This window comes from Artemia franciscana, chromosome 21 (assembly GCF_032884065.1).
Source record: "Artemia franciscana chromosome 21, ASM3288406v1, whole genome shotgun sequence".
In the NCBI taxonomy this organism is placed as follows: Eukaryota; Metazoa; Arthropoda; class Branchiopoda; order Anostraca; family Artemiidae; genus Artemia; species Artemia franciscana.
The window spans coordinates 26,233,747-26,377,925 of NC_088883.1; the positions used below are offsets into that span (position 1 = coordinate 26,233,747).

Sequence of the window (144,179 nt, forward strand, 5' to 3'; positions counted from 1 at the left end):
TTATGTATCGATTGTTATCAAATTGTGTTTTTTAGAGTTTTGGCCACTATTGGGTCAAGTCGCTCCTTATTTACAATTCGCGAACACGTACCGTTTGACTGTATCAAACACAAACAGATATTAGGCTACTCCAACTTCTGTACGAAAATGAACTAAATATTGAGCCTATAGCAAGCTCTTTTCACTGGTCATATCTCCAGAGAGGTACGCTAATTACTTTGTAGAGGGTATTGAAGTCGAAGATCTAGGAATTTACCCCCCTCTGGAAAATATTTCCCCGGAAAATACCCCTTTCAGACCCCCTTCCCCAGAAAATACCCTTGCAGACTCCTACCCCCTCCAAGGAAAATACCTCCTTCCCTGAAAAATACCCCATTCGGAAAAAATCGTAAAATACCTCTCCCCCCCCCCGTAGAAAATACCCCCCTAAATATACTCCCTGTAGACAGGAAGGAAATTATTTCTTGCCACTTCCCTCAGACAATCCCTCTCCCCTACCGAAAACTACCCCGCGAAAAAGGTCCGTATGTTTCCCAAAAGCAAATACTATCTGTATCTTTAAGCGATGGACAAATTACATAACATAAAAAGGCACATGAACTTTTACAATGGGGTCCTCCGATTGTTTTCTACTTAAGGAGGGTGGGAGATACCTCAAAGAGTGCATTTTAATGCTAAAACATTCCAGCTCTCATTGAGTCAACAGATAAATACAGAATTAATTATAAGAGGGAGACGAGGAAAGTATGGAGGTAGAAATTGATGAAAAATCCTCAGGGCAGTAACTAGGATTTTTGTTTGGACGAAGGGAGGAGTACACAAGGAACTTTAAAGAACCCATCAAAAATTTTTAAATTGACGTCTACTCCCTCATGATTTCTGGGAATATTTCTGGTCTACGCAGTTACTATAAAAGTAAGGAGCAACATTAAGCCTCGAAATGAGTAAAATCTATTCCGTATAGGAGGGGGAATGCCCCTTCCTCATCCAAACCTCCACCTCATGGTCGCAAAAACTTTGGAGGGTGCTCATTAGGTCAGAAATAGAGTGTTCTAGTCCTTTTTTTTTATAAGTCGAAGGTGATTGGAAAACCAACTGGTCGCGAGGCAGGGTATTTTCTGGGAAAGGGGGAGGGGGGGGGCTGGGGGTCCCTGGGGTATTTTACACTGGGATTATTTTCTGGGGAGTATTTTCAGGAGATGGGAGGTTGTTTTCCGGTGTATTTTCCATGGAGGTATTTTTCAGTGGAGAATTTTCCGCGGGGGAAGGGGCGGGGGGTTATTACGCGGATTTTTTTCCCAGGGAGGGGGTAAACACCAGCCACTGAAAACAGAGAGCCGCCATGATTGAGACCGAAATGTTATAACACCTTTAGCGTTAACACTACCCAAATCATTGTATCTACCAAATACCTAACTGAAGGCTGAAGCATTCTATAATTATATAATTATTTTTGTAAAATTTTACATTGATTTTAATGAGATAATATATTATAATTTTACACAATTTTACATATTTGTGATTATATAATTTCCCAAGTAAAAAGGAGTTTCAAGAGAAAAAACTTAAAAATATTATTTTTTCTCTTATTTGAAATTATGATAATACGTGTTAAATCTAAGTAAAATCTGTTTTCGAAATTGAGTGGAGCAATTTAGTCTTTTGATCCAATGAAAATGCTAAAAAAGCAATTTTGTTTATGAGAATAGCAAAAACAGGGATATTTTAAAGAAAAAAGTATTATTATAAAACATTATATTATAAAACAGTATTAACCATAATATAGAGGGGTAATTTCCACCCTGTTCCCATTATAAAACCTGGTAAAATAAGAAAAGTGTATTATTTTTTAGGAAAAACATCAACGGCAAGGAGGGAGGGAGCTGGGAAATTAGGTCCTCTTTCTCTGTTACTGCCAACTATTGAGTTAAAAGCTAGTCTAAAAAAGCTAGCTAAGCTGACGATTCCACCGAGAAAAGTTTTAATGAATCATCTGTTGAAATATCAAATGAAGACACGTGATTCACGATGGGTTTTGATACATCTGACGAGCCTTATGGCTTTGCAGCTTCCCTTTAAATATAGCGCAAATATTAGTAATTTCAAATTAACCTCCGTTTGCCAGATGACATAGGTTCGACACGCGCATCAGATCAGGTGTTGTTTTACAACCCCTTCGAGAGCCCGAATTTAAAATACCAACAGCTGAAATTTAATCCTAAGCGCTAGACCATAAAATAGCTATGGGGTTAATTAGGGCTAGGTGCTTCTAGTCGGGAATTTAATTACCCAAATTCAGCGCCCAAGAGTATTAAATTAAAAAATGTACCTCGTTAAAAAGCGGGTAGAGTACCGGTAAAATGGGATATTAAAGAGTAAATTAATTTATTGCGTACGAGATTCTAGCTTGATCCGCTGATGGAAAGATCAAATTCACTAATTAATGAGTTAGGTTATCTACCAATTACCAATGAAGGCTAAGTTTAACATGGAGTATACAAGGCAACTTGGAGTTTTCTTCCTCTGTCTGAGCAAAAAAAAAATCCCATTCAGACGCATTAAATTGTTCATGTTCTTTAATAGCCTTGTTGCAAAAGTGTGGTTATATCTCAAGAGGCATGAATTCATTCCCTGAATTCATTTCAGGAATGAATTCCTTAGGAATTTATTAGTTCCTCGTGAACGAACTGGCTTGGAGTCTCTCCTGAGTACTGAGTACCCAAAAATAAAAGACAGAAGGAGGGAGGTAAACATCACCTTAGTTATCCATCCAAATACCTTTTCTTGAAATGCGTTCTTTTCTATCCTAGGGAAATTAAAAAAAAGGGGTCGAACTGAAAAAGAATCTTTAATAGCCATTCCAGGAAAATACCTCGATCCCTTCCCTCTCTCCATAGTTTTGGCCGAGCAAACTTTGACCTTCAAAATGTATAACCTTCAAAATATATTTGACTTTCAAAATATTTATTCCATCATCTCAACCAGGGAATTCCTAAACAGGCTGCATCCAAGAAGAGAATGGTGGGTAGCCAGTCTGAAAAACCCCCTTCGAGGAATTTTTGTGCCAACAGTAAATTGGTGTATGGAAAAAAATTGGCACGCGGTAATCCCAAGAATCACTAAGCCAAGGGCGTATCCAGGATTTTTGTTCGGAAGAAGGGTTACAAAAAAATTGGAATCTTGTTTTTTCATATGTTGCACAATATATAAGGCATTTAGTTGATGAGGGGTTGGCGCCGTTTCTGTTTTTGTCAAAACACAAAATTGCAAAGAAAAGAAGAACAAGGACAGTCTTCAGTGCAGAATAAACTGATAAAATAGAAAAAAAAACAAAAAAAACTTAAAACAAAACACAAAACTAAATTATGATGACTCTTTCTCAGTAACGGTGAAAGGGTAGCTAAATAAAAAACACAGGTCTAATGATATTTCACAATTTTGTTTATTGTTTATTGTCCTCGTTCTTCTTTTCTTTGAGATTTTGTGTTTCGTCATGATTAGCCAATGTGGTCTCAGAAATTATTTTCTGTTTTTGTCAAAACAGAAACGGAGAAAACGGCAGTTAAAAAACGGAACAGAAACAGATTCTAACAGAGACGGAGAAAAAAACGGAATTCCTTTTCTCTTTTTCCGTTTTGTTTTTACAGAAAATAGTAACGGCCTGTTTTTTTTTTTTTTTTTTTAACGGTCGTTTTAACAGATATTTCCGTTTTTCCAGTTTTTTAGGTTTATGAAAGTAAAATGAACATTGAAAAATATTGATTAATCAAATAGATGAAATGTAAAAAAGACCAAACATTCCCCAAAAAGATTTCACTTTATTTAAGAAAATTGACTCCTCTCTCTCAACTTTGCCCTCTCTCCAGGATTTTTATGAAATTACGCCACTGTTTATCCCTCCCAACCCCTAACGTGCAAATATATAGCGAAATTTGCTTAGAAAGTATTATATTTTCATAATACTTAGGTATATTCAATGAGGAAAAACTTAATTTCACTTCTTGAGTGAAGTGGGTATAAGAGATAAGTACCTACATAGCACAAATTGTATACATCCCATGTCTTTCGTCAGCATCAATTCAATTTTACAGGAACACGAGTTGAAACATTAGTGACGCATGGCAAAATGCTTTGCAAACATTAGAGGGCGGGGATAGGGTAAAGTAAGTACCAATATATATATATATATATATATATATATATATATATATATATATATATAATTCGAGCTATATCAAACAGTTCGTGGTAACGAACTGTAAGAAAGGAGCGACCCGGCTCAATAGTAACCGAAATTCTAAAAAAGGAATTTTCATACCAATAGATACATCATAAAAATTGGATTTTTATGCATATTTTAAATATATAAGTTTCTTTAAGTTTCATACTATCCATCAAAAGTTACCAGCCTGAGAAAATTTGTCTTATTTCCCAAAAAAGGGGGACACATCCCCTAAAAGTCATACAACTTTAATGCCCAACTTTAATCCCAAAAAATTGGAGGGCAACTAGGCCCCCTCCCACGCTCATTTTTTCCCAAAGTCACTGGATCAAAACTTTGAGATAGCCATTTTGTTCAGCATAGTCGAAAAAATCTAATAACAGCGTCTTTGAGGACGACTTAATTCCCCACAGTCCCGGGGGAAGGGCTGCAAGTTATGAGCTTTACCCATTGTTTTCATATAGTATCGGTTATACAGACGTTTTTAGACGTTATCAGGGAGAATTTTCCTGGTGGGGGGAGGCAGGGGAGAGGGTTATGTGAGACGATCTTTCTCTGGAGGAATTTTTCACGGGGGATGAGAATTTCCATGAAGGATTTCCCACCATTATTTAAAAAACAATCAGAAATTCAATTAAAAAAGTTTTTTCAACTGAAACCAAGAAGCAACATTAAAACTTAAAAAAAAACAGTAATTATTACGTATGTGAGGGAGTTCGCCCCCTCTTCAATACCTCAATCTTTATGCTAAAGTTTGAATTTTGTTCCTATTCTTTAAGAATGACCCCTGAGTCACAAAGGCCGTTTAATTAGAATAAATTCGAAAGTACTATAAAAAAAACCTTAGCGTAAAGAGCGAAGTGTTGACGAGGGGGCGAACTCCCCTCATATACGCAATGCTTTCTGTTCTTTTTAAGTTTTAATTTTGATCCTTACTTTCAGTTGAAAAAACGGTACTTGCGTATTACTCAGAACACACTCAATAAGAGAAGTTAGGTTCTTTCGTGAAACAAACAACGATGCAGGTACATTTTAATTAAATATTTTATATATAGAGGAGTTTACTTAGAGATTGTTTAGTTTATATAGAGAGGTTAGGTTAAGTTAGGTATTTGATATAATGCACTCCATCCCCCTATTGTGCAAGTATATAGCCCGAACTTTTGATAAGGCTAATGAAATAAAACAAAATATGATGAAAATATAATACTCTATTAGGAAAATTGTAAAGTTACAACTTAGAATAATGTACCCAGAACGCAAAAATGTCGTAAACAATCGTGTTAAAAAGAGGTCTTCCTTCTGCCTTTACTGCCACCCGCCACAAGTACACAAGTACAAAAAAAACTTTTTTTTTAGTTTAATATATATAAGTAGCTCCAATAGCCTATCTTAAATTTCTACTTAGTAAAATTTCTCTGACTATCAGCTTCTTCTTATTCAGACATTTTCTGAACTGACGAAACTCAACCTGGATGCTTAGATTTTGCTTGGATTCGAGATTATCAAGAATCCAGACTCTATACATGGCAAGTGTCCAAAATCGAATAGAAGTGGCAAGAATGCGATATGATCATATTCGCAACCAAAACACGGAAAATGAAGAAAAACGGATTTAAGAAAAAAAGAAACGACAAAAACGATAAGAAATAAAGTTGAACAGAAACAAAACGGTAATGAAAAAATGGCTACCTGTTTTCTGTTTTTTCCGTTTTCAAAAAAAAAAAAAATAATAAAAAATAATAAATAAACAGAACAGAAGAGAAAACGGTGAAAAAAAAAACAGAAACGGAAACCGACCCGTATGATGAACGTTAGCCTCTCCCCGAAAAAAATCCCCTAAAAGGTGCAATAGTATGTCTAGTGAAGACTTCCTTGTTCGCAAGGGGGTTGACTAACGGTCTTGGGTTAAGAGCTCATGCCACCTTACTCACTAGACAAAGTTTGAAGGAGGATATCATTTCGGTACCATCTCCCCTCCTCTTCCTAAAAAATAGATCCTAGGTATGGCCAGGTTTTCAAAACCAAACTATATTCGCTACAGGAAAATTAGTTCGAGGTAATTGCGGGTCGCAAGGAAAATGAAGCAAACATATTTTTAAATTAAAGGCAAATAATTGGACTTAAACATGACAATTAAGGATTGCAGAAAAAAAATCATGAAAGAGAGGCATGAGTTAACTCAAGGTCCCCTCCCTTCTTTCCATAGGTGCCTATGCACCACCGACTACATATCATTTAGCAGCCTCATATAACAGTTACTGACATATTGGACATGCATTTTTCAATGAAAACATCCCAAAAAAGGTGTCCTTCCAAACCTAGGGCAAATCTCTTCCCCCCAGTAACTTCCGACTCCAGCAACTGGCAATGGAAATCCAGTAAATAACTTGAAATAATCAACCCTGTAACCAGTAAACGAACATTGTGGGTTGTCGTCGCCTGACTTAACTCCAGCTGGGTTGTCCCGACATAGGAGCTAAACCTTGTCGGTTTAATGCTTCATTTGATCTCATAACAGGGTCATTACAAGGCAGGTGAACGGAGTTCAGGGTGGGCTGATTGACCATTTAAACAAATTGATACCCAGATAGGTCTTCTGATGGATTAGGTCATGCTAGGTTATGAAGGCTGTTTGAATAATGCAGCTCTTGATCAAGATGTAATTGTGGATGACGGGAAGAATTTTAACTTCCGCTGGGCCATTGAAAGAAGGGTACTTGACAGCCACCAACCAAGGGGTCTGGAATAACCTAAAATTTGGGTTTTAAAGATCAATCTCGTTCTTTCTCATACATGACATGGTGATTTGTTTCAAGAATATATTTTCAAATAATTTGCCATCCAATCCCATTTAATATAATATTCTGAAGTAGAATGGCAGCCATCATTTGTTTGCAGTTTTTTGTGTATTTAAGTAGAATTTTATTTTTTGTGTTTCGAACAGTTTTTTTTTGTGTTTGACAAGTCAAACCTTTCTCTGAAATCGTCCAAACGATAAACATTTTAAGATCAGTACAGAATATTACAACTATCACAGGTTATTTTTATAGTTTTTAGGCTTATATATATATATATATATATATATATATATATATATATATATATATATATATATAGTAAGACGGCAATAGACCCTTAAGTTCCAAACCGGCGGTGCTGATCTCCGTTTCATGGCCCTTCAGCAAGGAAGTGCAATGGGGGGGTTGGGGGCCCATTACATCATTTGGTTGGGGGCCAAATATATTATTATTATTAATATATATTTAAATATATATATTAAATATATATTAAAGATTATATATCTTTTCAATGATATTTGATTATTAAAGCAACTCCGATTTCTAACAACGATTTCTACTAAGCTTCAGCCTTTTTGGTTTCTTTTTCAAGGTTTTTGAATTGTTGTAATCCCTTGTCAAAATATATGCAAATGTTTTTGCAATTACCAGTTTTATGATCTTTAAGCAACTTAATATAAACTTCTCCATGCACGAAAATCTTTAATTTTTCCACATAAGTGTGACAACTGTGACAACGTCATTGCCGTACTGATTTATATAAAAATTACTTCACTCACATAATATTTTCCTAAAATTAAGGCTCTTAACGAATTTTCTCAAACTCCTGACCTATCAAGATTATTCTTTTTTAAGGCTGTAATATTTCCCAGGATACCAATTTTCCCAAAAAAAATAAGGAGGGTGTTCGGGAAAAAATACATACATACACAATTATTGCTCATTTATAAAGATAAATAATATATATACATGTATATATATATATATATATATATATATATATATATATATATATATATATATATATATATATATATAAATGAAAAAACTAGTTTTTTTTAACTGTAAGTAAGGGGCGACATTAAAACTTAAAACGAACAGAAATTACTCCGTATATGAAATAGGTTGTCCCCTCCTCAACGCCTCGCTCTTTACGCTAAAGTTTGACTCTTTGCCACAATTCTACTTTTTAAAACAATTAAAAGCTTTAGCGTAAAGAGCGAGGCGTTGAAGAGGGGACAACCTATTTCATATACAGAGTAATTTCTGTTCGTTTTAAGTTTTAATGTCGCTCCTTAAGTTTTAATGTTGCTCCTTACTTACAGTAAAAAAAACTAGTTTTTTTCATTTAATTTCTGAACGTTTTTGAATTAATGCATGTTTGATTTTGGCTCTCCACCATAGGACTTGTCAAATCTTATTGAATTTTTTGTATTGAATCAGATTAACTGATTAGTAAAATGAAATTTGCATATTAATTCTTTTTTTGGCTACATGGCTTTCTCTTAGTTTTGATCAGACGATTTTGAGAAATAAGGGGTGGGGAAGGAGGCCTAGTTGCCCTCCAATTTTTCGGTTACATAAAAAGGCAACTATAACTTTTAATTTTTAACTAACGTCTCTATTAGTAAAAATATACGTAACTTAAGAATTAACTTACGTAACAAACTTTTATATTCTTATATTTTCATTATGTATATAAGGGGGTTTGTACCCTCGTTAATGCCTCGATCTTTACACTAAATCGTAAGTTTTGTCTCAAATCTTTAAGAATGACCCCCGAATCAGAAAGGCCGTAGAGTAAATAGTTGAAATTACTAAAAATACTTTAGCATAAAAAGCGAGGTATTTATCTCCTCCTAAATACCTCACTATTTATGCTAAAGTATATTTAGAGCCCTTCATATTCGTAATAATCTCTGTTCGTTTTAAGCTTCAATGCTACTCCTTACTTTCTCCTTAATTGAAAAAACTTTTTCATGTTTATTTTTTCATTGTTTTTTTTTTATAGTAGTTTTAGAAAATTCATTGAATTTCTCTTCCCCCATGACATATTTCTCCAAGGAAAGATTTACCCACATAGCTCCCTCCCCTCAGACCCATCCCCAAAACCAAAAAAATCCCCCTGAAAACGTCACTACACTTCCCAATAACGATTATTATATGTAAATACTGGTCAAAGTTTGTAACTTGCAGCCCCTCCCCCAGGGACTATGGGGGAGTAAGTGATTCCCAAAGACATAGTTATTATGGTTTTCGACTATGCAGAACAAATGGCTATCTCAAAATTTTGATCCGTTGACTTTTGAGAAAAAATTAGCGTGGGAGGGGGCCTAGGTACCCTCCAATTTTTTTGGTCACTTAAGAAGGGCACTAGAACTTTTCATTTCCGTTACAATGAGCCCTCTTGCGACATTCTAGGACCACTTGGTCGATACGATGACCCCTGGGGAAAAGAAAAAAAAAACAAATAAACACGCACCCGTGATTTGTCTTCTGGCAAAAAATACGAAATTCCACATTTTTGCAGATATGAGCTTGAAATTTTTGCTATAGGGTTCTCTGATACGCCGAATACGATGGTGTGAATTTCGTTAAGATTCTATGACTTTTATGGGCTGTTTCCCCCTATTTTCCAAAATAAAGCAAATTTTCCCAGGCTCGTAACTTTTGATGACAAAGACTAAAGTTGATGAAACTTATATATTTAAAATAAGCATGAAAACCCGATTCTTTTGATGTATATTTTAGCATCAAAATTCCGTTTTTTAGAGTTTCGTTTACTATTGAGCCGGGTCGCTCCTTACTACAGTTATATTATATATATATATATAATTCGAATTATATTATATATAATTCGAGCTATATCAAACAGTTCGTGGTAACGAGCTGTAAGAAAGGAGCGACCCGGCTCAATAGTAGGCTAACCGAAATCAAACAGTCAAACGAAACTCTAAAAACCGGAATTTCGATGCTAAAAGATATATAAAAAGAATCGGATTTTTATGCTGATTTTAAATATATAAGTTTCATCAAATTTAGTCTTTGTCATCAAAAATTACGAGCCTGAGAAAATTTGCCTTATTTTGGAAAATAGGGGGTAACACCCCCTATTTTCACGGGTCACGGGTCACAAATCACGGGTGCGTGTTTATTTGTTTTTTTGTTTTGTTTTTTTCCCCAGGGGTCATCGTATCAACCAAGTGGTCCTAGAGTGGCCCCACCCCAACACCTAGTTGGTGGGGTGCTTCGCGCCCCCCAAGCCCCCCGCGCGCATAAGTCGTTACGCGCCATATTAGTTACGTGCCATTGTAGTTGTGTCCCTGTGTCCCACCTGTGAATAGATATATATATATATATATATATATATATATATATATATATATATATATATATATATATATATATATATATATATAGTACCGAGAGCCCTGCGGCTTCGCCGCCAAGTCCCACGATTCGGCACGCGGCAGGGTTCTATACAAGGATTCTCACTGTCGCTTGTCTTCTAAACATCGATAATTTGAGGCTTTTCTTGTTGTCATGATGTCCAAATGGACCTCAAATTAGAAGTAGTGCCTTTGTAAAATTACGTTTTTGCAAAGTGTTCCCTCTGTCCCCCAATAAAACGGCCTCTGGATCACGAGAAAAAACTAATCAAAGTAGACTGATTGTTTAATATGTAATGATATTAGTTCCTAGAAATCCCAGCAATTTTTGATTTGGGAAATTTATGATTTTAACAGAGGACAAAACAAATAAGAAGAAGAAGTATCTCTACTGATGATGACGACTATGTCATCGAAATATCTAGAGCTTTTTCTACATATTTTTCACTGTCTAATAAATGGATCTATCCCAACTGGAACTGTTATATGTTTCGTCATAGAAGGACAGTGTGTCTTAAAAAAAATTTAACAGAGTAAATGTTTAAAAATGTATTTTGTTTTCAGTAAAGCGCAAATGACTCCATAAATTGAAAATAAGAATTTAATTGAAAAACGAGCAATTATTGTCTTCTATAGGTCTCAAGCCATACTGACACTATCCTTTAGACACCTTTGGATATACACGCATCTTTATGTACCACTTTTCAAAAAAAAAATCATTTAAAAACCTTTATCTACAAAATAAGTTTACAAAGAAAAGTAACCAAAAATAAGCAGAAATAGTCAAATAATCTTCCAAGCATAAAACTACCATAAATCACCATCAATAAATAAATGAAGCTCAAAATGAATAGAAATTACAGTAAATAACCAAGCCAAAGTAAAAACGAGCAGAAATTAATATGAGTAGGAGTTACACCCCCATGCCTTCTCAAGACCAGAACGTAATTTGCACTTCACAGAAAACAAAGCACATTTTATACGTTTTCACTTTTTTAACTTTAAGAAGTCAAAAATTAACAAAACTTTAAAGAATAAATATCAGTTAATGTTTATTAAATTGTTAATCTATATTCATTTCTTGTTTTTTACACCCTTTAGAAAATCTGGACACATATTGTTGTGTTTAATTTTGTTTTATACCTTCTCAAGTTGACCCGAAAAATAAAAATTTATGCAATTCATCAAATGTTGTATTTATGCTCTTTGACAACCTGGATACACCTACACTCTTTAGATTTCCTTAAATTGTAAGAGCAGAAGTGGTAATAGAAGTAACCCTGAAAATTTCGATTTAATCCCTTCAGTCGCTCTTGGGTTATTGCTGATATGACATATTGGCAACCAGCATACACAAAGTACCCTTTCATTTAGGTTTAAAGCAACATTTAGTTTTAAAGTATTGTGTGCAAATATGCTTAACTGGGAGGGGGGGTTAACATACTCAGTATCCCTAGAGAAGTAGTTACTAGACCGTTTAAATATGCTTAACAAAATGGTTGTCTCAAAATTTCTATCGGCCATGCTTGGAAAATTAATGTGCTTGGGAGGACGGCTGCTTAACCTCCAATCTCTTTCGACTCTTAAAAGAGCACTAGAATTCTTGATTTCAAATCTATTTAGCTCCTTAAAAAGTTTCAACAATATTGCTGTCTATGATAGAGAGGCACTGCCTATGATATTGCTTATATACCCTTTTGAAAACCTGAAGGCATATAATCTTTTCGTTTAATTCAAACTCCCTCTAAACATTCCCTAAAATTTCTCCTTCGTACTCTCAGCGTCATTAGTTAATGTAATTGTCTTAATAGTATTAATAGTATCCAAATAGTTCCTTCTGAGGTCTAACTTAATAATGTTACCCGCTCTTGGGATGTTGCTGTGTCACCCTTTTGACAGTCTACATACTCATAGTTCGTTTTGATTGAATTCAAATTCAATATTAATTCAATAGCCCTATTAATTAATTTTTACCGGGCTGAAACCGGTAAAAATTAATTAATAGGGCTATTTTGTACATCTTTATGTGTTGTTGTTTTTTTATATATAAGATAGGCTAGGTGAATAATCATGAGTTGTTATGTTTAGATATTTATTTATAAGATATAAACCATAACAGGAATTCGCAGCACAAGTCCTAAGGACTTTCTTTTTGCTGCAATAATTTATTAGTAGTGTCATTTTTATTTTATGTTTATACTGTGGATAAAAATAAACCTACCTACCCATCTAATACTCTTAATTTGCGTAGTAGCATAAGTTTTAGCAGCCATAAGAACATAGCACCTTCGGTTTTCTTCAACATCTCCCCTCAACACACACTGGAAGTTTAAACTTACGAGTATAAACTGTTTTTGAAGCCCTGCTGATACGTCCTCTTGACAACCTGTATAGGCATAGTGTGTTTCGATTTAGTCCAATACAGTTTCAACATTCCCCAAATGTTTCACCTTAATAGCCTTAGCTTTAGTAGCAGTAGTAGTAGTACCAGTAGTAATACTACTAGTAGTAGTAGTACTAGTAGTAGTAGTAGTATACTAGTAGTAGTAGTGGTTGTAGCAATGGAAATAATAGTAGCAATAGTAGTAGTAGTGTGAGTAGAAGCAGTAGCATTAGGATGAAATTATTGTCTATTGGTTAGTTCAACATTCCCTACAACAAGCTCTGTAATTTCCAACTTTACACACAAAATTCTTCCTAATATATTGCTCATACGCCCTTATAACAGCCTGCATACAGAAGGCGTTTTACGATTCAGTTCATCTCATCTCCTCAATATTGCCTAAAAATTGGGCATAGTTGTGACAGTAGTCACAATAGTAATTTAAGCAGTACTATGAGTAGTATTAGCACTAGTACTAGTAGCAATAGTAGTGTTAAGATATTGCCTTTCGGTCTGTTGAACATCCCTCTCATCAAGTCCTTGAAGTTTCAACTTAATAAAATTAGCCATTACTATGACTTTACCGATATGCCGTTTTGATAACCTGAATATTCATATACTACCTGAAATTTTCATCTTAATACTCTTAGCCTGAAAAGTAGTAGCAATGGAAGCAATAGTTGGAGTAGTAGTAGCAGTAGTAGTAATATCAGTAGTAGTAGAGGTTATTGTAAATGTAGCAATGGTAATAGTATTAGTAGTAGTGTGCACCTATTGCCTCTTGGTCAATTGATCTTTCCCTTTAAATATTCTCTTAAAGTTCCAACTTAATGTCCGAAATCCATTCGTGAGATGTTCCTTTCGATATATTCCTGAGACATTCCTGGACCATTCCTCTTGACAATCTGCATGTACATATTGCCTTTTGATTTAGTTCAAAATTCTCCCCAAATTTTCCCCTTCATACACTTAGCCTTAATTGTACTAGCATCATAGTAGTAGCGGTGGTAGTAGGAGAAATAGTAGCAGTAATAGTTTTGTATTAGTACTTAGTAGTTGTAGCAACAGTAGGAAAAGCAGCGTTAATAACAGCAGTGACATGTTAATGTTGCCTTTTAATCAGTTGGACACCCCCCCCCCTTTTAACGCCCTTTTTATCTTAATAATCTTAGCCTTACAAGTAGGTGCAATTGAACTAATAGTTGGAGTAGTTTAGCAGCAGTAGTAGCAGTAGTAGTACCAGTAAAAGTAGCAGTGGTAGTTATGCTAACAGTAGCTTGTACATACTACCTTTTGGTCAATTGTTCTTCCCCTTAAAGCATTCTCTGAAAGTTCCATCTTAATACCCAAATCCGTTCTCGAGATATGCCCTTTTGACAGTCTGCATACACATAGTTTGTTTTGATTTAGCTCAGATTTCCCCTCAATATTATTCCAAATTTTTATGCTCATATACTTAGCCTTAATAGTATCAAAGTAGTAGTGGTAGTGGTAGAAGTAGTAGCAGTAGTAATACTGTTTTAATAGTCGTAATAGCAGTAGTAGCATGTACGTGCTGCATTTTGGTCATCTGAACATATCCCTCATGATGTCCCCGTTAGTTTCATTTTGATGCGGTAAGTCGTTCCAAAAATAGTCGTGCCTTACATGTAGTTGCGAATGAAGTAGTAGTTGGAGTAGCTTAGTTGCATTAGTAGTAGTAGTAGCAGTAGCAAAAACAGCAGTGGTAGTAGTATTAGTATTAGCATGTACATATTAGCTTTTGGTCAATTGATCTTCCCCTTTAAACGTTCTCTGAAAGTTCCAACTCAATACCCAAATCCACTCTTGAGATATGCTCTTTTGACAATCTGCATACACTTAGTTTTTTACATTCAGTACAAATTTCCCCTCAATATTCTGTCAAATTTTCACCGTCATACACTATGCCTTAATAGTAATAGTATCACAGTGGCAGTGGTAATAGTAGGAGCAGTAGTTGCAGTAACAGAGTTGTATTTAGTAGTAGTAGTAACAGTAGTGGCAGCAGTAATAATGATATTAGTAGCATGTAGATGTTGCCTTTTGGTGAGTTAAACACCCCCCTTATGATGCCCTGGAAGTTCCATCTTGATAAGTTAAGTCGTACCAAAAATATTGCTGGTAAAGCATTTAGACAATCTGTATAAACACAGAATGATTAGGTTTAGTTCAACTTTCCCTCAACATCACCTCTGATTAAATAACTGAAAGTAAGGAGCGACATCAAAAATTAAAACAAACAGAAATTACTCTGTATATGAAAGGGGCTTTTCCTCCTCAACGCCTCGCTCTTTACGCTAAAGTTTGACTCTTTCTCTCAGCTCTACTTTTTAATACAGTAAAAAACTTTAGCGTAATGAGCGGGGCGTTGATGAGGAAGCAGCCCCTTTCATATACGAAGTAATTTCTGTTCGTGTTTAAGTTTTAAGTCGCTCCTTACTTTCAGTAAAAAAACTTGTTTCTTTTTATTTAATTTCTGAACGTTTTTGAATCAATACATGTTTTGATTTTGGCTCTCCACAGAGGAATAATTCAAACAAAATTTGCATATTTATTTTTTTGGCTAAATGGCCTTCTCATAGTTTTGATCGAATGATTTTGAGAGAAAAAGGAGCGGGGGAGGAAGCCTAGTTGCCCTCGGATTTTTTGGTTATTTAAAAAGGCAACTATAACTTTTAATTTTTTACAAATGTTTTCATTAGTAAAAGATATACGTAACTTGTAAATTAGCTTACGTAACGAACTTTTGTATTCTCATGTTTTTATTACATATATGAGGGGTTCATCCCCTCGTCAGTACCTCGCTCTTTACACTAAAGCTTTAATTGTGTCTCAATTCATTAGGAACGACCCCTGGATCACAAAAGCCGTAGAATAAAAGGTTGAAATTGCTAAAAATACTTTAGCGCAAAGACCAAGGTATTAGGAGGAGGTGAGCCCCTCATATGCGTCATAATTTCTGTTCGTTTTAAGTTTTAATGCTGCTCCTTACTTCTAGTTGAAAAAACTTTTCAGATTTATTTTTTCATGTTTTTTTAAATAATACTAGAAAATCCTGCGCTCCCTTCATAGAGATTTTCTTCCCCCATAACAAATTCCTCGATGGAAAGTTCCCCCAACATATCCCCCTCTTCTCAACCCCTCCCCTAACCAAAAAATCCCCCTGAAAACGTCTGTACACTTCCTAATACTCATTACTATATGTAAGCACTGGTCAAAGTTTGTAACTTGTAGCCCCTCCAACGGGGACTGTGGGGGAGTAAGTCGTCCCCAAAGACATAGTTATAAGGTTTTTCGACTACGCTGAATAAAATGACTATATCAGAATTTTGATCCGTTGACTTCGTGAAAATAATTAGCGTGGGAGGTGGCCTAGGTGCCCTCAAATTTTTGGTCACTTAAAAAGGGCACTAGAACTTTTCATTTCCGTTAGAATGAGCCCCCTCGCAACATTCTAGATCCACTGGGTCTATACGATCATCCCTGGAAAAAAAAAATAAATAAACACGCATCCGTGATCTGCCTTCTGGCAAAAAATACAAAATTCCACATTTTTTTAGACAGGAGCATGAAACTTCTACGATAGGGTTCTCTGATTCGCCGAATCTGATGGTGTGAGATTCTATGACTTTTAGGGGGTGTTTCCCCTTATTTTCTAAAATAAGGCAAATTTTCTCAGGCTCGTAACTTTAGATGGGTAAAACTAAACTTGATGAAACTTATATATTAAAATCAGCATTAAAATGCAATTCTTTTGATGTAGCTATTGGTATCAAAATTTCATTTTTTAGAGTTTTGGTTACTATTGAGCCGGGTCTCTCCTTAATACAGTTCGTCACCACGAACTGTTTGATGTTCATTTCGATTTCCTCAGCCTTGGTAGCACTCACTCCGGAAGCAGTAATTTTGATGGTAATAGTTGTAGTAGTGGTAGCAGTAGTAGTAGCGGCATTAGTAGTAGTAGTAGCGTGGAAATATTGCCTTTTTGGTCAAATTATAATCTCCCTTATCATTTTTTAAAGTTTCAAATTAGTATACTCAGTAATTTCTGAGTTACACCCTTTTGACAATCCGTACGCATGTTTTGATTTAGTTCAACACTCCCCTCAACATTTTCTGAAATGGTCACCTGAATGCCTTTCGTTTTTTTCTTAGTAAAAGTCAAAAATGTCAATCTTTCTCATTTGCTTGTTGTTTTTTTTGTTATTTTCATAGGCATATATTTTGGGGGTGATACCTGTCATGGGGATGCCATAGGTATTCTGTGGTAGGCACAACACTTGACTGGGTAGAGAATTTAAAGTGCCGAAACCCTATAGGCAAGTGTATTCTCCTGATGAGCCCTTGTGTTGGGTTGTTGCCTCTGAATTATTTGTCTTTACTGTTTTTATTGTTTGGTAAATGACGACTTGTACTTATTGACGACATGACTGCCTGTCCATGGATTATTCTTTATGGTTGATTGTGTATGGCTATGCTGTTTGACCTATGTGATTGTATGGATGAGTAGGGTTAAGGCCTCATTCAAGTGCTGGTCTATATTAATCACTAATTTAGGAAAACAGTCTTCCTTTTCTCCTTCTCTCCCCTTTTTTTTTTAATGTGTTTGTGCTGTTGCATTGGTGATTTCTCTCTTCGTTATATACTATATGTAAACAATGGGTGAATTGCCTAACTTACAGCCCTTGTCCTGAAGACTATGTGGGAGGGGGGTGCATCCCCATAGGCACAATTATTTGACCTATCAACTATGCTGAGCAAAATTGTTGTCTCAAAATTTTGACAAAATTTGGGAAATGATGGGCGGAGAGGGGTACTGGCTGCCCTCCAATTACTTTCGACTCTTAAAAAGGGAACTAGAGCTTTCAATTTCAATATACACTTTATATACGCCCGGGGCATAGCTTACAATCGTTGCCACCTGTCCTGAAGACTTTGTGGGAGGGGGGCACCAAGCTCTGGGGGTTTGTGTCAACCCTGCAGGCATTCTTGTATGATCTTCGGACTAATTTGAACAAAATGGCTATCTCAAAATTTTTTTGGGATAAATTTGGGAAAAAGGGGACGTGGGGAATAGTGATCACTTTTGGCTCTTAAAAGGGCAGTATAACTTTCGATTTCCAGTCGAGTGAGCCCTTCAGAAGTTTTTACGACTACCCCTTGAATAAAAACCTTATAGGTTAACAATTGGCAACTGGCACAACTTATAGCCCTTGCCCTGAGAGGTACGCGGGAGGGGGTTGACATCCCCAAAGACATCATTACTGGATTTTGCAACTATCCTGGACAAAACGGCGTTCTCAAAATTTTAATTGGATGATTATGGGGAAATGATGGGCGTGTGAAGGGGCTGTCGCACTCACAACACTTTTGACTCTTAAAAAGGGCACTAGAGCTTTCAATTCCCATTAAATTCAAATTAAATTAAGTTCATTAAATTCCCATTTAATTCAATTACATTTATTTGGCTTAGGTGAACACCCAGGTACTAACATGGCCGTCTTTCTGCTAAAACCTATCTGCGAATAATAGGTAGCTTACATCTTTTCCGGTTGCTGCATTGGAGCTGTGGGGGCGATTTTGACCCCGGGCATTTACTTGTTGGACCTTTGGACGTTTCTGAACAAAATGACTATAGCAAAATACTGACCCAATATCAGAAGACTCAAGGTTTGGGTTGCAACAAATGACATGGAAAAATCGATTATTGAAACACTATCACCTTTTGCCCTAAGAAAGGACACTAGAGTTTTTAATTTGCATTCGAATGAATCCCCTTCCAAGTATCTACGATCTTTTTTTTCATTTTTTTTTTCAAATAACGTTTCTCTTCTTTTTCTTTAGGCAGTATTTTTATTGTCTTTGAGATCTCCTGGTCATTATCTACATGTCGTGTAAGTCTCAGCCACTCTGAGAAAAACACTTTCTGGCCCAATTTTATGCACTAAATATAGAGATAAGCAATCTTAATGTGTTTTTGTTTTCATTCAGGTCAACATGGCACCGTCTAAATGTTCTTAAGTTACAATCCCATCAGAGAAGAAAAATTTTTGACCCCATTTTCGGGCGGCACAGGCAAAATTAACCTCAAATCTGTTTTCTGTATAGGGGTCCAGCTGGCCAAGAAACTTATGAACGTCATTTTAAAGCTGATTGGAGAGACAAAATATAAAGTCCTTTTCAGCGCATCCTATGTCTTTTAGTAAGAAATGATGAAACACACTCAATTAACTGAGCTGAAGGAAAGTATCACAAATTTTAGGTGAATCGAAAAGAAAGTTTTGAAACCGCTTTCGGACGAAACAGTGTTTTTTTACTTTTCAATTCGTGACGTTTCCAATGACCAAATATCTTAGGGATATAAAGTTTAAGATTTTATTAAAAATTGTCGGTCGTATTTCGGACGAATCAATAGGAGACAAAAAATGTTTACACCATTATCCCTAACAAACATAATATTTTGAAACCCCTTACCCTCCCAAAACCCTTTGTGAAAGTTTAATACTCCCCCCCCCCATTTATTTTTAAGATATTGATAATACGCTATTTTGATAGCCTGAATGAAAATATCTTTGATTCATTTCACTATATCATCGTGAATAAATTCAAATTTCCACTTGGAATAATAGTTCATAAGCGTGTAGGTGGATCGGGGATACATATTTTATTCCTCCAAATACAAAACATGTAGGCTCATTGCTTCCTTCTTCCCCCAACAGCGTCGTCGTGCCCAACACACTGCACATATACTCTTTTGATAACCTGGATGCATAGTTTACTTCAATTAATATATGCCCCTACCCCAAGTAAAATACAACGTCTCCTTACCCCCCCCCCTCTGTCTCACCGAAAATTTTAAATTAATCTCTCATGCTGTTCCTAAGATAATAGAGGTATGTTATTTTGATAACCTGGGAACAAATGGTTTCATCTGTTTGATATTGCTACTTCACCAGGAATAGATTCTGGCCCCCTCCCCATCACTCCTTAAAAGTTCCAGGTTGATCCTCAAAGTCATAGATCGGCTATCTGGATTACCTGACAACACATTATATTTTATTTATTTATGTTGTTGCTAAACCATGGATCCTATAGAGGTCTTATTGAGGCTTATATTTAAAAAAAAGTTAATGGAAACGAGAAAAATAAATCTGTAGGTCTCCCTACCCTTCCCCCTTTATACTTTCTCTCTACCTCGAAACTTAAAGTTCAGCTGCCCCCCTCTCCCTCCACAAATATCCCTAAGAGATTAGCTTAACATCCCAAACCATTCCAGAAATATTCCAGACAAGTTTTTTTATGACCTCATAACAGATAGTGTATTTTTCTTTTAATTTTTAATTGTATTTTTATTTATTCAATTTATTTAATTTTTTTTACCTGGCTACTTAGACGTGAAAAAACTAGGGCAATCTAGGGAATCTAGGGCAAAAACGTTTTCATTAATCAGAGAGAACAATAATAGGCACTCCCTCACCAACAGAAGATCTAAAGCTGCCTTGAAAGCTTGACCTGCATTTCCAAAAGCCTTTCCCATACTATATCAAACATGATATTTTAATAGTTTGGATGGTGCATATTGTCTTTAGACTTATCTCTATCCCCTCTATCGAGTCAAAATTTCATATACCTTTGTCCCTGTAACACCTCTAACAAACTGGAACTACTTCTCCCAAAACATTATCGAAATATTGAAGATTCTCTGTCTCGTTAACTTGGGTTTATAATATTTTCTGTTGATCTACGTTGATAATCATCGTGAACAAACGCCAGTGCCACATGGAGTTAGGGTTCAAAACTTTTAGACTGATTTGAAACAAAATATGTTTAGAAATTCTCTACCCCACTTTATCCAAATTTAAAAAAAAGTTAGAAGTCTAATCATCCCCTAGAAAACCCGCTGAGAGTTTCATTTCACAACCCTTTCCTAAGACAGTGCAGATAGGCCTACGCTATTATCATAGACTAGAGTGTCTTTCGGTTCACCTAGTTACTTAACCGTGAATAGAGTCTAAGTCCTATAGAAGCTTACAGCACGAAAACGTTTAGGCCGACCAAAGACAAAACGTTTTTAGCCCCCTTACCCCCAAATTTCAATTCCCTCTATCACCCTTGCTTCTTTTACATTACCTCTAGATAGTGCAAGCCGCATCTGGGGACAGAGTTTCAGCTCCGTCCTCAGAACCATTCCTGAGATATTGCAGATATTGCGTTTTGATAATATGGATCCAAATAGTCTCTTTTGATTTACCTCTATCCTCATTCCCAAGTCTTAGTTCAATGTCCACTTGCACTCTATAGTATTCCACGAAACCTTCATCTTAAAACTCCAAGCCGTGCTCGAGATATTGCAGATGTGCAATTTCGATTGCTAGGCAAGATATAATGTCTTCTGATTTACCTTGTTTCTTTATTAGGGACATATTGTAAACCAGAAGAGATTACGCTCCAATAACATTTGTGAAAAAGTGACAAAACGTTGAATCATCTCCCCTTTTCCCAACACAAAATTTGAAGTCTTAAAAGTTTCTATTTCATCCCCCAAGTCTTCCCCGAGATATCGTAGGTATGTTATTGTGATTCCCTGGAAGCAAAGAGACTCTTTCGATTTAGCTCTTCCCATTCTCCGGGTCAGAATTTAGGATCCCTTGCTCCCCCCCAAACATTTACTGTAAAGATTAACTGAACACTCCAAGCTGATCCCGATATTTTGCAGATGCATTATTTTGACAATCTCGCAACACATTGTTTCGGCAATAAAGGGCGTAATGGTCCCAGGGAGATTTTTCAACTTTTAACTTGCATTTTCAATTAAATATTAAATATTAATCATAAATATTAATATAAAAATATTAATTAGTTATTATTCATAAAATATAAATATATAAACATTAATATAAATATAATTATATTAATTTAAAATATTAATTTCATTCTACATTTTTCAATACTTTACGACTTTTCAACATTTCACATGGCATCGACTGAGGGACCCTACCAGTTCCAAGTACATTTCCTATTTCGTGGTTTCTTGAACATAACGCAGGTGTGAATGACCCAGCTTACACCTGCACTAAAGCCATCGTGGTCAAGCACGTACACTAACCCCTGTTGATAATTGGTTCCTCTCTATATAAGAATTTGTTTTATGATGCAATATGATGTAATTTGTTCAGAAAAAAGAGTTTTAATCTGTCGCACAAAAAGCTCGCACGGAGGGTGGATAAAGGATTATGTGACACCACGAGCATTAAGAAAAAAATGTAGTACTTTTCAATCTTGTGAACATCAAGATTTTGCTAGTAGGCTTCCCTCCAAATTGCACCCTTTCCCTGCTCCTCATCTTTTTTGTTCGCTTAATACGATGTTCTGTTTCTACTTTAGAGACTATTGTTATAGTTCTTTTAACTCTGGTTTATTTAAATAGTAATAAATGCTAAATCTAGCAAAAACGCGATAGACCTGCGCACACCATTTCTACAATCTATTCAGCAATTATTTATTTTTTATTTCTTTCAAATTTAAGTTTATGTAGTACTAATAAAAGAGAATCCTATGAACAATCACAAAATATTTTCAAAGACCCCTGCTACAATCTAATCATCTTTTCTTTCATTAGTAATTTTATTGGTACTTGTATTATATATCGACTATCACTCAAGAATTGAAGTTAGGTTAATCCTAATAAAATACACCTAAGCAAGATAAAAATATGATACTTTAAAAACAAATTTGGCTTATATGTTTGCACATTACGGGGGGGGGGGGGGGTAAAGCACAGCGGGTCTGCAAGCAAAATGTATTAGCTACAATTATTCTGCATATTATGCATTAAAAATTGTTTTCTGATTTCACACTGTCCAAATACTTTACCTCCCACCCCTAATGTGCAAATATATAGCCCAAATTATATATTTCCTATCTATTCGTTCACTTGTCTTTGTCTTTTCTCATGCTAAGTTGAAAGAAACTAGCGAAAGAAACCGGTTTACAGGGCGTCAATGCATGAAGAACTTGAGAGGTAGTGGGTATATCATACAAGTACCATTTTATCTTTCAAAAATACTCCTAAGCCTTTTAATTTTGTAGATTTTTGCATAATTAGAATCACGCGCTGGGCAAAAACTTTGAAAAAGCTTTTTCTGAGTTTAATTGTTTGGGAGAGATATGTATCTCTGTCTTGAAATAAAATATTTCTTTCCTTGCTTGCTGGTGGGAATTTCAAAAAGGTATGCATGTGTGTAATTCTTCCTCCTAGAACTTTAGTCTGCCAACACTTTGTATCTAAGGTAGAGTTAAAAACCTCTGTGTATTTCATAATTCTGGACGGTTAGAAATTAACATAATTTTGTACACTACTCTATTTCAAGAAACCCATAGGACTAGCATAAAGCTTCTCCAATAATTACAAAACTAGTTTTTTATTCTTAATAATTAAACTAAACTTAATCAATAAACTAATTTAATTAAATAAAATGACTTTTGCTATAATTAATTAACTTCAATTAATTTTTATCCTACTATTTATTCTTCAAACCATGTCTACTTAAAAATCTACTTGCTTAAATACCCTGGCTACTTCTTTCTGGATGGCTCACAGTATAAGTATATACCACTAGCGAAAACTTTTTCCAAACAGGACACACATTTCATATCGTATAATTAGGCTCTAAGCATATGCGTCAGAGCCATAGTTTCGGTTGCTACTTGGTTTTCCATCAGAAACATTTGTCATTGCGTATACGCGAAGGCTGGGTCATGAATCTTGTGTGGTTTTAGATCTGTTTCAAACACTTTCAATGGAGAGTATAGGACTTTTTGCTACTGTATATTACCTTTACTGTGGGAAGGCTCTCTACGAACTGCGACACACGACGCAAAAAATTGCAGATTTATTGGAAAAAATAACTCTTTTAGCGCGCCTCTAAATTCAAATATTTTCAAACAGTTCGTGGTAACGAACTGTAGTAAGGAGCGACCCGGCTCAATAGTAACCAAAACTCTAAAAAACGGAATTTTGATACCAATAACTACATCAAAAGAATCGCATTTTAATGCTGATTTCAAATATAAAAGTTTCATCAAGTTTAATCTTACTCATCAAAAGTTACGAGCCTGGGAAAATTTGCCTTATATTAGAAAATAGGGGAAAACATCCCCTAAAAGTCATAGAATTTAAATTTTCGTTAAAGTCTTAACGAAAATCACACCATCAGATTGAGCGTATCAGAGAACCCTACTGTAGAGGTTTCAAGCTCCTATCTACAAAATGTGGAATTTTTTATTTTTTACCAGAAGGCAGACCACGGATGCGTGTTTTTTTTTCAGGGGTGATCGTATCGACCCAGTAGTCCTAGAATGTTGCGAGAGGACTCATTCTGACGGAAATGAAAACTTCTAGTGCCCTTTTTAAGTGACAAAAAAATTGGAGGGCACCTAGGCCCCATCCCACGCTTATTATTTTCCCAAAGTCACCGGATCAAAATTCTGAGATAGCCGTTTTATTCAGCATAGTCGAAAAACGTTATAACTATGTCTTTCGAGACGACTTACTCCCCAAAAAGTTCCCGTGGAAGGGACTACAAGTTACAAACTCTGACCAGTGCTTACATATAGTAATGGTTATTGGGAAGTGTCCAGACGTTTTCAGGGGGATTTTTTGGTTGAGGGAGGGGTTGAGAAGAGAGGGTTATGCGGGAGGAACTTTTCATGGAGGAATTTGTCATGGGGGAAGAAAATTTTCATGAAGGGAGCACAGGACTTTCTAGCATTATTAAAAAAACACTTTTAATTTTGTAGATTTTTGCATAATTAGAATCACGCGCTGGGCAAAAACTTTGAAAAAGCTTTTTCTGAGTTTAATTGTTTGGGAGAGATATGTATCTCTGTCTTGAAATAAAATATTTCTTTCCTTGCTTGCTGGTGGGAATTTCAAAAAGGTATGCATGTGTGTAATTCTTCCTCCTAGAACTTTAGTCTGCCAACACTTTGTATCTAAGGTAGAGTTAAAAACCTCTGTGTATTTCATAATTCTGGACGGTTAGAAATTAACATAATTTTGTACACTACCCTATTTCAAGAAACCCATAGGACTAGCATAAAGCTTCTCCAATAATTACAAAACTAGTTTTTATTCTTAATAATTAAACTAAACTTAATCAATAAACTAGTTTAATTCAATAAAATGATTTTTGCTATAATTAATTAACTTCAATTAATTTTTATCCTACTATTTATTCTTCAAACCATGTCTACTTAAAAATCTACTTGCTTAAATTCCCTGGCTACTCCTTTCTGGATGCGAGAGCGAGGTACTGACGAGGGGGTGAGCCCCCTTATATACGTAATAAAAACATGCAAATACAGAAGTTCGTTACGTAAGCTAATTCGTAAGTTACGTATATCTTTTACTAGTAAAAACGTCCGTAAAAAATTAAAAGTTCTAGTTGCCTTTTAAGTAATCAAACTCATTCGATCGAAACTATGAGGAAGCCATTTAGTCAAAAAAAAATAAATATCCAAATTTCCTTTTAATTATTCATATGCGGAGAGCCAAAATCAAAAAACGCATTGATTCGAAATCGTTCAGAAATTAAATAAAAAAAACAGGTTTTTTTTTTACCTGAAAGTAAGGAGCGACATTAAAACTTAAAACGAACAGATATTACTTCGTATATGAAAGGGGCTGCTCCCTCCTTAACGCGCCGCTCTTTACGCTAAAGTGTTTTACTGTTTTAAAAAGTAGAGTTGAAAGAAAGAGTCAAACGTCTCTAGCGAGACGGTCTCTGTGATATTTTAGCTCATTACAGAATTCCCCCTGATGTTATCGGTATCATAAGCAGTATGTGCGAGAAGGCCAGCAGCATGGTGCAGACCAGCAAAGTACTCACTGAAGAATTTCTTACCTCTACGGGCGTTGTCCAAGGATGCCTCCTCTCACCCACTCTTTTCTACCTATTTAAATATAGTGGGCTGGCACCTGCCCCTAATAACATGGGAATAGCCTTAAAAGGATACCTCTTCGACCTAGTTGCACATCGACAGTCGGGTATCAAAAGGACGCATCTCCATAATTGTAAATTTTCAGAAGACCAGAAAAAAAGCCTTATAACTGTTTTTTTACCCTCTGATAACCGTAAAACAAAACGGATTGATATGTGAAATTAATACATATTTATTTTTGCTTGTTTTATGGTTATTGAGGGGAAACAAAAATGTGTGAGGGTTTTTTTGCTTTTCTGAAAATTTACAATTATGGAGATACGTCTTTCTGATACCCGACTGATGATATGCTGATGACAATAAACGTCTGAATGCAGAAATAGAGGAGCTCCAAGCCAATGCAAACACTATCGACAACGCAGCAAGTACCTTTGGAGTGAAGATAAATACCAGGAAGACCAAGGCGATAAGAATATCACGGCACGCAGAAACGTGTCCCTCTCTCATCGAAATCACCATTCAGGACGAGTAAATCGAGTGGGTCAGCCAGTTCGTTTATCTAGGAAGTGTGAAATCTACTCCTCGAAGGAAGTTAAACGACACCTGACTCTTGCCTCTACATTCTTCAAGTCGCTGCGCAATAGAACAAAGACACGGACCCTAAACCCTGGCGACAAGATATTTAGTTATGTAAGATGGATGTTATGTAATTATTTATTTATGTAGTTATTTAGTTATGTACTATGACAAGGATTTAGTTATATTAGTAAAGTGCAATCTAAGAGTGGAGGATGCGGCACATATTCTAGCAGGGTGCCAGCAGCTTTCTCAGTTAAGAAGTACTTTTCTCAGGGTGAAACCCTTGACTTCCTCGGATATCCTGCAAGCGGCAAAAAAACGACTTTTTAGGTTTTCAAATATATTAATACCATGGGAAATAAAAAACAGAAATTCAAATTTTGCTCCCTGTGCTGTTGTTTTTTCAGCTCTAAAGCAGATGAAAATTTACTAGATTTTTTCCAGAGAAATTGCCTATGGATTGTTCTGGGTACCCGGCTGACTGACCGTATTTCAAATAGTAGGTTGTGCGGAAAGTGTGGTTCAATCCCGCTTTCTGGGGCTATAATGAAAGAAAGGTTGAGATGGCTAGGTCACGTTCTACGGATGAAGGATGACAGATTACCGATAATTGTCCTTTTTGGCCAACCGTCTGGGGCTACACGGAAAGCAAATCGTCCTTGTCTGGGTTGGGAGGATGTCATAAATAAAGATTTAAAGGAAATGGGAACTTCCTGGGAGGGTGTAAAGAGGGAGGCTTTAAATAGATTAGGTTGGAGGAGGAGCGTGCGTGGCTGTGTTGGCCTCAGGTGGCTTGGTGCTGCAATGAGTTATTAGTAGTAGTAGTAGTAGTAGTATAACAAAACTTTTGCTTATTCTTTGGATTTTAGCCTAATTATATATCTATTCTAAGCGCCGCTGCTATTTTGAGGCATAATGGTTATGTGAGGCATAATGGTTATACATTAAACATTATAAGTTTAATGAGATAAATATTATTTGTGTTAATAATACATAGATAGCGGAAAATAGATTAGCTTCTATTGCACTAGAGCCTAACAGACAGGATTTTTGCAGCACACTGACAGCACTTTGCAGCCCATGATAAATACTTGGAAGTTTTTAGGCGATGATGAAAAAAAAAACGGTCTTTTAGAGCCTCCTTTATCACTCCCTTTAAGGATAAAATTCGGATACAAAAAGGGTTCTGTAATATTCTTCATTATTAGTCTGATTGGTTTTAACTTTGCTGTAGTTTATGAAACCCAAAACACGCTCTCAACTTGAGTTTGTAATATCTTTAGTCTCCTCAGCTTGGGGTTATAAATTGTAATATCCTTAGCATCCACAACTTGAGGTTTTAGTATCCTTGGTATCCTCAGCTCGAGGTGTTGTAATGTTCTTAGTATCCTCAACTTGCGCCTGTAATGTCCTTGGCATCCTTGGCTTGAGATTTTAATATTCTTAGTATCCCCAACTTGAGGTTATTATATCCTTAATATCCTCTGCTTGAGGTTTCAATAACCATAGTATCTTCAATTTGAGGTTGTAGTATCCTTAATATCCCCAACTTGATGTTGCTATAACCTTAGTATCCCCATATTGAGGTTGTAAAATCCTTAGTGTACTCAACTTGGGATTGTAATATCCTTAGCATCTTCAACTAGAGGTTGTAATGTCCTTAGTGTCCTCAACTTAGGCTGTATATCCTTAGAATCTTCAACTTGAGGTTGTAATATCGTTAGTGCCCTTAACTTAAGGTACGCCCTCAACTTGATTTTGTAATATCCTTACTATCCCCATATTTCAAAAATGGTACAGAAGTCCTAAGAAGGATACACCTTAGAGTAGAGGTTAACCTCAAAACGGTTAGTAGAACAAAGCCAATGTCTTACGAAAATCGTCTGTGCCACTTCATACTCTCTACACTTACGTATCGAAGATAATGAAGCAGTGTGGTTTTAACCCACAAGGTCCTATATAAAACAAGTTTCCAGGTCTTGTTAACCTATCCCTCTCCAAGTACCACATTACAAAAGGGCATTTAAAGGACCACATGAAGTAGCATTGTACCGCAAGAGACAAAAGCAATTTCTTTAGCCAGCAAATGAAGAATCTATAATATTCAATAGGTTTTTCAAGAGATCTAGTAAATTGCCAACTAAAAAGATACTGAAATTATTATCGTGGTGTCCCACAAGGAGGTGTTCTGAGCCCAATATTATTTAACCTTTGCATGAGTGATTTTCCTTTAGATAATATAAAAGGGAAAATATTTGCAGATGATATTGCAGTTTGGGCCACTGATAGTAGTCCTCATGGAGCCTATATTAAAATAAAAAAAAGCAGTTAAAGATGCTGTAAAATGGTCTTTAGAAAAGAAACTACAATTTTCAAGCAAAACCGTAGGCGTTATTTTTTCTCCATACAGAAGTCAACACCAAAATAGTCTAACCATCCATGTAGATAATTTAATTGTCCCGTTTGTCAATCAAACAAAGTATTTAGGTGTTCTGCTAGATTCTTCGTTCAACATGAATAACCACGTGGAAAATATAGTGAGATCAGCTAATCAAGCACGAAATGTATATGAAATGTATAGCAGGTAAAGACTGGGGTGCCAATAGAAAGATCCTGAGCTTATTCTATGCTGCAGCTGTCAGATCGAGGATTGAATATTCTTTCCCAGTCTTAATGGGAATTTCAGCAAAGAACTTTAAAAACTTGAAGTTGTGCAAAATCAAGCCTTGAGAATAATGACTGGAGCCATGAAATCTACCCCTATTCCCGCATTAAGAATGGAGACTGGAATTATGTCAATCAAGTCTAGACTACACCATTTAGCTCTTAACTACATATTAAAGGTGATGGAAATTCCTAATCATCCAAATCAACAACTAATAGAGATAAGTAAAGCTTATGTAGATACAACAAGTAATTGGGAAAACAAACCTCCTATGATACCGAAACTGATAAATATGATTGAGGGGTTTGGACTGAATTTAACATTCCTGGAAGCAAAAAAGGCAACCTCAAATCAGAAAGCTAAAAATTTAAGAATTGAACTCGAAACAGAACCAAAATGCTCCAGATCAGATTTAGCTCCCCTTAAAAAATTGTGTTTATTACAAACTCTGGATTCCCGTTATAGTAATCATTTCCGTTATTATACTGATGGTTCAAAAATAGGAACAAAAGTTGGTTTTGCTGTCTGGTCAGAGAAAACAAATGAAATATTACAAGAACGTCTTGATGAATGGGCATCTGTTTTTGCAGCTGAAATACTAGCCATCAAAAAAGCTCTGATGCAAATTGAACTAGAATGTACCAATGGAGAATATGCAGTGATTCTTTCAGACAGTAAATCAGCAATAACTGCCATCCATAGTAGAAAAATTTTAGACGTAGAAACTATTTATGAAAGTGTCCTATCAAGCAATTCTAAGAATATAGGGGTGGCTATTCAATGCTGCCCATGCCATTGTGATATTAAGGGTAATAATACAGCGGATTTGATGGCAAAAGATGCCGCTTTTTTTGGACCACTGAACACGGAATACAGGTCATATTTAAGTAAAACCAGATGAGTAAAATGGGAAATTAAAAGAAGTGAAATAATATATAACAATGAGCATTCATCAAATAGATACGTTCAATATTTTAAGGTAAACCTCCTAATAAATCGTCAATACCTGATAATAGAAAAGGCGCAAATCTATTATTCAGATTAAGGACTGAGCTTGCTAGGTCAAACCAACACCTCAAAAGATTGAATTTAGTGAGGAGTGAAAATTGTGATTGTTCTAACGAACCATGCTCTATCAAACACTTATTGGAACGGTGCCAAAATACGATTAACCTGAGAAAATCCCTCATTGAAGTGTGTACCAAATATGGTTGTGACTACAGTGAAGATTCGGTGTTGTTTCCAAATTTTAGTTTAGATAAATATAGTGACTTTATTAATGAAGTGGCAGATATTATCCTGCACTCAACAATATCTTATCTATAGATGGCAACAATAGAAGATTATTGTAGAAGTTAGTGAATTGCATGGAGATTGTGCGATAGCGTCTCCAAGTAAATCAAACAACAACAAAAACAACAACTGAAATTATTTTCAGTGAATTGCTATGAAATAATTTTCAGTGAATTTACCTGAAATTTAGTGAATTGCATGGAGATTGTGCGATAGCGTCTCCAAATAAATCAAACAACAACAAAAACAACAACTGAAATTATTTTCAGAAGAAAATCGATAGATGGCTCTCAGCCTGAGAGCCCAGTTTCAAATAAAAAAAAAAAAAAAAACATGCTGAAAATGCAAATGGCAGCATTATTAAGAGATTAAATTGAAAACAAATATAGCCAATATTCTTCTTTAGAATAGAACAAAAAGACATTCTTCCGCAAAATGACGAAAGAAAACATGAGGCAGTTAGAAAAAATAAATCATCAATTTTGAAGATTAACAAAAATACTGATAGATAACTAATTTGCATTCCTCTTTAAAAAACCATATTATTATATAGTAACGATATTATATTGTCACTGATACACTTAATTATATTATATTAGTCATTATGTTAATATTAATAGTTGGTATGTCACAAAATATTTCATCTTTTTTTAGCACTTTTAGGACGTAAACACTATTAGGCTACTTATCTTATATTGGACAGACATGTAGTCCAAGGGGATGATCCCTCCCTTGAGGTTCAAGGATGGATTAAGACCGTTCTGAAAATATGGCTCAAAAAACAAGAGATATTTCTATGGTTTCATCCTAATATGGTTCCTGATCTATGGTTGCTCAGAATGTAGGGATTTTGAGAAAGTTGAAATATTTTTTCCCAGTTAGTATACTTTTTGATACATTTTTCTATTGTCCAGCCATAATTGATTTATTGTTGTTCGGTGTAGTCATCTACTTTTCAAACACATTTGAAGTCATATATACGTGCTCTCAAAAATTTGGCGATTCAGGTTCTTGTTAATTGTGATAATCGTATATCAGTCAGAGATAGTTAGAAAAAAATTAGTATTTTATCAGTTTCAGGCCTTTTTCATTTTTATAAGGCTCTATTTATGTTTGATATATTGCATAAAAATGCACCTGAATGTTTGGTTAGTGTGTTTGAGAGAGATGAGCCTGAATATGAAATAAAGAATTTGTCAGCAATTAGAAAACCGATTGCAATTTATAGGTTAAATAGGGAATTAACCCACCCCTAAATACCTGAAATTACCATATAAATGATACTTAACTATATAATCTCACGCAACAAACAACTAGAGTTGACGACCATTTGAAAAGAGAACGGATGGTGAAATATAGTACATGATAACGTATTTTATGAAATGTAGGTTAACGAAACAATATATCTAGATACGTGGGCTGCCTCTGGGACAGCCCAGAGGCTGTTTTTTCGATTCGCCATGTTCTTCCTTCTATATGGGAGTCCCTTCCTTATGATACAGTTCAAGAGACAGATTGGCCGACTTTTCTTGGGCTGATTAGGGACCATTGTTTTGTTATTTATGATTTATGATTTTTTTTTTTCTTTTTTTATATATAAAGTGGGGAATTAGTCCATAATAGTGTTGTTATATTAGGTTAGTGTAGTAGAGTCTCAAGTGGTGACTTTTTATTGCTTGTTTTTTGCTTTTTAGGGGAATCCATTGATAAGTGACTGTTTTGTAGTTTCGGGAATGGACGCACAAGCCATAAGGCTTCTTGGCAAATTTTCCTTTTTTTGGGTAATTTTTGTATTTTTTAAAATAAATTTTCTCTCTCTCTAAAAAAAAAAATAGATTTCTTGACCTCCCAACCCCCCAAAATATTTCTTTTTAGAACAACATACCATACTGAACTATTTATTAATATCTAAAATTTAATAAAAAAAGAACCAAATAATATATTACAAAAAAATACGACCTACTTCACGCTGGAATAAAAACAAGGAGGAAAACGGCTGCATAGGGAGAAAAACAAAATGGGCAAACTAAAGGGGGAAACAGCGCATATGCCGCCATTTAAGGAAATACGAATGCATGGGGGGAAAAACGGCCCAATCAGAGGAAACAATAGCAAATGTTCCGTTCAGAACAGCACAAGTGCCCCTCCTCGTGGTGAGATAATAAATAAAAAGCTTGTAATATTAGGGAAAAATATTAAACATCGCAGACGAAAACCCTTTTTTCGAAGCTTAACGGACCGGGATGGTCCGTTAAGGCTTCCGGGATGGAGGAAAGCTTTAAGGAAATACGAACGCACGGGGGGAAACACGGCCCAATCAGAGGAAACAATAGCAAATGTTCCGTTCAGAACAGCACAAGTGCCGCTCCTCGTGGTGATAAAAAGCTTGTAATATTAGGGAAAAATATTAAACATCGCAGACGAAAACCCTTTTTTCGAAGCTTTCCTCCATCCCCTCTAGAATTTTCCGTATTGTGAATTACCCCACTGAGAAAAGTCATTTTCATCTAGCCATTCGCCATCTACCTTCTTTGTTTTTAACAATTTCTTAACTGAGAACCTGAAAACGACACTTAAAGAGCCGTAACTATGATCAGAATTTCGGATTGTTCGAAATAAGTTTACGACTTAAGTCCTCGAGAATAACTGAGAATTGCCACTGTTTTTCTTCTGTCAGTTCCGGGAGTGGTTCATCATCTATGGGGTATATTTTCCCAAAAGGTCCGACACATATTTCACCTGGGTTTGGCCCAGGAGGAGGAGGAGGAGCTTCGTTTTTAGGTTTTCGTCCTCTTTTCTTTTTCGATTTTTGAGGAGATTTTTGAACTGGTTTGAACTCCTTATCTTCTTGATCCTGGATTTGACGCTGAAAATAAGAATGATTTTTAGTTTTTTAAATTTAATTTTTTTTAATTAAAATTCGTTAAATTAACTAAAAATGAGTTAAAGCTAAATTAAAAATTATAATTAAAAAAACATTATAAGGAAAGGTATTTAGTTTTTAATGAGAAAAAAATAGGCTGTATTATTAAAACTAATGAAAAAATATTTTAAATTATCTGCAAGCTATACAACATATCATGAGGCTGAAAATATGGTTGAGATTTCAAGTAATGAATGAATATTTTGATCCCTGTATCCCCCCTTGTATCCCTGGCCATGGAGCCTTTCGAGGGGGAATAAGTGCATTGTAATTCCACTTTGAATTGTATTTTGTATTGCATTGACTAATAATAAACTTCTTGATGCATTTTTTATTGTATCGTATTTTTATTTTATTTTTCTTATTAAAACGCTGAAGTGTGAGAACTGCAAGGGCGTATCCTAGATTTTTTGTTCGGGGGCGTTATTATTTTCCAGGAAAAAGGTAGAATGATTACTTTAAAACATTGTTTATATTCATTTTGTTACGTTTTTACAAGTCGTACAATTTTATTTTTTAGAGGGGATGGGGGGGGGGGTAAGTCCGGGGGTAATTTTTTTGTCGCGGAGCTGGGCCGAGTACTTTCCCTGCTCTACAATACATTAATTATAAATACACCTTTGATAATGTTGCCGTTGTAGCCTTTTGAAATACCAAATTGAAGTACCACATTGAAGTATCTTATCTTATTGTATTTTATCTTTTTTTCTGGAAATTATAAATTTTATTGCACCAACAGATCTTTGATCTATTAATTCTTATTATTTCCGTTACAAATGTTCGAATTTAATGAAGCGCATGTAAATGAAGACAAATGACAAACAATAGAAGGCTTTTATTATCTATGTTATGAATATCGATCAGATATCGACCTTCGATGGTTCCCTATTGGATTCAATGTAATAACCTATAACTATAAGTAGTCGCGTAATTTCGGCAAAGTTGGAGCCAAATTTCCCAAATCCGGTGAAAACGACACAGAAAACTGAAAAATGAGCCATATAATACCATAAAGGTATAAAGATATACTAAAGAAAACCGACCCATTTCTGAGGACTCTTCAATTATGCAGGCTTATCTTACTTTTGACAAAATTTTTCCATTTCTGAGGACTCTTCAATTATGAAGGCTCATCTTCCTTTTGACAAAATTTCTAAAGAAACTAAATTTTAGCTGGGGGGGGGGGGGCAAACTGGGTTCCGGGGGACAAACCTAAATAAATAAATATAAATATATATAAATAAATATATATAAATAAATAAATATATATCACCACAAAGCTTGGTCTAACATATTAAATCATGCCGTAAAATGCAGTATTTTGTGTTTGAGCGCCTTATCCCACACCGAAGAATTAGAAATGGCTGGATCCATATGGATACCTATTAAAGCCAGGGGCGGTTTATCATGTTGGGGTGGTCATAAAACCATCCCTGCACGAAGAGGGATGTTTTGCTCTTTGGTAATCTCAAAGTGCTGCCACTAGAAAAATTGGAGACTAAAAGGTAAACTAGTTAATGCTTCAGACACCTCCCCCTCGTAACACCGAAAGATCAGACACAAGCTTATGACACGAATAAGTTATAAATATGACTAATAAACCTAGTCTTGAAGCATCAGACGCATAGCCCCAAACATATGAAAATCTCCTTATTGCTGTAGAGCTTTTAATCTGCATAACTATGTCATACCTGTGCATAGAAGGTAGGGTCGTATGAAATCCCCCCCCAAAGATTGGCACAAAACAAGACATAAACTAAAAACGTAATATTGAGGCACTTTAGGTTTCTTTTGATCCTACTTAAGGTTGAACAAGTACAAACTTAAGCACTTCTTTACTTAGAGATGAATTGTAGTTTAATGCTTAAGTTTTATTTACAGACGTAATCACCATTAACCTGCCATAAAAACTCAAAATTTCAAACACAATTCCTGCATGTTATACCTGTCCCCAATATTGGCCCGACCGAAGACATATATAAAAAATGGAATTTGGGGGCTCCGCAGAACTTACGTTATTCTTCACTTCGCGCCGAATGTCGTTTTATTACTTTATTTTGGTTTATTCATGTTATCAGCTTCCCAGAGCCACATAGCCACGTTCACTAGCAAAGCTAACTCAAAATACTCACCCGCAGTTTCTTTTCACTAATAAACTCGGAAGCATCATAGAAATTAGGTCTCTCCCTTCGTATTCTTTCGGTTCGGCGGATGGCGGTTGTTCCACTGGAGCTTGCTCCATTCCTTGACACAAGACCACTCATTTTGTCACTGTCTTTGAATATAGTGAAGGTTCTTGTCAACAGAAGCTACCCGACAGTTTTCGCCTCGGCTGTTTTAAAAAGTGAAATCACAGGCACACTTTACCAAACAGAGCATGCTAGAATAAAAAAAATGTTTGTAAAAATAGGAGTTGAATTTACAAATAAAACCATCGTAAAGTGCCAAACAGCACAAAAATCTGCTCTTTTTGTTGCCAAATCTAGAGTAAATAGTACCCAACAGCACTAAAATCTGCTCTCTTTGTTGCCATTTCTAGAGTAGAAAAGTGCCCAACAGCACTAAAATCCGCTCTTTTTGTTTCCATATCTAGAGTGGAGAAGTGCCCAACAGCACTAAAATCTACTCTTTTTGTTGCCATATCTAGAGTGGCAAGGTGGGAGAACGTAACAAAGGTATAAATCAATTCAGTCTTTTGATTAATATCAACTTGGTAGACTGTGATGAAAAGGTTGAGAGAAAGGAGAAAAAGATCGGAGAAAAAGCCAAGACAGAGAGTCTGAGTGAGATACACAGCTGGCATAAGCCTTTCTCAGAATTGTATAAAAATGAAGTCATTTCACTTTTTGATAATACCCTATGGTACCCCAGTAATCTCTATGAATGAGAACCCTTCATTGGAGGCTTATAATTCCCCTATGGTACATTACCTTTTCAACCTACTTAATAAGTGAAAACTAAAAACACATTTTAAAACAAAAGTGTCTAAATTGTTTATTCATTTTCATTGTCAGGAAAATAATTGAGTTTCTTATCTGTAACTTATCAAAGGAAATGTTAACAAATTACCCCTTGGACTCCTTATATGACAAAGTTGTTCACATCATGTGGGAAATTTTAAGGAAGTGAAACCTATATTTAAAAGCCACAATTCAGCAAAACATGTAGTGACTTCTTTAGTTTAATTGCCTAAATTCGCAATGTCTTTTTGTAAAAGTTTTGTGCATGTTTAAGGAAAACTAAAATGAAATAAATTTTAATTTTAAAAAATAAATGTTTTTTATGGTAGTAAAGAGCAAAATTGAAACTGGAAACAAACAAAATTTTTACTTTATAGATTATCCAAGATATACATACAAAATTAAATCAAATAAACTGAAGTCTGATAATTGCTGTAAATTTGTAAAATATTTAAAGCCAAGTGCTTCACTGAAATTGAGTTGGTTAAGTTTTTGAAAGAATTATAGGCCTATTGAGTTTTCAGTTTTCAAAGACAACTTTTAATTAAGTTTTCAATATCATGGTTGGTGTAAAACTTATTTATTAGTAAATATAACAGTTCAAAATAGGGATGAAACCTTTGAAGACAGTGAAACAAATGTAATTTTTTTTTAATTTTATAATGTTGCAATGTCTATTCAAAGGTTTCATCCGAATTTTGAACTGTTATATTTTCGTCATGGAAAGGTAGTGTGATTTTCGAAGTTATCTACGTCGAGTATTTATTTATTAGTATTTTTTTTGCAGGCTATTTATGGGCTCTTGAGTCCTTAAAGTGGTTAAATAAAAAACACAAGTTCTTTTTTTCAACTGAAAGCAAGGAGCAACATAAAAACTTAAAACGAATAGAAATTATTACGTATATGAAGGGGTTCACCCTCTCGTCAATACCTCACTCTTTACGATAAAGTTTGAATTTCGCTCCAACTCTTTAAGAATGACCCCTGAATCACAAAGGCTGTTTAACTAGAATAAATAGATCTTTTGAAATTATTAAAAAGAAAACTTTAGCGTAAAGAGCGAGATATTGACGAGGGGGCGAAACCCCTCATATACGTAATAATTTCTGTTTGTTTTAAGTTTTAATGCTGGTCCTTACTTTCAGTTAAAAAAAAACCTGTTTTTTCATTCAATTTCTAATCGTTTTTTAAATAATGCTGGGAAATCTGGCGCCACCTTTATGGAGAAATTATCTTCCCCCAGGAAAAATTTCTCCCCAAAGAGAGCAGATCTGTTCCAGTTATGTCGATCATGTATCTAGGACTTGTTAGGTTTCATCCCGATCCTTCCACTCTAAGTGTTTTCCAAGTTTTAGGTTTCCCCCTCCTAATGTCACCAGATCTGTTCGTGATTTAAAATAAGAGCTCTGAGACACGATATCCTTCTAAATATCAAATTTCATTGAGATCCGATCACCCTTTCGTAAGTTAAAAATACCTCATTTTTTCTATTTTTTCAGAATTAACCCCCCCCCCCCAACTACCTCAAAGAGAGCGGATCCGTTCTGGTTATGGACTTGTGCTTATTTTAGATAACTTCAAAGACCACACTGCCTTTCCATGACGAAAGTAAAACAGTTTTACTGCTGATGATGAACACTGTAAATGTGTTCGAAATATCCAGTTAAATAATTTTATACCTATTCACTGTCAATAAAAAGGTTTCATCCCTATTTTGAACTGTTTTACTTTCGTGCTTATTTTTCCCACCAAGTTTCATCCCGATCCCTCCACTCTAAGTGTTTTCCGAGATTTTAGGTTTCCCCCTCCCAACTCCCCCCCCCAATGTCACCAGATCCAGTTGGGATTTAAAATCACAGCTCTGATACACGATATCCTTCCAAACATCAAATTTCATTAAGATCTGATCAACCGTTTGTAGGTTAAAAATACTTCAATTTTTCTATTTTTTCGAATTAACAGGCCCCACTCCCCCTCCTCAGATGTTCAAATCGGGAAAATGACTATTTCTAATTTAATCTGGTCCGGTCCCTGATACGCCTGCCAAATTTCATTGTCCTAGCTTACATGGAAGTGCCTAAAGTAGCAAAGCCAGGACTGACAGACCAACAGACCGACAGAATTTGCGATTGCTATATGTCACTTGATTAATACCAAGTGCCATAAAAAACAACAAATAAACATGCATCCATGATCTTTGTTCGAGAAAAAACAAAAAATTCCGCATTTTTACAGTATGGAGATTGAAATCTCTACAGAAGGTTCTCTGATATGCTGAATCTAATTGTGTAATTTTCATTAAGATTCTATGACTTTTAGAATCTTAATGAAAATCACTCCTTTTTTCGAAAATAAGGTAAATAGTCTGAGGCTCATAACCTTGATGGGTAAAACTAAACTGGATGAAACTTATATATTTGAAATCAGCATAATATTTTGATTCTTTTGATTATCTATTGGTATCAAAATTCCGTTTTTTAGAGTTTCTGTTACAATTGAGCTGGGTTGTTCCTTACTTACAGCTGTTACCACAAACCGTTTGTAAAGAGCCGTAAAATTCCTTGTTTTATTAAAAAAAAATTTCTGCTAGGAAAACTAGCAGAAAATTAAACCATTAAATTGAAAATTTAATACCAAGTTGACATTCAAGTCATCTATTAAAAGTGAATGTATTTTTTACAATTGAATCAAGCAAACATAAAAATTTATAAATCTTTTAATTTTGCAGTTTTTCAACATTATTACAAGTAGAACTGAAGTGAAAAGGAAAAACAAAATTTTAATATAAACTTACAAAAAAAATAGACTTCAATAATATAGACTTCAAAAAATAGTCTCCAAATGAAGTCTCCAAATATAGACTTCAAAAAATTTGAACAGACAGGGCCCAATAATAACACCATTGTGTTCACTAAAATTTTAAGGTAACAATTTAGTTTGAAAAAAAGATTAAGAGAATTGATAAAAATGTTTTGTTCATTGGTTGCCATGACCGTCAGAGTCCTAGGGGTTTGGTCCCCAAATTTGGCAAATTAACTATTATTCACAGAACACTTTTAGTAAAAGAAAGGGGCATGTTTGGTCTTGGTTGTCCAATCAGGTTGAACTCTTAAGACTTGTGTGCTAAGACAGGATTTCTCAGTCTCCAAATGGTATATTTCTGAAACAATATTTATACCTGAGTAAATCAAAAGATCTTATGGGGTAAAGTTCAAGATGAGGGGCTTTTTGCCTTCTTAAGAGTAATTGATTTCAGCAATGAATCTTTCAGCAGTTTTTCATGAGCCTAAATTACTTGTGTTCTAAAAGTAAAACTTCCAGACATAGATCTGCAACACACACACAAAATCAAGAAAATTGCTTTGAGCCTCACAACTAAGTTCTGACTCATAAGGTTTTGAAAATGTGTCTCAAAATATGAAAAAAAAATCAAAATATGGCTTAAAATTTTACTCTGCTCAAATCATAAGGGCTGTGTTTTTAAAATCAAGACTCAAAAAAGGTGGACTCAAGTCAAATTTGAGGAGAAAAAAATAATTTTTCAATGTTAAAATAATTAGAGACCTGTTTTTTATGCAATTTCCTTAGCCTTTGGATTAGGGAAAAGAAGAGATAGGAAATTGAAAATACTTTCCCTAGGCATAATTTAGGCTCTGACTTATTTCCTATTATACTTTCTATTACAGCAAAAAATTCCTCATCTGGAATTTTTACCCAAAAAAAAAAAAAAATCCAAGAATACTATAAAAAATTAAACCTTAAAACAAACACAAGAACTAAACTATGTAAAAGTGAAAGGGTAACTGAATAAAAATACAATACTGAATGGTAATTCAATTTTTAATTTATACAGAGTATTTTTAAAAGCTAATTGCTTCCCAGGTAAAACACCATCACAGGTTAGGATAGGTTGCAAAATATAATTTTGCTGATTTATATAAAACTGATCAGAATTAACTAGTTCAGTATAAATGGGGCTTAAATAGGGTTCTCTAGTCTTTCTATTGAGAGCTACCCTTCAGTGAATGTGCTTTTTTTTTATCTCAACTGCCTCCCTGAAAACTTGCATGAGACCTTTAATGGGGGCAATAATGGAGGTGCTGTCAAATAAAATGAAATGGTGTGGATTGTCATATACATTTGAGCCAAGGCAAAATAAAATTTGCAGGCCTTTGGCGTAACTCTATAGCTTTGTTGATAGAGGACTTGTGTTCTGACAACCTCTCCCCCAATTGCTTGTGGGTTCTTCCAACATAGAAACAACCACAAGAACAGGGAACCCTATGAACACCACTGCCCAAAATGGGATTCGTTTTATCTTTGCTGCTGTTAAAATAACTCTAAATTTTATTATAATTTTTGAAGGTGACATTTAAGTTATGTTTTTCTAGAATTCTTTGTAGTTTGTCAATTAAATTGGGAAATTAGGGTAAAACAATAAAGACTTTCTTATCACCCACCAAATGGATGATATCTGTTGGTCCTGGAACATCATTACTGCCCCGTTAAAGGTCTCATGCAAGTCTCCAGGGAGGCAGTTGAGATAAAATAGCACATTCACTGAAAGGTAGCTCTCAATAGAAAGACTAGAGAACCCTATTTAAGCCCCATTTATACTGAACTAGTTAATTCTGATCAGTTTTATATAAATCAGCAGAACTATATTTCGCAACCTATCCTATTGTGCAATGGTGTTTTACCTGGGAAGCGATTAGCTATTAAAAATGCTCTGTATAAATTCAAAAATTGAATTGTCTTTCAGTATTGAATTTTTATTCAGTTACCCTTCCACCATTCAGTTACATTGAGAAGGTTATCATATTTTAGTTCCTGTGTTTTTTTAAAGTTTGATTTTTTAATATTATCATTGGATTTTTATTATTTATTTTTATTTTATTATTGTGCACTGAGGATGGTCAAGCAGAGTTCTTGATCAAAATATTTGAATTATAGTCTACAATTTTCACTTGCTTGCATTATCCTCGTTTCTCTCTTCTTTACTGTTTTTTTTTTTTTTTTTTTTTTTTTTTTGGTCAATATCTACAATATATAATATATGGCTTGGGGGATCACACTGAAACTTTTTTAACTTTGTTAACCTTGTTTTTGGGGGAGGAGGGGACAAGTATACCCTGAATTTTGACTTGGCGGTAAGTACCATGGGACTTATCCTCCTCCCCCCGATAGCAGCAAATATAGCCCTAAGCTATATACAACAGGAATAAAAGTATTATGCTAACAAAATTCTTATTTTATAACTTATGACAGGTTTGTATAATTCACGATTTCACATTTTCTTCCATTTTTATCTTTTGATCATTTCCAAACAATATATTTAATCACTGATCTGAATTCTTTTGCAGTGGGATAATGCTGTTGACAGGTCAAGATAACTTGTTAAGAAATATGATGATTTAAACATTTAAAACGTGGGATAAATGTGTCATTTAGGACTATATTTAGCACCATAGGGGAAGAAAGGGGGATGCTTTGTCGTAATTGCAACCATTATATTAGGTAAGATGAGTAGAATGCTGTCTCTTAAGCAATTTCCTAAACCTTGGTTTAGGAAACGATTAGTGATAGAAGAATGACAACACTTTTCCAAGACATAACTTAGGCTGTGAATCCATCCCTGAAAGTTTCGTTCCTCTTATTCAACTGCTTACCAAGATAGAAAAGGCCTCTAGAATCTTATCATTATGTGCACTTGTTTTCAAAATGAATCATCAGCAGTATGAGATCTCAAGAGAGAACATTAAAAAAAATTAAAGCATTATTTTTCAAGTCCGATAGCTATAGTTTCACATGAAATTATATTATCAAAAACAACTTATAAACATGGATGAAAACAGGAAATAATCCAAAATAATACAATTAATGAATACTTGCTGCATATTATACAGTAAGAATTTTATCATTTTTTATGTTAGTTTTTTGTTCAGCTTAGGACTATATGAGACTATCTGGGAGGCACTGGGGATGAGCTGTCAAAAACACCAACAAAAGCATAAAAATGAACATATAATTGAAAATCTCAATTTCTCCATTTTTGTTCTAGTAAGTCTCCTTCTAGAGAGCCACTTTTAAACCTTTATTGGGCTAGGATATAACTTAGGCCTATGTGTAAGTTTCAATTTTTAAACCTAAAGAAGAAGTCTTCTTAAATTGCAGCCAGCCAATCCTAAATAGTGCAGTCCCAACCATAAACCCATCTTAACTATTAAAAAAAATCAGTATCACATCTAAAATTAGAAGCCTATTCTTATCAAGATATTTTTTAATCAAACTATTTTTTGGAGATTGGTAGCTACTGGGGTAGATCTCTTAACCTATAATTCTAGCTGAAAAAGTTTGTTTTTCCTGATAACTGAAATTTCAATACTTGTTACAGACTATTATATATATTATATTATTTTGTTATAGACTATTGAGAAGGAAACATGTTAAGAAAACAATTCTTACTTCTTAATATGCATAATAATCATAGCTAAAATAATTTGACTGCAGCTCCATTATACTTTACACATACACACCCCCAACCCCTCTAATATGCAAATATATAGCACAAATAATACATGTCCCATGCACTATTCTGATTCATCTCTCTTGTTTCAACCCATGTATCCAAAAATTAAATCAACTATGAAAGCGAGGTGTTATCTGACCAGTGTAGTGTTTTGAGTGGAGTTTTGTATATTTATAAATAATCTGCCATAGGTAATCTAACTAAATATAGGAAAAATCAAAATGTTTGCAGATGACGCAAAGATTATAGGGCCACAATTTTCCCAGTTGATGTGGCTCTTCTGGAGGATGATTTAAATGAAGTGGTTAATTGATGTACATTAAAATCAATGATAGTTAGTCAGGGAAAATGCCATGTGATGAATCATCTAGTGAATGCAGTAGCATACCAGTATTCCATTAGTAATGATGTAGATATGTTCATTTGATTCTAATAGGGACCTTGGTATCTGAAGGCTTGATAAACAGGCACTAGCCACAATGCACAAAGCAAACTTACTTTGTGTCAAAAGAGTGTCTAAAAGTTCTACCCTGTAAAGCCTTGCTACACTGTATAAGACAATGACATGACCAATAGTTGAAAAGTGCAAAAATATGCATCAAAGTGTGTTCCTTATTTGAAGTATTTGCCTTATGAGCGTTGGTCGAGATGTTTGAGTCCACCATCTCTGCAGTGGAGGAGGAATAGATTATATTTATTTATTACATTTTGAAACCTTAAAGGTGTTGATAATATATCAATAAATAAATCACCAGACATTCATGAATTTTCAAACCATATGATTTGATAACTTTGAAGACCACACTGCCTTTCCATGACGAGAGTAAAACAGTTCAAAATAGGGATGAAACCTTTTAATTGACAGTGAATAGATATAAAATTATTTAATTGGCAGTAAAACTAAAAGACATGAATAAAATTAAACAAAATTTAAAAACTTTATTCATGTCTTTTAGTTTTACTGCTGATGATGAACACTGTATATGTGTTCAAAATATCCAGTTAAATAATTTTATATCTATTCACTGTCAATTAAAAGGTTTCATCCCTATTTTGAACTGTTTTACTTTCATATGATCTGAGAACTTGCAATAGTACTCACTGAACCCCTGACATATTTGTATAATCTGTGTCTGGCATCTGGTACTTGTCCTTTGGCATGGAAAAAAGCAATAGTCGAACCCCTGTATAAAAGTGGCACAAAAACACAATTCAAAAACTATAGATCAATATCAAACACTTAAATTTTTCCCAGAATTATGGAAAAACTAATTGTCAAGAGAATACAGAATTATTTTGAATCAAATCTTCTTTGGCATCCATCTCAACACAATTTCTGTAAAAAACCTTCATGTAAAACACAGCTTTTGGAAGTAGTTACTGACTTCCATAGAATGACAGATGAAGGTCTTATGTTTGATTGAATTTACATAGATTTTTCTAAGGCATTTGATAAAGTTTCCATTCTGCTTTTACTTCAAAAGTGCAAGGTATATCACATTGGTGCCAGAACGCTGAATTGGATTGGTGATTATCTAACAGGCAGGATGCAACAAGTGATTCTAGGTGATGCTTTGTCCTCTCCTGAGATTGTTTTAAGTGGTGTTCCACAAGGTAGTTGCCTTGGTCCAGTAGTTTTCTGCCTTTTCATCAATGACTTGCCTCTTGTTGTCCACCATTCCACAGTTAAAATGTATGCAGATGGTTGCTTTGCTGGCTCTTTGACAAATTCACATGAAGCTTCATTGCTTCAAAAAGACTTGGATGCAGTGTACAATTGTTGACAAACTCCATGTTTGTCAACAAAATAAGTGTATGGTTGTCCATTACTTTCACAAAGTATAACAAAATCACCATTACCATCTGGCTGGACATTCAATTTTACCTGTTTAAAATGTCTGTGACTTTGGTGTTCATTTTGATTCTAGTCTTAGCTTTGACAGGCATGTCTTTGAAGTAACTTGTAAGGCAAACTATCAGCTATTATATCTCAGATGCAATTTCTGTAAGCTTAATCTTCATTTATTCATTGCCATTTATAAATCAAAAGTTCAACCTATACTTGAATACAATTTGTCAGTATAGTATCCATTGAATAAAAAAGACAGAGCAAGGGTTGAAAAAGTGCAGCAAAGAGCAACTAAGCTTGTACCATATTTTGAAATATTTGCCATATGAAAATAGACTGCATAGGCTAGAATTGCCAAGTCTTAAATTCTGAAGGGATAGGGCAGACATTATTAACACATTCCATATAATCAAAAGCATTGATAATATAAGTACATAACAATTCTTCACATTTAATGACACTAACAGGACCCATTGTCACCCACATAAATTGTACCCCTCACTGTCAAAAAGGAAAATAGGCCAACATTCATTTTACAGTGAGGTGTGGAAGCTATGGAATGACCTTCCCCCTGAAACATTTCTAACAGATGATATAAATAGATTCAAAACAAAACTAGCAGAAACACATTTTCACAGTAAATCATTTTTAAATTATTTATAGTATTATTTGTCAGTGTTTGTTGTAGTTGTTATTTTTCATAGATTTGTATATGTGCATTATGTTGTCAGCATTGTCATTACTTCTTTTTATTATGTTTAGTGCAACAAGCTTGAAAGCTTACCATATTTGGTATTAATAAATAAATATCTCTTAGTGATTTCTTTCAGTTCAATCATTATTTACCTACACAGTAGAACTCATTCAAATTGTACCATGAAAGGGTTTTGAGAAATTTTGGAAATTGTTTTTGAGAAAAATTGGGTAAAATTGTAATTTAGCTATTTTTTGATAACATGGAAAAGGGTTAGGCCTATTCACCTTCTAGAGAACCCATGGCTTTGAAGACCTTTAAAAATCCTTGTGTTACAAAAGTGAAACCTTTCAAAATAGATCTCTTTCTTAAATGAAATACAACAAAACTGTCTTCAGCTTCACAACTTTGCTTCTCAATTTATCAGGTTCCAAATATCCACAAACACATTTCCTAAATTTTGGGGAAAGTACCAATTGAAATGGCTTATAATTAAACTTAAATAGCAGGAATTGCATTTTTAGAACTAAAACTAGAGAAAAAGAAACTGATAATTAAGGCAAAACATTGTTTTGTCAAAATTTCAAAAGCTACTTGTCAAGTAGGCAAATTTCTGATACTTAAAAATCTGAATAGGGATAAAATAGATGCTTGGCAATACCTTCCCAAAGTATATTTGGCCCTGGACCCACCCCTGAAAGTTTTATTTTCCTTACCTAACCCCTTTCCAAGATAGCAAAAGCAGCTAAACTAGAATTTTGCCAAAAATAGTAAGTATTAAAAATCATGAAACATGATTATTAAAACCTGACCATAATATTTCAAGAAACAATACTATAGCCTAGCTTTTAAAACAGCTTAGGTTGGAAACTCTTTTTAGAGACAGTAGGCCAAAGCTATATAGAACCATAATATTTATGGAGTTTTTAGGCCTATGATCTGTCTAACTCAAATTCTTGTTTACAGTATTTTTTTATTATTGTTTACTGACTATCTGTGATTAGACAAGGCTAAGCCTATGATTTACTGTTTTGTTTTCTTAAACAGATCAATAAAATGAAACACAAAAAAAAAGAAAACAAGAGTGAGAAGTGGTGGACTGTGTTGAAAACAAATAAATTAGGCTAAATATCCACAACATTAAGGGAGTAGAAGCCCCTCTACAATTTTTATGCATTTGCCTATTATGAAGTAGCCTAAGGGTTGTTTTCCTAACAGGTTTTCTTTCCAATATCCTCTAAACTAAACCTATGTCTTACTATCTAGGAATAGGTATTTTAATGCTATTCAAACTCTAACTTTTATAAGCTATAGGCTAATATATTATACCTCACTAAAGCCGCGTGTTGATAGTTCAAATTTCACTGACAAAACAGGGTTGCCAAAACTTTCTGGGACTAAAGTGTCAAACTCAGCAAAAAAGGACACTTAGTGTCCTCCCAGAAAATTAGCCAATATACTTTAAAAGTTGACAAAAAAAGGCTTTAAATGTTTTTTTTTCGCAACTCCAGGGCCAGATTTACGTTTTTCTTTTTCAAGTAAAAGCAAAGCGGTTCTTCAAATATGTAAAATGCCATGTAAAACCTCAAATCGCCTAAACCGCGAAGAAGAAAAAGGATTTAGTACAATTTCTTAGGTTCTCTCGAACCTTTTGTTGTGCTAATTATTCTTCACTTTTAATTAAGTGCACTTTTTTGGTGTCATTTGCAATTTCCAAATTTATAAGGAAAGCAATTAAAAATAAAAATTAGTTTATAAGTCCAGCCTTTTTACTCCATAAATGTCACCCAAATTGCAATTTTTAAGGTGCCATATGGCACTTTATGACAGATTCATCGAACCTAATTTAAGATAGAAAATTATACGATGGAAGAACTAGCTTTTAAATGAGGCTTTAAACAGCTCTCTATGATGTTATAATACTTAGATATTGACGAAGAATAAAAGGACATACCATGGCTGCCCATACAAGAAAGTGATTCCTTCTTGTTGTTCAATAAAAGGGGTTGAAATTTTCCTACACAAGGTTTCGACGAGGTTGATCTAAAGGGTGTACTTTTTATATGCTCAGAACACCATTTTCAAATCACATATAACTGAATAGCAGATTATTCAAGGCTAATGGCTGTTGGAATAGCGCTTTGTTCAGCTATGAGATTGAACATCCATTGGTGTGTGAGGGGGTTTGTGAAAACGGAGGAGGGTAGGTACTGCAACATTAGGGATAAAGATGGCTGAGAAATTCCGAGTGTATACCTTTGCCCACCCAAAATCTTGTTTACACTATGCTTAATTTGCCATGACTTAATTTCTTTTTATATACTTTTCCTCCCAGTCAATTGATGCAAAATATACTATCGAAGACCTAAGGCAAGCCAATGGCCCTTTAATTTTTTTTTTTTTGGGGGGGGGGGGGTTCAATATCCGTTATAAAGCAATTTTCCAAAACAGGTTTTCAGACATCTTAAAAACAAATTTAGCCTCGTGTTTCTCACAAATACTCCGACGTTCCCTGCCCAGAAGGATTTCCCATGCCCCCTTATTTCTTAGGTATTGAACCCCTCTTATCTGTTCAATAAAATAGCCAGAGCTACGCTCCTGCCGATCACGGGCAGAAGATTACCAGCCTTTTCTTTCGAGTAGAAGTAGTTTTAGTTTTCAAGAGCTTGTAATTCCTGGTTCAAAAACGTCACCTATATAAACAATTAATGAAAAAATATTTTCAGCTTATCTTTAAAGTTTTATACGAGACTGAATATTTCAAAATAGTTTGCCTACCAGAATAATATTTACAAAAGAGCTTTTCTCCAATTTACTCTTATTTCCTTTTTTTTTAGTTCAAAAACAAAGGCTAAACCACACGGTTTCCGAGACTTTCACATTTACTCTTTCAAACAAAAGTCAAGGCTGTCATTCAACTCTTAAGACCGGCGTATTCACAGTGATGCCTAGTTTCTGGCTTTACTATTTACACACTCTTTGATTTGATCCTTATGAAATGGTGATTTTTTTTTACAAGTTAACGTTGAGTCAAGCAATCCCAATGAAGGAAGGTTGGTTTGCTTATAAAACAATACCAATGTTGCCTTCAACAATTTTGGATGGTCATTCTTTTTTTTTACTTTGGGATCCAAAATATACCTCTTTCATCTTTTCATCATTATATCATCTTTCTAGGTTTCTGTTTTGTCTTCAATTCTGAAACTTTTTCTTTGTCAAACCAAGCGTTAAGAGTTTTAAAAATATTTTCTTCTCGAAATATTTGCTTCTTAATAATAGCCTTACCACTTCAGCAGGCCTTCAAACATATTCATGCCTTCAGACTCAGAATTGCCTTCTACAGGTTTATCCAGCCTCAGGACTCTTTCTTTACATTACAAATATTGAAACAACTCACTATTAAAATTTTTCTCTGACCAGTTCCTCTTAATCAGCCGTAGACACTTTGTTATTCAAGCTTTTGACTTCCAGATTTTGAATCTTGGCACAACTCATAAGATTTGCGCCAAATTATTTACTTAGGATTCTGGTAGGGATTTTTCCTCTTTTGTTTGTTTAATAAATTTGTCAGAGTTTTCAAATTTTGCCAACTGGTAGCTTTCACGAATTTCCTACATGTTTTTTTTGTTTATTTTTGGATTGCAGCAGCATATCCAGTTTCGTTGTTTCTGGTATTTTTGTATGCTAGCTGTGTTAGCTATTTTTGTTTTTTATTACTCATTACCACCATACAAGGGGTAGTGTTGATTTCAATATATCTAGAACCGTTTCTCCCCGTACGTGTTTTTTGGTTTTAAATAGAGGTAATGAAAATGGATTAATTCAAAAAGTGATGTTAAGGCCATTGATTGTCTGATTTTAGTTACAAAACTAATGAAGAAAGGATTTATATTTAGAATATGAACTTTTGTTTTTTATTATTTATATGTTTTTATAGTTAATTATGATTTTTAGAATATGAACTTTCATTTTTTATCATTTATATGTTTTTATGGGTAATTATGATTTATATAGTTTTCGGAGCCAGCAATGGTGATGTTCGCCGATTATTGCACCAGTATGGATGGTGTCGTTGACAAAATATTTGTATTACTCTTCAAAGGCAATCTTGAATGGCATCTGAAGTCAGCGTAATTACGGCTAAAACCACTTTGTCCCCTGTTCTCCGGCATCGACAAAGGTGTAGTCAAATTGGCAAAATATTTGAAATATTAGGACGAGGGCTTGCATTAAGGATGACAAATTGATTGGATATCCGAAGATTTCTATTAGTTGGGCCATTAAGTTGGCAAGCTGAGTAATTTTAGGTATTCATTGACTTTATCTAATCATTGTAGTAAAAACTAATGGCCAACCCACAAAATCATCACACTTTTGTTGCATAGGACAGCAGTTGGCAACATGCAGCTTTCAAGTTTCACGTGGCTTTTTGGGTATCCGTTCAGTTCTCACAATTTCCACAAGGAAGTGTTTTATAATTCTCCAAACAGGGCTAGGCTTCTTTGAAACATTCCAAAATATTTAGGCCTACCTAGCCTATATCATTCATAATTACAGATCAATAAACTTCATACCCTCTCCTTTTAATAGACAGAATATAGCTCCAACTCTGAATACTCTATGACCATTAGTATGACTTTTCTTCTATAAACTAACATAAAACAGTAAGGTAAGACCCTCCCCAGTCCAGGGGCATAGTGAAGTGGGGGGGGGGGCTTCCCTCTACATTTCAAGGTGTCAGCATGCAGTCCTGACAGCTTAGAACTTTGGTTGTCTTAATTTAGCTTTTGTGTTTACATTTGTTGACACACCAGACAATTTGTTTACACATTCTTTATACCTGCCCTCTAAACTTAAAACCTTAGCTTTACCCCTGCCCTGGTCTATGCCTTTTTTGAATCTATTAAATGGCTAGAAACCTTAATTACAAATAATTTATGGTCATTTTGTTTGTTTATGGCTTCTGATGCTGCAGATTGGGTAGGCTATTCTAAAACCATTGTTAACAGGAGTAAATATATAAACAAGTGTATATTGCATATTGTTTATGCACATTGTATATATACACTAGGCTATATATAGTGTATATTGTTCTTGTAAAAAAAACAAGTGAAGCAGTACTTAACCTACTGCAATCACTCTATCTTATATTTATCTAGTTTGTTTCAAATGTTCCCCAAAAAAGATATCCAAGCTCCATGCTCAGCATTTTTTCAGTATTAGAGAATTTTACTTTAGGCCATGGTATAAGAATAGAAAAATTGTATATAATTGGTTCTTTTTTGCCATACAGATACCTATCCCACTGTGAATAAGGAATTAAATAGTATATTCCTTTTTTCAATCTGGTTTCTATCACAGAAAATAGTGAACCTTTAGACAACTGGCTAATTGTCTAGGTAATTATCTTACCAATATTCTATGTGCCTAAGCATCTTTTTTTGGGGATTTTTCAAATTTTTTCTGCTATCCAAAAGAAATTATTAGCCAACAATTTTCCCTACAAACAAAAAGGCTAACCTTTTTACATTTTAAATTATAAAAAAATGGTTTTTGTTGCTTAGTAAATTAATGTTATTGTAGACTAAATAAAAAATAAGCATCATTTGAAGCATTGAATGTTTTAATAAGGCTAAAATAATTTCAGGGTGGCTTGGACCTACTTGGAGGGGGGTATTTGCCCTGACTAACCCTTAGAAGTAAGCAGTACCAGGGATAGATGTTTGAACCTTCATGCAAATAATTAATAAAGGATTTGAATCTCTTCTTGAATATTTCATTCAAATGATACATTTACTGAAAAAAAGCCCATTATCTAGAATCTTACCAAAGATTGTTTGATAATTGCTATGTTTGACTGATTTATTGAAAAATAAGATTTGCCTCCATTTTTTTTCTCAGGGGGCACATTTTTTTGGTTCAGTTTTCATTCACATTTTTTTTTCAGGGAATGGCAATTATTTTACCAATTGACCAGTTATTTTTATTGACTGGTTTCAAGAATATTTGCTATTAAGATTCCTTCATTTTCTATAACTGGCTAAGACCCACCTTCTTCCATGTTGACATTATGTCATTTATTTTGGACAGTCAATTTACCTAAAAAAAAATTAAGCCAGTTACATTGTTATGCTTTGCACCAATATTAACTAAAGCGCTGTTTTGCCAACTAGTTGAAAATGTTTTTTTTTTGGGGGGGGGTGGAGGGGCTTATTAACATTATTAGGAGAGAAACTTTTTTTTTTAAGTTGACTCTATTGAAAATAAATGACCTGAATCAAAAACTATAACTGCATCATGTGAGAGGATTCTCAATTCCTAATTACAGTATACAAACATCAAAGCATTTGTAAAATCAAAAAAATCTTACTGCAAATATTTCAAAGATAGTAACCTGGAAAATTTAACAATGAGCATATATATGTTTCCACATAAGGTCATTAACTATGAATTAAAGTGGAAAGAACCTTGAAATTCCATTTCAATATAATTCTTTTGCATATAATTAAGTAAGAATTTGTGTTTATAATGAATTTTGGGCTCTAATGTTTACTTCAGAAGAAGCTGACCACAGGGCAAATACTGTTTTGATTCACCTTTACCACAATAGTAAACCAAGATAGATAACACTTTCAGGAATCACCTCAAACATCAGTTCCTGGGTTTCTCTGAAATATTCATTCACCATCCTCACCACTTTTTGAAAGGTAATAATGAAAGCTTGTCTTGAAAGCATTTTTTTTTTTTTATCAGCATTGCTTTATATTTTGATCTCAATTTGATTACTATTTAATATTTAGATTTGATCCACCTGTGCCTCCCACATGATTTACTTTTTTTTTAACTTAACTTTTTAAGTTTTTAAGTTACTTTTTTTTTATTTACTTTTGGCTGCAGAACTGTTTATTTTATTTTCTATTTTTGCTGCACATGGTGAAAATAAGCAAAAGAGAAATTAAACCAATTTTAAAGAAAACAAACCAATTTTAAGTCAGGTTTCAAAGCAATTTTGCAGGAAAATAAATAAAAATAAGTAAATAATGCAATGCAAAAATGTTTTTGTTTTATATATTTTTTACTAAAGTAGTTTAAAATAATAATTTGCTATATTTTGTATCTGATTTGTGTTTATGTTTTGCCTACTCTTGTTGCATGTCAAGTGCATACCAACAGTTAACCTCAGAGTCTAACCAATGTTTACCTTGAGTGGGGGCTGGGGTCTGGTAGCAGGGTTGAGGTATTAATGAAGATAAATTTATTATTATGAAAGAGGTTACTAAGGTTCCAATAGACAAATGATATGATCCTGACAACACTAGTGAATGCCAATGAAATTACTCTAATAGTAAAAAAAGAATGACTGAATCAATAATAATAACAACATTAATTATAATAACAAAAGAATAATGACCTCCTTCTCTCCCATGTCCTATTATATATTGAAAAAAATACTGACTACTGATGTAGGAAAATTCCATTCCCAATTCACTGAGACAGGAAGTGTAGAAGTTTAATTGTTTATTATAACCCAAGCACCTATAAAAAGAAAAAGCAATATGTACAAGCAAGCAAGCAATCACTCATACAAGGAAGAATAAATAAAACACTATAAATAAGACACTAATGCAAGCAAAGCAAGGTGAGTATTCTACATCTCCTCTTCTTTATAAGCTACTGCTTCAAAGATCCAAGGGAATGACAGGTTTGACTAACCAACCAGAACGAGTGGTATATCTGGTATCTCTCGGCATCTGGGTAGAGACATCCTCATTGCTCTGTGGAGGTACAGCTATAGGCCCTGGAGTTCTAAGGGCAAGAGGAGACGTTAATGCTTGCTCTAGAGATGACGGATCCGAGAGTACTTGTGGCAACGGTGTGGTTCCAAATGGCGAGACGTTTCCAGCTCCAAATGATGGGCCATCGAAGATGGGTCTTGGTGAGGGATGAAGAGTATTATCTGTTTCGGTCCCTAGAGGATCATCATTTGGACTCATTTGGGGCCTGATGTGTCGTCGGTTCCTCCGATAAGTTGAGCCATTTTGAGTCTTCACCAGATATGAGCAGGGAGCATCTTCAAAAACTTTGATTAGCAATGCTCTTTCCCACCTCTTTTTGTCACTAAGTTTGACCCAAACTGGTTGCCCTTCCTTCAATGCAGTCAGTGATTTTGCTGTTTGGTCATGGTAAGATTTCTGAATTCCTTGTTTCTTTTGTTTGTTGAATTCAAACGACGAGTAAGGCACTATTTTTGGTTCGAGTTGTGATGAAATCACCAGTAGTACGGAACGAAGCTGACGACTCATCAGCAATTCTGCAGGTGAATGGTGACTATCATCAATTGGTGTGTTTCGATATTCAAGGATTGCTAAGTATGGATCCGATTTGTCCTCTAGTGCCTTTGACATGAGTTTTTTGGCAGTTTGGACTGTCTTTTCAACAAGTCCATTAGCTTATGGATATTTCGGACTGCTCGTTTTGTGGCTAAAGTCCCATAATTTGGCAAATTGCTCGAATTCTGATGAAAGAAAATTTGGAGCGTTATCAGATGTAAGTAATTTTGGTATTCCATGGCGACTAAATTGGCTCTTTAATTTAACAATGATAGCTGATGATGTCAATGAGTCGAGCTTATCAAGCTCAAAGAATCGACTATAGTAGTCGACAGTGATAAGATACTGGCGATTTTGCCAGTTGAAGATGTCAATGGCAATGTGTTCCCAGGGTAGCTTTGGGATCTCTGAGCATATAAGCGGCTCTTGCTGCTGCTTGTCATGAAAGGCATTACACGCATCACACTGGGATATATATGAAGTGATATCTTTTGTGATACCAGGCCAGAATACGACAGTCCTAGCGCGCTGCTTGGTTTTGGCGATGCCAAGATGTGATACATGCAATTGTTGTAGGATCTCATGCTGCATGGATGGGGGCACTACAACTCTTGTCCCCTTCAAGATTATGCCTTGGTTGACTACAAGTTCGTCTCTGTAGTTCCAGAAAGCCAAACAGCTGGAATCACACTGTCGTCGAGATGGGGGCCATCCATAAAGTATAGTCTGGCTTAATTTTCGTAATTCAGTACAGGTTGCATTCCTGATTTTTTCCATTTTCCCATTAGCTATAGGTAAGTTTTTGAAGAGTGTATGGACAAAGACTTCTACTTGTTTCTCGTTTTCATTGTCGAGGTCAGGTGTGTGCAACCTTGACAGGGTGTCAGCCACAGGTATTTCAGAACCTGGTCTGTATACAAATTTCAAACTATATGGCTGTATTGATAGCATTATGCGCTGTAGCCGTGGCGGTGCTTTGGATATCGGTTTTACAAGGATGCTTTCTAAAGGTTTGTGGTCTGTTGTTATTGTTACGGTTCTGCCATATATATACTGGTGGAAATGCTTGCATCCGAATACAACTGCCAGCAATTCCTTCTCTATTTGTGAATACCGCTGCTCGGTTTCACTCATTGAACGTGAGCCAAAGGCGACAACATTATCGTCAACTGCTAGTACTGCGCCTAGACCATGCTTTGATGCATCTACTTTTACCTCTATGTTTTCGCACTTTGGGTCAAAGTATGCTAAGTTGCTGCAAAGGGCTGACTTTATCTTTGAAAATGCCTTTTCATGAGCTGGTTTCCATTTGTACTCATCAGCCCGTGCTAGCTCTCTTAGGCTTTTGTTTAATGAGGACAAGTTTGGTATGTACCTCGACAAGTAGTTAAGCATGCCTAGAAGTTTTTGAAGCTGCTCGCTGTTTTCTGGCGGTGGCATTTCCGTAATAGCCCGAGTTTTTTCGGGGTCGGGCTTAATTCCTTCCGAGGTCAGAAGATGCCCAAAGTATGGGATGCTCTCTGCACCAAACACACATTTCTCTTGGTTAAACTTCACATTTTTCTCACGCGCACATTCTAGTGCTGCCTTCAGTCTTTCATCGTGTTCACTATCATCAGCACCACAAATGACTATGTCATCGACTATTAGGCCTAGATTGAGGTTTTCAAAGGCCTCTTCCATTTTCCTCTGGAAATCGTCTTGTGCTGAGTTTAGGCCAAAGGGGTACCTTTTGAATTTGTAACGACCATAGATGGTGTTAAAAGTTGTCAAGTCGGATGATTCATCATCAAGCATCATTGACCAGAATCCACTAGTGGCATCAAGTTTGGAGAAAATCTTAGCTCCAGCACACCTCTGGGTGATGCTCTCGAATGTTGGGATCGGATAATGTGGTCTTTTTAGGTTCTTGTTCAGGTCCACGGGGTCCAGACATATCCTTAAGTTCCCATTTGCTTTCTCCACTATTACAACAGAATTAACCCAGTCAGTAGGCTTTGTAACTTTCTCAATGATTTTCATCTGTTCCAGGCGATCAAGTTCTACCTTTAATCTTTTCTCTAATGCAAATGGTACACGTTTTGGGGGTTGAACTGTAGGAACTGCTCCTTCCTTCAGCGTCAGCTTACACACGCCAGGAAGTTGGCCAATACCCTCAAAGACATCAGCGTATTGGTCTATCATGATCTTGATTCGATCAGGGCAAGGTTGCATTGTTTCCACATCAAATATGAATTTGACAAGACCAAGATCAACACTGGTTTGCCTACTAATTATTGGCACTTTCTGAGTGTCAACCACGAAGAATTTGTGCTTCTGTCCAGGCCTATCTTTGTATTGAATTTCAGCTTCACACACTCCATATACGTTCAACTTCCCGTTGGTATAGCTTGTCAGGATACTGTTGGTTTTGTTTAGTGTGGGACGGGGACAACATCTCTCATATTCCTTAAGTGGAAGTATGTTGGCATCTGCTCCTGTATCAAGCTTGAAGCTGATGTACTTCTTTTGTGTACTGAAGTACAGATCAATGTGATGGTCTTTGGTTTGATTCATTGAATGAATTGAATCAATATACAACTCGCTTCCCGAACAAGGGGAGAAGTCTAATGCATGTATATCCTGAGAACCAGAGCTTGTTCCTGCAATTCCTATTTGGTGAACTGTTTTACTCTTGCAAACTCTAGCATAATGGTTGATCTTACCACACTTCGAGCATGTTTTTCCTTTTGCGGGGCACTTGTGTCCACGGGAATATTGTCCACCACACATATAACATTCAGGATATTTGCTCACAACATCGACTTCTTGTTTGATAGCTGTCTTGTGCTCAGCCTCATTCATAGTTAGTAGTTGTGCTTGGGTTTCTTCCATTGCTCGGCTTGTGTTAATGGCAGTAGTTAGAGTGAGTGTTGATCCCTGTGTAAGCAACTTTTCTCTGATTCTGTCATTTCTTATATACCAAAAAGTAGCCTGTCCCTGACCATTCCATCTTCTGAATTCCCAAATGAGCAGTCTTTTGCTAAGATCTTGAGACTTGTTACATATTGTTCAACTGTCTCTATAACATCCTGGTTCCTTTTGTGAAATTTGTATCTGGCAAAAATGGGGTTTGCCATTGGTTCCACATAAGTGTCAAACTTTGCCAGGTATGCAGATACATTCTGTTCTGAGTCAGCAATAGTGAAGGTGTTAAATATATCCCTGCCTTTTTCACCAACCCATATGAGCAAGTATGAGCATTTCACAGTTTCTGCTTTACCACTAAGGGGGCCACTGAACATTAATTTTGCATGCTGCTTAAATCTATTCCATGAATGTTTCAAGTTTTGTGAATTCCAGTCGATCGTTGGTGTTGAGCAATGAACTGAATCCATCTTTACTTGGTTACTTCTGACACCATGTAGAAGTTTAATTGTTTATTATAACCCAAGCACCTATAAAAAGAAAAAGCGATATGTACAAGCAAGCAAGCAATCACTCATACAAGGAAGAATAAATAAAACACTATAAATAAGACACTAATGCAAGCAAAGCAAGGTGAGTATTCTACAGGAAGCGTTTCCGAGTTTGAGCAGAAGCATCTCTAGAATTTCTGAAGGAATGCTTGCTTGTTTTTTTTTTCCAGAAACTTCCATGACTTCCAGGTAATTTTTTACTCATGGCTTCCCTTCCTTTTTCTCTAGAAATATATTGAATAGTATGACACCATTGCCTGTCTCATTACAATTATTAGATAAGTCTCATTCTCTTTAAACTTTTTTTTTAACAGTTCAATGTTAAGTTATGCTTACGGGTCTCTTCCCCATTGGTTAAGGCCTTAAGAAAGTAGTCCTCAGGATTTATTTAGGATTTTGTCCAAATTATTTTTTTTTTACTATTTCAAAATTAAATTTATTTTGGCTACCATTTATGTCTAAACAAAATCCAAGTATGTTCTCTTAAGATTTCTATGCTTATTTATCAACAAGCTGTGGCCTAAATTTGGGAGTTCTTATCCACCAAAAAATTCCTTTGCTTTTAGATTTGTGTTTATATTTTGAGAAACAGTTTTTCAGTATAATTATTGAAAAGTACCCCCCCCCCTTCTAATTTCCATCAATTGATGCCCCTATCAACAAATTTTGAAGTGTTTAAGGTTACATTCATCTCAATTTGTAACAGCTGAACCAACCTTACCATTACTTAAGAAAAATAGCTTTTTGGCAAGCTGACTAATGGTTAGTATTGCACAGGTACCAATTTTCTGATTGACTCCCTGTGGCCAGAAGTGCAATGTGCGGTTGGGGGCAAAAATATCATGCATCCCATGATTTCCTCCCAGATTTGTTCAGGTTTCCATTAAGAGCTGGGATAACTTTGGCTGAGCTTGTAGAACCACATCATTGGCTCCTGTTCCAACCAAATAACCAGCAACACCAAGACTTGAACCACCTTTTCTTAGGATTTCAAACCCTTACACACTCAATTATAAAAGTGTCCTTATTGTGGATCCTAGCATACTTTTCCAATTTCGCCACTGCTATTTAGCCCAACAGCATTTATATAAAATTTACCTGATCAGATATAAGTAAAATATTTAAACATGAAACTGTCAGATAGAATAAAAAAAAAATGTCAATATTTTTTTGCTAACTGAATGTATAGGCCTAAGAATTGGCACTTGCTTCCTTCATCTTTGCTGCTGAATTTAATGAGAATAGATTGATACAGTCAAGTCATCATTTTGTGTCAAAGGGTTTGATTCACTATAATAGTTAGATTCAGATATTTGTCTGTTTTCTTTCTGTTAACAATTATATATATATATATATATATATATATATATATATATATATATATATATATATATATATAAATATATATATATATATATATATATATATATATATATATATATACATATATATATATATGTATATATATATATATATATATATATATATATATATATATATATATATATATATATATATATATATATATATATATTTAAAAATAAGTTGTCTGTGTGTGTGTGTGTCGAGTGACGTCATGTTTGTGTTTCAACTGACATCATGTTTGTCGACTGATGTCATTATAAGGATTGAGCTGTATGCATCATGAAGTTGTTTTTCTACTGACGTCATGTTTGTCAACTGATGAAATTACATACCGGGACACAAATGACGACCGGGACACAGGGAATATAAATGACGACCAGGAACCTCAAAGAGAAATTACAGACTGGGACACCCGGACACAAATCACGGCCAGGACACAGGGAATGTAAATGACGACTGGGACACAGGGACACAACTACAACGGGGACGCCGGGGGCACAGGCGGGATATATAAATGATGACCGGGACACTGGGATTCTTCAAACAGAAATTACAGACCGGGACACCAGGACACAAATGATGACCGGGACACAGGGAATATAAATGACAACCAAGACACTCAAAGAGAAATTACAAGCTGGGACACCAGGACACAAATGACGACCGGGACACAGGGAATATAAATGACGACCACAGGGACACATCATTAGAATAATGAGGTATAGATCTGAATACGGATTGTTTTTCCCATGGACAATTATATGTTGCATGTTCAAGAGTATATATATATATATATCAAGAGTATATATATATATATCATGAAAAGAGAAATCACCAATGCAACAGCACAAACACACAAAAAAAAAGAGAGAGACAGAAAAAAAAGAGAGACAGGAGGAGAAAAGAAAGACTGTTTTCCTAAATTAGTGATTAATATGGACCAGCACTTGAATGAGGCCTTAACCCTACTCATCCATACAATCACATAGGTCAAACAGCATAGCCATACACAATCAACCATAAAGAATATTCCATGGACAGGCAGTCATGTCGTCAATAAGTATAAGTCATCATTTACCAAACAATAGAAACAATAAAGACAAATAATTCAGAGGCAACAACCCAACACAAGGGCTCATCAGGAGAATATACTTGTCTATAGGGTTTCGCCACATTAAATTCTCTACCCAGCCAAGTGTTGTGGCTACCACAGAATATCCATGGCATCCCCGTGTCAGGTAACACCCCCAAAATACATGTCTATAAAAATGTAAAACAACCAAGTAACACCAAAACCAGCTTATCCTGTTAATATATCCCTCTTTTTGGCAACAATAGGTAAACTAAATATGATAAATTTTACCAAATCACAAATATTAACACATTGCAAAAAACCTGAATGAACTAAACAATTATAGAATTCATCTTTACCATGTGACTAATTTTTAAAAAAAATCCGCTCTATTAGAAACACAATTGAAAATAAATGGCGCTGCAACATCATTTCTCGAACCTCCGAAATTAATTGAAAATTTCTTTAAGTATTTCCAGATAATTCTTTTGATATTGATTTAAAAGTTCGTTATAATGAAAACTAAATTTTTTAAATTGCCAAGTTAATTTATTTGCAGAAAAACCTCTTAATATCGATTTTTGGCTTAAGATTTTACATCTATTTTTAACATCAATATAATTACTACAAATCCTTGCATAACGAAGTAATTGTGAGAAAAACGCTGAATATGTGATATTTGAGTGTATATTACTTTCAGGGAATGGGAAACTAATCACTTCAAAATCAAAATCATCTGTTTTATTATACATTTTAAAACTTAATTTATTATCATCACAAATATTAATATTTAAATCTAAGAAATGATCTTCATGACCAGCGCCATGACTAGGTTCAAGAATAAGCTCTGATGGATATATATTTTTAGAAATATCAATGAAATCCTTACAATTTAAGACCAAAATATCATCTAAATATCTTTTATTATTTGACAAAACATGTTTTAAATTATTTGGATTATTCTTATCCATCATATATTTATATTCTAGTTGACTTAAAAACAAGTCAGCTATAAATGGGCTGGCATTCCCCCCCATAGGAATTCCCACAATTTGCTTGTACAAATCACCACCAAATCTTATATAAGTATTGTATAAAACAAATTCTAATAACTCAAAAATCATATCCAAGCTGTAACATCTCAAGTTAACTGTAGTATTAAAGCAATTTGTCCATATAGCGTTTTTATTATAAGTGTCTATTTTTAAGAACCTTTTACTAGATAAGAGGAAAGATTTCTTGATAACAGTTTTTAAATTATCTAACACTACATTAAGTGATAAATTAGTATGCATTGTCGCAAAATCGAAAGACTCAATTCTTTTAGCTGAAACCATTGTTAAAGAATCTATCACCTGCAGTGAATTATTAACACTCCAATATGGATTAAAATTCAAAAATTTTTTAATACCAGAACAATAGGTTTTAAGTTTATTTACAATTTCCTTTAAAATTAAAGAGAGGTCAGTAGCAGCAATGCGGGTTGGACATTTAGCTGCTCCAGCAATAAACCGTGGTTTAGGGGGATTCTTATGAAATTTTACATTCCAATATAGGAAAGAGAACTTTTTATCATTGCCATTTATTTTAATATTAAATTTTTAAAAAGTATTTCTTCAGTCTTTTCAATTAAATTTTCATCCTCTAAATTTACCTTTTCGTAAACATTAGTTGTGCATAACTCCCTTTTTAAGATATCACAATACAGCTTCTGACAAATTATGGCAAAATTATTATTAGCTTTATCCACTGGCACAATTACAAATTCATTCTGTAGATTAGCAATTGCTTGTTTAATCTTCGCATTATAAAATAATGATTTAGTGTTACTATTTTTTAAGTTAGAATATATTTTATTTCTTATTCTACTAATAATTAAATTCTTCCAACTTTGAAAGCTCTCTTTATTTTTATTCTCTTTCTTACACCACTTATCAATAAATAAATCAAAATCATTTTCCAAGCCATCAAGAACACTCGATGGTTTCAGATGATGAGAAAGACGGAAATTAGCCCCTTTATTCATTAGGGCCAAGTTGCTTACAATTACAATCCGGTTTCCAATTTATATCACTATCTAATCTTTTTAGTATTAAATTATAATTAAAAATAATTCGCCCAATAGTTTTTGAAAATTTATAAGTTAAAACTGGATTATCATTATAATTCAAATTACTAGGAAGGGCCTGTTTCACATGCCGCTGATTTAAAATTTCTGGTAAATTAATATCTTCTATCTGCTTACAAGTAAAATTAATAGGTAAATATAATCTGTTATCCTTATTACTAATCTTATCAAACTTTTTCTTTTTTGAAATAAATTCCGTTTTAGTTAGAATGCAAATTGTATCACATATTACTTTAAAATTATATTCAAGAGCTGTATTATTCTTAACAATCCAGAAAAGTTTGATTAAATTCCTCTTGGATAAATTATTTACACATTTTATTACAGAAATCATAGCCCTAGATTCAAGTAGCTGGCATAGATCTATAGAAAGCATATGTATATCTAATTCATTTTTTCCATTATTTTTCCTATGTCCTCTCGATCGTTTTTTACGTTTAGTAGGACAAGTAAAAGAAGAATGGTCCATAAAACCATCAATACATTTAACAACAACCTGAGACATGTCACCATATTTTGCTACACGATCATTAAGCCCAAAAGGATGACCTGTACCAAGAGTATGGATCCAGAAATCCTCCTGTTTACGTAGTCTATTATTCTTTTCTTCTTTATTTAAATTTTCTAACTCTAAATTTTTTAAAATTGTGACAGTTATATCCGATATGGAACATTTACCATTATTACAATGTTGAACTAGATAGTTATTAGTTTTCTCACTATTAACTGTTGTCTTGTGTCCAGAATATCTTTTATATATATGATTAGTTGTTTCCCCCACATATTCTAGGCAGCATTTATTACATTCTAATAGGTAAATTACATTGTTTGTTGTACAATTAACATTACCACGTAACTTGCATGCAAAATTTTTATTATACAATGTACTCTTAACAGAAGTCCGTGGGATAAAATGATCTTGGCAAAGAAAACAACGACTCTTACACTTACTAACTTTCAAAAAATCGTTCCGAGTTCCGAGGCTAATATTTGTGTTTTGTTGCATTAAAAGTTATTGAAAATAAATCCAAAACAAACCAACATCCAAATCAAAATCCAACAATCAAAGTCCAAAAAACATGCCAAGGTCAATAGGTATATATATATATATATATATATATATATATATATATATATATATATATATATATATATATATATATATATATATATATATATATATATATATATATATATATATATATATATATATATATCACAGGTGGGACACAGGGACAAAGCTACAATGGCGCGTAACTAATATGGCGCGTAACGACTTACGCGCGTGGGGGGGGGGCTTGGGGGGCACCCCAAAAGCTAGTATATACATATATATATATATATATATATATATATATATATATATATATATATATATATATATATATATTATTTTAATGATTAGATTTGTTGTTACTAGTTTTGTATTTCTTGTATTTAAAAAAAGACCTCTGACTTGCAGCAGCGTTTTTTTCAGAGGCAGTGCTCTATTACTACCTAAATAACAATGTATTATTCATTTGTTTGTTTTTTTTATTTTATTCAGTATAATATTTATGTTAAGCAGTATTTCTGTTTGTTTTTCTAATGATTATGTAGTAGATTTGTTATTGATTTTGTGTTTTTTTTGGCAACAAGTCTGTGTTAATGTAGTTTTGTTTTAATAAATAAATACATAACAAGATAATAAGGATAATAAGACAAGTAATTGTCATAGAATCTTCTAAAACTTACAGATATAGAAAAGGTAGAGGTATAGGGCTTGAAACTATTTTGCAAACCCTTATAGTTCCATCTCCAAAGGCTTCATTCATCTAACACTACATTTTTACAGTTCTTGAAAAGTTTTCTCTAGAGGAAGGTGCTTGAAGACTTTTCCAGGTCATTGTCAAGATGAGAAGGTTTTGGAGCAAATTTTACTGAGCTCTAATTCATGTTATTGTCCAGAAGGAAGGTTTTTGAACACATTTTCCTCAGGTCATTGTCTTGGAGGAAGGTCCTTGAACATATTTTGTATAGGTTGTTGTTCTGGTTGAAAATGATTGAACACATTTTCTTGGACCTTAATTTGTTATGCTTGAAAGTCCTGCTCCCTTGACTCATGACTCACTTGTCAATATAATTCCCACCCTTTCCTCTATTTTAATCTACCCAGAAAAATTCGCTTTCTCATTTTTTTTTTGTTCTTTATATTTTTCCTTTAGCTGTTGCAATTCTCACTTTCACTAGTTTTCTAATCAGATTTATTTGTGCTTCATTTTCATCAGTCAACTCCTTAAACATATCTTCTGGCCATATTTGTCTTTCTTCTTCATTTTGGATTTTGATTACTTCAGGCAATTTAGTAATGCCCTTTGCTTTAGTTGCCTGAATTGGTCTTTTCTCATTTAATGGTTCAAATTGTTGGATTTCAGGCATTGTAAGTTTAATATGGCTGTTCTTTCAGTCCTATTGTGTTTGATAGTTCAGGTGGTTCTAAAGAGAAATGATTCTAAAGAGATGGTTCTAAAATGGTTCTAAAGAGAAATGATAATGAGAGGCTCTAATCTGAAATGATTGCAAATTTTTGCTTTTTTGGCCTTCCTCAAGAACTTTTCATGTTTGAATTAAAAAATAAAATTATTGCTCAGTTGCCATAAATATTAGAGTGGTGCTTTTATGGTGAATTTTTTTTTAATTTTTCTAGATCTTACCCCCCCCCCCATAATTTTTCCTTTCCGTGTAAAAACACTACTGGGTAAGTATGAACCTTTTAAAATAATATTTAAAGGTAGCTCAATGGCCTAAAAGATTACAATACAGATACCGTTATTTAGAATGGATCATATTTGATGTAGAAGTCCATTTACTCAAAACAATTTAATAAATGCAGATGAAATTATTCAGTAATATAGAAGTAATTGTCTGCAACTTTGTTTGCATCATAATAATGATGTTATTTTTCTTTAATTTCACATCTAATTTAATCAATTATCTGTTGTAGTATCGAAAATAGTGATGCAATTAATGCAAATATTTTTACACTTTTTATCAATACTATAGGCCTAATAAAATAATAGTAATAATAAGGGTAATACTGTAGAAATGTAGATTAATACTGTGAAAATATAGTTTAAGTTAATCAGTATAGTTAGTAGTCACAAATTAAGTATAATGTATTGCATATTGCACAGTTATTAGATGCAGAATGAAGAAGTCAATTGTCAACTGTCAATTGTCAATTGTCAACAGTGTTTCCTTTTTGCTGTCAGGATACAACTGTCAGTGAGTTTGGACCACTTGTAGTAGAAACTGCCACTGACTTTCGTCTTTGGTAATGTTTCCTATTAGTTCCTGAGCAAGAGCCACCCCCCTTTCGGCATGATCATTGACAGCACTGATTGGCAAAACTATCTATGTTGCATGGATGTAGTCTTCCTGTTCCGCCCACGTGTCCGGTCTATGTCACGTGTCCACGTCTATGTCAAGAAAATTATCCAGAAGATCCAGCGTGTGAAACAGGGCCATGGACGTTGCTGAGAAAAATGTTTCAAATTTCTTTTCTTTGAATGTTTTTAAGTCCACAGATATTTTCCTTGTATGTTCATTCACAGGCTATTTTTCTCTAACGAGTTTTACTGCTTCCACCATTTGTTTCTTTGTGTCACAATCTATGGGAATCATCGAAAAACGCCAGATCTACTGTTTCTGGAGATAGATACCACAAATGCTTGCCCATCTTCATGGACGTCACTCTGGAAATTTCTGAATTGATTGCCGGATAGTCCAACAGTGATATTAATTATTGATAATCATGATATTGTGCACTAGCTGGTTTCAAAGCTGTCATCCACGCTCTTATATAAACACGTGCTGTGAAGATACACACACCTTGCACCCCTTTTTTTCTCTCTTTTTCTCACCGCTTTTCTTCTTTCTTACTCAAACGAAACTGCCCTCTGAACATCCAGATTTTCAGACTGTTTAGATGACCTTAGACTGCCACTGTGCATAGTGTGTAGCCCCAGGTGCCATGAATCAAATTCCCCTCTCAAGAACCAAGTCCAGAAGGATTATAGCTAGCTCCAAAAATTCTCATGGGGGAAGAGATTTCAATGAAGGGGGTGCAGGATTTTCTAGCATTATTTGAAAAAACAATGAAAAAATAAATATGTTAAGTTTTTTCTACTGAAAGTAAGGAGCAGCATTAAAACTTAAAACGAACGAAAATTATTACGCATATGAGGGGTTTACCTCCTCGTTATACCTCACTCTTTGCGCTAAACTTTTTTAAGTAATTTCAACTATTTATTCTACGGCCTTTGTGATTCAGAGGTCATTCTTAAGGAATTGGGACAAAATTTAAGCTTTAGTGTAAAGAGCGAGGTATCGATGAGGGTTGAACCCCCTCATATACGCAATAAAAACATACGAATATAGAAGTTCGTTACGTAAGTTAATTCGTAAGTTACGTATATTTTTTACCAATGAAAAAGTTTGTAAAAAATTAGAAGTTCTAGTAGCCTTTTTAAGTAATCAAAAAATTGGAGGACAATTAGGCCCCCTCCCTCTCTCCTTTTTCTCAAAGTCTTCCGATTAATTGCAATTAATTAATATGCAAATTTTGTTTTAATCATTTATGTGTAGAGAGCCAAGATCAAAACCTGCTTTAATTCAAAAACGTCCAGAAATTAAATAAAAAAGTTTTTTAAATGAAAGTAAGGAGCAACATTAAAACTTAAAACGAACAGAAATTACTCCGTATATGAAAGGGGCTTTTCCTTCTCAACGCCTCGCTCTTTACGCTAAAGTTTTTTACTGTTTTAAAAAGTAGAGTTAAGAGAAAGAGTCAAACTTTAGCGTAAAGAGCGAGGCGTTAAGGAGGAAAAGCCCCTTTCATATACGAAGTAATTTCTGTTCGTTTTAAGTTTTAATGTTGCTCCTTACTTTCATTTAAAGAACTTGTTTTTTTTTATTTATCTTCGTAAATGATTTGGATACAAACTCATACTTTAGCACAGAGAGTGAAGCATTTAAGAGCAGGCATCCCCCACATCTTCTCACTGAAAATTCCCGCAGAGAAAATTCGCCCCCCCAAAAAAATTTTTACTTCCCAATAACAAATACTATGCGTAAGCAATAAGCAATAGGCTTTTCTTTTTCGAATTAAATCAAAAAAAGCTTTTTAAACTGAAAGTAAGGAAAAGCGAACAAATTATTCCGTATATGAAAGGGTTGTTTTCTCCTCACCGCCTCGCTCTTTACCCTATAGTTTTAATCTTTGTAACAACTCTACTTTTTAAAACAGTGAACACTTCATGTAAAGAGAGAAGTGTCGAGGAGGGGTCAGCCCCTTTTATGTACAGAATAATTTCTAAGTTTTAATGTTGCTGCTTACTTTCAGTAAAAAAACTTTTTTTTAAATTTAAATTCTGAACGTTTTTCAGATAATGCAGGTACAAATTTGGCTCACTCTACATGAAAATCAAAACAAAATTTGAATATTAATTTTGGGAGATTTATTCCATATGCGAAGGGTTGCCCCCTCCTTATTACCTTGTTCTTTATGTTAAAGCTGTTAGCACTTTAAAAAAAGCTTCCTATTCTATTGAAATGGCCGTCTTGTTTCAGTAACCACTCTGTTCCCGGAAGGCTTCTTGTTAAATGCCCAAAAAATTACTTACTCCTTATTTTAGGGAAATTTTGGTTTAAGCCATCCACAAGCAACACTGGGGTGAAAGAGCTTTAAATAAAGGTCCAGTACTGGTTGAAGGAGCAAAAATGGTTATTACTTGGCATCTTAGAACGTATTATCTGGGACATGTTACTAGTGTGGTTCTGAGCAAGAAGCTCCTCCAGTGTATAGAAGATGAAGGACTTCCACTTGAAAGACTGTTGATGCTTTCCAGCGATGGTCCAGCTGCCAATAAGAAAGTTTGGTCAATTGTTGGCTTGGAAAAGAAAAAGCAGTATTCAAAAGGTTTTTGGAAAAGAAAAAGCAGTATTCAAAAGGTCTTTTAAATATTGATACCTGCAACATCCACGCAGTGCATAGGCCTAATGCATTCCAAGAAGGACTACTGAAACTCGGGGAGGAATGTTCTAATATGATAATGGCTATTTACCATTTCCGCAGCGGATGGTCTGCTCATTGTAATGACTTTAGCCAGTGTCAGCTAGAATTTAAGGCTCCACGACATTTAAGTTGATAAAGCATGTCACCACTAGATGGCTTACCATAAGAAAAGCTGCAAACCGCTTGGTCGAGCAATGGTCTGCTCTGATTGAATATTTTATGGAATTTGTGCCAAAGAAAAGGAGCTTAAAGCACTTTATTTTCAAATCTGAAATGTCTGAAAATTGTCAGTTGGCTAAGAAAATCAATAATGAAAGCTGAAATTGAATTTGTTGTGAGTTCTGAAAATACCTTTGCTGTGTTCACTGGAGTGTTTCAGCAACAACAGTCGTTGGTTCATGGGCTGAGTTTTTAGTTGCTTTGCTTATGGACAGTTCTTCTCGGACAGATTGTACGTGTTGATGATGTCAACCATCACCTTTCCATGGGGTTTAAAAGTGTGGACGATGCAGCATAAGTATATCTAAAGCAACCTTTGTGTAACGAGTGGATCATGGCAGCTCTTGCTTCTTCGAAAGCGACTCAGAAAGATAGGAACCTTTTCTTTCCTGAGAGTTAGGAAGCACGTCAAAGCTGCTGTACAGTATTTGTTAGCAAAATGTCCTGTGAACGTCAATATTTCTGAAGCCTTAGCAGCAACCCCAAGCCGATGGGTTGCAGTAGTGCTCTCTGTGTCGCAAGAGAACTTCATTTTGTGGCGATTATTTTAGAAAATCCAGGGAGAACGGTTATTATTTCAGTTGGACCATGTGTCACCACCCATGAACAGTACACGAATCGATAGCTATTGGCAAAAGATCCTAGAACTAAAGACACCAGGTGGTGACGTGAAAAATCAGTCCTTGGTTGCAGGTTGCAGTTAGAGCAGCTCTTTTGCTCTGCCATGGAAGTGCAGACTGGGAGCGAGGTTTTTTCGTTCAGCTTAGTTGGTAACTAGCATGCAAGCCCGTACTGAGGAGTGGATCCTAAACGATAGAGCTTTTGTTACTGATGCTCTGTGCAACTTTGAGAACAAACCCGAGCTTGTACTGATCACAAAGAAGCTGCTGGGCTTGGCCAAATCAGCTAGAGTTATGAACTTTGCTTTATTGGACGAAAATAAAATGAATTGGAAAAGAAAACCTTGAAGCTGGAAAAAAGATGCTGAATTTGCAGTCCAGGACCTGGTCCAGAGGAAGCAGAAAATATCGGATGTGGAGTCAGAAATTTTACGAAAAAAGAGATGGCTAAACAGAAGAAAAAAAAATCAGTAATACTGTTCTGAGAGAACAGCTGGAGAATGTCTGAGGAAAGCAGTAGAAGAGAAGGATTTTTGAACATTGGTCTGACTCAAAGCATGCTGGAGGCAGCACTGGAAGTTCGTTCTGAAGAAAGAGAAGGGGTAGCTGATGCTAAATCTGTGAAGGTACGTGTTTTGAATAGGAAACCAGAACTGATCGATCGCCTTTCAAAAAAGCCTAAGAAGTGATGACGCTAATTATGTTAAGTGTAATTCTGCCAGTGATTTGTTGCACTTACTGTTTTTTGTTTGTTACATGAATGCCAATCGTACGGTTTATTCCTGTTAGTAACCTACAAAGGTTATGCTTTACTAAGGTTGTTTGTTCCTTGTACTCTTTTTGTATGAGCAATTAAATTAATGTAAATAACGTAAGACTTCCAGTCTTCTTTTCCGTAACCTCACTGGGTTTTAGAGGGCATTAGTGATCATAACGCAGTAATTGGGACTTGTGTAGTTCATCTTCCTTTGCACTGAGTACCTCTAGTAGCTACTTTGTCACTTTTTTTTACTTGTGAAATAACTAAAGTCACTTGTTTTGGGAGCATCGTTGCGGCCAATCCCTGTAGTCTGAGTGAGTGAGAGGCAAAATCTGGCATAGTAAGCCAATCCCTGTAGTCTGAGTGAGTGAGAGGCGAAATCTGGCATAGTAAGCCAATCCCTGTAGTCTGAGTGAGTGAGAGGCAAAATCTGGCATAGTAAGCATTTTTTAGAATTGTGTAAAAATGATGTCATTTTGCTTGTTGATGGATAAGTCTGTCATCCATCCTTCCATATATCATTCCTAGAGCAGAACTAAGGTATATTGTCATAGAACTAAGGGATGAAAGATCGGATTGATTTTAGGTTGACGCGTGATGGACAATGTCCGCTGAACTTACTTGCATGCAAAATTGGGGACTGAATTTGCTTTAACTTATAGGCGAACAAGTGACCTAAGCCTAATAGGTTTGGCCGCCTTATCTTCTATATATATAAAAAGAAGTTGTTTGTTTGTGTGTCTGTCGACTGACGTCATGTTTGTGTGTCGACTGATGTCATGTTTGTCGACTGACGTCATTATAAGGATTGAGCTGTATGTCGTCATGAAGTTGTTTGTCGACTGACGTTATGTTTGTCAACTGATGAAATTACAGACTGGGACACCGGGACATAAATGACGACCGGGACACCGGAACACAGGGAATATAAATGACGACCGGGACACTCAAAGAGAAATTACAGACTGGGACACCGGGACACAAATAAGATGTTTGAAGAGAAATTACAGACCGGTACACAAATGACGACCGGGACACAGGGAATATAAATTTCCCGTGGACAATTATATGTTGCATGTTCAAGAGTCGGTAAACCTGACAATCTATTTATATGCACAGACAATGGGACAGCGAAGAATGTTGAATATTCGCAAGTTTTACGTAGTTTAAAACATATATATATATATATATATATATATATGTATATATATATATATATATATATATATATATATATATATATATATATATATATATATATATATATATATATATATATATATATATATATATATATATATATATATATATATATATTCACAGGTGGGACACAGGGACACAACTACAATGACGCGTAACTAATATGGCGCCGTAACGACTTTCGCGCGCGGGGGGGGGGGCGAAGCGCCCCCACCAACTGGGTGTTGCGGTGGCGCGAAGCGCCACCCCAACAGCTAGTATATATATATATATATATATATATATATATATATATATATATATATATATATATATATATATATATATATATATATATATATATATATATATATATATATATTAGGCTGCACTTACAACCAACACTTATGGGTTCCCTACAACAAGTTCAGTCTCAGACAAAACTCCTCGTCGTACATGGCTTTAATCTGGTTTTAAAAACACAGGTTACTAGATTTCTCTATAAAGTAGGTCAAACCTAAATCTTCTGATCCCAAAAGTGTGATTTTAATACCAAGACAATTGTTAGGTGTGCATTGGGGATCCTGAACATCACTTACCACTCTTATTTACCTCAATAACATGCATTCAATCATCCTCATTCTAAAGTAGAACCACAAATTCATCTGTATCTGGGAGCTGCCCTTCCCCCTCCAATGGCTTCTTCACAACTATTACTACATTTGACTTTGAGCTGGGTGGACTCCACCCTCTTTCCCTCTCTCTCCAACAGATTGTTTGGCAAACTGCCAAAGTAGGGACAAGATATCAGCCTCAGATTTTTTGTGATTTAGAAGTCCCTCCGTATAGATTGGATGCCATCTTTAAATGGTTAAACTTATATTTCAGCCTCATATTTTGCGGATTTGCATAATATTAATTGTCAACTTTCGTAAATATTTACATTAAAGCAACTACTACTACTGCTAACAACTCACCACAGCACCAATCCGCATGAGGTCAACACAGCTACACACGATCCTCCTCCATCCCAATCTATTCAAAGCCTCCCACTTTACACCCTCCTTGGGTGTAATCGGAAGTTTCCATTTCCTTTAAATCTTACTTTATGACGTTCACCCACCCCAATTGCAGACGAATTGCTTTTCGTTTAGCCATAGACGGTTGGCCAAAAAGGACTATCTTTGACAATCTGTCCTCCTTTATCCGCAGAAGGTTTCCTAGCCTTCTCAACCTTTTCCCCATTACAGCCTTAGAAAGCGGGATTAAACCTTTAAACCACTTTTCGTACAGACTACTGTTTGCGATACGGCCAGTTAGCTGGATACCCAGAACAATCCGTAGGAAATATCTCTGGAAAACATCTAGCAAATCTTCATCCGCTTTTCAGAATGCCCATGCTTTAGAGCCATACTTGACCATTGTCATCACTATACCTTCCAATATTCTAATCTTGGTTTGCAGACTTATCTCCCTATTCTTCCAAAATTTTTCACTGTGAAAAATACCCTGAGTCTTGGTTATTCTACTTTTAACACCTTCACAGCTCCCACCGTCGTTGATAATAATACTGCCGAGGTAAGTGAAGCTGTTCACCTGATCAATCTTTTCATCATCCAACGTCACCTTTTCATCTTCACTTATTCCCAGGCTCGCTAAACTAATATTTCTTATATACTGTAAGGTTCTCTTTGGGTGTGCTAACGTCAATCATGGCTCTGAAAGATGGATGCTTCAATAGGTCGAGGAATATATATTTAAGGTTTTCCTGATGAATCTTCTATGAAAAGTTTTTGATACTTGCTTGACTAACCGTCTATCAAACAATAAGCTGGAAATATGGTTTAATCCTAGGGCCATGATTTAAAAAAGGATAAGATGGCTAAGTCAAATGTCAAAAATGAAGTATGATGGATTGCGAAATATTTTGTTTTCAAATAATCCATCTGGGGCCAAATGAAAGATTTCCCCTCCCCCCCTATAGGGAGAGAAAAAGTCAAAAGAAAGGGCTTGAAGGACATCAAAACTTCATGAGAAAGGGAATTAAGATTTGAATCGATGGGGAGGAGGAGCATGCACTGCTGTTTTGGCTTCTCAAGCAACTTGTTTCTGCAATAAATTTTTATTAGTAGTATATATATATATATATATATATATATATATATATATATATATATATATATAGATATATATATATATATATCCTTTGTTTATTTTAGATATCTTTCATAGTGGATCATGTCAATCCTTGCATCTCAGTGGCACAGATGCCGCACTATTTTGACTCAAGTACCTGTACGATCTATTAGGATTCAGCCAAGGCCTGGAGGAAAAACGAATGGATTTCATCCCAGAAAAGTAATTCAGGAAATGTCCGTTTCTCCTGAGAAGAACCAAGTTTTGAAACCTTTCCTTTTTACTGTTGGGGTTAGTTTTTTTCTCTTCTTGCAAGAATTGTATAGGTTAACAAGGGTATATTCTAAAGGTGATTCATGTTATAATTCCAGGAAGAGTTCCTAGAATAGTCAAAGAGCACGGTTTTAGGCCTAGAAATAATTCTTTAAAAAATACAATTTTGGTCGAATGATTCCATCTCAAAAAGTTAATTCCAGAAAAGCCTGTTTCTCTTGAGAAGAACCGAGTTTTGATACCCATTCCTTGTTACTGTTGAAGTAAAATTTCTTTTTTTTTGCTGCAATTATATATTGTTAAAAAGGGTAAATTTCAAAGAGGTTTCATTGTGCCATTCCAGAGTGAGTGCCTAAATTGGTCCGAAGGTACGATTTAGTATAACTTTTCTTGGGGATCCGTTGAGCTACCCTTAGAGGGTAACCTTTCACTCCTTCTATTTTTATGCAGGTATTTAAACTTTGAGCCGCCCTAGCCGATTGGTTAGCACACTAAACTCGAAATCCTTTGTACAGGGGGTTCGAGTCCTGTTGTCCGGGTTATTTGGCCCAGAACGGGTGTCTAGGGTGTGATTCTGTTTGTTCAGCCAGAGTAGACCCATATCTTAATAGCTACCTAGAGAAATCTGTGGAACCAACTCTGAAGAATCGCTCTGTCGCAAATTGATCGGTATAATTTGTCAGTCAAGTCCCATCTGTGGGACAAGGTTTCCCAGCAGTACTCGATATTTGTTTCTGGTTGTTGTGTCTTTGTCTTTTTTATGTCAGAAGAATTAGTATATAGTGTTTTTTGTTTTTCTTTATTTTGCTCCATTTGTTTTTTCATTGATGAAAAAATAAATGTTTTTTTTTCATCAAATACATGAATCAAATACATTTTTTCATCAAATACATGAATTCATGTATTAAATACATGAATTCATTCATGTATTTAATTCATGAATGAATTAAATACATTCATTCATTTGTTCATGAGACTCCCAGCCGAAGCAAAGAATCAGGAGATAGGCATCTGTGCTGCGCAGACGATTGGTCTGTGCTGCGCAGACGATGTGAAAAAGTTTCGAGTTCATATCTAAACTGGTATGATGTTTAATTGAACGATTTAACTTTTGTTTAATTAGTCTAATTGTTTCGTTTTTAATCTAAGTGTCAGACATCCTTGTTGATCTTTTTTGTAACTTAAAAGTAACTCGTTTAAATAAAGAAAAATCCAAAAAATAGGTCCAAAAATAAATTTTTAGTCGGAAAATTTTTTATTTATACTTAATGATTTCATACCAAAAATTAATTCAAGAAATGCCGTTTTCTCCTGAACTGGCTTTTGAAGTCCTTTTTACTGTTAGGGTAAGTTTTTTTTTTGTTTTTTTTCAAGAATTGTATAGCGTTAATAAGGGCAAATTCTAAAGGGGTTTCATGGTGTTATTCAAAGGGGAATATCTAAAGCTATCTTAATGTACAATATCGGACATGATTTTTTCTGAGGATCCTTTGGACTGGCGTCGGGGGAATACCCTTTCTCCTTGCCACCTGTTGTGTCAGCATTTAAACTAGTGAAGAGGTCAATATGAAGAAGTCCATGTTATGGACTTGTCCCAAGTCCACAAGAGCTCTGTGGACTGTGTCCCGGAGCTCTTATTTTAAGTCCTGGCCATATTTGGTGAGATTGGTGGGGGGCTGGAGGGGGAAACCGGAAATCTTGGAAAACACTTAGAGTGGAGAGATCGGGACGAAACTTGGTGGTTAGAATAAGAAATGTCGTATATGCTTGATTGACGTAACCGGACTGGATCCACCCTCTTTGGGGGGAGGGTTCCAGTGCTTTGTTAACTTCGGTGCTTCTGGACGTGCTAGGACGATGAAAATTGGTAGGCGTGTCAGGGACCTATACAAATTGACTTGATAAGTCGTTTTCCCCGATTTGACCATCTGGGGGGGGGGCTGAAGGGAGAGGAAAAATTAGAAAAAGTGAGGTATTTTTAACTTAGGAGTGGTTGATCGAATCTTAATGAATTTTGATATTTAGAATGACCTCGTGTCTCAGAGCTCTTATTTTAAATCACGACTGGCCTTAAGCCTCTGATTTTCCTTTTAAATTAATCTATTGATTCTTAGAATTAATTGCTAGAGCTCATGCCATATGAGCTCTTGGCTCTTCCGGCCTCGTCATGGTGAGAATGATATTGACTTATGCAGTTTTTTTCGCTCTATTTTTGAGTACCAGAATCACTCCTGTTGAAGCCGTCGCTGTGCCAAAAAATGACTTAATAAAGTTGCGTTTCCATTCTACCTTTTTTGCGCCATCTATCTTGACTACGCTAACTGCATTGCACTTACTGCGAGAAGTCACAGGTGGCGCATCGTCCAACAATGGAAACAATCCGACAGGAAAGAAACGTGGATGTCGGGCAGGGAAAAATGAAAGGAGAAGGCGTACGGGGTGTGCTATTTCGGTACTAGTGACAAGCCGTGACTATTGTTCTTCGCCAAAACAAGTGTTTGAGCGAAACCTGGTGAAAATCAAGATATCCAGAGCACCTAAAATACCGAGTCTGAAGAGATTTGACGAAACTCCCGTGTGCCCCTTCCAGGATAGCCCGCCCGTTCTTAAGCCCGAACGTCCTTTAGCTAAAAGTAAGTTGCCAAATATACTTGTGTGTAACGCTAGATCTTTGAACAACAAAACTGATGCACTTGAAGTTATTGCCAGGCAGAACAACGCCTCAATAATAATAATAAGCGAATGTTGGGACACTTCTGACGAATCGGCGCGCATCAAAGGTTACGCAAGCTACTTTAATACGCGTCACGATCGTGGCTTGAATCGTCGAGGAGGAGGCGTTGGACTTTATGTTCGTAATGACCTATCCTCAAGGCTGTTAAGTGAGCCTTTTGACTCCGACCACGAAATATTATGGACCGAATGCAAACCTGCACGTTTATCAAAAAGATTTTCATGTTTAATTGTTGCTTCGGTCTATTATCCTGAAAGTGCTAAAAACAGGAAAGACTTGATTGAACACATTCAGTTTTTCGTAGACAAAATGCGCCGCAAGCATGTCTCTCCTGGCTTTGTTATTGCCGGAGACTTCAATCAAACTAATAGGCAATGGGTTTCAAATATTTTAGATTTGCGACAAGCCGTTACAATACCTACCCATCAAAGTGGCAGCATACTGGACTTGATTTTTACCAACTTGACAGACTTTTATTACGCACCGAGATCCCTAGGACCCCTTCTGAATTCTGATCACTTTATCATCTTCTGGGAAGCCAGTTCGGCAATTCCGAAGCCAAAACGAGTCAAGTATACGGTGCGACCACTTACTGAGGACTCGATATCTACATTTGGTCGCTGGATCGGTAATTATCAGTTTGAGGACATTTGCTCTGAACAGGATATTAATATTAAAGTCAATAAGCTGAATACTCTGCTTCAGGAGCAATTTCAGACTTGTTTTCCCGTAAAAGTCATTACTGTGAGTGACACTGATAAACCGTGGATAACCAATGATCTAAAGAATTTAATAAAAACCCGTTGTCGCCTTCATATCGCTGGTGATACCGTAGCTTCAGCCAAGTTGCGTAATCATATTGTTAAACTAAACAAGCGTGCCAAGAGGCAGTATGTGAGGGATAAAATTACTCCCTTACTCACAATAGACCCCCACAAATGGCATTCCTCAGTAAAAAGACTTACCGGTAAGACAACACTCAGAGATCTAAGGCTCCTCAAAGAGGACGGTACCTTAACCTCAGCTAATGAAGTCAATTCTTTTTTTGCTGACATTTGTACCTCATTTCCATCAATCACCAAATCAGAAATTGATACTATCATTGCTGGTGCAGAGATTGAGGACGTATGTGAGGTCTCTGAATTCACTGTTTATAAGGAACTCCTAAGACTGAAAGCGAACTGTGCGTCCTACCCAGGTGAGCTTCCAGTAAAGCTGTTACGTGAATTCGCCATTTTTCTTGCTAAGCCACTCTCTTCTATAATCAACCAATGTTTCCTTCAGCAAGTATTCCCTAGTGCTTGGAAAAGAGCATATGTCCGCGTTATTCCAAAAGTAAGGTGTCCAAAATCTTGTGATCAACTCCGGCCTATATCAATAACTCCGAACCTTTCTAAAGTTGCAGAAACGTTTATTTACCGCAAACTTATGTCACAGGTCTCTGCACATCTAGACCCGTATCAGTATGGATGCTTAAGAGGCAGCAGCACAACTGTTTATTTAGTACGGATGTACCATCTCATTGTCGACTGGCTCGACCGAGGAAGTGCTATAGTCGACCTTCTCCTCGTAGACTACCGAAAGGCTTTTGATCTTATTCGCCATTCCGTTGCTATCACAAATCTACGCACCATGGGTGCGCAAAAACATATTCTCCTTTTAGTGATCAATTTTTTACAAGCCCGCTATCAGTGCGTTTACAGTCTTTTCCCAGGAGATACCGACTCCGAATGGGTCGAGCTTACATGCGGAGCCCCACAAGGTACTAAGCTCGCTAGTCTACTGTTTTTGGCAGTGATAAATTTCATCCTTTCCGGCTATGAAGAAAGATTTAAGTATGTAGACGACTTGTCAGTCCTACTGAAGTACATTGTTGAGAAGTCTGAGGCTGTCCCCCAATTCTGTAACGAAATAATCAAAAACTTCAAAGATGAATGTACTGCGAACAGCCTCCAAATCAACGAAGGAAAGACTAAAATCCTTCGCTTTAATCCCCTGAAGAGAGACTTTGTGTGCCCTCTTCCTCCTTATCCTAGTGAATCTTCGGCAGTAGTGCTTGGTGTCAAGTTTAGCATCGACTGCTCTTTCAGCCTCCATGTCGATACAATTATCAAAAAGGCAAATAGTGCGATGCGGACACTTATACTAATGCGTCGATTTGGTTTTTCAGTGACACAACTAAGGATAGCCTATCTTACTTACATTCGACCAATTTTAGAGTATGCATGTCCCGTATGGGGCCCACAAGTCAATAACACTATTTACCTAAGTGACCAGCTTGAGTCAATACAAAAAAGAGCAGTCAAAGTAATATTGTGCGATGCTTTTACCGAATATAAGTTAGCATTATCCACTTTACAAATTCCCTCTCTTCAAGAGCGTCGTCTCAGTTTGATCCTTGAATTTGGCCAATATCTTCTCAGAAGTGATAAATACAGATCGATACTACCACCAGTTTTAGTGAAACATCGAAGTACTAGGTTGAAGAAATTTGACAGATTAGCAGCACCTCCTTCACGCACAAATCGTTTTTCCAACTCATTCATCCCTTTCTTTGTATCAAAGTATAACAATTGTTGATTTTAAACTATTTGCCTTCTGATTTTTTTTTTTGTCGTTTGATTTAATCCTTTTTTCTTTTTTGTAAGCACAAGCGCCATTTAGTTTTATGACTACGAAAGATTGTGCAAATAAAACCTATTCTATTCCTATTCTATTTATTTTGAAAAATCGAAGAGATCTCCATAAGACCAATAAATAGCGTTTAAACTTGGTATATAACCTGTTAATTAAGGAAACAGGTATTTTTAATGACTCCTAGGGGTATGGACCTTATGGGTTATGTTTTCCATGTCCTCTTGATTTAGTTTTACCTGTTCTTGATACGTATATGATTAAGATGTGATCTATTAGTAGTAAATAGTTTTTAACATAGTTATGACTTTTTGTATTCTAAAGGATAAGTTGTAATGACTTCTTACAATCGCCCCCCCCCCCATTACGCTTAAAATCATCTTTAAAAAAGCATAGCTTTTGCTGCTGAGCTTTTAAATGAAGACATCTTCTGCAGACAATTTTTTTTTTTGTACGTAATATTGGCAAAAATTTCATGACGTTCAGATTCGGTAAGAGATTTAAGAAATTTTTGTTTCTTCAAAGTGAAAAGAAAAAAAAAGGTTGTGCAGTTGTGTAGGCACATAACTTGCTCAGCTTACCCAAAAGAAGATAATTTCTTAAACCACATTGGCCTGCCATAACATAAAACAAGAGAATGATTGAAAATGGGGTTTTTAAAGGCCAAACGAAAATACTGAAGAAACACACAAAGCGAATATTTCGAGACAACTGCCTCTCTTTTTCAGCGTGAAAATAATATAATCAAGGAAAATGCCGAAGAAAAAAAAACAAAAAACAAACGTGGAAAGTCGACAAAACCAATTAAAAACCAATTCAAAAAATAGCCAAAAAATTAGAAGATAAATAAAATTCAACTAAAGACCAAAAATTATAAGAATTAAATCAAATACCTAACAACCATAAAGTCAGTCATTCGCCAATATCCGTGATTTGCACAAAAAAAAAACAAAAAATTCTGAACTGTCATCTGCGGATACTAACAAACAACTTAGAATAAAAGAAAAAAAATTCATTCACTCAAACAAACTAACCAGCAATTAAATTAATTGGAGAACTAGTTCACCTGATTTCTGATTTTAACCATTGCATTTCTTGCGGATACCCTTTGAGACCTAAGGGGTTGTTCACGTGTTTGTTTATGTAATTGGGAAGGTGGTTCAAAGTTTACTTCAGGGATTACTAAAGTATCGGCTTCTCTTTTGAGGAAACCGAAATACGACTCATTCATTCTTAAATCATCTGAATCTTTGTTCAAAGCTAGACCTAAATACAGGTATTTATAAATTTCAACAGCATCTCTATAGTGTAGAATAGTTTAAGTAACGGTCACTATGTGAGGGTTTTCTATAGACCCCAAGCTAGAAAAATGTATCATTTGGTTGTACCAGGACATCTAAGAAAGGAATATTGCCCTAGAAAGCGGGATTGAACCGCACTTTTCGTACAGCCCACTGTTTGAAATACGGTCAGGCATCCGGGTACCGAGAACAACCCGTAGGCGATTTCATTAGAAAACATCTAGCAAATCTTCATCTGCTTTTCGGAACATCCGTGCTTCAGAACCATATTTGACCACTGTCATCACTGTATCTTCCTTTCTTTGAGAAAGAAAATCATCTTTGAAATAACATAGCTTTTGGCGCTGAGCTTATAAATGAAGGTATCTTCTGCAGATGCTTAATTCTTTTTCTTTTTATTTAATATTTCTAAGAAATTTCATGACTTGAGATTTGGTAAGAGATTTAAGAAGTTTTCGTTTTGTCAAGGCGAAAAGAAAAAAAAAACAAGACAGACAACTTGCTCAGCTTACCCCAAAAAAAAACTTCTAGGCAAGAGTATTTACTACTGCTGCTACTTAAACAATTCACTGCAGCACCAAGCCAACTGAGGCCAACACAGCTACTTAGACTCCTCTTCCATCCCCATCTATTCAAAGCCTCCCTCTTTACACATTCGCAGAAAGTTGTTATTTCCCTCAAATCTTTCCTTACGACATCATTCCACCCCAACCGTACGACCTACTTTCCATTTAGCCCTTGACAGTTGGCCAAAAAGGCCAATTGTCGGACCAAACACAGTATTGGATATAACTAGATTGTTATACCTACAAAATTGCAGCAGTCCGTAGCCATTACTGTTTTCCTTTCCTATATTAAATTTACCTAGACAAGGATGGGCGTTAAAATCTCCTAATAAAAATACCATATTTCTACCTGGGACCCTGTCTATTTGCTCTTGTAACTATTAATAACTGTAAGAGTATTGACAATTAGTTGTTTTTCTGTTGCTTCACATTCCTTTGGATTTGACCAACTGAGGTGGTTATACTAACACAGAAATTTTTGGTTCTTTTAGGCGAGAAGTTTCGCAAAACTCGTAAAAAAACAGAAAGGTAAAAAAAAACCTAATGAACTATCGACGTTGTGAAGCATGTTAAAAAAAGCCTTAATAGGCTCCACGAATCTTCTCTTATGATCCACTCCTTAAATGGCATGCTTTAAGGGGGTGGGGGGTACATTTTCCGTCTTGTTGAAACCTAGCTTTATGCTTGTTTTCGAAAATTGTTCTTGGAGACAAAGAGTTTTACGCAGCGACAGCCCTCTCTCCTGTTGCCCATTTGTTCAGCCCTTTATAAAGCATAACATTTTTAGGTATGCACAACAAGTTATATTGGAGCTACTCTTTGGCAGTATGAAGATTTGAGGAGTTCGGGAAAACTTATTTTTCAGGCCAACAGAGAATCGCTCGCTGAATGGATAGGACGCCAAAAAAGGGTATGTTTGATTTCTTCTTGTGATTGTTATTTTTTACAATTTAAAAGCTATATATTTTCACTTAATTCTGCAATATGGATTTTAAATTTTTACGAATGCTACTGCTATTTGAAATAATTTGTGTGCATCTAATAATTGGCATTTGCGCAAGCAGACATGATTATCAGTCTGAAAAATACGAAGGTTTAACGATCATGAATTATTGGTTAATAAAAAGTTATTTGTGAAGTTTTTGTTGATGTTGTTTTGCTTTAAAATTGAGATGTTATCTTGCTTTTTATATTTGTACACAATTTTTCTATGGATGAAGAGGAGGAGATGATTAAACTGCATGGATTGGATATTTGCTTAAGTTTTGGCCTTCTAGAGGGCTGAAGTAATTCTGACCCTCATCTCCCCAATATGCTCTGAAAGTTTCAGCTTAATACCCTAAGCCCCTCTTGAGGTATTGCATTTACGTCCTTTCACAACCTGCATGGTCATTTTGTTTTTCAACATCTTCCTCAACCTTTCCTGAAAGTTTCAACTTAATGTCCTTACCCGTTTCTGTGATATTTTAGATACACCCCTTTGAAGCCTAGATGTACGTAATATCTTTTTATTTAGTTTGATACCTCCTCGATATTCCCTGAAAGCCCAAATTTAATGTCCTTACCCGTTTCTTAGATATTGCAGATGCGCCATTTTGGCCGCCTGGATGCACGTAGTGTCTTTTTGTTTAGTTCAATATCCCCCTTAATTTTCCTTGAAATTTTCAGATTTATTCCCTTATCTGTTCTTGAGGTAGTGCAGACACATTCTTTTGACAGCCAGGATGCAGATAGTACCATTTGCTTTTGTTCAACCCTCCTTGAAATTTTCAATTTGATGCACTTAGCATTCCAGAGACATCATACATACGCCCTTTTGAAAACCTCGATGCACGTAATGTCTTTTTGTTTAGTTCATATATATTTAAAGTTTTGACTTAAATACCCTTAGCTATTCCCAGAATATTGCAGATACACCCTTCTGACAACCTGGATACGCATAATGTCTTCTGATTTGGTTCAACACCCTATTAAACATTAACTGTAAGTCTCAGCTTACTATCGTTAGCTGTTCGAAGGGTTTGTAGATGCGTCCTTTGACTATTAAGAATCACATAGCGTCTTTTGCTGTAGTTCAACACCCCCCTCGATATTCCCTGAAAGTTTTAACTTGTTACGCTTAACTGTTCCTGAGATAATGCAGATATATCTTTTTGACAGCCTGCATGTATATTTTGTATTAGGATTTAGTTAACATTCCCTGAAAGCCTCACCTTAATACCCTTAGCATTTGGGACGCCCAGGACTCTTCTCTACCAGTAATAAAACTCTATGCAATGGGCGTGCATAATTTCCAGAACCTGCCTCAGGGGCTGTGGAGTGTCATGTCGTCAATGGAGGCACAGTTGTTGGACATTCCGACTATTTCGAACAAATGGCTATTTCAGAATTTCAGTATGATGTCTTAGGAGTTGATAGGGATGGTAGGCAACTAAAACAGGCATGGGAAGGGAGCTGGCTGTTTTCCTCCCGTCATTTTTGACTCTTAAATAGGGCACTGGAATCTTTGATTTACAGTCGAATAAACACCTTACTATGTTTCTACGACAACTCCTTCAGTATGAAGTGACAAAAAACAAAAACAAAAAAAAACAAAACGCGGAAGTCAAATCACAGTTTGCTCACCACTCTAAAGGCCAGATCACCATTTGCGCTATACTGAAAGCAAAATAAGAAAGGATAATTAATAAAATATATTAATATGTATAAAAATAAAATATATAAAAATATATAAAATATAATAATATAATATTTTAATTATATAACATAATATAAAAATTATATATATATAATATAATATTTTATAATCAAAATATATAAAATATATAAATAAGTATAATAAAAATATTATTTTATTAAATAATAAAAGGAACTCGAAATTGAATCGTATTTTGTTTATGACGTTAATAAACCTAAAATTGCTCCGATTTCTAGGAATTAATATCATTATATATTACTATATTATTCAATTGATGAATTATTATAATATATTATTTATTATAATATATAACAAAATATATAATGATTTTGATATTCAATAAATGGATATCGCTACTTTCATTTAGTCTTTTCAGTAATCTTGATTATTATTGTAATTTTGTTTGTGTTTTTATTGGCGTTATAACAAGTAAAACACAATGCCCGAAAGAAAAATTGTTTTCAATTAAGAAGCGTAAATGACACTCTAACCTTAGACGTGGGACGTTATCCCCTATTTGCAGTAATTTGTGTTCGTTTTAAGTTTGACTTGATTATTAATTGCAATTTCTGTTCGTTTGAAGTTTGTATTCTGATTGTACTTTATTTCTGCTCGTCATCGGTTTAATTTGCTTCAAAAAATTTCTGTTTTAAGAAAAGTTTTATTAAATAAATATGTTTATGAACAAATGCGCCACCATCGGGCAGTTGCTCTTAGAAACTGATAGGCGGCATAAATAGCTTTGTGATAGTTCTGGATTAGGTATTGAAGAATAATCGTTCCAAAAAAGGTACTAGAACTTTAAATTTCTTTTCGACTACGCCGTCTCCCGATTTTTAACTCTGGGTCTACAGTAACACCCGTGGAACGAACAAAGAAAAAACAAGAATAAAATTAACAAACCAAATAAATAAAAAAAACCTATCTTCTTAGGGAAAATACGAAGTTTACATTTTTAATATTGGAGCTTCGAACCTCTGCTCTAGTGTTCTCAGACATACTGTATTTCATCGTTTTCACCGCTTTATAATTTCCCTCTAGGTCAAGTCCCCTTTAAGGCTGTCCCTCTCTTTTTTTTCTCTAAAATTACGCACGTTTTTTATTTTATTATCTTTGGTGTGTATATTGAAAATCATAATACATTAAATATTTGATATTGAATATTTAAAACATTATATGAAAATGTTAAATTGTTGTACAAAATATTAAAATATTTGCATAAAATTTTGTATATATTCTCATAAAAAGCCTATGCTTTATATTGTATATTTTATCCTCCAAATCTTTTTTGAGGATAAAATATACATATAAAGCCAATTCTTTTTTGTCCAAATCTCAATTGTTGGAGTTCCAGTTTCCATCAACTACTTATTTACCGTTTGTTACCATGGGCCGTATGACTTTTATTGCAACGCCGAGAAGCCGTGTTTGGAAAAAGAGAAATTTATATAGGCAATCCACCATTTTCTCAGCTTGAAATGACGGCACTAATCTAGCACCACATGTTTATAATGCTGATCAAATAATGTAAAACATGCGTAGGGCTGCCACTGTCAACAAGAAATAAATACTGAGAAATACTTAAAGGTGTAAAATAATCACATAAATTAAGAACTCTTTTTGTCAGTTGGGTATAGAAATACCTGGGTATAGACAGTTGGGTAATGTCAGTTGGGTATAGACTCAATCCTTTAATCTTTCAGAACTATAGTGTGCTGTCTAAAACTGCATCAAAAATTGCTGAATTTGGTCATAAATTATCATTAATGACAACCCTGAACATATAATATGCGGTTGTATAAGCTATTGAACAAAAGCTAACCAGAGATAAGAGACGAAATTTTTTGTCCTACATCCAAATATTGGCCTACATAAAAAATTTATTTAATATAATTTCATGTTTAGTGTATTTTCATAAATATTAATTCACATTAAGTCGTGTTTTTTTTTAAATAACCCTAATTGTTAGATTAGTGGGCATTTCGCTACAGAGAAAGGGGATCATCCCCTCTTCTACTCGATTTATAGGGGTTAATTATTCTAAAAATTGTTTTAGGGACGGTTCAGAGAAGAAGTACATCAATGGTGGAACAGCGTACCAGCCAATGAAAAGGTATTTTATCCCATTCTGTTTTTGAATGCAGTTGTATTTTTGGCATGGAAAGTGAAGAGATGGCACATTCCTATGACTGAGTGGTTTTGTGCGAATCCTGTTGGGAGTAAGTAATCCTTCTATCTTAATCATGCTAATTATATGCCCCTTAAATTCTTACTCTACAATTTTCTTTTTGGTGGTGAAGCGGAAAAGCCCAACCCCCCCTCTCCATAGAGGAATTTAGAGTGTGTTTGAAAGATGCTGTATGCAAAATTCCAATACAAAATGCTGCGAAATATCCAACATTGTTTTCCGAAAACGTTATTTTTGTATATATCCATAATATCCAACGTTATTTTTGGCTTGGAAAGTTAATAGATGGCACATTCCTATGACTGAGCGGTTTTTTGTAAATCCTGTAGGGAGTAAGTAACCCTTCTATCTTGATCATGCTAATTATATGCCTCTTCAATTCTTACTCTACAATTTTCTTGTTGGTGGCGAAGCGGAAAAGCCCCACCCCCCTCTCCATAGAGAAATTTAAGGTGTGTTTGAAAGATGCTGTATGCAAAATTCCAATACAAAATCCAGTGAAATATACAACGTTATTTTCTGAAAGCTAATGTGCAGAATGTATTGTTTCCTCTGCAAATATATCGATTTATATGTTTGGAATTAGGGTTAAAGCGCATTATAAATTGTAAGTTTGTGTTTAACCTAGCGAAATAACAAATAAATTGTAAATTTATCCACTTGTACAAAATACCTGAACAAGCAAAATTACAGAGCTCTTGTCTATATTCTAGGGCTATATAGCCTACAGATACTAGAGGCGGCGGGAGAGAATAATTTAGTTATGTCTAATTTACTTTGTTTATGTAAACTATTTATTTATTGCCAATCCCTCCAGTTTCCTTTCCTTTCACCACCCTTAATGATTACATTGTGTTTACATTCATTTAATTGTTACTGATTTGTCAGATCAACTGATTGCTACTGTGATTAATTTTTTTTTATTCCTCTAGTTTCTCCTTTTTAGCTTGTTTATATACTTTTTTATTTACTGCTAATTCCTCCAATCCCCTTTACATCACCACATTTAATGATTGCCTTAATGTCTACATTCATTTACTGCGACTTATTTGATTTAAAATTTTCGTGAGTTCCTATAATTTCCCTTTTTTACTTTGTTTGTTTACTTTTTGTTATTGCCAATTCCTCCAGTTTCCTTTCCTTTTACTACACTTAATGATTGTATTGTGTCTACATTCATTTACTTGTTAATGATTTATCAAAATTGATGGTTGCTACTATAATTATTTTTTTATAATTCCTCCAGTTTCCTTTTTTATATTGTTTGTGCAATTTTTATATTTATTGCTAATTCCTCCAGTTCCCTTTTCTTTCACTACACTCAATGATAGTATTGCGTCTATATTCATTTACTTGTAACTGGTTTATCAAAATTGATGATTACTACTGTGACTAATTTGTTCCGTAGTTCCTCTAGTTTCCTTTGTTTATGTAACTTTATTTATTTATTAGCAATTCCTCCAGTTCCCTTTTCTTTCAATACACTTAATGAGTGCACTGGGTCTAAATTCATTTACTTGTTCCTAATTTATCAAAACTGATGATTGCTACTGTGGCTATTTTTTTCTGTAATTCCTCTAGTTTTTTTTTTTACTTTGTTGATTTACTTTCATTTATTTACTCCAATTTCATTTAATTCCCTTTCTATGCCAACAGGCAGTACAAAAAAAATGTTTACTAAACGATGAAGGAATAGGATCCCCCAGAGCCATTGTTGCCGTACAGGGCGTCGAATCGACGTTCCAGCTATTGGGTCTTTTTACAAGGACAAGTAGCAAGCCTGCCACCCAACTTAGTGGCAGCGGGGATCAATCCCTTGGCCCCTTACTGCCGAGCAGAGCACCAATCCCCTGATAATGATTACCAATACAACAAAAATTATTAATGACGATTAACATGATTGTGCAAAATCGAAGACCAAAACTTTTACAAAAACAATTTTTTTTCGAAGAATCCATTTTTCTTTCTACAAAAATCAAATTGTCATTGGATTCAAGAGACTTAATTTTTCAGAATAATAAAATATTGACAGTAGAGCAAGCAAAACATGATAAAAACTTAGAAAACAGGAAACGGAAAAATAGACCATTTAATTTCAAAGCAGAAATAAAATAAAAGCCCCACTATAAAAGAACTGGCCAGGGGTAGCCAATATCAACACCGATTAACCAAATCTGTACAGAAAATATGAAAACAAAATCAAAGATTTTCGGTAGAATTTATTCTACTGTTAGGCACTGATTTGACACATAAACGCTTGACCTTCTTCGCTAAAAAAAAAACTGTTTTGAAGAAAAATGAAACAAAATTAAAAATTTTCTCCTCAACTTTTTTATTTATTTCGAAGGTAAACTGGCAATTGTGTGGCTATTATGTAGTGAAAAGTGACGATTTTCTTCAAAGGAAAATTAAATAGTCAATCAGTGTCCATGATGTCAAAAATAACGTTTTCAAAAATACCAGCTAGTTCAGTGCCGTTTTTTTTTTATGCCATTTGGAAACTGACTTAGAATAACCTGCTTTTATTCACGTTTTTTAAAACGAACAGATATAACTAAATTATTCATTGAAAAAATAAAACTAATTCTTTATTATTTTTAAATTTTTTATTTGTTTTGTTCAGGCTTGTTACTTTTTTGAGATCACACTTTTTGCAAAAATTATGTCGAATATAAGCAATTTTTTTAGTATACTTTCAGCTTTTTTATCTTCAATTGAAAAGGGTTTATATCATTTTCTTTGTCTTCTCGCAGTTGAGCCTTAATTTTATCCACAAATTACAATTTTTTGAAATTTATTGTGGAATACTGGCAAATTAAGGGTAAATTTTTATTGTTGAATTCGTGTTTGATACAAAGATAATTATAAGAAAATAATTATAGCATTGTTTGTTGCTCTAAATGCCCTTGGGCCATGGCAGTACAAAATGAAATATTCAATTATAATTAAATCACGGTAAATAAACAAAAAGACTTCTTAATTTACAAAGAAAAATTCTGTGCTCCAGCTAGAGGAGTCCTCTTAATCTTTCAACACTTTCTAAAATACCCATTCATCACTATACTCGACAGCCATTTTTCATCAGTTTCCGTGCACTTCTTTCCTTAACGTCACTCAGTTTATCTTACTCAGCCATCATATGACTCTCAGCTTCATCCGTATCTCCACACAGGGGGCAAAAGTAAAGGCTGTCCTACCCTTAACTTCTCTCTAAATTTTTTTCCGTGCCCCTAGTCGTGAATTATTTGCCAACAATACATTATTGTACTTTAACTCCTCCTTCCGTAAATTAATCTTAAAAAATCAGGGCAGTGGAGTTGGTTACAAATTGTAACGATTCTGGCTCCATACTTGTTTAATATATGCTACTGACTCCAACTCTGATCCCATTCAATGAAAATTTACTAAAACTCCGACTCCAGAATTTCAACTCTACAGCCCTGTTTTAAGCCTTCATTTAACTAGATTTTATAAGTTATAACGGGCTTTGGCCCCAGACATTTTCAATATACCGACCTCAGCTCCGACTCCATTCAAGAAAACTTTACTTTAAGTCCGGCTCCGACACCACAACTCCGTCTCACAGCTCTGTAAAAAAAGCTCCTTCATTCATTATTGGTTACTCCCCACAACCTTATTCCATTGCATTTTAATGCAATTAAAGTTGCCAGTAACTCTTTTCTTAAGAATTACTTTAAGTCAAAACCCCAAGTAAGCTTGGAGAAATATTTACAGGATAAGTAGGCTAGTTGACTTTAAGATGGTAAGCCTACTGGGGACAGAATTTCGCTTTATTTACCCTCTCCTATATTTCAAAGGGCTTGAAAAGACATGAATGCAACAGTTTCGAATCTAACTCAGTCACTAAACTTTAGATGGCGTTAGTGATTTTTGTTTTTGACATTATCGCCAGTTTCCACTCTTTTAAGTTTGTTATACTCTTTGGACAGCGATTGGATGACTTATCTATTAATGCAGCAATATTAAAATGTATTCACGTTAACTGGGTTCCGCTGCCTTCCCTTCTCTGTTCCGAGATCTCGAGACAATACCCACTTATCATCTCGTGACCTCCACCACAATATGTTGCTGGAGTAGTTCGTCTTCTCTTCATATCCGTTCGTTTTAGGATTCATTTATCCTCTACTTTAGTATGTGTTACTTTTATGTTTGATGTTATTATAAATTTTTATATCTGTTCGTTTTAACTTTTAATTATCATATGGACTTATCTCTGTTTGGTTTTTGTTCTAGTATGGTTCTTTGAAGCATGTTTCTACTGTATGCTTTTAGTATGGTCTGTGGTTTCTTTTTGGAAACGGTTTTTTAAAATAAATTATTGATATACACTCTTAAGTTTTCAATCCTTATATTTCGATTAATTATTTTCAAGTGCAAATATATTGTTAAAAAATTGCCGCTATATTACAATAAATAATAAATTGAAATAAATTGAAATTCAGGTAATTATCAGAATCTGAATTCATTTTCTTAATCACAAAATTTACATTATGATACCAGTCAAAAGGCGGCTTTTTATAGTTCAGAGTTTTATTCACCAATAGATACAAAATGGAAATACAATACTCTTATTCCCCCTCGAAAGGCTCCATGGCCAGGGATACAAGGGATACAATCTCCAAGCATTGAAAGGGTTCACACTTATATTTGATGCTTACATATTTTTGTTTATTTATGTTAGTTTGCCCTTTATTTATTTACGTAAATTGAGTTCTCTTTTGCAGGAGCTGTGTGTTGGCCTTTATTTCTTTCAACTTTTAGCCATTATTCACTACTCCACCTAGGTCTAAATATGTACTGTCTTCGTAGCTTTACTTACCGTAAGTATATTTAATGTTGGTTATATTCAAGTGGTGTATTTATGCGTTTCTTAAATTATGGAGTCTCAGCTCCTAATTCAGCTTTAGTTTTTACTTCTATTTTAACAAAGATTATAGTTTTAAAAAAGATTAAACACCCTTTAAAATGCTATCAAACAATGCTATCGCGGTAATAAATTCTAAGTAAAATGCAACCCATGCAATATTTGCCGAAATTCTAAAGAAATTACGTTTCTTTTACCGAATTTACCGAAACTCTAAAGAAATGACCTTTGATATCTTTTCATGGGGATTCCAGAATTCATTCACATTAAAGCTATCTTACTAAAAACTAGTATGATTTTTGTCGGTTTTATTCAATTAGAGAAATAGCTATACTCTAAACTGAACAGAAGCAACTGAATTATGTACTTCAATAGTATATTTGTTTTCTGCCTTTTCTCTTCCTTCTGTTTCTCATTTAGATTTTTTTTTAGTTCTTCGGTATTTATTGTTTGTCTTCTTGTTATTTTCTTTAAGTCTGTATAATTATAATGCTTTCACTTCTTCTTCCTTGCACTGGCGATGCTTTGTTGCGTGTTGTGAATAAAAACAGGTTATTCTAAGTCAGTTTCCAAATGGCATAAAAGGCGCTGACGTAGCTTGTATTTTTGAAAACGGACATCATGGACACTGATTGACTATCTAATTTTCCTTTGAAGGAAATTGCCACTTTTCACTACATAATAGCCACACAATTGTCAGTTTACCATCGAAATAAATAAAAAAGTTGAGGAGAAAATTTAAAATTTTGTTTCATTTTTCTTCAAAATAGTTACGATGGCGAAGAAGATCAGGTGTTGATGTGACAAATAGGTGCCTAAAAATAGAATAAATTCTACCGAAAATCGTTGCTTCTGTTTTCATAATTCTGTACAGATTTGGTTAATCGGTGTTGATATTGGCTACCCCTGGCCAGTTCTTTTATAGTGGGGCTTTTATTTTATTTCTGCTTTGAAATTAAATGGTCTATTTTTCCGTTTCCTGTTTTCTTAGTTTTTATCATGTTTTGCTTGCTCTACTGTCAATATTTTATTATTCTGAAAAATTAAGTCTCTTGAATCCAATGACAATTTGATTTTTGTAGAAAGAAAAATGGATTCTTCGAAAAAAAATTGTTTTTGTAAAAGTTTTGGTCTTCGATTTTGCACAATCATGTTAATCGTCATTAATAATTTTTATTACAACAAAATTATTAATCATTATCAGGGGATTGGTGCTCTGCGCGGCAGTAAGGGGCCAAGGGATTGATCCCCGCTGCCACTAAGTTGGGTGGCAGGCTTGCTACTTGTCCTTGTAAAAAGACCCAATAGCTGGAACGTCGATTCGACGCCCTGTACGGCAACAATGGCTCTGGGGGATCCTATTTCTTCATCGTTTAGTAAACATTTTTTTTGTACTGCCTGTTGGCATAGAAAGGGAATTAAATGAAATTGGAGTAAATAAATGAAAGTAAATCAACAAAGTAAAAAAAAACAAAAAAAACTAGAGGAATTACAGAAAAAAATAGCCACAGTAACAATCATCAGTTTTGATAAATTAGGAACAAGTAAATGGATTTAGACCCAGTGCACTCATTAAGTGTATTGAAAGAAAAGGGAACTGGAGGAATTGCTAATAAATAAATAAAGTTACATAAACAAAGGAAACTAGAGGAACTACGGAACTAACAAAGAAATAAATAAAAAAAAAGTCACAGTAGTATTCATCAATTTTGGTAAATCAGTAAATGAGTTGGGGAACCATTAAGTGTGGTGAAAGAAAGGGGAATTGGAGGAATGGGCAGTAAATGAATAAATCATATAAACAAAGTAAAAACGGGAAATTGGAGGAATGAACAAAAAGGTAACACTGACGATCACTGATTTTGATAAATCAATAAATAAAGTAAATTAATGTAAATGAGTCGATAAGTCAATGAATGTAGACACAATACAATCATAAAAAGTGGTGAATAAATGAATCAGAGTTAATAACAACATAAATCAACAATGTTAAAATACTATATTTAAACTTTATTAATGGCATTTTGCTAGTTCCTCTAAGTCATGTTTGTCAAATGAAATTTTTATTTTTCAACAAGTCGTAAGATTACTTTTTTTAGAATAGCAAGGCTTCCAATTTAACATAGTTTTACCCTCCCTACGAGATAAATGCGTAGGAACTTGTTTCGAGAGGGTCCGAAATTTTAAGGCTAAGCACAAAAAAAACAAAAAACACAAAAAAACGAGCTTTATGACAATAATAGGAAACTCTAGAAGTTAGAAGGTATGTCTTTTTTAGGGAGGGCCAAGGGTTGAAGATCTCCCGATGAGTACCTGCCCGTCCCCCACCCACTCAAAAAAATAAATTTATAAAAATAAAGGATAAAAATCCTCCAGTGGTATTGATAATGGAAAGGGCGTCAACAGTTGATGATGGTTCAGTTTGTGCGTATTTTTGTACATGGACAGGTAGCAAGCCCATTGCTAGACCTTCTATCAGCTAGGATCGAATCCCGGGCCCCATGTTGCCAAGTAGATATCGATCCACTGCTCCACCACAGGATATTTTTCGTAAAACACTTTTAAATTTGCCAAAACTTTATATCTGTTACCTGAAAACAAGGCCGTATCCTGGGGGGTGGTTACCTGGTTTAAGCCCCCTCCCTCTGAAATTTTGTCCGACTGGTAAAAAAAGTAGCAAAAACGCAAACAACAAGTAAAAAGTGACAAAAAGTATAACCATATTTTTCATGTTTTTTGTAAAGTTTCTTTTGTACTACTGGAATAAAATTTTGGATAAGCCATTGCCAGAAACGCTTCTAAATTAAAACATTCCTGGTAGCCTTTATGTTTTTCTCTCCTTTTCTAATAGTCGTCGGTTACCCCTGATTGCTCAAATGATTTTCTTCTTTCATTTCTTCTTTCATTTTCTTCTTTTTCTTCTTTCGTTTTCAGCTGCTGTGCATTCACTGGGCCAAGAACAGTTTCTAGGTCTTTATATCTCTGGTGGTGTGGTAGCCTCATTTATGTCTCATCTGCATAAAGTTGCTACTAATCAAAAGGTTCTCAGTTTAGGAGCTGTAAGTCTTTTTTTTTTTTTTTATTTTTTTTTTTTTTTAATAACAATCAGGATGTTTTTCTGTATATTAATTTCAGTGGTCACAGTATTCGAATAAATTAACTTTTATCAATTAGTCTTAGTTAATTAATATTAATAAATCGATAAATATTAACATAATACCTAAACTATTTTTTAATTAAAATGAATTAACTACTAATCAGAAAGTTCTTCTTTTACGAGGTTTAATATTAAAAGCCAACAAAAACTAAATAAGGGAACATTTATATTTTAGTCAAATTACAAACCGAATAAAAGCTTCAAAAGAACAGGAAATAAAGAAATCCTGTATATTAATATTCATATAATAATTCCTGTATATTCTTGAATAAAAAAGGGGCATCTCTTAACCCTAATTCAATTAACATACTTAATAAAATATCTTTCAATTTAATTAAATACCAATAAATTATATAAACCTTATTTACTAAAATAGGATTTTTAAAAACCTGAAAAGTAGTTAAATTTTCAAATCGGTTTTCAAAAGCTTACAGTTCAATAATTTTATATTCAACCTCGTTGAATTGGCGAAAAAACTTAAGAACATATACATTTCAGAACATAGAACATACATTAAGAACATAGAACATATATGTTTTCCAAAAAACATATACACCCTCTAAATTCTAATCTAGCCTTTGTGCAATTGGCTCTTAAAAACGTAGAAGCCAATAAGCATTGTGTCAATTTTTTTTAATTATGTTTAAGTATATTTAAATGAAACCTCCCAGCTCATGCTGCGAGGTTTCTTTCTTCATCTTTGTCTGCTTTTTATTTTCCTTTTATTTTGCCGTTTGTTTTCTGGATTTGTCTTGCTATTCTCTGAAAATATTCCTGTTACTTTGTGTTACTATTCAGCTCTACATATTTCTTTACCTGAAAGCGATTTTGCCGAAAATAATAATTTTTTTTTGGAAACTGAGTTGCAAGCGTCATCTTGTGTAAAAAACAATTCTCTCTCGAATGGAATAATTGACAATGCTATGAGACGTCTCTAACTACCTGTATTTTGCAGTTCTCTTTTGCCCAATTGCATATTTTTCGATTTCTTTAAAGCGGTTTTGTCGTTCTGTCAAAAGTCTCTGATTTGCTGAACAAAAAGCTCAACTTTACATGGTCAGAAAGTTGGTTACATGGTCAGCTTCTTGTGCCTCTCAAAATCGTAATCAAATAATGAGCAAAATGATGCAAGACATCCTGAAGACGCATTCACACGCCCAGAGTATAATAATGAAGTATTCTGAGCAGGGCTGTATCCAGGATTTTTTTCGGGGGCTGGGTATAAAGAAATTTCAAAAAAGGCATCCAAATTTTGCTTATATTCATTTTCGTTGCGTTTTTACGACTCGGTAAAATATTTCGGGGAAGGAGGTACAGATCCCCTAGCCCCCCTCCCCTTGATACGGCCTTCATTTTGAGTATGGCCACTCCACGATTCAGGAGATCGACTTTAGCCTAGTGCCATTTTCAAAGGTGAAGTTACTACAGTTTAAGCAAGGACTATGTAAAAGGGTATTCTGTAAAATTTCGTTTGCGGGTACTACTCCTATGGGAGCGCTGATTGCACCAGAGGCTAGTTTAATTTTGCACCATATTGCACCAGAGAAGGCCATTGCCAAAAGTGCCAGCAGTGAAGGTTGTGGAAAGGCTTCTGCGTCCTGTACCTTCTAGTACAGTAGTTGGTTTGCCAACAGTAAAAATAAAATACGTTAAATTGCTTTACTGTTTCTTGCAAGGTCGTATCTAGGGGGGAGGGGGTTAAGGGGTTTGGACTCCCCCCCCCACCCCCAAATGTTTATCCGGATCGTAAAAATGTAAACAAAAATGCATATAACCAAATTTGTGATGCGTTTTTTTAATTCTTTTTTGTAACCCCCCCCCCCCTGGAAAAAAATCATGGATACGGCTCTGGTTTAATGCCAACAGTTAATGTGGCATATGTTAAACGGCTTATTAATGATTGCTACAAAACGGAGGTACCTAGTACTTAAGCTGAAATCACAGCTTGGCCCGAAGTAGGCTCTGCCTCCGAAGGTTAAAACTTGAAATTCTAAGGTGCTTTTTGGTAAGTGAGACCTTTCACTGATCTCTGTAAAACTCCCAGTTAATTGTCGAAATTGAACTTGTCTATCAGTCGAAATACTTTTTGCCGAAAGTCGCATTTCTAATTCAGACTGGGCCAATTCCGTTTTGCCATATCTTACCTATGCTGCGGAATTTTCAGGTGATTTTACCGGAATTGATATTCATTCCATTCTGTCTTAGGAGTGGCTTACCGTAGACCAATAAAAATAAGCACAACGATATAAGTGATATTTCTTCTTAATTTTGAAACAAAAATCAACGCTCTAGCTATACCCAATTCTGAGATAAAACTTTCAAAGTTTTCAAACTCATTTATCTCCCGTTTTTGGAAAAACAGATTCGGCAAAACTATTTTCAGGTGACGATTTGTTGAGCAAGCATATTTAGCACTGCTCTCGATTGGCTAGAGTTGAAATTTTATCGGAACTAATTGTATTTTATCAGCTTTACTAACTTTACTTTCCAGTTACAGTTCGGCTTTAAAAACTCAATCAAAAGAAATCCATACCATAATTCAAATAGGGTACTAAGTTTTCTTAGAATTTGGAATTTAGGATTGGCTAGAGTTGAAATTTTATCGTAAGTAATTGTATTTTATAAGCTTTACTTACTTTACTTTCCAATTACAGTTCGGCTTTAAAAACTCAATCAAAAGAAGTCTATACCAAAATTAAAATTGGCAGTTTCAATTAGAGCTGTAAGTCATGTTTTTACGCCTTAAATCAGCTTTTTGTTTGTTTTTAAATCGGCTTTAGAGTTAATTAAAAATTAACTAATTATTAAATTAACTTATTAATTAACTAATTATAAGCTGGTGTAGTCCATAACGCTTTGCTTTTACAAGTCAGCTCGATGAAATACTTAGTAGAATTTTATTTGCTTCTGAATCAACATTTTGATTTGTAATTTTCCGCTTTGGATTAGCTTCTTCGAATTGGCTCTATGAACTTGGAAGAAATTTTTGAATTGGATATTTAAACTTTAGATTTACTAATTTTATATTCAACCTTGCCGAGTTGGCTTAAACTTCAAAACTTAATTCGATTCGGCTTTATCATATTCTTCTGAAACTTCGTATCTATTCCTCGTATGCAACGAAAACACAGCTTCAATAGATTATTTTTGTCTCTCCACTTGCTGGAGCCTTTCACCCTGGCAAACCTTGGCAAATAACACCGGCCACCCTGGCATATAATGGCATATCTAATAAGACGTTATTTGCCACCCTGGCAAATAACGCGCCGTAACTTGGGCCTTTAGCTCCTTTGTAACTAATTTCAAGAAAAATATAAACAACAAATAGGGAAGGAAAGATGTTGATGGCCTGGAATATAGGATCAGGGGTGCCTATTAGGAGGGAGATCAATTGCCCTCCTAGACTTTGAAAACATTTTTTTCGGTATTTTCATTGAAAAAATCGGGAACCCCTAGATTTTGAAAAGTATGATTTTTGTATATCTACGTAAAAAAATAATCCATGCCTTCCCCCTCCTATATTTTCGTGAATTAGCTCCCCTACCTGAGATCTTTCTACAATTCCACATTATTGGTTTGTCATTTCCTAGTAGTAAACTATCTCAACTATTAGTTTATTTGGAACCTATCCTATTTCCCGTTTGCGTTTACATTTTTGTCATGAAAAAAATGTTTTTAATTTATGTAATTTAATTTAATTTATTTAATTTAATGTAATTTAATTTATTAATTTGACCGTTTTTTATTTTCAGTCAGGTGCCATTTTATCCATTTTTGCGTTCATGTGCTGTCAGATGCCTAATTCGAAGCTGGAGTTAGTATTTTTACCTGGATTTAGCTTCACCGCGCAAACTGTAAGTCTGAATAACTCTTACCTTGGTTTCTTCGTAGGGGGAGGAGGTTACAAACGTCGGAAGGGTGTATTTTAGAAAACTAATTTTCTCGTTTTTCTTGGTATGTTTTTCCTTACCTCAGGACAGAAGATAACCGACGCCTTCTTCCCCGCTGTATCCAGATATGGCTGAAACCAAATTGTTGTATAACAGTTTATCGTACTCGGAGGCATCACTCTGAGTCTTGGGGGTCAAAAACAAGTAAGACACTTTTACTAGCATTAAATGATAAATCGCTTTTAGTATATTCAGCACTTAAAATCAAGTTCGCAATTAATAAAGCTAGTGGTTGTATGTTACCACTATAAAAGGAGGCGGAGAGGAATACTTTTTGTACAGGCAAAAGACTCATAAATAAATTACCCGAATTTATAAATTACCAGGTCCTTTAATTCTGAAGCTTTCTATACATACTTCGAGGTCAAGACCTCAACCCTGAGTTGAACTAGCAAATGAAAATTGTACGTCAGGTTTTGTACATGCAAAAGGCTCATAAATAAATTACCCGAATTTATAAATTACCAGGTCCTTTAATTCTGGAGCTTCCTATACATACTTCGAGGTCAAGACCTCAACCCTGAGCTGAAATTTGCAAATGCAAATTGTACGCCAGAGTCGCATCCTCTAAGCACGTCCAATAAGCTCCCTCGAATAGATCTAAAAACTTTTGCAAAAAAAAAACTTTTGAAAGAAAAGTAAAGAGCTCCATTAAACCAAAATGAACTGAAATAAAGTCAAATAATCTTCCATGTGTAAAACTACCACAAATCACCATCAATAAATAAATGAAACCCAAAACGAACAGAAGTGACAATAAACAACCAAGTCTTACTCAAAACGAGCAGAAATTAACATGAGTAGGGCTAACAACCTCCATGTCTCCTCAAGACTAAAACACAGTTTCGACTTTATTGAAAAAAAAAAAAACATTGACTATGTATTGCCAGTCTAATATACATATGCTGATATTTATTCCTCAAAGTTTTAATAATTGTGTGTTTATTAAAGTCAAAAAAGTGATAAAATTTTAAATGTATTTTGTTTTCAATAAAGCACAAATTATGTTCTCCTTTTACTTTTATCACTTTACTTCTCGCTTTTCTTTACTTTTTTACTTTTCCCAATCTTTACTTTTCTTTGAAAAATCTATTATGTGGTAAAAATTATTGAATTTAATATCTGTTCGTTTTTTTATTGACATAGTCATTTTCATGAAGAAACAGTAAAATTCTATATCTTTTGGTTTTTTTCTATAAGAGTCTATATTTTGATTTAATATTTGTGTAGAAATTTTTTTCAACAATTTTTAATCCGGACACAAATAGTATTGTTTGATTTAATTTTATACCTCCTCAAGTTGACCTGAAAAATAAAACTAATAGAATTCCCAAGCAATTCTGTCTATGCTCTTTGACAACCTGGACATACCTGGACTCCATTGATCTATTTAATTCTTAAGAGCAGAAGTAGTAATGGTAGTAGCCCCGAAAGTTTCAGCTTAATATACCCTATCCTTCTCGGTATATTGCTGAAGTGTCTTATTGGCAACCGACATAGAGTGCCTTTTGATTTAGTTTTCAAGCATAATATGCCAATTGCGTAATTGTAGGGGTTCGATTTAGTCATTATCCCAAGGGATATACTTTCTAGACCGTTCTATTCTTCTGAATAAAATGTTTGTCTCAAAATTTTGACTGGATGTGTTTGGTAAATGAATGGGACTGGGAGAAAGGCTGCTTGCCCTCCAATCTTTTTTTACTCTTAAAAAGGGCACTAGAACTTAATTTCCAATTGAATTAGCTCCTTTAAGAGTTTCAATGATATGTCTAGCCATTACAGAGCGGCGCTGCCTGTGATATTGCTTTTATGTTCTTTTGGAAATCTGCGTGAGTATAGTTTTTTCGTTTAATTGAAACTCCTCTTAAATGTTCTCTAAAAGTTTCACTTTAATACCCTTAGCCTCATTAATTACAGTAACTGTAGTGGTAGTATCAATGCTATACACATAGTGCATTCTGCCTAGTTCAAAATCCGCCACAACTTACCGTTAAAGCTCTATCTTATTTATATAAGCTGTTCTTGTAATATTGCTTTTTCATCTTTAAGAAAATCCGCATGCTCATACTTTGTCTGGATTTAGTTTAACATCCGCCTAAATATTCCTTAAAAGCTTCACCTTAAATTCTCTTAGCTTGCGTCGCTAAGTTGTAGTAGCATTAGTAGTAGTATGCGCATAGCACCTTTGGTTTCTTCAACATTCCCTTCAACACACGCTGAAAGTTTCAACTTAATAACCGTGCGTGACGCATTTCTGATACGTCCCCTTCACAACCTGTATGGGCATAGTGTGTTTCAATTTAGTTCCATACAGTTTCAATGTTTCCCAAATTTTTCGCCTTAATGCCCTTAGTTTTAGTAGCAGTAGAATTAATACTAGTAGTCTTAGCTTTAGTGGCAGTAGTAGCAAAAGTAAAACAGTTCAAAATAGGGATGAAACCTTTTAATTGACAGTGAACAGATATAAAAATTTTTAACTGGATATTTCGAACACATATACAGTGTTCATCATCAGCAATAATAATCATCAGTTTTACTGCTGATGATGAACACTGTATATGTGTTCGAAATATCCAGTTAAAAAATATTATATCTGTTTACTGTCAATTAAAAGGTTTCATCCCTATTTTGAACTGTTTTACTTTCGTCATGGAAAGGCAGTGTGGTCTTCGAAGTTATCTAAGTAGTAGCAGTGGAAGAAGTAGTATGAATAGAAGTAGTATCATTAGGATGCAAACATTTTCTTTTGGTTGCTCAACGTCCTCCACAACAAGCGCTGTTAGTGTCAACTTTACACAACAAACTTTTCCTAAGATATTGTTTTTAGGCCCTTTTCACAAATTGCATACAGACGGTGTGCTTTGATTCAGTTCAATTTCTCCCTCAAAATACCTAGAAAATTTCACCTTCATAACCCTAAGCATAGTTGTAATAGTAGTCGTAGTAGTACTGGTATTACTGGTAGTAGTATTAACAGTAATAGGGGTAGTACTAGTAGCGGCAGTAGTATTTACTTAACGTCTTTTGGTCAGTTGCACATTCTTCTCATCAAGTCAAGAAGTTTTAAGTTAATACAATAAGCCGCATTGCTTTTATGTCCTTTTGATAACCTGTATGTTCATATACTTCATGAGATTTTCATCTCAGTGCTCTTTACCATACAAGTAGTTGCAATTGAAGTAGTGGTTGAAGTAGTAGTAGTATTAAATGTAGCTGGGATTGTACTACTAGTAGTAGAGCACACATATTGTCTTTTGGTTAGATGATCTTCTCCTTTAGTGATTCTCTAAAAGTTCAAACTTAATACACAAATTTATTATTCAGATACGTTCTTTTGACAATGTACATGCAAATAGCGTCTTTTGATTTAGTCCAAATTTTCCCTCAATATTGTAAATTAAGCAATGTGGTAGTAGTAGTAGTAGTAGTATTGGTAGCAACAGCAGAGGTGGTACTTGTAGTAATAATGGTAGCATGCAGAGATTGCCTTTTTGATCATCTCCCTTATCATTTCTAGAAATGTCCTAAATGTTGTAGTTATAGTAGTGTTAGTTGTAGGGTGCACATATCATCTTTCCGTCAGATTATCTTCTCCTTTAAGTGTTCTCTAAAAGCTCTAACATAATATCCAAATTAATCCTTGAGATAAGCTCTTTTTACACTGTATGCACATAGTGTCTTTCGATTTAGTTCAAATTTTCTTTCAATATTTTAAATGGAGTAGTGTGGTAGTAGTAGTATTGGTATCAGTACTAGGGGTGGTACTTGCGGGGGTGGTGGTAGTACTTGCAGTGGTATTGGTGGTACTTGCAGTAGTAGTGCTAGCATGAAAATGTTGTCTTTTTGATCATCTCTCTTATAATTTGCTTGGAGAGGGGGCTGGCACCCCTTCACTCATTTTGACTCTGAGAAAGGTCACTAGAACTTCCGACTTCCAATCAATTTAGCCCCATCCGATCCGAAGTTTATGTGGCCACCTGTTCCACAAATACCTTGTATGCTACGGGATATAAATCACAGCCCTTACCCTAGGCTCGGGGGGTGTACACCCTAAAGAAATTGTTATATGCTCTTTGGACTATTGTGAACAGAATGGTTATCTCACTATTTCGATCTTATGCGGTTGGAGGAAAGAGGGCGTAAGGAAGGGGCGAGCTAGTTGTTTTCCACAACTTTTGATTCTTAAAAGGGAACCAGAACTTTACATCTCCAATCAAATGCGTCTCTTCTAAAGTTCAGACGACCACCCCTTCCATAAAAACCTTATGTGCTCCCTGGGTATAATTTACAACCCTTGCTCCCAGTCTCTGGGGAGTTGTGTCAACCCTGAAGGCCTTGTTATGTTATTTTGGACTATTTTTTGAACAAATGGCTATCTCCAATTTCTATTCGGTCCATTTGGGGAAATGGGGCGTAGAGGGGTTATTTGCCCTCAACGATCACTTTGACTCTTAAAAAATGGCACTAAAACTTCTTATTTTCAATCCAATGAGTCCCCTCCGAAATTTTTACGACCACTCTTTCCATAAAAACCGTTTATGCGCCAAGAGCATAACTTAAAACCCTTGCCCTGGGGAATGTAGGGGTTTTGTCATCCTGTAAGACATTATTACTAGATCTCTCAACTACGCTGAACAAAATAGCTATCTCAAACTCCTTCTATGCATAGTGGCCTTGTCTAAAAAGAAAATAATTAAATAATAGATTGTTCCCATATCGCTTTTTACTTTTTACTATTGGTCTCCCTATGATTTACAAAAAGACTATGTATTATCCGAATCGGTAAGACTCGATTTGGCACTGAAAATCGCGATATATACAGCTAGTGGCCCAATATATCATAAAGGGCTTTAATATAAAGTGGTGGAGAAGTAATGACACCTTATCTAATACCTTATTGCAGAGGAATAAGAGCCATAAAAAAGTCATCACAGGCAAAAAGTAGCACACTTATGAGGCAAAAGATTCATAAAATACATTACCAGAATTTATAAAATATAAGGTACCAAGGCCGCACCCATGGGGGAGGGTTAGGCGTTTAAACCCCGCTCCCCCTAAAATGTTTGTCTGACTCGTAAAAACATAACAAAATCGATGTAAAAAAATATGTTATGCGTTTTTGAGGGTTTTATGCGACCCTCCCCCCAGAAAAACATGCTTTTGTAAAACACCCCCGAAAAATAAAATCCTGGATACGACATTGCCAGGTACCTTAATTCAGAAGCTTTCTTTTTATACTTGTGCTACATGTAACAGTTGAAAGGTCAAAAGTAGCAAATGCGAATGTATACTAAAGTCGAATGCTTTACGCATGCCCAAAAATGCTTCCGAAGCTCCCTAAATTCCATTAAAAGATTAGTTATTAGACTATGGATTTGTTCCCTGCTATTTCCTTTTTTGAATTCAAACTGCCAATTCAAGGAAGAAGAATAATATTTACTAATTACTCTGTAAGTTTAAGTAAGATGCGGTATTATGATAAATATTAAAAAAAAAAATTAGTTCCACGATTAAATAATAAAGGAAAGAATTTTCTTTTTACTTTTTTGATGGGAGTGGACACATACTTAAATGAAACCCTTATCTAATAAAATGAATGATAACACTTGTTTTAAAAGTATAGTTACTTTAGAAGCCCAAAAGTCTAATCTAAAACCTACCCGTAAGGAGTTTAACGAGTTAAATTTTGCCCATCTGTGTGTATATGTGCTCGATGGAAAGTATGTAGACAAGTAAATATACTTCGGCCGACAAAACTTAATTTCCCTAAGTAAAATATGATTTCCCTAAGAATACATGTAATAAGAAAATATTGTAAGAGTACAACTTCTCTGTTTATTTCATGTAAATCCCCAATTTTATAATCCCCAATTTGATACCGCCAATTTTATCGTCGTAAGAACGAAATTCAAAGGAATCTTTACCCTTAGTTATTACAGGCACCACAATACCGGTACAAAACGAATCGGGAACCAGACTCGAATTTAAAGTTACCTGATATAGAATTTAGGAGTACGTGACCAGAGCATTACTACTTTATTGTAGATCCATATCATATAACAATTGACACCACAACTACTACTACTAATAAACAGCAGCACCCAGCCGCCTGAGGCCAACACAGCTACGCACCCTCCTCCTCCATCCCAAAATATTCAAAATCTCCCTCTTTAAACCCTCCCAGGAGGTATCTATTTCCTTCAAATCTTTCTTTATGAAATCCTCCCATCCCAACTGTTCGCCGAAAAGGACAATCTTTAGTAAAATATCATCCTTCATCGGCAGAACGTGCGCTAGCAATCTCAACTTTTCTCTCATTATAGCCTTGGAAAGCTGGATTGAACCACGCTTTTCATACAGCCTACTGTTTGAAATACGGTGAGTCAGCCGAATGCCCAGAACAATCCGTTGGTAATTTCTCTGGAAAACATCTATCAAATCTTCATCTACTTTTCGGAGCGCCCATGCTTCAGAGCCCTTCTACTTGACAACTGTCCTGTAGCTTCCAATATTCCAATCTTGGTATGCATACTTATTTTGATATTCTTCCAAACTTTTTTAACTGTGAAAAAACACCTTGAGCCTTGGCTATTATACTCTTAACATCTTCACTGCTCCTACCGTCTTTACTAATAATACTTCGGAGATAAGGAGGGAACAGCCCGCCTCCTATGTGGAATAATTTCTGCTAGTTTTAGGTTTTAATCTTACTCTTCACTTTCATAATAACGGTATAGACCAGGAATATTCCTGGAAATCAAGAGTTATTATATATCAATTTTTACCTCTCCTTCCTTAGAACTACTTCTGTACTTATCTGAAGGCTCAATGAGAGTGAGGACATTTTTGCATTAAAATGCACTATTTGACGCGCCTGCCTCTCCCTAACTACAAAACGATCAGAGAACCCTACTGTAGAGGTTTCAAGCTCTCATTTACAAAAATTTGACATGTTGTATTTTTTTTTCCGAAAAGATCACAGTATGTTGTGTTTGTTTTCAGGAATGATCGTATCAATCAAGTGTCCTATTAGATCATGAGTGGGCTCATTCGAACAAAATTTAAAAGTTTAAGTGCTGTTTTAAGTAACCAAACAAATTGGATTGCAACTAGCCCCTTTCCCATTCCCCTTTTTTCCCCATAGACATCCGTATGAAATTTTGAGATACCCATTTGGTTTATCATAATTTAAAGTTCTAATAAATATGCCGGGGATAGGCTGGTTGAACACTGATCACTTTTGACACTTAAAAAGGCGCTAAAACTTTCTATTTCCAATCAAATGAACCTCCTCCAAAGTTTATATGACAATCCCTTGCATGTGAAGTGTGTCTTGTAAAAAAAAAAAAAAAAAAAAAAAATAAGTAAATGGTAATATTGAAGGATTAGTGGATATACTAACAGTGTAGTACTTTGCTACAGGTAGCGCTAGAGCATTGTCTACTGATCTGATTGGTTTCGTTCAGATTTTTGCTCAGAAAATGTCGTGAAACGTTGATTTCTAGTCGTTTTTATTTTTCTATTTTGCTACTAAAAAAGGTTGTTAAATTTCAGAAATATCAGTTGTATGGTCATTTTGTTACCCCTTAGGATATATGATCTACATTTCGAGATATCCATTTTGTACTTTCTATGTAGCTGCTCAATTTCGCATGCAGTGGAATTTTTCGTGGGAGGGGGAAATATCTTGGGGGTGCCTAGCACCATTTTTGGTACTGACGCTGTAAAACCGATATCATCTGAAGTAGATCATGTGAACCAATACCATTTGCATCTAGTTGTAGTTCATATAATGAACAAGACAAAAAAAAAAAAAAAAAAAAAAAAAAAAAAAAAAAAAAAAAAAAAAAAAAAAAACACCTTGTGAACCACCAACAGATGAAAGTGAAATTCCTTTCGTGGTAGCAGAAATCCAGTCTGCAACAAAGTATTTGAAAAACAGCAGAGCCGCAGGAATATGGAATTCAGCTGATCTCCTGAAGAATACATCACCACGGATGCTTTGGCTACAGATACTTTTCTCTCTAATAATGCCCATAGAATGGGTTCCAAAGGAGTAACATGCAGGAATAATTTTACTTCTATAGGAAAGGAAGAAAATCAAGAGCAAATGTTGAGCTACAAAGGGATTATTCTTTCTCTTAGTGCCCTCTTTGCAATGACTCTGCTTGACTGCTGAAGGAATATTCTGCAAAAAGAGGCAAATCCAACAAACTGCTGTGCATTAATTGTGTTTTTGTGCCAAACAGTCTAAAGGCATGTTGTTCGCAAATCAAAGATATCTCATGCATAATAGTGGCACCTTGATTTTTTAGGACAAAAACGGAGTTTATAGTGTTTAATTTAGTATTCGGAAATGAAGTTGGAAATTTTTGGGGAAGTTTTTGGAAATGAAATTTTTGGAAACCATCTGAAGTAGACCATGTGAACCAATACCATTTGCATCTAGTTGTAGTTTATATAATGAACAAGACCAAAAAAAAAGAAAAATGCTAGTATTCAGTTTACAGCACAATTCCTAATTGGCGTCAGAGACCTATTAGCAAGCAGTTTCATCAAATGTCCTGTCCTGTTTATATCCCAAGAGGCCATAATTACTAATCTTGTAATTTTTTTTTGTTTAACCTACTTCCTCCAAAACAGTCAACTTCAAGAGTTTTTGAAGGTAAAAGAAATTTATTATAATAAAGAAACAACAACTACAGTTTAGTGATCATCCCGAGAAGTGAAAAACTTGTCCGGGTGGTGGCAAAATATTCATTACAACATCATAGGCAGCGCAATAGCGCTGCCTAAGTAAAGAGCAATGTGGGCACAGTGCATTTCTTTTCTCAGAGTTAAAACAAGAAAAACATCCAGTTAGGAATCACAGACCTAATTGGCAGAACCAACAATTTCATCAAATGTACTATTTGATTTATAATTACTTAGAGACCTAATTAATTACTTACATATTATTTATTAATTAATTACTAATAATACAGTAAATTCCTAATTTATTGTTTTATTTGTATCTTTTCTTGAATTTTCGCAAACAGAATATTTGATTCACTTTTTAGTGAATTTTGTGGTCACATTGTGATTTAAGTCACAAATCGAATAATTTTATTAAATTTTTTTTATTTAGTTGCAGATTTTACCAGGTGATGAAAACTCGACCACAAAAAGTTGTACCTACTTGCCTTCACTATGGAGTTCACAAATAAACATCGTTACTAGTTGTAACTTCTGATTTCGCAAATTTCCATGCAGCGTTAAGGACATAACCAACTGAGAGGTTAATCTTTTCCACTAAATCAAAACATCGTCGGTGGGGCTTGTGAAAAGTCTTTCTGACACAACCCACAACAGGTAGAGCAAAACGCCGAAAGAGTAGAATTTCAAAGAGAATTTAGAAGGTGGTTGGGGAGAATGCACATGGGTTATGTTTATTATTGATATTTGCTTTCGTTTCAGGCCTTAATGGGAGCTATTGGATTAGATGTTGCGGGTTTACTTTTCCGGTGGAAGTTGTTTGATCATGCTGCTCATTTAGGTGGCTCTTTGTTTGGATTGTAAGTTGTTTTTTTCTATCTTTTGGTGTAACTGAATTCTAACTCGAATTCATACTGCCCTATATGCCTAAAGCATATAGACCGTTACCACTAAGGCCACAATACTGAGAGTGTGTAGACTGTTATTGCTAATTGTGGCATTGCTGTTCAAGGCTTGTTCTGTGTAGAATGTTGCTTATTTCGGTGGATCTCTTTTTGGATTGTAAGTTATTTTTTTAAGTTTTCTATCACTTTATTAAGTATGAAAGACTTTTCGTTGCTAACCGTTGACCGCGAAAAAAAGTTTTCTTTGTTGACAAAGTTGGAAATGTTCGATAGTGTATCTTGCTTACATATATGGAGTTGAGGGCATAATACTGTCACTAGTGAGTGAATAATACTGAGTATTATTACTCAGTAGTGAGTAATACGTTGCTATTGAATTAGTGAAATATGTAATTTGAATTCATAAAGGTATAATACATTCCCTGAGTCACTTATTATCTCATTTACTGTTTATACCTGGAAGAAAGTGGTCAGTTGTAGTCCAAAAGTTGGTTTCCACTGGATTCATCACCCATCCCCAGCCATAGCTCCATATCCACATGACTTCCCACCCCACCGTCTCATAGGTCTCTGCACTTTTCACCAGTCAAAACTATAAGTTATTTATAATTTTATAAAAGTCCAGATTGTTCCTTCAGAGGCTTGATGGGCTAAAATAGCAATGTGAACCTCTAAATTATTTACATAGAGCATCCAGGCTGGGGATGGGAGAACATGTAAGCTCATCTGCCATATCCCTACATATAACCACCCCATAATTCCATATTCATACAACTCCCTACCCTTTAACCCTCCGTCTCGCAGGTCCCTGTACTCCTCATTAGTCAAAATTATAAGTAATTTCTAAAATTTCAAACAAGTTCAAATTTTTGCTTCAAAGGTCTGCAAGGCTGAAATTGCAATGTGAACCTCCAAGTTATCTTCATAGAGCATCCAAACTGGAAGGGGGGAATGAGTTTGCTCCTTTTCTCCATCCCTTATGTGTGAAGGTCTTGATAAAGTTTGCTCCTCTTCTCCATCCCTTATGTGTGAAGGTCTGATAAAGTCCCTGATAAAGGACTGATTATCTCAAGTAAAGAATTCGAACTATATCTAAGCCAAACCTTAATTCATTACTCCGTTGAAGTATATAGGGACTCTCTTGAGACATGCCACATGAGGAAGCTTTCTAAAGTTGAAAGTTCCTATAAAGGTCCCTGCTTTGTAACTTCTCATCAGTAAAATTAAAATTAATATCTAATTTATATAAAAATCTAAATTGTTGCTTTGCGAGTTCATGAAGGCAAAATTGCAGTATGAACATCCGTAAACAAAACACTCTATCTAGACTGTATCTAGATAGATCTAAAGTATCTAGCCTATACTACATAGTCACAACTATCTTCTAATTTCTTTCATAGTTTTAAGTCATCTTGATTGTCAAAATAGAATAAATGGACTATTTTTATGATCATAATTACGATTTATGCACTTTGCATTTCTTGTAACTCCAGATTGCTTATTTGCAAACATTATTTTCTTTTGGCAACTTTATTTTATTTTTTTTATTGGCAAGTTCTGATTTTTATGTACTTACATTTTGATGCGAATTTGCAAACCAACACAAAGCTAAATTCTGTCAGAAATCAGTGAATCGTAATCGCAAGCGTCTCCGAGTGAAAACAAAAGCTATTTATAAAAACCTTACGATTTAAGGATTTTAATGCTTTATACAGCAATTTATCAATCATTTAGTCTGTTATACTGTCATATTATTTCTAAAATTGTCATTATTGTTTATATTATTTTTTTTAGTATATTTACTTAGTGGTTGCCCTCTTCAAAAGGGAATATGTAAATAAAACAATTCTTACTTCATAATATGCACAAAACTCATAGTAAAAAGATTTTCTGGGTTGCTACCAGTTTAATTCACATTTTGCTCACCTTTGCTTATTTTTATAAATGTGTTTTTGTCTGTTCATTTTACCTGGTCCATTCGCATTTCAGTGACAAGCGCCATCTAAATTTTCGATCCATGAAGAGAGCGCTTTAAAAATTTAACGGATTTTATTTGAATTCCACATTTATGCAATAGATCAAACATATATGGAATGTTATAGATAGCACTTTTTAAGTAAGATTGTCGATTTGTTAAATTGGTAAAACTTGATACCATAAAAATATCGATGGTATTTTATTTCCAATTATGTAGATGGTATCGCCAAAATTTAAGGCATGAGTGCGCACATAGAAAATTGGAAAAAAATGTGACTGAAATGGAAAACAACCCAGAAAATCTGTTGACTATGATTTTGTGTACATTATGAAATAAAGATTGTTTTAGTAATAATTTTTTCTTATGACCCTCATGAGGATAGGCTGCTTGTAAAAGGTTGGAGCTGTTCCGGTTTTGTAAGATGGTTTGGGGTCTTTGATCTGTCATAAGCCTCTTCTCTCGTCCCTATCTTAAGAAGGGGAACCTTTCTTGCGTGGCCTCAGTGGTATCAGGATGGACCTTTCACGAGCTGGCCTAATCAGAACCGTGATTGCAAACGAAGCTACAGGGTGTCCTTGAGGAGTGGCGCCGTAAAGGAAATTGTACACTTTTAGACTACCACCACTGCTCTGAACTCCGGTTAATGCATATTTTTCTGGATTTGTTTATTTTGGTTGACCTATTGGGCTGAAAACCTTTTGAAGTCATCTATTATGGGCTGCTCTCCAGTTATAGAATAATATTTGTAAAAGAATACATAAACAGTCGGAGGTATTAGACTTGAGATTGCTTGTGTAGGACGTCGTCTCTTATAGATAAAAGAGTACCGCCAAGTGTGGATAACCCTGTAGTGACCAAGATTTTCCAAAGGCTGATGTGCCCGGGGCTGCGTAAAGTCTCCATTCAACTGGAAATTGCCTTGCTATTCTAAGCGTAAGCGCTTCGTGTAGACTTGACAAGATATATTACTCCCTGATATGCACTGATGGGATCTATTGCTTTTCCTGAAGCCATAACAGCTTCAGTGATTTAAGAGGTATGAAAACGTCAACTTTAACGTTACAACGTTAAAAAACAACTATCGTATTGGCGTTGTGACTAATCTAACTCAAACGTTTGAAACTGGATTTATTAGGAGTTTCAGAAATCCATGTCTAGGGGAAGTTAGGTGATATGAAATTTGCTTACTCAGGCTGAAAGGATTGGCTGAATAAGCAGGGAATAAGGCCCTGTAAGCCTATCTTGACCAAACACTTGGAAAACTATAGGTTCTATCGCTATCTTAGCTCTAGAACTATCTACCTTGGTTCTACTGTCCTAGGAATGACGCATGGACGGATAACAGATAGACATATCTATTAAAAAATGAACTAACATCATTTTTATACAATCCTAATAAGGGGGGGGGGGTTAATGCCAGAATTGCCTCTCACTCAATTGGACTATCTGTCTTGGCTTTTTTTACAATTAGCCATGACTTGATGCCCACAACTATTCCATTTTAATTCACGGCTAATTAGTTCAATTGAGTGAGAGGCAATTCCGGCATTAATCCCCCCCCCATTTAATTAGATTGTATAAAAATGATGGTAGTTCATTTGTTGATAGATATGTCTATCTGTTATCTGTCCATGTGGTTGAGAAGGTATTAATAATAGAATTCTAGTTGCTCATTTTGCGACTAATAACTGTAAGTATTAGTCGTAGCAGTGACTAATTAGTCATTAGTCACTGCTATGGAAAATAGCAACGGATGTAGACTGCTGCAGTTTTGTAGGTATAACAATATAGTTATAACCATACAGTATAATATTACATACATAACCATACAGTGTATACAGTACAGTATACACTATAAATGACTAAATATATTAATATGATGTTCATAGGATATTAAGACAGCTAATCTTATTGATCGTGTTATTGTAAATCTAAGACTGTCAGGATCGATAGAAGATACTAGGGTATAAAGGAGTACTCTTATTGATATAAAAGTAGAGATCACCATCTAGCCATCTATTAGTGTCTGAAGTCTATTAAAATGTGAACTGTCTTCCGGAAAGTTGACGATGGTCGACTTCAAGATGAGAAATGGAGAGAAACCTTCCGAGGAACAGTTGAGTCTGAAACTGGATTGTCTAGAATTTGACAGTATAGAAGATAGATGGAATAATTTTAGGAAAATAATTTATGAAGTTGCTGATGGTGTCTTAGGGGAGAAAGTTAGGAACGTAGATAGGAATATTAGTGAAAAAGCCTTTATGTTAATTGAGAGAAGAAGATGCTTGTACAAGAAGCATTTGAGTGGTAGATCATATGGAAATAAGAGGGATGTGAAGAAAGTGGAGAAAGACACTAAAACATAAATTAAGGAGATGTATTTTTGTTTTTTCATATTTTGGCTGTAGCTCTCTGGCATAAATGCAAAAAAAGTAAAGATTGGCGTTGTTGACCGATCACTTAGAAAAGTAAATATAGTGCTCGTTATTTCAGGTAAAAACTTAACAAACATTGATTTATCAAGAAAAAAAATCTTGTTCTTGTGAAAAACTTAATTAAGGTTAATTTGAAAACGTAATCGTATTTACTCCTGTGACCAAAATTTTTCCTTAATGTTCTTTTTTTTCTCCTTCTTTATTTTATGTCTGAAATACCAACAATTCAGCCATAAAATTTTGAGATCAGAACTTCCGCATTCAAAGATTTTGGGAAAAAACTAGGTTAGAACACTTTCCTGGGCAATTCATGTTTTGTTTTTATAAAAATTCAAAACATCCACACTTTTGCGAAAAAGAAACAAAACACAAGCTTTAAAGAAAGTTTTTGCAAAAACTGCCAGTGATAATTTTTGCAGTTTATTATTTTAATATAAAATTTATATTTAAAGATTCGTTATTTAAAGAAAGAACGTAAACAAAAATGAAATAAATAAGTGAAACTTTTCTTAGGTAGTTAACTCTCCCCTGTGATCAAGTTCCATTTGTACACACTAAATTCTAATTAAAAACTTGTTGCGTAATGCCTAATTAGCATCTTAGCATCACGATAATTTATGATTGAATTCCTCGACTGGGCAGCCACTTTTTGCTTTATGGATTTTATACCTATTATCTTTGATTTTTATCCAAAAATAATAATAAAATAGACTAAGAAACATTTTATGGATAATGATTATACTTTGGAATGTTTTTGAAATGGTAATGTAAGCATCAATAGTTTTTAAATACAATATAGAATTTACAATTATTTAGTCAACAAAGATTATTAAGCTAAAATTAAGTTTTTCAAATACAAGTTGAAAATTAATTTAGCAAAACAATTTTTAAAAAACTGTCTAACTTGATTAATGGTAACTCTGAAATCGATTTTCAGCTAAATTCTATCTAAGTTTAAGGGTCTTTACCCTCTTCCGTTTTTATAGAGTATATGGCAGTAATTCTAGCTTTAATAATCTTGTAGATTTATTTATCATTGTAGATAAAAAAAATAGTGCTAAACTATGTTTTGTATTTGAATTAAACTTCAAATAATATAGAATGAAACAAAAAAAATCGAGTACCTAAATGTATACTATGAAAACGCGGATTACAGATTACTTTAACTCAGGGTGACGAAAAATAAACTACTGACTATTTTTGGCTATTAAAAAAGCAACATGTCAATATTTTCCCTTGGGATCGGTTCCATTTCTTAGTGACAGATTAAGAGAAATATATGATTTATCTTAATGCGCATTGAAATTTTTTCCCGGCTAGGTACAAAAATTGAAATTTTTTCCATTAAAAATGGAATCGTGAGGTAATCCTGACACAAAAAAGTCTTCATTGACTTATACAATGTTCCGAAACTACCATTTTTTTTCAGTTTTGAAAAATTTAATTTTTGAGTATTGAAGAAGTTTTTTTTATTGTTTAGTTCACTTTGGGATAAAAGTATTTTAAATGATTTTTTTAACGTTTATAGCCCTTTTTACTCTTTGATTTGTCTTCTACAAGATACAAAAAAATTCTCTGATATATCATCCTAGAGTAACAAATTTATGCTTTAAATTATAATTTCGCTTGTGAAACCTCATCCTGAGACCCCGTCTACGTCTATTTCACACTACCAAAGTACTACTTTCATGTAATGAATACGTTACCTAAAAACTGTTACATAATTGATACTTGATGATTTTCTCGTTGAAAAATTGATCTCCTAAACATATGTTAATTAAAAGCTTTAAAAAAAACTTCAGGCTGGGCACAAAGAAAACCTCTTAAGCTAAAAACCAAGTTTTTTAGTTTTAATTTATAAATCTTTTATATATTAAATCTTTTTTAATGTTTTATTCTTTTTGGTTTCGATAATGTTTTTTTTTTTTAGTTTCTGGTATAAGTACGGTGATGACATATGGTCTCGAAGAGGTCCTATAATTCGTTGGTGGCATGATCTGCGTGAGAATTTTAATAATCGATGAAATTAATACAAATTTTATAGGATTTTGTTAAGAATTTATACATGTTTTAATTTAATAGGGTAAATAACCGCATATCAAACGCAACTGTTTCCTAACCTACTGAGACCTGTCTCCTATCAGGGTTTTAGTTAAAACCTTTCAAATAAGCGTAAACAAATCCAAGTTGCAGGAAAACAAAACATTCTGACCACAACAGCAACTATGTCGGACAATGACTAAAAGCAGTTTTATGGTTGTAATGGTAAAAACGTAACATTTCACGAAACGGTACTAACAGTTGCTTAGTTTTCTTTTTGGGTTAGAGTCGATAATTTTACCGATATTATAGTTATACCGATGAATTACCGATAAATATTCCTATATAATTATACCGATTAGAGTCGGTAATTTTAGGGGACATGACAGGCTATAGTACTGGAGGGTAGTTCTATAGCTTGCTGTATGTGTTTGATTAGAAATTAATTGTAAGTATAGTCTGTTAGTCGATTATTGGCCTTATACCACCGGATTATGACGGAGCCAACTGCAAAGTAATTAGCACAGATTTTTGGCCCAATTATCTGTGTTTTGTATCTTTTGTGTGCCTTTAAAACATTTGGAATGGGTATATCACAAGGATATACCCATATTAATGATTTTTGTTCTTACACATGTCAGGTACGTACACAGGGTTTTAAACAAGGTTGGTGGGGTAAGTTTTGTTCGGGTTTCTAAGATATATATGGATTTTGTGGGGAAATGTAGAGAATTTCTGAAAAAATGTGAGATTGGACATTTTTTAAAGAGGAAGTGGTCCCAGTCCCGTTTACATGTCTGATATATATGTAAATATTATAAGAGTAGGGATTCCACTTATTATCGGTTTTTAATCCCAAATCTGAGTGGTTTTTTTTTTCTAAGTTTGCTGTTTTTCAGTAATATGTTGTAATCTTACTATTCCTTATTAATGCTGCTACTACTACTACTAACAACCTGCTGCAGCACTGACCGCCCGAAGCCAAAAGGCCTACGCACGCTTCTCCGTCCCATAATATTCAGAGCCTCTCTCTTTACACCCTCTAAAGAAGTTCCAATGTCCTTTAAATCCTTCGTTACAGCTTCATCCCACCTCATTCGGGGAAGACCCACTTTTCGTTTGGCCCTAAAGGGTTGGCCAAAAAGGATTGTCTTTGGTGGTCATCCCTCATTTATAGAACGTGTCCTAGCCATCTCAGCCTTTTTCTCATTATAGCCCAGGATAGAGCTACATTTTTCGTATAGTTTACTGTTTGAAATACGGTCGATCAGATGGGTACTCAAAAGAATCTGTAGACAATTCCTCTGGAAAACATCAAATTCTCCTTCGTCTTTCAGACAGTCTACGTTTTAGAAGCATACATGACATGATTTCCATTAATATTCAGTAATAATTTAGTCCTTTTTTTTATCACAAAATGCACACTATCTCATATCAGGATTTTATTTAATAGTTTTTTTCCCAATCCGAATTAGTTTCCATGTACGTCTTAAAAAATAAAATAAAATAAGCTTAAATAAACCCATGTTGCAAAAAAATACTAATAAATAAATAGAAAAGTGTAGTACATGTTCATGTTTTTCTTATAAATGATAACAAATGTTATAGCATAATATTGAAACTAGGTTAAGCCTAGAACAAATCTGTGACTGTATCTCAATTTTAAATCCCAAATTAGTTAGAGACGTTTATTTAAAAACATACATACAGGCGTAGGTTTTTGTCATAGGGCTGTGGTTGTGGTAGGGGGGAATATAAAAAATTAAAAAATAGGAAGACTTCATGAAAAACGTAAGAATTATAAGAACGGCATAAGAATCCTGATATTCCATTAGGTTGGTGAGGGTGGAGATTCTGAGGTCCCAAATCCCCCCCCCCTGTATACGTACTTGCTAAATAGTTGTTCATTCTTCAAGAAGTTATATTGGAGTTTATATTTATTTGTTTTTAGATCTCCATTTTTGTTGATAGTGTTGATTTATCGTGAAACTCTGGATTTTGGTGTACACTTATTGAATTATAGACAGTATTATACCTTTAATAGACTTTTTAGACTGTTGGCTATCTTCAATAGAGATATAAGGTATAAAAAAAATGTAGTAAAATAAAATAATAATAAAATATATTATGTTAAAAAGCATAGTTTTTACTAAACTTGCTAGCAGAAAACGGCTGTTAACGCTGTGAAAAGCATAACTCTATTATTTGAAAGCCATTGAATTTTTATATATATAAACAAATTCTAAGTAAAAAAAAACACTTAATGTCCCTAAAAGAAAGCATACTTTTTTCAAGATATTGACAATTATTTTCTAATAATTAGATTTTATATACCGTATAAGTTTAATTGTGTATAAATTAGTTAACCTCGCACTATATATTAACATTAGGTTACGTCGAATAGAAGACATAAAAACTGTAAATACATAAAAGGCATAAAGCTTTAAAACTATATTTAACTCTCCTCAAAAATTATGAATTGTTAAATACTTGGCAATAAAAAATACCAAATAAAAGCCAACCAAATGAAATACTAAATTGACAACACCAAACACGGAAAAAAATATCATATTCATAAACACGGAAAAAACAATATCGTAACACTAAACACGGAAAAAAAATATCATATACAAGAATGTTGCAAATCCGAAGTTGAAAGCATAACTTTGCTATATTACTTTGTTACTATATTACTATTTTATTATTACTGCTTAAATTACTATTGCTATATACTTATATTATTATATTACTACTACCAACAACTCACTGCAGAACCATGGTACCTGAGGCCAACACAGCTTCACCAACTCCTCCGCCCAAATATATTCAAAGCTTTATTCTTTATGCCATCTCATGAAGGTCAAGTTTCCTTAGGATACTTCCTTATGACCTTTTCCCACTCCGATTGGGTTCGACCTGCTTTTCGTTTAACCCCAGATATACAGATAAGACCTCCGCTCAGCTGGCCTCAGTGCAGAATCATGAAAAAAATGCAGGTAAAAGTCCAAGGGACGATATAAAAACCAAACCCCAAAATATACACTGAAAATAAAATCCTCCTTTCACTCTTCTCTGTAATTTTTTGTTTTGTCATGATTATCCAGTGTGGTCTCAGAAATTATTTATTTTTCATCTATAAAAGAATGCATGCTGCATTTAGTTTGTTAGATGGATGAAAATCAATCTCAGGTATGAAAAGATAGCAAAATAATCGTTTCCTGATTACATTTTAACTGCAAATGAGCAGAAAAATAAGACACAAAAATTACACAGAGAATATAAAAAAAAGCTTAGTTTTTTCTACGTTATCCATCATAGAACTGCTGTTAATGCTGTAGAAGCGCGTAGAAAATTCTGTTATTTTGTAGGTTTTTTTTTTCTGTTATTTTACAGGAAACATGTAATACAGCTTTTGAGTTTTCATATTGGTTACAATAGTAGCTTGTTTTCCAGCATAGAACTGCTGTTAATGCTGTAGAAGTGCGTATAAAATTCTGTTATTTTGTAGTTTTTTCTGTTATTTTACAGGAAACATGTTAATACAGCTTTTGAATTTTCATATTGGTTACAATAGTGGCTAAAAGCCTTTCCAATCGTGGAAAGGCATGGACCCTAAGGTGTTAAAACACAGAGGGGGTCTTTCGGTGATTCACTTCACTTCACAGTTGCTAAAAGCAGCAAAACTTGTCCTCTGTTAAGCCAAATTTGAAAAGCCAAATTTTTTTGAATATCAAAGCTTTTACTTTTTAGCTGATTGTAATCGTAATTTAACGAATTAATAAATTTATTTCACCCAAAAAACGTTAATAAGGTGTTAAGCTGAAGTACGCAAAAGAAAGCAAAGCATCATGTAGTTTTGAATCAGATTTTATCCGTGAACATGTAGACAGTTTACTCTTCAGATATATGCAACTAATGCTGTGTTGCCATCCGGTGAGAAAACAAAATTACTAGATTTTAGTGATGTTTCGGTTGATTAAGCGATTTTCTTCAATAGTGATTTACGAGTTGATTTAGCAATTTTTATGCTTAGGAAATATAAAACAACCACTAGAGGTGGCAACACTGCGCTGATGCAAGGAGCAATGAATATGAATTTGGAAACCGTGAGGCCGGAAACACTCTTGGCGTTTTTTACTGACTGGATGTTTTTACCGTCATCGCCATACGGTAGTGCGACGCACACATTGGGCGGTAATAAAAAATCGGTGCATTTAACTCCGACGATAGCTATTCAACCTAAGTAGGATGACTAAATAAAATATATAGTATAAAATAAATAAATTCACCAGGAATCAAGTCACTTGGATTATTTCATAGTCGCATGTTATAGAATATTCAGGGGCGATAAGTAATAGGTGGAATCTGCCCACTTTCCCATTTAGATTTGGCGTAGTGCATTTTTTAGTAATTTCATTTAAAAAGTCAAAACACCTTTTTGTACAGTCATAAAAAAATTAATTCCCCCTCCCCCTCCTGCATTTTTATGAATTGACATCCTCGAGGGTATCTCGCTATATGTTTACAGGTTTGATAAGTTGGATATTTAGCAACTTCTTTATAATTTTAGTCTTTTAGATTCTTTAGGCAAAACTCGACAAAATGTGTTCCTGCTTACTTTTCATCTGTTTATCGATGTATATCGAACCGTTTTGATCCCGATTTTTATATGGATCTTTATATATATATATATATATATATATATATATATATATATATATATATATATATATATATATATATATATATATATATATATATATATATATATATATATATATATATATATATATATATATATATATATATAAATGTACATGTATAATATTATATATTATATCACTTGTGGGATGTGTATAAAATATTGCACATTATCGCTGAAAGGCCTTCAAACGGAGGTCAGCACCACCGAATTGGATTTTAAGGGTATAGTACAGTATGCTTCACCTTTTTCTTTACCTTTACTCGTGTATGACACAAGAAAGTTAATAGTGTTTAAACTATTATATAGAGTTCATATGGTCTATGTCCATATGTGAGAGGACAGGGAAAATACATTGATAGTTTTGAAATTGGTAATGTAATGTCAATTATATGGTAAAATGATATGCTTATTGGATTTAAAAAATAATAAACAAGAGGGATGGTGACAAAAAAAGGACATATCAAGGGGTACCTGCTTTGTCCCCCCTCCAAACAAAATGTGTTTGTCTGACTCGTACAAAAGTGTCAAAATACATTTAAGCGAATTTTTGTTGCGTTTGTAATCTTTTTTTGTAATCCTCCCCCTCCCATTCTCCCAAGCAATATCCTGGATACGGCCCTGCGATGAAAAGTTATTGCAATGCCAATCATTTGATAAATAAAAAACCTTTTTTGGGTTAAAAATAAGTCCTAAAAGCAAGCGATTTTTTTTGTTGCGAAAGTTTTTTAAAGTTTTTTTTATGTATGAAGAATATGCCAGGGTATATCATGTAGAATGTAGATACAAATATTTAGTATTTATAAGCCATTGAGATTTTTTCTATTTTTCTTGTTAACATAAATTTAGGGAAACATTCTTATTTAACGTTCAAAGTTAGAGTCTTGAAAAACTTTTGCGTCTTGAGTCAATAACTTGTTGAATGTTGATGGTAAAATCTCTAAGAAGTGAACAATGGACCCAATTATTTGCGTCTTAGAATATAACACATTTGACACAGAATATAACACATTTGTTCACTTCAATGAGTGAATTATAGATTTTGTGAAACAAATCTGACCTAAGAACTCAAACAAAGTAGATGAAGTGTTAATTTGAGCATTGTGGTATAAGAGAATTTTAATGCGTGAATTTAACAAAAAACTCTTCGAATATTGTACACGACGATCCTACCAAATTGTAATATTGCTTAGGTACTGCTGTAAACTCAGCATAGGGGTGCCAATTCACAAAAATGTAGATTTTTTTCTATTACTTTCAGAATTGGGGAGGGAGGTCTAGCGACAAAAGAGGCAATTTACAAAATCCCCCCCCCCAATTAGCGCCTCTGTCAGTACAACTATATAGAAGGAAATATCAAGAATCGTTAATCCAGTGATATTCATTCCCGCCCGGATTTTTTGCCTTTATACCTGGATGCTTGCCGGGGGAAATGACAAGGAGATGATTTTCTCGAAACAATTCACTGAGACATAGGTAGCAGTTGTTCGTTGCCAAGGGGACGTTCCCTAAGAAATTTACAGTCCATGGTCAAAAAGATTACAGTCCGGGCTGATTTTTACAGTCCAGGGTCAAAAGATTACAGTCTACGATGATTTTTACAATCCATGGTCAAAAAGATTACAGTCCATGCTGATTTCTACAGTCCAGGCTAATTTTTACAGTCCACGGTCAAAAAGATTACGATCCAGGCTGATTTTTGCAGTCAAGGGTAAAAAATATTGCAGTCCAGGCTGATTTTTACGATGCAGGATCAAACAGATTACAGTCCCGGCTGATTTTTAAAGTGCAGGGTCAAACAGATTACAGTCCAGGCTGATTTTTACAGTCCATGGTCAAAAAGACTACAGTCCAGACTGAATTTTACAGTCCAGGATCAAAAAAGATCACAGTCCTGGCTGATTTTTACAGTCCAGGGTCAAAATGATTACAGCCCAGGCTGATTTTTACTGTCCGGTTTCAAAAAGATTACAGTCCAGGCTGATTTTTACAGTCCAGGGTCAAAAAGATTACAGTCCACGCTGATTTCTACAGTCTAGGTCAAACAGCTTACAGTCCAGGCTGATTTTACAGTCCAGGGTCAAAAAGATTACAGTCTAGGCTGATTTCTACAGTCAGGGTCAAAATGATTACTGCCCAGGTGGATTTTTTATTGTCCGGTTCCAAAAATATTACAGTCCAGGCTGATTTTTGCAGTCCAGGGTCAAAAAGATTACAGTCCAGGGTCAAAAAGATTACAGTCCAGGCTGATTTCTACAGTCTAGAGTCTAACAGATTATATTTCAGGCTGATTTTTACAGTTCAGGGTCAAACAGATTACAGTCCAGGCTGATTTTTACAGTCCAGGGTCAAAAAGATCACAGTCCAGGCTGATTTTTACAGTCCAGGGCCAGAATGATTACAGTCCAGGCTGATTTTTACTGTCCAGAGTCAAGAAAATTACCATCCAGGCTGATTTTTACAGTCCAGAGTAAAAAAAGATATTGCAATCCAGGCTGATTTTTACAGTGCAGGGTCAAACAAACTACAGTCCAGGCTAATTTATACAGTCTAGGGTCAAAAAGATCACAGTCCGTGCTGATTTTTACGGTGCAGGGTCGAAATGATTACATTCAAGGCTGATTTTTACTGTCCAGGGTAAAAAAGATTACTGTACAGATTGATTTTTACAGTCCGGGGTCAAAAAGATTACAGTCCTGGCTGATTTTTATAGTCCAGGGTAAAAAGTATTACATTTTAGGCTGATTTTTACATTCCAGGGTCAAAAAGATTACAGTCCACACTGATTTTTACAGTTCGGGGTCAAAAAGATTGCAGTTTAGGCTGATTTATACAGTACAGGGTCAAAAAGATTACAGTCCAGGATCAAAAAGATTGCAGTCCAGGCTTATTTTTACAGTTCAGGGCCATAAAAAAGTCTTATGAAATACAATCCCGGGCCGTTCTTTTTGTCTCCTTTCCTTTCTCATGGCGTCAAAAAGATGTTGACGTTAATAAGGAAATTCGATGAATGAGGAAGTTTAGACACAGAGCTAATAACTAAGGTTGTTAGGATTAACATAGAAAAAAACCGTTACAGAAAAGGTATCAAAGCAAAATAGAGAATGATTTTACAGGTTAAATTGAGTAAAAACAAATTTTTGTAAAATGTCAAACGTAAAACAAAGAGAAGTTAGGATCAATGATCAAATGAAGCAGATAAAGAACAGAAATAAGAAAGATAGGGCGACAATCCTTCTCTTATTTGCGGTGATTTCTTTTACTTGATTATTCATTTTTTAATTACTCAATTTTTCAATTCATTTATTCAATCCTTTTCTTATTTGCGGTGATTTCTTTTGTTTAGAACTTGACTTGATTATTCATTTTGGTTTCTCTTCGTTTTAAGTTTGACATGTTATATAGCTTTACTTTTACTCGAGTTAAGGTTTAAAATTGCTCTTTAATTTTCGTTGGAATAGTTACTTTGGAATTAGTGACTTTATTTCTACTAATGATTTTATTTATTTGTTACCTTTTATTGCTTTAAAAACTGTTTGGAAGAGCTTTTTAAGTAATTTTTGCTTGTTATTGATTGATGTAGTTTTATTTTTAGATTGCAGGAGTATTTTATAGTTATCAATACTTGAACTAAAATTTTCGATTGTAATTTAATTTCAGTGAAATCGGAACACTCAGCTAAAATTTCAAATCAGATTTATTTTTGTAATAATCTTTTATAATATTTTATTATAGGGAGGTGTTTTTTAATCATACATATTATGTATCTTGACGATTGTTGGTCTTTAATCGGACTAAAGTAATCCTCGCCCTCTTTGCATGTTTCGCTTGTGCTTGAGGCAGGCCAACAGGAGTGAAGCCGTAACTCTGGTACTTAGGGTAAGCTCGGGGAGCAAATCTTGCCCTCTTTGCATGTTTTGCTTGTGCTTGAGGCAGGCCAACAGGAGTGAAGCCGTAACTCGGGTACGTAGGGTAAGCTCGGGGAGCAAACCTTGCCCTCTTTGCATGTTTTGCTTGTGCTTGAGGCAGGCCAACAGGAGTGAAGCCGTAACTCGGGTACGTAGGGTAAGCTCGGGGAGCAAACCTTGCCCTCTTTGCATGTTTTGCTTGTGCTTGAGGCAGGCCAACAGGAGTGAAGCCGTAACTCGGGTACGTAGGGTAAGCTCGGGGAGCAAACCTTGCCCTCTTTGCATGTTTTGCTTGTGCTTGAGCAGGCCAACAGGAGTGAAGCCGTAACTCGGGTACGTAGAAACATCTTCGAGTGATTTAAGAGTCTTTGGCATGTATCGAGAGAAAGACGTTGAAACTGTAGACGTTGACGTTGAAACTGGAGAGAATAAACTTTTAAGCAAACAATCCATTGTAATTCAGTAGAGGGGGAAAATGTCTGAGTTGAGCTGGACTTTAACATTTTTGTTAGTGGAGTTTTGTAGTGGAGTTTTATATTTGCAGCTAGATTTCCTTTTGGTTGAAGGAAAAATGGCTTTAACATTTAACATGGACTTTAACATTTGGACTTTAATATTTTGTTAGTGGAGTTTTGTAGTGGAGTTTTATATTTGTAGCTAGATTTCCTTTTTGTTGAAGGAAAAATGGCTTTAACATTTAACATGGACTTTAACATTTGGACTTTAATATTTTGTTAGTGGAGTTTTGTAGTGGAGTTTTATATTTGTAGCTAGATTTCCTTTTTGTTGAAGGAAAAATGGCTTTAACATTTAACATGGACTTTAACATTTGGACTTTAACATTTTTGTTAGTGGAGTTTTGTAGTGGAGTTTTATATTTACAGCTAGATTTCCTTTTGGTTGAAGGAAAAATGGCTTTAACATTTAACATGGACTTTAACATTTGGACTTTAACATTTTTGTTAGTGGAGTTTTGTAGTGGAGTTTTATATTTGCAGCTAGATTTCCTTTTGGTTGAAGGAAAAATGGCTTTAACATTTAACATGGATTTTAACATTTGTACTTTAACATTTTTGTTAGTGGAGTTTTGTAGTGGAGTTTTATATTTGCAGCTAGATTTCCTTTTGGTTGAAGGAAAAATGGCTTCGTGTTTTTAAATATCCAATTCCCATTTGGGGTCAGAGCTTAATTTTTTTTAAAAGATTCAAAAAACTTGCCTGGAGGCTCGCGGTTTTACTATAATCACGACGTCACTACCTGGTCTAGTGCTCCTCAGGAGCTACAATTGAAAAAGCGGTTTGGTAATATCGGTACAAAAAGGTATCTGAAGTTTATGTATCAGCTTGCTAATGCTGGTACCTAATGAAAAAAATATATTGAAAATAATAAATAAACTTGCGATTCTAGGCATTCCCCCCTAGAAAATAGTCTCAGTAAAATACCCTCCTGGGAAATAAGCCCCCTCCTACGGCTGGTTGGTCTCTGATCCAACCAATTTCTGATTGAATGAGCATCCTCCGAAGTCTTTATAACAATGAGGCGAAGGTGGGGATAGGGATGAGGGCAGTCCCCCTCCTATACGGGTTGATTCTGTTCATTTTGGGGTTTAATGTTACTCTTGACTTTCATAACAATAGCGTAGAGCAGAAATTTTCCCAGAAATGAAGAGAGATTAAATATGAATTTCAAATTTTGTATTTGTTTTTAAAAGTTATTGTTCCCCTCCAAAGAAAAGTACTGGATACGGCCCTAAAGATTATATATCGTTTCTACCTCTCTCCTAACCTCTCCCTTAGAACTAATTCCGTATTTATCTGAAGGCTCAATCACAGTTGGGAAGTTCTGGTATTAAAATACACCATTTGAGGTATTTCCCTTCCTCTCTAACTAAAGAACAATCAGAGAACCCCATTGTAGAGGTTTAAAGTCCTTGGTTATACAAATTTGACTGCACCGTGACCCCTAAGTTGTACCAAATACAGTACAATTCTACAGCTTTGGGAAGACTGCTGACGCCTTGGCTTTTGACCAAAAAAGACCCTGCCTGGGTACCAAAGAACCAGCTTGAACGCAAAAAACCAATTTATTAGAAATTCTATTAAAAATAATAAAAGGCTTTTAGTTCTCACATTTGTAAAAATTAAGAATTTTATACTTTTTTTGATTTTTCAAGAAATATTCTAGAAAATATTTCTACAAAAGTTGATTTTTTATTTGACATACTAGCTAGAGCAGACTCTTTGATTGGGTTGGGGTATGGGCCCCCAAAAAATGAAGCAAGCATAGGATTTGCTTAAAACTCAAATAAATATATATTCAGGCCAAAAGGAACCCATTGCACAAAAAATAATTACCAAACCAATTACCAGTTACCAGTTTTTACCAATTTTCAGTTGATTTCCTGTTTACCATGAAAATGAGCCCCAAAAATAGGCCGAAAAACTTTTTTTTTGAACGATTTGCACCCGAAATGCTCTTGGAATACTCCCAAGACTTTATCTTTTAATCCGATCTAACAGTCGGAACCCTTTAACCACTAAAACTAAGTCCTTTGAAATCGCCCAAGTACCGCAAGGGAAAGAAATTTCAGTTCAGAATAACTTGCTATAATCATATGTTTCATTCAAAGATCAACAACCGACCACTTTGGGAAGTTGATATGATTATACTAAATCATTTCGAGTTAGTTTACCATTATGAGGCTTCTTACAATGCTACGGCGATTTACTGTAAAAGTTAAAAGGCCCACTCCCATAGTGGATCTTGTTCTGTTTCTGGTACAATTTAGAGGGTTACGGTACAATCAAATTTTTCGTATTTTATTTTTACTTGCTCATTTTTGACTCAGATAAAGCCATTATATGCAAACGTTTGGAATTGTAAAACGACAAGGTATTTACCCAAGACTCAAAAATGCTTCTGGCGTAGTTTGCTGCGAACGACTCTTGAATTTAGAGTCAAATTATTTTTAAGGTCTAAACAATTCTCACTCCCTTTTTGCTAAATGTAATTTACTATATCCATCTAAAACTTAGCTTTGAAGTACCAAGGGCAGTGCAAATGAAATTTGACTGATTTGAATTGGATAAGTGAAAATTTACAAAATCATCTACATCTTAAGAAATTGAGAAAAATTAAGAATTCCGTTTTTTCAGTTATGCAGTTTTGGTTAAAGAAGCTGCCAATTTAAAAGAAAAGAAATAAAGGTTAACAAAAACTGCAAAAAAGAGCTTAAAAAATATGGCACCGAGCAGCTTAACAAGTTCTTGCTTTCATTTGAAGGTTTGGTTGTCTACAGATTGTTACTTTCTGAATTTTTACAGTGAAAAAGTGTTGGCAAATTTAGATCATAAATTTTGCTTGTGTAGTTTCATGGTTAAGGTGGCAACACTGACGAAGTGTGGAACTTTCTTAAAAACTCCATAATTTTGAAATAACCAAATGAAAAATTGTAGAAAATCATTGTTTTCAGGTATCAGTAAACCTAAGGTGGGTACAGGGCACAGAAAACGCTTTTATTTTTGTGACCATTGTACTTTATATTTGAACCGTGTCAGTTCCACTTAGTGTCTAACCAGTATATTTAGAAAAAATTGTCTAAAATACGTATTTTTTATTTTATTCTACGCAAAACAAAACAAAAATTGAGCGAAAAAATCCGATTTAATTTCTAACAAATCAGGTACTAAATCGGAGAATTGCACTTTATATAAAACAGATACAACTATTTTTCTGACTAGAAATTCACAATTTTCCTTCTCCAACAGTCACACATACTTAGAATTGTTTCTTATGCCTGAACCAAACGATGACCTTTGTTTAAAAAGGTAACTGATCCATGTTTTCTCTTGATTTCAGCGTCACAACTAGTATGACAGGAGCAAATATTGAAGTAACAACTAAACTGATTTGAAAAGTCATATCAAAACTCGTTTGTTTTCAAAGGTTGTATAAATACGTTCTGAGACCATACTGGCTATGCATAACGTGTGAAACCAAGAAAGGAAATAATAAATGAAAAGAAAAAAAATCAAATAGGTGAAAAAACGAGGATTTTGTCAGCCAGTAGCAAAATATGAAGACGAAAATCAAGCGGATATTTCGACAAGGACCTCCGCCAAGTCGTCCTCAGTGCTCAACAAAAAAAAGAAGAGAAAAAAAACAACAAAGCAACAAAAAAACAAAAAACAATATTTTGATTACTGAGTTAGATTTTGCTGTTATTTTTTTTCTCTCTTCTTTTTTTATTGAGCGCTGAGTACGACTTGGCGGAGGTCCTTGTCGAAATATCCACTTGATTTTCTTCTTCATATTTTGCTACTGGCTGACAAAATCCTCGTTTTTGCACCTATTTGATTTTTTCTTTCCATTTATTATTTTCTTTCTTGGTTTCATACGAAATGTTGGATACATAAATATTTTCTTGGAACACGCTGCCTTCACATCTAAAAATAAGACAAATGAAAATATAGAACAAAAGGTACAATATATGCCATGAGTCCACATATATGGACAACCAATTCAATGTTTGTTAATAAATAATTTCTTAGAACACACTACCTTTTAATTTACAAGTAAAACAAATGAAAACATAGATGAACGTTGTAACATATACCATCTGTCCACATGGGTGGACTACCAATTCAATGTAGGTTAATGAATAATCTTAGAACACACTACCTTTTAATTTACAAGTAAAACAAATGAAAACATAAAAGATCGTTGTAACATATACCATCTGTCCACATGGGCGGACAACCAATTCAATGTTGGTCAATGAATAATTTCTTAGAACACACTACCTTTTCTTTTACAAGTAAAATAAATGAAAATGAAAAAAATAATGCAGTTTATCATATCATACACGATAAAGTTTTCTTGACCTGTATTTAATTGTATTTGTTTCAACCTAGGGTATATGTAATTTTTTTAATAGATAATACTATTTATTTTGCTAGATTTATTAACTAGCAAACGACTAAGCTTTTTCCGGCTGTTTTTTTTTATATACCAGAGAGACAATATAGTTTTTTCTGAATTTGTTTGATTTGTTGCATTTTGCATTAGTTAACATTTGTACATATTGGATTTTATTAAGATATAAGTTTCTTATGTTCAAGATATAAGTTTCTTATATCTTATTTCTTATATCTATAAGTTTTTTATGTTAAGATATAAGTTTCTTATGTTTTTTTCCTTTTCTTTACATTTTCTGTTTAATTTAATTAACTTTTTTCGTTGATAAACGCCTCTAGACTTGAAGCCAAAATATTCAGACCTTTATTATTATTAAAAGTTTTGTTTTCGTTTTTTTTGCTGTCTTATTTGAAATTTTAAACCCGTTTTTCTATATTTTCATTTATTTTATTCGTAATTATTATTTACTAATTTTAAGTATTTTTATATTTCTCTATATTCGTTATAGAGACAGGAAAACTGTTTTTCTAATCTTCTATCTTTACTAATTTAAAAAAAAATGCCTTGAATCTCAACTTTGGTTGGTCAATGAAAAAATTGTTTTCAAAAGTTGAACGTAACTTAAGTTACCGAATTACACATAGGGTGCATAATTGGTGCCAAAATAAGTTATGCGCAAATTTATTTTATCCCCAGTTGTGATTATAAAATAGCTCGAGCATTAGTTACAACTTTTCAGATAAGTTGTTGAGTATCATAGGTTGAGATCGGTTAAAGAAGGTAAGGATATTAAGAGCTATTCAGGGGTAAAAACAAAGGCTGTTATCAAAATAAGAATAAGACAGATAATACAAAAACAAAGGCTTTAAAAACAAAGGCTGTGCAAAGAGTAAAAACAAAGGCTGTTATCAAAATAAGAATAAGACAGATAATATAGTAATTTCCATAATAGCAACAGGGTTCATCATCGCAAATATTTTTTTCTTCTGCGGGATTATTAAAATAGATGTTAGTTATATATCCCTATATTGACGACTAAATTCATTGATGTTAGAAATAAAGTTATCACTTAAGTATCATTTATCAGAATATCATTTCAAATCCTCTTAAATAGAAAAATAAGCAGGAACTCACTTTTGAGGTCAAATACTTGAGGAGGGAGAGGATGAAATTTTTAAAAGGGTAAAAAAGGCAAATTATATATGGAAATAAAATGAGTTTTATAAAAAATAATTGTAAAATTTTGTATGTTTTGTAGAGAAGGGACAAGAACACAAGCCATAATTTATATTCTTGAGGCCCAATGTTCAAAGTGGGGTATTATTTAAAAAAAAACATAAGAAAGGCGAATTATATATAACAGACTCTAGGACCCATTCTAAGAAATTTGATGTTTAGGGAGAGGGGGTGTAATCTTAAGGCCTTATTTTTCAAGGGCCTAGCCTAAGTTTGAAAATACGGGAAAAAGACAAACCATATGAACAGATATTAATAGAAATAGGTATGAAAATTCGACATTTTCGGGTAGCCAAGATTTAACCCCCGCTCTTCTACGACCCCCCTCCTTTTGCGCATGAGCTTGCTCTCAAATACTACAGGGACAAGGACATATTCACAACCGTGATTATTAAAGTTCATCCGGAAAGTGTAAAAATTCATTTGTCGCATATTCTCTGATATAACTTATGGTAATGACAATACGGACTCGCTATAACTTTTTCCTATATGGCAAAGGTTTCTTCGGCTTCTTTGTTGAGATCTTAAATTTCGAGAAAAGTTCTGCGTCTCCTTGTCGTATGGGTATTGTTTCCTCAATTTTATTCCTGTAGGATTTTTCATGCATAATTTGTCTTGCTGTTTTAGCGACAGGTTCCATTACAGCTACGGAAAAAGGATTCGAGGGGGGTAATGGTGCAGTATCCGTGTCAACAGCATTTGAGGAAGTTCCGAGGCAGCGGGCCAAACTGGCACAACTGCTTGAACTTTGCCCCAGAACTTGATTCCAAATCTGTTTGTCTTCTAATTGAGTTTGTTTCTTGGAATCTTTCCCTGTATAGTATCGGAGCTTCCCACCTGAGTCAAGAGACAACATTTTCTTTTCTTTTAGGCATGGCTTAGATCCACCGGTAAATTTAAATTTGCATATCGCTATTTCGTTAGGGGTTTTTGATGGCGGCAAGAAAAGTGAGGTTTTGCGTTTTCGCTTTTTGTTATCGCACGGAGTCTCTACTCTGTCATCTAGCAACTCTTTTTGTGAAGTTTCCTCACTAACATTACCATGTAGATGTTGGTACATCATATAAAGAAATTCTTGTGGTAACATATTAGGGGACCCCAAGCTATTGAAGCATGTCAACTTTTCCATTGTTTGTAAGAACTCCGGTGGGAAAAGTGGATTATCTTGTTTCGTTGACAAATTAACCGGTTCAGCTCTTTCTTGAATCTTGTTTCGAAGTAATTCAGTCACAGAAGTCACAACCTCGTTTTCATCATTATTCTTCACAACTCTAACTATTGCTGATTTGTTTGGTTTGCGCTCCCGTTTTCGGCGCTCTGATTCGTCAGATCGCCTCTCATATTCACCTTCACTGCTCTCAGGAGTTGTTATCAAAGTTGGGGTGAAAATCGGTGGGGTTTCTTGGGCAATTGCCCGCTTGACATTGAAATATGCAGAGATGGGAATAAGGGGCGGGGGAGGGTAAACTGTGCGTTTTTTAATTTGACGATCAAATATAATTTCGTCCTCTTCTACGATGATACATTCAGGCTCAGTTTTTATATGCATTTCATAATCCATTTCTCCGAAGAATCCTGAAAAAAATCTTAATTAGCCATTTATAAATATATATTTAATAAGCATAATTAAGAAATCCAAGACCAAATAAATATCCTAGTTAAGATAAATATATATATTAAGTTTATAATTTGTATCTTCCTTGATTAATTAATCAAACAATAGTAATTGGTTAATCAAATACAATTAAGAAATCGAAAACCAAATAAACTTCCCAGTTAATACAAAATATATTAAGTTTATAGTCTGCATCTTCCTTCATTAAATAATCAATCATAATTAATCTAGCACCAATGATAAATTAGTAATCGATTAAAGAAATCCAAATTCAAATAAACTTCCCAGTTAACATACAAATATATTAAGTACATAATTTTTATTCTGCTTGATTAATTAATCAATTAAAGTCCTATTAATAAATTTGCATCCCCCCCCCCGTAACTCAACGAAACTAAAATTCATGTAATTCTGTGCATAATAAATAAGAAGAAAACATTAATAAAAAATTTATAGGTGTTTTTGCTCGGACTTGAATTTCAGATCATTTTTTTTCTCTTCTTCTGGATTTCTGGTCAAACTTAAATTTGTCTTAATTAATTAAACTCTTTACTTAATGAAACTAAAAATTTTAGTAGCTCTTTAAGTAATAAATAAGAAAAAACAAAATTTGGCTAAAATATTTTTTCGGATTTGAATTTCAGCTAATTTCTTTTTCTTTTATTATGGATTTCTTGTTTTGAAAAATTTGTCATTTGGTGCCGACCCGCCACCCCCTGTAATTCAAAATCAGGAACACCTAACAAAGTCTTTGGCATTAAAAATTGGGAATACTCTTGCGGTAGGTACAAAAGTAGGGAATACTCTGGGGGGTAGGTACAAAAGTAGGGAATACTCTGGGGGTAAATGAAGCACAAAAGCCGACCAACTCTGGTACCTTAAGAAAAGAATAACATAATACGAATGTCTTAATAATTATCTTTGAGCCCAAAGACTATATCCAAATGCGTATCCAGGATTTTTTCGAGGTGGGGGATTATAAAAAAAACTTTTAAAACGCATCCAAATTTGTTTTGATGTTCTGAAAAAATTCCAGGGATTCAAACCCTTAAACCCCCTCCCCCTTGACAAGGCCTTGGGTATAAGCCTATAATAGGGGAAGTTGAGAAGGAAATATGTTAAGAAAAGTAATTCTTACTTCATAAGACGCAGAATAATTGCATTTAAAACATTTTGGTATCAATTGCACTATACTTTACTCTCATCCGTCCTATTGTTCAAATATATCGCCCAAATTGTGTGTTTCCCATTTGTTTTTCGTTTATTGATTTCGTCAGTATACCCCTTCAATTTAGGGGTATGCTGAATCTTAATGAATGTGACATAATCTTCTTCTTCTTCCAATTACAAAAGGAATTTTGTTGAATTTACAGTTACATACTTGTTTGGTCAAATAATCTCCATAACCTATGACATAGGTATTTTCGAAAAAAAAAGATTTATCCTTAATGGACTTTTATTGTAGAAAATACTTACGGGTATACGTGTTGAAACAAGAGTGATGCATGGCAAAATGCCTGGGTAATATGTAATTTGGGCTATGCATTTTCATGCAAGGGGATGGGGGTGTTAAAGTATAATTTTTTAAGTAATTGTACTAGAATTTAATACTAAATTTGTTTAGTATAAAAATGGTCACGACCAAAACATACTTGCAAGTGAATTTTTTTCTAAGCACCGTTAAGAAAATGAGCACCGATAATAAACCTTGTAGCTAACCATCGAAATCATAATCATCAATTAATTTATCAAATTGGTATTAATTTGAACTGAATTCCAAATTTTAGGTCTAGTATGACGCAAGCTAGACCTTAGTCGTAAAGAGCAGGTGTCTTTCTCAAAGGGCGTAAAACTTTAGTATACCCCCTTTAAAGACCCGTATATATATGTATATATATCTTAGGTTAATAATTGAGAAGTCCCTTCGTTGTTCAAACACCTTTAGTCCTCAGTTTTATAGATTATGAGCAAGCGTTCGATTCTGTTGATAGAAGAGCTTTAGCAAAGGTCTTATCCTTATATGGTATACCAGACAAATATATTAAAGTGATTTGTGCTATGTACGAGAATAATACTTCTGCGGTTAAGGTAAGAAATCAGGAGTTAAGCAGGGTTGTGTTCTCTTCCCCTTTATATGAATCATTTTGATGGACTTCGTCTTAAGGAGCACAGGAAAGGCAATTGGAGACCACGGAATCAAATGGGGAGTAAATACTCTCTTGGACTTAGATTATGCTGATGATTTAAGCATACTAGATGAGACTAAAAAGTTGGGAAAGTTTGTGGATATAGGTAGGACACATAGGGACCATTTTCTGCAATCTGTTCATAAATCAATTTGGTTTTTAAAATATAAAAGTCTTTGTTTATATTTTGTTTTTGCCGTTGTATGTTTGTATCAACTTTGTCCCATAATTGCTTTTAGTGTTGATAAAAACCATATAATATTTAAACATTAAACTGTTAAAAATATTAAATATTAAACATATTGAATATTTATAATATAAGATATAACAGTATATATCCAACTGGGCTCACCACTATCATGAATAATCGTAGACGTGTTATATATTGTTTGAATACTTTTTTTTCTACAGTCTTACCTCTCACACCCTGATTAAATAAAATAAACGAAAAATTCATCAAACAAGTTATCATTTCATAAATAGTTTTTTAAATGTCGTGTAGTTTAATTATTTGATTTAAAATTAACTTTATTTGACGTTTAAAATAGGTCAAGAGAAAATTAAGAAAATTGAATAAAGGGCTGTTGTTTTAAAGCATCCCAGTGAGAAAAAAGTAATAGTAAACTTGGCTCATAATGAAACCAGGTTGATTAACTGTTGAAAAGTCTATTTGGAAGTCCGGCGACAGCTTGCTTTTAAAAAGGTGCGGAAAAAATCGAAAATCATTGTGAAAAACTTTGCGATAAAAATATAAATATTATTTGAATTTTATGGATAATAGTTGTCGAAATAGAAATAACGTAGATAGCACATTTTTGAAAGGAATTATTTTATTTGCTGAAAAGTATAGTCAATCATTAACATGGCCGTATCTGGGATGTTTGTTTGGGGGAAGGGAGAATTTTTCTTGGGGAGGGGTATAAAAAGCTTTAAAAACGCATTTAAAAAATCTATATGCCTTTTCGTTAAGTTTTTACGAGTTGGACAAATATTTCGCAGAGGGTGGGGCTCAAACCCCTAACCTGTTGGATTTGGAATTATCATTAACGAAACATCAAGTCATATTTGATATCACAACGGCAAATTTTAGAGCATTTCATAAGAAGTTAGTAGCTAAAATCGATTTTGTGATCGTGGGTGTGAAGAGTTGCCCCCTCCCCAACCAATGTGGTCAGCTAGCTGATAAATAGCCAAATCTCTTAAATAATGCCATTTTAAGTGGATTTCATACGACTTTCTACGACTAACTTGACCTCACGAGGTTTTCCTTCGATTTTTACAGGCCAGTTGGTAAAATCCTTTGGCCCATCCTAGCTGACATTTTGGCTTGTAACACATTTGGTTTTTTCGTGAAACTCGAAAACAATATTCAACGTGTTTGCGTTGAGCTAGTAATGTGTCTCTCATGTATTCTTATTTTCTTGGCATCGTTAAATGGAACCGATTATCGTAGAAAGTTGGGAGAGGTTCATTCAATCGTAAATGGAAAGTACTAGTGCCCTTTCTAAGGGTCAGAACCAATTAAAGAATGCTCAATATTAATTTATGCCTCTTTTTATTCCCCATTACCCCTGCACCACAGCATGGCCCGATCACAATTTGGAATGGCTTCATAGATACATTTGAATAAAAATGCGGACATGATTAGCTTACTAAAAAAAGTATTCAGTTCACCCCCCCTCGCCCCCCCTAAATCAAAAGTTTCAGCACGGTTCACCTCTTTTGACTCCTTATTGCTAAAGATCATCTTGGGGGCGGTTGTAAATGACCAAAACACACTAAGTATATATTCTAAGATTGTGTTGGATTTTATGTTTAGATCGAAAAATCAAACAATTTTTCAGTCAGTATAATTTTTCCTTATCATAATTAAAGTTCATGACGCAAGGCCTTGGGGGATAGACCCCCTCTCTCAGCCTTATAAGTATAGAATCTAGTACCCTATTGACTCGTGATCATTCAGGGATAATTTACGGATATTTGAAGCGCGCATACCTAGGCTTCAGCCCCTTCAACTCCCATTAACTTCATAAACGTAGAGGCATGGTACCAATTCTGACTGTTGAAATTTCAAGGATGATTTTTTGGGGAACGGTCTTTGGAGATCAAGCAAGTCTTCTGAAGCACAAGGTAGTAAAAACGCATTTCATGGTTGCTGGTCGAAATTTGCATAAAATGGTAATTAGAGGGCGTAAAGTTTACTTTATAAGTGTGGATATGTAGTTCTTTTTTTGGCAAGGAAATATTTCATGGGGTTGTTCAAATCCCCTATTCCCTCCCCTGGATACGGTCCTGTATATATGATGGATCATCGTTGAAGAGGCATCTGAATGGAAGAATTGAAGGATTCCTTGGTCCACATAACTTTTGGTTTGTAAAATATGTATCGAACGTTCACGATCGAACATTCACGGATCACTTAGAAAGTGATCAGATAACTGGACAAAATCAAAACACGGTAAGTGAATATTTCAGACACAATGTTTGATTTCCTTCAAAGTTGATACTCAATAGATTTTAAAGTAACCGGTCCCAAAAACGTGAGCAATCTTGCAATTTCCCTCCTGTTCCTGCCTTCCACCCTGAGAAAGGGCCCTACATTGTATAAGTAACATATTTGGAAATAGATAATTCACAGAAATATGTTGTAAAAAACGATGTGCATAATTTTTCTAATTCTTTTTCTGAACATCAGTGATGGCACTGAGCCATCCCCTAACTTTTTGACTCCTTTTTGACTCATGACTGTTCAGTTTCATTTTTACATTAACTTTAAATAATTAAATCGTGTCTATATATATATATATATATATATATATATATATATATATATATATATATATATATATATATATATATATATATATACATACATATATACATATATGTATATAGGGCTTTGGAGGGTAGTTTTTTTTTAGAAGGGGAGGGGGGTTACAAAACAAATGTTAAAAACGCATCAAAAATGTGTCTTTATGTATTTTTATTACGTGTGTACGAGTCGAACAAAAATTTTGGCTGGGAGGGGTTCAAATCCCCAACCCCTTCTCTGAATACGGCCTTGTATATATGATTGGATCATCATTGAAGAGGCATCTGAATGGAAGGAATTCTTGGTCTATATAACTTTTGTTTTATATAATTGGTGCATCTAAGGAAGTCCCTCCTCCTCCCAGGAGGGAGGTGAACAATTCCCTCCTCCTCTATTTTCATTAATACTTTAGGGCATCACCGCAGTTGACTCATGGTCAATCAGGAACTATTTAGGAAGGAGCATTCCAGGAAGGAAGCATAACTGTAGAACCCTTGGACACGAGCCTAATTACCCTCCCCCTCCCAGTTAGATAAGTAAGAATATAGTGGTGAAACAAGTATTTAAATTAAAGGGTTAGTATGTCTGCCCTTATCCATAGCATACTGAGTATTCGTCACGGTTTTTGAGCTTCACGATGACAAATCTCAGACATGTATTGCAACCAGGGCCGTATCCAGTATTTTTCTTTGGGGGAGGGGTATTTTTTCTTAAAAAAATCAAAAATGCATCAAAATATGTTTTTGTGCATGTGTATTACGTTTCAATGGGTCAGACATACGTTTCGGGGGAGGGGGATCAAGCCCCCTTACCCCTCCCCTGAATACAGTCTTCATTTCAAAAGGGGAAAACGAAAATAGTAATATTGTATAATGACATTAAAGTGATAATTTAACGTAAATAACACGTTTTAAGAGTATTTAGTGTCTATATTTCGCTCTATCGTCCTCTTTTGGATTTTAAGTGTAATTCACTTGTCGGCGGCTACCAAGTCACCCGATTTTATGGGCATTCGAGAGACTATTAAACCTAATTAGTGCAATTAAGTCTTATTTAGCCTAAAATGAATCTAATTAGCAAACATAACTGCTCCTAAAATACAAAAAGAAAATACGATATCAACTAATAAACGAGAGGAAATTACATCTTGAAATTACACATGAAAAGTAGAGAGAGAATTAGAAGCAGCTTCAAACAACCAAAATTAGTCTATAGCCTATAGACTAGTAGCCTATAATATAGACTATAGCCTATAGTCTATATAGGTCTATAGCCTATTGCCTATATAGATAATTCCGAAGTTTAAAACAAGCAGGAATTTCTATGAATAAAGAAGTGAATTTAAAATGAACAAGAATTATAGTGAGCGCCGAAGTAAAATTTAAAAAGAAAATAAACCCCATCAGTAAGTGTAGTGTTGTTTCTCGCCTCAAACCCCCCTAAAAGGCTAGAGTATCATTTACGCTTTACTAAAATATATATTGATTAGATTTTTCTTCACAACAAAATTGTTATAAATAAAATATATAATATTGATAAACATGCAGACACACCTTTTCTTCCTTATAAATTAAAGCGGTTGTCCCTTCAATATTAAATACAATATTTATCCGAACCACTCTTCTACTAAATCCAGTTCTAAAGTTAGTCCCATTAGGGAATGGATGCTAGTTCCTCGGTCGCGTCTGTATCGTCTAAATTAAGCCCTAAGAAAATAGAGAAGAGAACCAACTCTCCTAACATGGGGTTTCTAAATCGGGCCATCTCATTTTGCAGAGAGATTGGAATACGGGAATGGTATTTCTAATAGAGAAATTTACACGTGGTTTCCCGGAAAGAAAATTTGAAGAATTTCTGATGGAAAAATTAAAAGTTTTCGAAGTTGAACAAACTACAATGAATTCAAAAATTAAAGCTCTAATTACGAAGTGTAAGTTTTGATTATTTGCGATAAATGAAAAATGTTATGGAATGCGTAACACTGACTCATTAAGTAAAGAAGGAGAAGGAAATAAAACAATCAAGAAGAAAACGTATGGTAAATTGAGTTAAACTCGACAGATAAATCTGTATTTTTGAATTATAAAGGGAAAAATTTTGCGGGCTACATAACACCGACTCCCTAAGTTAAGAAGGAAATAAAGACAATTAATTTTAGAAAACATGTGATAAAATGAATTAAACTCGACCGAGCTGCTAGATAAATCTGTATTTTTGAATTATAAATGAAAAATTTTACGGACTACATAACACGGATTCTATAAGTCAAGAAGGAAATAAAGACAGTCAAGAAGAAAACATGTGATAAAATGAACTAACTCGACCAAGCTGCTAAAGAAACGTCTATTTTTGAATGATAAATGGAAAATATTACGGACTACATAACATGGATTCTCAAAAAAGGAAAAACCATCAAGAAGGAAGCGTGAGGCAAAATGGATTAAACTCGACCAAGCTGTTAGACATGTTTTTATGTTTGAATTAATTTAAAATAACAAAGTTTTCCCGAGGGAATTAAAGTGTGAAGTGGAAACCTAAAACGAACAAAAATTATTAATTCACAGCCTATTTAACATATATCAATAAAACTAGCGCAAATAAATCAACTGGTGATATTTCCCTAAGTTTGAAGGATTACAGAAAACTAGTGCTTTACTGAAAACACAAAAGCAAAGTATAAGAAACAAGAATATTGATTTAGCACTCAAAAGTAAGGACATAGACTCACAACAACAAACTAATCTATAACGCTTTTCGTAGTCTTACATGAGTTGTAATATCAGGAACTTTCTGTACACAATTCCAATTATCTTAGAAACTTAGGCATAAAAATTATAAGTTTAAAGTCATTAAATAGCATACAAAATAATAGATTGATTTATCAGGTAACCTCTCAAAATCACCTAGTATTACTCAAAATGAAGAACATATCAACCGTAACATGAACTCTGGAGATCCAGTTATTTCTCTCTATAAAACCGAGAATTTCAAGTTATGATACAAAGTCTTAAGTACGTCTCTGGTCTTAATTACATAAAAAAAAACTAGTTTTTTTAACTGAAAGTAAGGAGCGACATTAAAACTTAAAACGAACAGAAATTACTCCGTATATGAAATAGATTGTTACCTCCGCAATCCCTCGCTCTTTACGCTAAAGCTTTTAATTGTTTTAAAAAGCAGAATTGTGGCAAAGAGTCAAACTTTAGCGTAAAGAGCGAGGGATTGCAGAGGGAACAATCTATTTCATATACGGAGTAATTTCTGTTCGTTTTAAGTTTTAATGTCGCTCCTTACTTTCAGTTAAAAAAACTAGTTTTTTTTTATGTAATTTCTGAACGTTTTTGAATTAATGCATGTTTGATTTTGACTCTCCACACGTAAACTATTGAAATGAAGTTTGCATATTAATTCCTTTTTTGGCTAAATGGCTTTCTCTTAGTTTTGATCATACGATTTTGAGAAATATGAGATGGGGAAGGAGGCCTAGTTGCCATGCAATTTTTCCGTTACATAAAAAGGCAATTATTAATTTTAATTTTAACTAATTTTTTTATTAGCAAAAAATATACATAACTTTAGAATTAACTTACGTAACAAACTTTTATATTCTTTAATTATTATTATGTATATGAGGGGGTTTGTACCCTCGTTAATACCTCGTTCTTTACACTAAATCGTAAGTTTTGTCCCAATTCTTTAAGAATGACCCCTGAATCAGAAAGGCCGTAGAATAAATAGTTGAAATTACTAAAAATACTTTAGCATAAAGAGCGAGGTAATTATCTCCTCCTAAATACCTCGCTCTTTATGCTAAAGTATTTTTAGAACCCCTCATATGCGTAATAATCTCTGTTCGTTTTAAGTTTCAATGCTGCTTCTTCCTTTCATTTGAAAAAACGTTTTCATGTTTATTTTTCATTGTTTTCTTATAGTAATGCTAGAGAATCCTGCGCCCTTTTCATTGAATTTTTCTTCCCCCATGACAGATTCCTCCAAGGAAAGATCCTCCAACATAGCCCCCTTTCCTCAGCCCCACCCCCAAACAAAATAAAATCCCCCTGAAAACGTCTGTACACTTCCCAATAACCATTACTATATGTAAACACTGGTCAAAGTTTGTAACTTGCAGCCCCTCCCCCAGGGATTGTTGGGGAGTAAGTCATCCCCAAAGACATAGTTATTATGGTTTTCAACTATGCTGAACAAAATGGCTATCTCAAAATTTTGATCCGTTGACTTTGGGAAAAAAATGAGCGTGGGAGGGGGCCTAGATGCCCTCCAATTTTTTTGGTCACTTAAAAAGGGCACTAGAACTTTTCATTTCCGTTAGAATGAGCCCTCTTGCGACATTCTAGGACCACTTGGTCGATACGATGACCCCTGGGGAAAAGAAAAAAAAAAAAAAAAAACAAATAAACACGCACCCGTGATTTGTCTTCTGGCAAAAAATACAAAATTCCACATTTTTGTAGATAGGCGTTTGAAACTTCTACAGTAGGGTTCTCTGATACGCTGAATCTGATGGTGTCATTTTCGCTAAGATCCTACGACTTTTAGGGGGTGTTTCCCCCTATTTTCCTAAATAGGGCAAATTTTCTCAGGCTCGTAACTTTTGATGGGTAAGACTAAACTTGATGAAACTTATATATTTAAAATCAGCATTAAAATGCGATTCTTTTGATGTAGCTATTGATATCAAAATTCAATTTTTTAGAGTTTTGGTTACTATTGAGCCGGGTCGCTCCTTACTACAGTTCGTTACCACGAACTGTTTGATTCTGTCAAGATTGCTTCACTTTGACCTTGTCTACAAAATAATCATGAAATGTCCTTTTTAGTTCCGAAACAACAGTCAAACATTGAACTGAGCTCATTGTGAACTGAACTAGTGTTTTCAGTTAAGCGCTAGTTTTCTGTAATCCTATAAAAATAGGGAAATATCGACAGTTTATTTATTCGCTCTAGTTTTTTTATATATGTAATTGATATTGATATATGATAAATAGGTTGGGACAAGTTTCAACTTCGTTCTTTACTTCCCTCGGAAAAACTTCGTTTTTTTAAATTAATCTTTGCTCGTTTTGATTAAAGTTTAATGTAGAAACAACACAGCCATGATCTTACTTTATAAGGAATAATTTCTGTTCGTTTAAAGTTTTAATGTTGCTCCTTAGTTTAAGTTGAAAACTTCTTTATTTATATAATTTCCAATTAAAAATAAGTTTAGAGTGAAAAACAAAAACAAAAACCAAAACATAGTGTCTTTTCTTTTTTTTGTAAATCTCTTATTAGGTTACTAACTACCCCTCCAACCTGGAAAAATAAAAAGAACGAAAAATAAATCTTTAATTCTTTGTTATAAGAAATTAAATTTAGTAGCACTTAAGAAAGTAGCTCTAGGCGAGTAGGTTCGACACAAAAGGTTCTTTGGATGCACAATCTTACGTGTGGAGAGAGTATTACGGTGGAATTGTAAAGTAAATGTTTTTAATAAGTAAGTTTAACAATAATTAATCCTTCTTTTAATATACAACTTCGAGTGGTCCTAGAACCAAATGCCTACATTTCTCCAACCGCTAAGTGGCAAGTTGTTGGGTTCAGGGGCGTAATTTCCTATGAGGTAGAGCAGCCTCCCCTCCCGGACCTCAGTTGTCCCTCAGCTTTGATTAGACCCCCAGCTGAAATTTAGTTTCTCCAAAAATGTAATAAGCTAAACTAACATAAACTAAGCATAATTCAAGTATCCACTGAAACGGGTTAGTTTTTTTTAGTATATCTTCACCTTTTTCAAACAGTTCGTGGTAACGAACTGTAGTAAGGAGCGACCCGGCTCAATAGTAACTAAAACCCTAAAAAATGGAATTTTGATACCAATAGTTACATCAAAAGAATTTCATTTTTATGCTGATTTTAAATATACAAGTTTCTTCAGGTTTAGTATTATCCATTAGAAGTTACGTGCCTGAGAAAATTTGCATTATTTTAACAAATACAGGGAGACACCCTAATAGTCATAGAATCTTAACAAAAATCACACCATCAGATTCCGCATATCAGAGAACACTTCTGTAGAAGTGCCCTTTTTAAGTGACCAAAAAATTGGAGGGCACCTAGGCCCCCTCCTACGCTCATTTTTTTCCACACCGGATCAAAATTTTGAGACAGTCATTTTGTTTAACGTAGTCGAGAAATCCAATAATTATGTTTTTAGGAACAACTTAATCCCCCAGAGCTCCCGGGGGAGGGGCTTTGAGGGGCCAGAGTTCCCGGGGGAGGTTATTGAGAAGTGTATACGCGTTTTCAGGAGGAATTTTTCGTGTTGGGGGGTTCGGGGGGAGGGTGTTACTTGGGATGATATTTCCATAGAGGAATTAATCATGAGGGAAGAGATTTTCCACGAAAAAACAATGAGAAAATAAATAAAAAAAGTGCTTTCAGCTGGAAGTAAGGAGCAGTATTAAAACATAAAACGAACAGAAATTATTCCGTATATAAGGGGGTCCATCTCCTCCACAACACCTCGCTCTTTACGCTGAAGTATTTTTTGTAATTTTAACTATTTGTTCTACGGCCTTGGTGATTCAGGGGCATTCTTATAGAATTGGGACAAAATTCAAGCTTTAATGTAAAGAGCGAGGTATTGAGGGAGGAACCCCTCATATACTTAATAAAAATATACAAATATAGAAGTTCGTTACCAAAGTTAATTCGTAACTTACGTATATTTATTACTAACAAAAACGTTCGTAAAAAAAAAGTTCTTGTCCGCCTTTTTAAGTAACCAAGAATTTTAGGGCAACTAGGCCTCATCCCCCACCCCTTTTTTACCAAATCGTCCGATCAAAACTATGAGAAAACCATTTAGCCAAAGAAAAAAAAATTAATATGCAAATTTCGTTTTAATTATACATGTGCGGTGAGCCAAAGTCAATACGTGCATTAATTCAAAAACGTTCAGAAATTAAATAAAAAAAACAATTTTTTAACTGCAAATAAGGAGCGACATTAAAACTTAAAACGAACAGAAAATAATTCCGTATATGAAAGTGATTGTCCCCTCCTCAACGCTTCGCTCTTTACGCTAAAGTGTTTTATTGTTTCAAAATGTAGAGTTGTGAGAAAGAGTCGAACTTTAGCCTAAAGAGCGAGGTGTTGAGGAGGGGACAATCCCTGTCATATACAGATTAATCTCTGTTCGTTTTAAGTTTTAATGTCGCTCCTTACTTGCAGTTAAAAAAAAACTTGTTTTTTATATTTAATTATTACTATGTGGCTCGTTTTTCAGTTTTCGCTGTCATTTCACTTGATTTGGGGAAATTGGCTCCAACTTTGCCCCCCTCTCAACAGGATTTTGACAAAACTATGCCATCTAACATCCATTAAAAATGGGTGCATCACATTTACAAAAACAGTGAAATTATCTGAAAATTCACATAGAAGGGACGAAACTGTGATTGAAAAAAAAACCAAGCATGAATCGAACTCAACACAATAACACAATTGAAGTCCAACGCTCTACTAACGAAACCACGCATCTAATAATATAATGTGACGTATTGGTGTTTTTACCTTAATTGCGTAGTTTATTAAGGGGTTTGGAGGAGGAACATACAGGAGATGTTCTTGCAATCCTCCGGTCATGGGTTTAGGAGTATAATTATTACAATGATGGTATCTTTTAATACTTGCATGCTTTTCTACTTAAGAAGTCACACCAAAGTGTTGTATACAATGCTATATCACATTTAACGAAAGCAGAACTGATACATATGAGATATTAAAATATATGAGATATTAAAAAATCTGTTTAAGATACCTGCGATACCAATACGCCCTATAAAATACGCCCATTCCGATACGCGTGATATTGATGCGCTGTATCCAATACCGATGCAGCGTATAGCCCTTTCCCCAGGGACTACAAAAACTACAAAAACTACAAAAAATCCTAGCTATTGGATCCTTGACTTATGTTGAACAAAATGGCTACCTAAAAATTTTGATTGGATGACATTGGGGAGGGGTCTTCAGGGAGGGGTTTGGTAGCTCTCCAATCTTTTTGGTCAATTAAAAAGGGCACTAGAAAATTTAACTTCCGTTTGAATGATCTATTAAACATGTCTTAATGATTTTCTGGTTAACCCGTAGCCCTGCTTAAAAAATGGGAGACAGGTCAGTTCTACCCATGCAAAAAAGTGATTTTCCTTGTTGTTCAAGCAGGGAGACTGTAATTTCCCTTTACAAGTTTTTGACCATTTTGATTCTAATGGTGCCCTTTTCATTTTGATCTTACACCATTTTCGAGGGGTTTCGAGATTTTCATTGAAATCACCATAAATTTCTTTTCGCAATAAACTTTTACTTTCAAGACGAACCATAATAATAATTACTATTCCTGAATCAGTGTCAGATGGAATTTTTTTCACTTAGTAATTTTTTTCTAAGTTTGTTTTTTAACTTTTGGTTACAATGGGCTGTTCGCTCTTTACCAAGTTTCAGCTACCATTGCAACCATGAATATAAATGAAAATTTTTCGGACTACTTACCTCGGACTCTGTTAATAAAGAAGGAAATAAAGACAAATAAGAAGAAAACATGTGATAAAATTAATTAAACTCTAGCTTTTAATTAAGTGTATATTTTGTACTATAAATGAAGAATGTTACGGATACATAACACGGACTCTATAAGTAACGAAGAAAATAAAAACAATCAAGAAAACTTGTGGTAAAGTGACTGACACTCGACCAAGCTGCTAGATAAGTGTCGATTTTTGAATTATAAATGAAAATTGGTACAGAATACATAACGCGGACTCTATGAGTAAAGAAGGAAATAAAATATTCAAGAAGAAAACTTGTGGTAAAATGAATTAAACTCGACCAAGCTGTTAGATAAACATCGATTTTCGAACTTATAAATGAAAAAGGCTATGGACTATATGCCTCGGACTCTGTAAAAAAATAAGGAAATAAAGACGAACAAGAAGAAAACATGTGGTAAAATTAATTAAACTCTATCTAGCAGTTAAGTAAGTGTATATTTGGAACTATAAATGAATGATGTTACGGACTACATAACACGGACCTATAAGTAAAGAAGGGAATAAAAACAATCAAGAAGAAAACGTGTGGTAAAATGAATAAAACTCGACCAAGCTGCTAGATAAGCGTCTATTTTTGAATTATAAATGAAAATTGGTACGGAATGCATAACACGGACCTTATAAGTAAAGAAGGAAATAGAAATAACAGAAGAAAACTTGTGGTAAAATGAATTTAACTCGACCAAGCTGTTGTATACAGATAGATAGATAAGTGTATTTCAAAAGCCCATGGGCCATATACACACAAAAATAGGCTATAAATAAATAACAAGCAAGCAAGGAAATTAAACAACAGTACAAATTACAAACACGCACAAAAATAGAATACAACGCGAAAATACCTAATCTAACAACAAAAGAAATTAATCATATAAACTTTTTCTTCTTACTGAGAATTTATCTACATACACTCCTACTCGAAATATTGTGGTTGGGCTACTATTTTGTAGAATACCTGGAAGCTTCAATTTATATATATATATATATATATATATATATATATATATATATATATATATATATATATATATATATATATATATATATATATATATATATATATGTGTGTATTTACCTTGATCTTTATGTTAAAGTTCGAATTGTGCTCCAATTCCTTAAAAATGACCCCTGAATCACAAAGGCCGTTTATTTAGAATAAAAAGCTCTTTTGAAAATACTAGAAAAAA

At 34.5% G+C, this 144,179-nt stretch overlaps 3 protein-coding genes across 4 annotated transcripts; 1 reads left to right on the top strand and 2 right to left on the bottom strand.

Annotated features, from left to right (window-relative positions):
* Nucleotides 1-32,177: 32,177 nt before the first annotated feature.
* On the bottom strand, nt 32,178-46,643 carry LOC136040590 (uncharacterized). Its single transcript, XM_065724847.1, has 3 exons — nt 46,580-46,643; nt 35,351-35,598; nt 32,178-33,161 (listed from the first exon to the last, which is right to left on the bottom strand). Exons 2-3 carry the CDS (start codon nt 35,480-35,482, stop codon nt 32,889-32,891), a joined length of 405 nt encoding a protein of 134 aa, XP_065580919.1. The 5' UTR covers nt 35,483-35,598; nt 46,580-46,643; the 3' UTR covers nt 32,178-32,888.
* Nucleotides 46,644-49,435: 2,792 nt separating this feature from the next.
* On the top strand, nt 49,436-113,016 carry LOC136040595 (presenilin-associated rhomboid-like protein, mitochondrial). Of its 2 annotated transcripts, XM_065724851.1 has the most exons (9): nt 49,436-49,557; nt 72,656-72,863; nt 80,868-80,990; nt 84,835-84,997; nt 89,712-89,807; nt 92,786-92,910; nt 96,761-96,862; nt 106,415-106,512; nt 112,901-113,016. In XM_065724851.1, the coding sequence occupies exons 2-9, from the start codon at nt 72,675-72,677 to the stop codon at nt 112,992-112,994; spliced, it is 990 nt and encodes a 329-aa protein (XP_065580923.1). In that variant the 5' UTR covers nt 49,436-49,557; nt 72,656-72,674; the 3' UTR covers nt 112,995-113,016. The 2 variants fall into 2 exon arrangements, with proteins under 2 accessions (XP_065580923.1, XP_065580924.1); XM_065724852.1 differs by lacking the exons at nt 106,415-106,512; nt 112,901-113,016 and adding an exon at nt 103,282-103,479.
* A 13,792-nt stretch (nt 113,017-126,808) lies between these two features.
* LOC136040596 (uncharacterized) lies at nt 126,809-136,071 on the bottom strand. Its single transcript, XM_065724853.1, has 2 exons — nt 135,940-136,071; nt 126,809-129,348 (listed from the first exon to the last, which is right to left on the bottom strand). The coding sequence occupies exon 2, from the start codon at nt 129,332-129,334 to the stop codon at nt 128,246-128,248; it is 1,089 nt and encodes a 362-aa protein (XP_065580925.1). The 5' UTR covers nt 129,335-129,348; nt 135,940-136,071; the 3' UTR covers nt 126,809-128,245.
* Between the last annotated feature and the right edge of the window lie 8,108 nt (nt 136,072-144,179).

Bases quoted from the DNA above. Each gene is read 5' to 3' on its own strand.
- LOC136040590 (XM_065724847.1), bottom strand. From the start codon at position 35,482: ATGAGTGGTCTTGTGTCAAGGAATGGAGCAAGCTCCAGTGGAACAACC. The intron at 33,162-35,350 runs GTGAGTATTTTG...TCTTATTTTCAG, and splicing joins TTAGTGAAAAGAAACTGCGG to CGTCAAATCCAGGATCAAGA.
- LOC136040595 (XM_065724851.1), top strand. From the start codon at position 72,675: ATGTCAATCCTTGCATCTCAGTGGCACAGATGCCGCACTATTTTGACT. The intron at 80,991-84,834 runs GTATGTTTGATT...AAATTGTTTTAG, and splicing joins GGATAGGACGCCAAAAAAGG to GGACGGTTCAGAGAAGAAGT. The intron at 106,513-112,900 runs GTAAGTTGTTTT...TTTTTTTTTTAG, and splicing joins GGTGGCTCTTTGTTTGGATT to TTTCTGGTATAAGTACGGTG.
- LOC136040596 (XM_065724853.1), bottom strand. From the start codon at position 129,334: ATGGATTATGAAATGCATATAAAAACTGAGCCTGAATGTATCATCGTA.